Consider the following 139299-nt stretch of genomic DNA (forward strand, 5'->3'; position numbering starts at 1 on the left):
TTCTGGTAGAGACGGGGTTTCCCCATGTTGGCCAGGCTGGTCTTGAACTTCTGACCTCAGATGATCCACCCACCTCAGCCTCCAAAAGTGCTGAGGTTACAGGCGTGAGCCACTGCGCCCGGCTGTCTTTTTATTTTTAAGTGTAATTTAACTTTTAACCTTTCTCCCAACTGTATTAAGTTGATACGTGAGACATATATTTGGACTTCTACCCATTTCCTGGCATGCAGCTCCTAAAATCCTTAGATACTGAAAACTGATTTTTTTTTTTTGTATGCGAATGAGTCAACTGTTGGCTACAGGATGGGGGCTAATCACCAGAAAGACCAAGTCACCACCCCTTAACCCTTAACCTCCAGGGAGGAGAGGGGACTGAAGGTTAAGTTGATTACCAGTGGCCATGGTTTAATCAAGTATACCTACATAATGAAGCCTCCGTAAAAACCCCAAAGGCCAGGGCTCAGAGAACATATGGAAGTTCCTGGAGGATGGGGTGCTGGGGAGGGCATGGAAGCTCCCTGCTCCTTCTCCCTCTACGCCTCTTCACCTGTATCCTTTGTAATATCCTTTGTAATAGACCAGTAAAGGTGTTTCCCTGAGTTCAGTGAGCCACTCCTGCAAATTAATCGAAACCAAACAAGAGTAGCCAACTCCAACTTGCTCCAGTTGGTCAGAAGTTCCAGAGGCCTGGACTTGCAGCCTGTGGGAAGGAGGGGTTGGTGTTGAGGGACTGTGCGCTCAGTCTGTGGATCTGATGCTATCTCCAGGCAGGCAGTGCCAGCACTGAATCGGAGGACACCGAGCTGGTGTCTGCTGCAGAATTGATTGCTTGCTTAGTGTGGGAAGAACTTCCCCTCTTAATTTGGTCACAGAAGTGTTTTGTGTTGGTGGTGGTGTGAGAGCAGAGGAAACAGTTTGTGTTTTTCCCACTTTCAAAGCTGGTGAATAAATATTGCATATACTTACGGTGTACAACGTGACGTTTTGATATATGTATACATTTTGAAATTATTAAATCAAATTAATTAACATATCTATTGCCTTGCATACTTATTCTTTATTGGTAAGAATTACACGTCAATTTTTAAAGAAAAAGAAAAATAAGAGAGAGCCCATAAAGAGCTAAAGGTTGGAGAACTATCTAAAAAACTCTGTGGGCCAGGTGCGGTGGCTCACGCCTGTAATCCCAACACTTTGGGAGGCCGAGGCAGGCTGATCATGAGGTCAGCAGTTCGAGAGCAGCCTGCCCAACATGGTGACTGACACCCCATCTCTACTAAAAATACAAAAAATTAGCTGGGCACGGTGGCACATGCCTGTAATCCCAGGTACTCAGGAGGCTGAGGCAGGAGAATTGCTTGAACCCGGGAGGCGGAGGTTGCAGTGAGCCAAGATCACGCCATTGCACTCCAGCCTGGGTGACAGGGTGAGGCTTCGGCTCAAAAAAGCAAACACACACTGTGGCTAAGAACACAGGCTCTCCTGCCAAGTGGACCAGAATTAGAGCCTAGCTCTGCATGGCCTTGTCCTGTGGTCTTCAGCAAGTTACTTCTGTCTCTGCCTGCAGTTTTCTAGTCTGTAAATGGGATAATAGGAGTACACACTCCCAAGGGTGGCTGAGCAGAGCAAAGAAGAGATGATGCTCTCTAAGCACTCTGGGCCCTGGACCTCATACCTAGTAGATAGTTAATAAAATGCTAGTTACTAATATTACATCTTTATCTTAAACATTTAGGGGGTTACTCATGGCTAGTGAGTCACATATTGTTCTTCCCTTAGGGAAGGGTCAGAGACTCTGAAATAAGAAACTCAGGTAAGTTGATTGTAAATTATGTTAACTGTTTGTGGCTTGTGGGAATTTCTCATTTATGTATTGTGTACTCACTCTGGCTCATCCTACAAATTTATAAGACCACGTACAGGAATACATAAAGCCAAAATGGGAAAATATAAATGTTCTATTTCTTAAAATAGAACAAGAAAAATACATTTGAATAGAAGATTAAGACCAGGATGGACAATAGAACGCAGTCTGCTGCTGGCCAGTGGCTGTCACACCGGCACCGAGAACTGCGGAGGGCTGGGGCCTCTGGAACGTCAAATCCTCCCCTACACCAGGGGGAGCATTTCTACAATCTCCATTCTCCAGAAGGACATTTCTTCGTCAACTTCTCTTAGTATCTAATGAAGAGTTTTGAAATTTCCAACCTATTTGAGTTGTGCTAAGAGGTACCTAGAAAAGTGAATTTGTTTCCACTTGGGTAAAATCATAAAGCCATGAGTTGGGGGGTGCCCCACTCTCACCCTGGAAGGAGCTTATGATTTTATCTATCTTGAAAGTGAAAAACCTGTTGAGGACCTAAATGTTCATCACTTTCCAAAGATGCTTTTTCTAGTGTTACAGTTCCCAGCTATTTTATGACACATTTTCCATCATATTCTCAATGCTCTGCTATTCATACCCAGACACTTTCCTCTCATGTGGGACCCCCTTCCTCTTCATCTTCCTTCTTCTTCTTCTTCTTCTTCTTCTTCTTCTTCTTCTTCTTCTTCTTCTTCTTCTTCTTCTTCTTCTTCTCCTTCTCCTTCTCCTTCTCCTTCTCCTTCTTCTTCTTTCTTCTTCTTCTTCTTTTTTTCTTGAGATGGAGTTTCGCTCTTGTAGCCCAGGCTGGAGTGCAGTGGTGCGATCTCGGCTCACTGCAACCTCCGTCTCCCGGGTTCAAGAAGTTCTCCTGCCTCAGCCTCCCAAATAGCTGGGATTACAGGTGCCTACCGCCACACTGGCTAATTTTTGTATTTTTAGTAGAGATGGGGTTTCACCATTTTGGTCAGGCTTCTCTCGAACTCCTGACCTCAGGTGATCCTCCTGCCTCGGCTTCCCAAAGTGCTGGGATTACAGGTGTGAGCCACCACCCCCGGCTTCTTCTTCTTCTTCTCCTTCTCCTTCTTCTTCTTCTTTTCTCCTTCTCCTTCTTCTTTTTTTTTTCTTCCTGCTATATCTATCATTTATATTTTCTGTCTTTCTCCTTCTCCCTGGTCTATGTGAGACAGTAAAAATCAGACTGCGAAAGTAGCAGTCGGCCGCTGTCCATCAGGAGGTAGATGCATAACAGCATAGTTGGAGCAAGCTGTGAGAGGCACTGAGAGGAATATTTTACCCCAGGGCACACTGCGGCTGTGAAGTATCACAGCCCTTACTCACTTCCAGTGACCGACTCACTCGCAGTGATTTAGCCAATGAAAAATTTCATTCTCTAGAATCACAGACCATTACAAATTCGCTGTTTGATTCTAAATCAATAAGAAGGAAATATCCCATTCTTGTGTGGAAACTCTAAGTGACTTTGACACAGAGAAGCAGCCTCCAATTCCAACCGGGGTACATATAAGGGGTTTCTGAATACAACATTCCACGTTCATTTTAACTGTGTAGTTTCCAAGGAAACTGAATCTATTTCAGTTTCAAGTTGCCGGTGACCCCTTTACAAACAGCCCTGCTTTCTTTGGAGTCTTTTAAAATTCTTTCATTTAAATTTCACCAAAAATCCACACTTTCCCCCAATACTATAATGACATTTCCCCCAATACTGTAATGACATTTCTATTGTTTGGTGAGAAGCTCCTCAGCTCCCTGGTATACATCCTCCCATTTTGCAACAAACTGATAAACCTGACTTTGTGGGACTATACATTTGCTCCTGCGCTCTTGATTGATTCAACTAGGGTACAAGTGACTCTCCATACCCCTCTCCATGCTAATAGCCTAGTGGCCCTTTTTCCGTCAATTCTATTCCTCCTCATGATCTGTCTTCTCAGGAAGGCTCTGCCCATTTCCATGCACAGTCACTCACAAGGCAAAACCTCAGTCCTACTGACAATCCAACACCAACCATGACTACAGCCAGGGAAATGAGCACGATGGCCTGGGGCTGTAAAAGTCCACTCAGTTTGATCACATGTTTGGGTGTGTGGCTCATGCTAACTGTGTTTGTGCCCATGGACACTGGGCCTGTTTACTGGGAGGTGCTGCTGGTTGGCTCACGGGTGGATCCTGTAGTGGTCCTGAAGCCGGGGGCTGAGGTGGTAGATGATGCTCCCATAGTGGATGTACCCAGGTCAGAGGTGTTTGAGACTATTCCGGTCACAGGACGGCTGCAGCAGAGGCCGTGGAGTCCATTCCAGGGGCCATGGTGACAGAGGTAGGGGTGGTAGGACTGGTTCCAGGGGTCACACAACATGACACATTCATAGCAGAGATAATTAAAGGAGAGTGGGAGCGCTTAGAGCAGAGCGGGGTGAATCTAACATGCCTATGGTGAGAGTAGCTCAGGAGAGGGGTGGTGGGGCAGGAGAGATGGTAGAAAGCCATTCCCCTGTGGCCGTGTCCTCACAATAGATGTGGGTGTCGTACAGAGGAGGAGGTAGAATGTGTCACCTGGTGGAGTTGGTGATGGAGGAGGCAGAAGGTTGAGGAAACGTGACCATGATGGGTACGGAAGTGGAAGATCTATTTGACTTCAGAAGCGGCAACCCAAATAGAAGAGGAGGGGCTGGTATACAAAGCGGCAGGCCCTACTTCTTTTGTGACTGTGATCACTGGGCGTAAGGAGGGAGCTGGAGGAGGAGATGACAGAATTGGATTCACTCATGGGCATGCCAGTGGCCGTGGCTGGGACAGAGCTGACATCATCTACCACACTGTGGTGGTCAGCAAAGGTGGGGTGAGTGTGCTTGGGCAGATGTGGGAGGACCTGACCCAAGTGGAGAAGGCTGCTCACAGGGACAGGAGAGGGTGGGCTCAGACAGGTGCCAGCGAGAATCAACACAGCAGAGGCGGTGGTGGCGGCTTAGGTAGCGATGGGTGTGCCTAGGTTAGAAGTGGTGAAAATAGGATCACAAACAGCACGAGTCACCAGAATAGAGGTGAGTGTGCTCAGAACCAAGAGGATAGAATCAGATGCAACTGGCTTGCTGATGGAAAGTGCCAGAGAATGAACACAATTGTTTGGTCTTAGACTGGAGCACGGTGATATGATTTGGATTTGTGTCCCTGCCCAAATCTCATGTCGAATTGTAATCTCCAATGCTGGAAGAGGGGTGTATTAGTCAGGGTTCTCTACAGCGACAGAACTGATGGAATACATATAAAGTGGTGTTTATTAAATATTAACTCACACGATCACTAGGCCCCACAATAGGCCGTCTGCAGGCTGAGGAGCAAGGAGAGCCAGTCCGAGCTCCAAAACTGAGGAAGCATCCAGCACGGGAGGAAGATGTAGCCTGGGAGGCTAGGCCAGTCTCTCTTTTCACATTTTTGTGCCTGCTTAAATTCTAGCCACGCTGGCAGCTGATTAGATTGTGCCCACCCAGATTAAGGGTGGGTCTGCCTTTCTGAGGCCACTGACTCAAATGTTAATCTCCTTTGGTAACACCCTCGCAGACACACCCACGATCAATACTTTGTATCCTTCAGTCCAATCATGTTGACACTCAGTATTAACCATCACAAGTCCACCCCTTGTCAACTTGAACCCATGCGCATCTCCTGAGATCATACATAATCTTCAAATAAAGACAATAATAAGGTCATTATTACGCCCAGCATAATACAACTATCCTTCATACAACCGGAAACACACCAATCCCCAACCCATATACTATTACGCAAAGTTAATGATACTTAAATGCTGATGTGAAGTCAATAAATCTTACATCACATAATAAAGGAGAAAGGAAATAAAATGAAGATATTTTCTTAGTACAAGTGTATACATGTACAAACGTGTTTTTAACAAAAGAAGGAGGAAATGCTCATGACAATTACAGTGCTCTTTCTGCAGCTGGTCACGTGGTCATAGCTGGTATTGATGGCTACCTTCTACTACCCGTTCTGTATTCCCTTTGCCTTTAGCAAGCATCTCAGCAGGTCATGGTTTTTTCCTGGTGGAGTGACCCAAACTTTCATTCCTGAAGGGTCTGGGTCATTTGTAGTCCTGGTCATTTGTAGTCCTGCCTGGATTGGGCTGTTGTAGTTTCCCATTGACCTTAATCACAGGGCATGGTAATGTTAAGAGATGCCCTAATGGATCTCAAGTATTCTATGCACACTTGTCCTTACCTCTGTTGTGAAGTAGTAGACTGACTTCATCAAGATAGTCTGTGTCAATCACCGCAGCCAACACTGTAACTCCCTTCTTAGCCTGTTGATGTAAAGGTAGAAGGAGCCCAAAGTCTCCAGGTGGCAATTTTAACTTCCAGTTTAATGGAATCGTTGTTGTGTCTCCTGGTGGCAGCATTCCTCCCTCTGGAACTAAGACCTCTAGGCCAGCAGAATGTAATGTCACAGGAACAGGAAGCAAAAATTTTGCTAGTGGATCACTAGGGGTGATGGTGAGTGGTGCCACTTCCACTTCCACCCCTTGCTTCCTGGACCCGTGAATGCTGGCTATGGGAGAAACAGTACCATACATTGGACACTGATTCAGAGCATACACAGCCTAGGCAACAAGAGCAAAACTCCGTCTCAAAAGAAAAAAAAAAGAAAGAAAACCTCATCTAGGTCATCTGGACTGATCAGAAGAATCCCCTTGTCTGGGTGGAAGTGACAAGGAGGTCATAGGAGGGCAGCTTGAGCAGAGACACTCTGGTGCAAGTCTCCCGTCACTCTTTGGGACGTTCAGCACACGATCCCTGCCCGAGGAGAGCCTGCAGGTTCTCATCCACCATCTGAGAGCACCAGGGTGTAAAATTCACAGGAGGCCAGCTTCTTTCCAGCCTCTTCAGGTGGTCAAGGTTGATGAGTTCATGAGTTAGGCAGTTTGTAAAGAGACACAAGGAAATACTAGGGGGAAAAGTCCTTGGGAAGATTTCTTCCCCTCCCCTCCTCTCACCTCCCCCCTCCCTCCCTCCCTCCCTCTTTCTTTCTTTGCTTCTTTCTTTCTTTTCTTTCTTTCTTTCTTTCTTTCTTTCTTTCTTTCTTTCTTTCTTTCTTTCTTTTTTTCTTTCTTTCTTTCTTTTTCTTTCTCTTTCTTTTTCTTTCTTTCTCTTCCTTCCTTCCTCTGTTCTTTAATTCCTTCCTTCCTTCTTTACTTCCTTCCTTCTTCCTTCCTTCCTTCCTTCCTTCCTGTCCTTCTTACTTTCATTTATTTACTTTTCTAGTATAACATACTAGATCAAGTGGTAGCACTGGGAATGGATTAGAGAAGAATCTGGGGGATTAGTCTTGGTTTCTCTCTGATAAACACTCTCTGCATCGAGGCCTTCTCATTCATTTATTCAAACATATTCCTTAAGAACCTTCTGTGGGCCACATGATGTGCCAGGCATGGGATACAGTGATTGAAAAGTTGATACAGAGCTTATATTCAAATAAGGGAGAGAGACCATGAATAAGTAAATGGATGATGTCCGAAATGAAAAACCTATGCATAGCTGACTGGGACTCTTCCAGGGGCCAAAAGGAAAAGTCCCTCCCGTCCTCCATGCAGGACCATGTGCAGGACCAAAAAAGAAATGAGAGGCCCAAAGCAAAGAAATAACTGCAGACTGGTTTTTCAAAATGGAAGCCGTATTGTGACAGTGCCCTTCTGAATATGGAAAAGTAGTGCTTCTGAGCAAATTGCCACAATGTGTTCTTGTTTTGTTTTGTTTTGTTTTGTTTTTTTAAATGGAATTTCGCTCTTTTTGCCCAGGCTGGAGTGCAGTGGTGTGATCTCGGCTCACTACAACCTCCGCCTCCTGGGTTTGAGTGATTCTCTTGCCTCAGCCTCCCGAGTAGCTGGGGCTACAGGCACACGTCACCATGCCCGGCTTTTATATTTTTAGTAGATATGGGGTTTCACTATGTTAGCCATGAACTCCTGACCTCAAGTGATCCGCCCACCTCCCAAAGTGCTGGGATTACAGGTGTGAGCCACCGCGCCCAACCTAGTTGGCACAATGTTGAAGGAAATGCAGAAATCACCAGCCTTTGATGGATCTAAAAAACAGCAGCCCTGACACAGCAACCTCAGAGGCATTGGAGCAAGCTGGAAAGCTCAGAGAAAAGGTAGACCTGGAAAAGGCTGTACGGTTACACCAACAAACAGCAATGCATTTAAAAATGTGGAATGCCTCAACAGGCAGCTGAACAGTTAGGAAAACCCTCAGGACTCTTGGTATCAGGATGCAGGATTGATGGGACAGCACTCTCTATTTATAAAGAAAAATATTTATAAGGAAACAGAGTTATCCAACTATAAGAAGACTCAAGTATTAGTTCCTCTACATAGCAATGACTGTGCAGCTGGGAGAGCTGTGTCAGGAGAGCTCCAGCACAGCAGGAGTCCGTGCAAGTGGCGGCTGAGCTGCGCTAGAACAGCTTCCAGAAGGGTTTGCCCAGCAAGACCAAGCTACGCATCAGAGGTCAGCAACTCTCCACTTTTCAAGTACACAGGCAATGATTATGCTAAACCCAGCCTGAGTTTAGTAGTTCTGGGACAGAGAATCAAGAAGAAATCACCAGGGATGGTTGCACAACCACATGAATGTGCTTAATGATACTAAACTTTACTCTTACAAATGGCTAAAATGATGTATTGTAAGTTATGTATATTTTATCACGGTTAAGAAAATAAGAAGGAGGAGGAGAAAGCAGATGAGGGAGAGAGAAGAGGAAGAGGAAGAAGAATTAGAAGAAAAAGGAGGAGGAGAAGAGGAGGAGGAAGAAGGGAAAATCAGCAGCTACCCTGGGCAAGCCTGGTGGCATCACCTTTGTGGCTGCTGCTCAGGAAGACAAATATTTGGGATTGTGCAAGTATTTTGCTAAGCAAAAAGGAAAGGAAAAATTCTGACATGGCATTTCATGGACTTGGAGCTTGTTTAAGAGTACTCTACACTTCATTGCATCCATGGTTTTGAATGCTAATAAAGACTCTATGGTTGGGCATGGTGGCTCATGCCTATAATCCCAGAACTTTGGGAGGCCGAGGTGGGTGGATCACCTGAGGTCAGGAGCTCAAGATCAGCCTGGCCAACATGGTGAAACCCCGTCTCTACTAAAACTACAAAAAATTAGCCAGGTGTGGTGGTGCGTGCCTGTAATCCCAGCTACTTGGGAGGCTGAGGCAGAAGAATTGCCTGAACCTGGGAGGCAGAGGTTGCAGTGAGCCAAGATTGCACCACTGCACTCCAGACTGGGCAACAGAACAAGACTCCGTCTCAAAAAAAAAAAAAAAGACTCTAATTTTTAGTTATCAATTCCCCAAATAACCTATCTGTGTCTGCTACCTGGAAAGCATTTTTTTTTCTTTCCATAAGAGCTTTCTAAAACATAAGCAGGAGTTAACAGTAAATGCACTGTCATATTTTCATACAGTTTATTTTAAAACATATGAGCCAAATTCTAGATAAATTATGTTTTAAACAAAAGAAACAATAGGTATGGATATTCTTTTCTCTCTAGTCATGTAACTTAGAGAATTTCCTTTGCATTTTATTTTATGATTACTGCCAAAATGAAGTTTACTGATTTTTAAAAATTAGAATTAAAACAGTTTTTAGTTTTGTTTTGAAAAGAAAATTTATCTCTCCATGATATTGGATACTGTCTTAATCAGCTTGGACTGCTATAGCAAATACCACAAACTGAGTGGCTTAAACAATGGTAATTTGTTTTCTCACAGTTCTGAAGGCTGGGAAGTCCAAGGTTAAGGTACTGGACAACTTGGTTCCTTGTCAGGGCTCCTTTCTGGATTGCAGATGGCTGCCTTCTTGCTGTGTCCTAACATAGTGAAGACAGAAAAAACTCTCTTTCTCCTTTGATAAGGCCACAGTCCCATTGAATTAGGGCACCACTCTTATGACCCCATTAACTTTAATTACTTCCTAAAGACCCTATCTTCAGATATAGTCACATTGATGATTAAGACTCAACGTATGAACTGGGCATGGTGGCTCATGCCTATAATCCCAGCACTTTGGGAGGCCAAGGCAGGAGGATCACTTGAGCTCAGGGGTTCAAGACCAGCCTGGGCAACATAGTGAGATATGGTCTCTACTAAAATTTAAAACAAAAAAAATTAGCTGGGCATGGTGGCAGCCTCTGGGAGGGGTGAGTGCTGAGATGGGAGGATTGCTTGAGCCTGGGAGATCAAGGCTGCAGCGAGCTATGATTGTGCCACTACCCTCCAGCTTGGATGACACAGCAAGCCCCTGTCTCAAAAAAAAAAATAGAAAAGAGACTTAAACATATTTGGGGGGGGTCAGGCGCGGTGGCTCACGCTTGTAATCCCAGCACTTTGGGAGGGCGAGGCAGGCGGATCACAAGGTCAGGAGATCGAGACCATGGTGAAACCCTGTCTCTACTAAAAATACAAAAAATTAGCCAGGTGTGGTGGCGGGCGCCTGTAGTCCCAGCTACTCGGAGAGGCTGAGGCAGGAGAATGGCGTAAACCCGGGAGGCGGAGCTTGCAGTGAGCCGAGATTGCGCCACTGCACTCCAGCCTGGGTGACAGAGCAAGACTCTGTCTCAAAAAAAAAAAAAAAAAACATATTTAGGGGGGACACTGTTCAGTTCATAGTATATATATTTAAATTAGTAAGTCCTTTCAGAGGTGAGATTGGGACAGAAAGCTATTTTGAGCCTTACAATATTCTTTAGTCCAATAAAAGATGCAATTTAAGGTCTAATTTTAAAAAATCTATGAATTGCAATACAATATGGGCATGATGTTTAAATCTGCACATGCAAATACTGGGATAAAAAGCTAAAAGTTAAAAGTCGTTTCCTCTGGAGAACAGGAATCAGACATGAAAAGGGGGAGGGTGCATCCGTGCTAGTTTTTGCAATAAATCTATGGAACTATTGGACTCTTTAAACTATTTACATGGATTGCTCTGGTAAAACTTGCAGAGAAAATACACACACACAGAGAGCAGGAGATAAGGACATGAAGATAGTGTTTGTACGGGATGATTTCAAAAGGCTTGGTGATGAAGGGGAGCTGATGGGGGCAGGGCTGAGAAGATGTGGGTGGGGGTCTGTTAAGATGGTTGCCAGCAGAGCAGAGCTTTCCAAAGTGTGTCCCTGGACCACATCAGGAGTGCCTGGGGAACTTGTTAATTTTTTTTTTATTTTTTATTTTTTTATAGAGACAGTGTCTCGCGATGTTGCCCAGGCAGGTCTCTGACTCCTAGCTTTGGGCAGTCCTCTCACCTTGTCCTCCAAAAGTGCTGGGATTACAGGCCTGAACCACTGCAGCCAGTGGACATCTCCATTTTATTTATTTATTTTTTATTTTTTTGAGACAGCATCTCACTCTGTCACCCAGGCTGGGGTGCACTGGCACGGTCTCAGCTCACTGCAACCTCTGCCTCCCAGGTTCAAGTGATCCTCCTGCCTCAGCCTCCCAAGTAGCTGGGATTACAGGTGTGCGCCACCACACCTGGCTAATTTTTGTATTTTTAGTAGAGACGGGGTTTCGCTGTGTTGTCCAGGCTGGTCTCAAACTCCTGATCTCGTGCTCTCCCCACCTCGGCCTCCCAAAGTGCTGGGATTATAGGCATGAGCCATCGCGCTGGGCCTTTAGGAATCTACTTTTTAAAAATACTCTCCTCTGGGTGCTTCCTGTGCACACTGCTTAGGGCTTATTTGGCTGGTGATGGGAAGGACCCTGTAGAAGGAGAAGTAAAAACTGGAAGAGGAAGAAGCCCATGAAGAAAGCAGGAGGGGTGGGATGGGGGAGCCAGAGCCACAGTGCACGAACACTCCGATATTAGTGAGGGAGAATGGATGCTGATGAAGGCAGTTTTTTAGACTTGATGGTGGGAAGACGAGATGGGTCCTGACAGTATTTTGCACACCTATGCCTCTCTTTTATTATATGCCTTCTTTGCGTGATCTCTGCCTTTCCTAGTGAACTGTGAGCTCCCTGAAGGCAGGGCCTGTTGCTGTTTTGTTCACTGATTTATCTTCAGAACCCTGTTCCTTAGGTGGTCCCTATAACATCCCACCCATCCAGGTGGGGCTGCCTCGGTGTCAGAGAACCTGGCTCCACTGAGGAACAAAGTGAAATGCAGGCTTGGAGAAAATAAAGCAAGCCTTCTGTTCCATAGGAGCCGTGTGGGTTTGAACAGGGCTCTTCTCTGAGCCTCGGTTTTCTCATCTGTAAAGCAGGCCTTACAAGAAGAACTCTTATAAGGTCTGTAACTTCTTATAAGGCTTGTAAAGCAGGCCTCATAACTCGCAAGGTGATCGGAGGATCACAGGTGCGATGTACGTGAAAGCACAGCACAAACGTGTCAGTTTTATGGCCAATGTCACGGGGGTAGGAGCGACGCCCAGGCCTGTCAGTCCAGGCCCCTCCCTGGGGGCTGTGGGCTGGGAGGAGGGGATTCGGCGCAGTCGGGCTGGGAAGCTGCGGGGAGAGGTGGCCTCGAGCCACTAATCTGAGCTGTCCGCGAGAGATCAGAAGCCGCCCGCAAAGCGGAACCTGGGGGAACGAGGGGGGGCCGCAGTCTTCGGGAACCGGAACCCCCGCTGCGACTCCGCCGGGACAGCAGCTTCCGGCGCCCCGGCCGCCTCCTGCCCTCGGGGCACTCGCTCCGCTGAGGTGTACTCCCCGAGGGCCGAGGGAGCGCATTCCCTCGCGTCCTACTCATGAAGTAATTATCCCTAATGAGGGCCCAGCCCCGGAGCTTGTTAAAGGATTTCCGCCTAGATTTCAAAGTGATAATTAGCGAGGAATAGAGAGGGAAGTGGGAAGGAGACACCCGCCGCGCCCCAAGGCCCACAGTCTGCGTTTGCCGGGCGAAGAACCTCTCCATCCCCCTTATACACCCTTTGATCCCCAGTGCTGCATTTTGGTGTCTTGATAAGGGAGGGGTCTGTCCGGTTGGATGTTTAAGACTCTAGAGGCAAAGGTGTTTTTATTTCGTTTTGTTTTTGAATTGGGGTCCAGGCTGAGTTTAGGGGTCTCTGCATCCCTCCCAGGGCAGAGAGACACTCTTGTCCTGGCAGATGCCACAGGCTGAGTCACCGTCTACCCAGACAACTAAAATCCAGGCATCTTCCTCCTTTTCTCGAGGGCTCTCCAGCCCCTTCCAGAACCCAGGTGTCCCTCTGCCTCCTTTCTCCAGGGGCCTAAGTCTGGGTCCCTCTGGCACCTGGCATGCCTGCTCTCCGAGAGTCAAGCTTCAATCTTGCCCTTAGCAGAGCGGGTCTCTGGTGGGAGATTCAGTAATAAGGGCCTTCCCAGCCCAGCCAGGGCCAGATAGTTCAGTGACATCAGTGTCAGGGTTGGGATTACTGACCATGATAGGTTTCCAGCTTTCAGCAAATGGGGATGCCCAAAGGAGCAGATAGCGAGTGATCTGTGGCCCTGCTGTTTGATTCTGGATGGAGTTAGGTTTAGGAGCCTGGCAGCAAGCTAGAGCACCTGTTCTGTTAGTGACGATGCCATACTCCTCTGGTAAGAGAGCCAAGGCTGCATGGGTGATGGGAGGTTTCTGTTGGGACTGACATGAGCACAGAATGGTTTTGGAGCAGGGCTGGTGTCCTAACATAAATAGGGGGCACAGTAGATGCTCACGGAGTTGGGCTTAATGAATTAGGGTGTTGTTTTATTCTATATAGCACCTAACTTGTGACAACTCTTGTTGAATTATTTAATTTTAATTTTCATGTCTTTGTGTCTCAGGTGAGAACTATGTCTTATACTTCTTTATATCCTCAACAGAGTATATAATAGTTGCTTTAAAATACTTGCTTATTAATTGACAGGTTTTTCTACTCATTTTGTCACCATGCAAATAAACCCAGCCTGGACTGAGGCTGGCTCTTATCTAAACCCAGAAAGGAGCCATTTTTGGAGCAATACAAATTCAGCCTCCCCTTTCTTGACCCTCCATAGATTGCCAGTCCTGCCCTCCAGCTCCTCTGGCTCCTCCTCTTCTGTAAGATCTCAGCCAGAGCCAGGAATGCCAGTCAGAACTTTCTCCCAATGGATAGTCTAATAACTACGATGCCCTTTATAAACATGTTATACTTTATTATAAAAAAGGTCAATAGACAGAAGGAAACTATCATCATCATTCTCCTTTTCCCCCTCTGCCCAATCAGTAATAAGGTGAAATGGCCGTAAGAAGAGAGAGAGAAAATCCAAAAAACACACACAGATGAAATGCCTACAAGAAGGAAAATTGGAATCTGGGGTGAAGGTGGGAGGAGAGAGGATGGGGATGGTAGAGAAGATGGGTAACTTTTACGAGATAAAGCCACAGCTGGCTTTTGATGGAAGAGACAGGAAAATAAATGCTGAGACACCATCAGGGAAGGTCTGGGATGGAGATCAGTGGGTGAGACTGCTGGCCAAATAAAAATCCCCTCCTCGTGTGTCCACCCACAACCCAGCAAGCCAAACCAACAGAGTGTCCACTGTAGACGTTTAGGAAAACTAAGGGATTTGGGAGGAAGAGGAAGCAACCATGTGGATGAGAGATATTTATGATTTCTTCTGGACTTTTTTTTTCTCCACGGCATGGAGAGAGTGGAGAAGGAAATAAATTCTCTTTTCTTCTTGGATCCGTTTTTTTTGTTTTTTGTTTTTTTCATTAAAAAAAATGGGGGGGCAAGGGTCCTGAGAACTCAGAGATGAGCCTGTTTACACACAAACTCTTAAGTAATAGTGAATGGAAATAACATAATGCTGTCCTGAAACCCAGAGACTCTGCCCTCAGTCCCTCCTTTCCCCATAATCCCCACTCACAAGTCAGTCTGGGGCATTGCCTATAAGGCTCCTGTCCTTCCTTTAGGACTCAGTGCAGTGTTCTGCATTGGTGCCCCCACGACATGTCCATCAAACACCTTTTCATTCTCAGACCTCACCTTCTACAGGGAATGTCTGCTCATATTATTCATTCTTTCTTCTTTGTCCCCTAAACTTACACCCTCCTTGCTTATCACCTCATTCCCCAACCAATTTCAATTAAGAACAGAGGAAGGGTTAATACTGGTAACCGTCAGTATTCTTTGCCCTTCCTGTAGTCCAGGAAATAGAAATTGTGAGTCCAGTTCCTCATCCAGGAAAGGGGCAGAGCATGGAATAGCCAGGGCTGGGCGCCTGCTCCAAGATCACCGTGGGGAAGGGATCTGGCCCGTGCCAAGATTCTGCTGCTCCATCAGGTAGACCGGGTAGGAATTGGGGCCACCCTCATCCTCTGGATCATTGTACTGGGTGTTCTGGGTTAGTGTGTGGCGTGTCCGCATCATATAGGAGACCTGTGATTGGGATGAGAAAGGAGGAATGAGAACAATCTGCGATTTGTTTTCTGCAACACTCACCTCAGGTCTTGATTCTATTCTCAAGATTCCATCCAAACCTTGATGTTTATTCCAGCTCCAGATCCAATACAATGAGTCCCAGCTCCATCTCCAGTTCCCCACTCTATCATATTCTCCTTGTCTTTATACCTCCTATTATCATACCCCAGACTCTCCACCACGCACACTTTCTCTTTCACACCCTTTCATTCTCAGCCACAGCCTTCTCCCCAATTCCAGCTTTTTGCCTCCTGTGTATTTATTGTCTTTCTCCTTAGTTTTCACCAAAACTCTCCCTCTATTACTGTTCCTCCCACTTCTGCCATGTCTCTTTTCCTAGACTCATTATTCCCTGTAACCCCTAATGTGTCCTCAATTCCCTATCCCATAGGTTGATTTCTGTGGGGCACATCTGTCCCTTACCAAGAAGATCAGGCCAAAGAACACCAGGAGGAGAATCACAGCCACCAGGACCACAATAACTATGGCCCATGCAGGGAATGAATCATTCTCCCCTGTCTGTCCAGCGTGGATACCTTTCTGTGAGCCATCTTTATTGAGGTATGGATGGCTCTTGTTGCCTGAGGCTTCTGATGTGATAGAACTCAGCTTCATTCTAGATGTAATGAGGGTGAAAGAACCAATGGGCACCTGATGAGTAGCCTCAGTTTTATTTAGATGAGAAGAGGTAGTAGTGAGAGATTTGTCTCCTGTGACCTTGACTGAAGGTTTTATAGTCTTTGTGACTGCTGCTGTTTTTTCCGGGTTTTCTGTGGACTTCACTGGGGCTTTTATGGTCTCAGTGATCAGTGTGGTGTTCCCTGGGTTTTCTGTAGGCTTTTCTGGGACTGGTGTGTTTTTCCCTTTGGTGCATGTGGTCTTCTCTGAGTATAGCGTAGGCTTTTCTGGGGTTCTTGTGGTTTTCTCTGTGGATGACGTGGTCTTTTCTGGGTGTTCTGTGGACTTTTTTGTGACTTCTGTCATCTTCTCATGGGCCAATGTGGTCCTTTCTCCGTGTTCTATAGGCTGTGCTGGGGCTGGTGTGATCACATTGGCTGATGTAGTCCTTTCTCTATGTTCTGTAGACTCTGCTGCAGATGAGGTGATCTTGTCATTGGGTGATGTGGTCCTTTCTCCATGTTCTGTAGGCTCTGCTAGGGATGGTGTGATCTTCTCATTGGCTGACGTAGTTTTTGCTCCATGTTCTGTAGGCCCTTCTGGGGATAGTGTGATCTTCTCATTGGCCAATGTAGTCTTTTCTCCATGTTCTGTAGGCTTTACTGGGGATGGTGTGGTGTTCTCATTGGCCGATGGGGTCATTTCTTCATGTTCTGTAGGCTCTGCTGGAGATGGTATGGTCTTCTCATTGGCTGATGGTGTCCTTTCTCCATGTTCTGTAGGCTCTGCTGGGGATGGTGTGGTCTTCTCATTGGCTGTCCTTGCTCCATGTTCTGTAGACTCTGTTGGGGATGGTGTGGTGTTCTCATTGGCCAGTGGGGTCCTTTCTCCATTTTCTGTAGGCTCTGCTGAGGATAGTGTGGTGTCCTCATTGACTGTTGTTTTTCCATGTTCTGTAGGCTCTTCTGAGGATGCTGTGGCCTTCTCATTGGCTGTCCTTTCTCCATGTTCTGTAGGCTCTGCTTGGGATGGTGTGGTGATCTCATTGGCCAGTGGGGTCCTTTCTCCATGTTCTGTAGGCTCTGCTAAGGATGGTGTGGTCTTCTCATTGGCAAATGGGGTCCTTTCTCCATTTTCTGTAGGTTCTGCTGGGGATAGTGTGGTCTTCTCATTGGCCGATGGGGTCATTTCTTCATGTTCTGTAGGCTCTGCTGGGGATGGTGTGGTGTTCTCATTGGCTGATGGGGTCATTTCTTCATGTTCTGTAGGCTCTGCTGGGGATGGTGTGGTGTTCTCATTGGCTGATGGGGTCATTTCTTCATGTTCTGTAGGCTCTGCTGGGGATGGTGTGGTGTTCTCATTGGCTGTTCTTTCTCCATGTTCTGTAGGCTCTGCTGGGAATGGTGTGGTCTTCTCATTGGCTGTCCTTTCTCTATTTTCTGTAGGCTCTGCTGGGAATGGTGTGGTCTTCTCATTGGCTGTCCTTTCTCTATTTTCTGTAGGCTCTGCTGGGAATGGTGTGGTCTTCTCATTGGCTGTCCTTTCGCTATTTTCTGTAGGCCCTGCTGGAGATGGTGTGGTGTTCTCATTGGCTGTCCTTTCTCTATTTTCTGTAGGCTCTGCTGGGAATGATGTGGTCTTCTTATTGGCTGTCCTTTCTCTATTTTCTGTAGGCTCTGCTGGAGACGGTGTGGTGTTCTCATTGGCTGCTCTTTCTCCATGTTCTGTAGGCTCTGCTGGGGATGGTGTGGTGTTCTCATTGGCTGTCCTTTGTCCATTTTCTGTAGGCTCTGCTAGGGATGATGTGGTGTTCTTATTGGCCATTGGGGTCCTTTCTCCATGTTCTGTAGACTCTGCTGAGGATGATGTGGTTTTCTCATTGGCAAATGGCGTCCTTTGTCCATTTTCTGTAGGCTCTGCTGGGGATGGTGTGGTCTTCTCATTGGCTGTCCTTTCTCTATTTTCTGTAGGCTCTGCTGGGGATGGTGTGGTGTTCTCATTGGCCAGTGGGGTCCTTTCTCTGTGTTCTGTAGGCTCTGCTGAGGATGACGTGGTCTTCTCATTTGCAAATGGGGTCCTTTGTCCATTTTCTGTAGGCTCTGCTGGGGATGGTGTGGTCTTCTCATTGGCCAATGGGGTCCTTTCTCCATTTTCTGTAGGCTCTGCTGGGGATGGTGTGGTGTTCTCACTGGCTCTCCTTCCTCCATGTTCTGTAGGCTCTGCTAGAGATTGTGTGATCTCACTGGCTGATATGGTCTCTTGTATGTTTTTTGTAGTTTTTGTCAGGAGCTTGTCTGAGGCAACTGTTGTTCTGGAATCTTCAGTTTTTTCTGACTCTTCTGGGGTTCCTGTGGTCTTGTATGTTGTTTTTGAGGCTGCTGTGATTTTTTCTGGAAAAGATGTGCTTTTTTGCTTGTTCTGTGAATTGCCTGAGTTGTGGAAGGAAGTTGTAGTCTTATGTGAGGTGGTACTTGTATTATCCAAAGTACTCATGGACTTTTCCAAAGGTCTTCCAGTTTTATCTGATTTTCTTGTTACCGTTGATTTGCCTATTGTGGACTTACGACAATTTATTTTGCTCTTGGGTGCTGGCGTTATATGTTGTTTTTCAGTGGATTCTTTATGTGTGGTAGTGGAGTCAGCAGGATCAACAGAGCGCTGGTTCCGGATCATTGGGTCTTTCCCTTGATTGCTGGAGTTTTCTTCAGAAGTGGGAGGAGCCTCATGATTATCTGTAGAGCTTTTGTGGTCTGTAATTTTGGAGTTGTCTGTAGGCTTGTCAGTTGGCTTAGAATGGCGTGTGGTGTTGCAGTGGCGTTTTTGCTCATGGATTTCTGTAGATTTAGGGAGCTCTGGAGGTGTTTGTCCTGAATGCAGAACAATGTGATCAAAAGGGATACTATAAACAATGCCTGGAGTGAGGGGAAATATGTGATCAGATGTTGAGAGTTCCCCAGTTTTCTGATATTCTTGGAATGTAGTAGCACCTGTGGAGGGAGAGAGGCAAATAAGAAACTTCCCCCATGTTCTTCTCCAACTCCCCCTTCCCACCTCCTTCTCTAGGGGATCTCTTTGTTCCCCCTGATATGACTCCCCAGCCAGTCTCCTCTGAATTCTATGATATCTATTCCCCATTCTCACCTCCAGCCCCTAGGCTCAGGCTGTGCCTTCAGCAAGCATGCTACCTCATCCCTTTCCACATCTCCTCAACTCTCCATCTCAAGGCCTTCTGGCTTTAGGGCATCTTTTCTGATCCGTCTAAGCAGATAAAATCCAGCTTCATTTCCGTGCTTGAAAAGGTCTTTATTCATCATTCTGTCCTGTTATCTTCAACTTCACATTACAGTTGTTAGCGTGCCTGCCGACCTCCACTCCCTGCCATGCCTATCCAATGATAAGGTTTGAGGGCATGTATGGACTAGCATTTTACTTTGCAGGTGCCCCTTTAGGGTCTGTAACTTATGGAATGGAGTCTTCTTTCTATGGCATAGCTGAGAAGACCAGAAATAAACATTAGACTCTTCACCTTTCCATAACATTCTAACACCATCCCAAATGTAACAGTGTGAAAAATTGAGGTAAGACCTCTGGCAGAACTTCCCTAGGGATTAGCAGGTAGACACAGGTTGTGAGTGAGAGATGTATAAGAAGAATGGAGGATGGGTAGAGGAAGGAGATGGGAAACTTTCATTTCAGTGATAAAGTTGGATGAGGGGAATGGATGAGATGACCCAACCCTTATGGTCACCCCACTGGGTCCCCCTCTTCACACATTTCAAGCCAACTGGGGATAGATGAAGGGGGCCATCTTGAAAGGAAAAGATATCTGCTTGGGGGTCCTGACAGGAGTAAACGAGGCAACTAGATTGTGGGAGGGACTGACTATGTTTAAGGACAGGGTGTGAGAGAAAACACCCCTATCAGTGGACAGATACACGCCTTAATTCCATGGAAAAACAACCTGATGGAGACACAGGAGATGTCTCTGATACTTAGCCAAAAGAGTGAAGGCCAAGAGATCACCAAAGAGTGAAAGAGTTAGTGTCATTACATAACTGAGGTTTCTGGTCCCTGTTAGCTCAAGGCGGCAACTGGAACCTGGACCTATTCCCAATCACAAGAAAACCACAGTCCACCTGCCTGCTGATGGGCAGAATCGGCCTGGGGAGCTTAGTCCTTGAAAGAAATATGGGCAGGACAAGGAGGGTGTGAAGGTAATAGAGAAGCCCAAGTCTCTGAAAGGAATTGAGAGTGAGGGGAGAGAACGGGGCTGAATGATCAGGCCTGCACTCCACTGTCCCAATCCCATACCTGATCTCCTTGGCAGCAATACCAGTAATAGCTATTGTTTATTGGACACCTTCCCTGGCCCCAGGACATGGCTGGTGGCCTCACAGACATTCTCTTTCTGGATTCTGTTCTATGGTGATTGATCTCCCAATGCTCCATAAGGCTCTTTAGAAGCGGTCAACTTCCCCTATTTTACATCTGAGAAATTTACATTTCACAGAGGAAAAGTGACCTGTACATAGTCCCACAACAATAGCAACAGGCAACCTTTCTGGAGCTCTACAATGAGACAGGCAGGTTCTACAAGTGAGGGCATACATTAACTTATTTACTTTTCACAAGAACCTGTTGAGGTTGAGAACTATCCTATTCTCCAAACTTTATAGATGAAGAAACAAGGTTCTGAGTGGTTAAGTAATCTTCTCAAGGACACCCAGCAAGTAAGAGGTCGAGACAGAATCTGAACACACATCCTGGGCTCCCAGGCCCAGGTCGTTGCTGGTTAAGACCACAGTCCACAGCCAATAGGTCAGCCCAGTCTTTTAAAGAAGGAAAGACACTGACATGTGTGGACTCCCTGAAAGGTGCTGTTCATATATTTGTTTATTTAATCAAATAATTATGAACCTGTGAAGTGAGGATTGTGATCTTACTGTTTTACAGGTGGGGAAAGGAGACGCAAAGAGGTTAAGTAATTGGCAAAATTAGACTTTTCACTGTGCCCCAGATGTTTTTAAACATGATAAGGGATGAATGACCATCTATTGAGTGAATAAATGAGCTGGCAGCAATGCAAAGGGCAATTTCCACTGGCCTTAAAGAATCAGAGGACAGGTTTGACATCCAGGCTCGGTCCCTCAGTGGTCTTGCATTCTTGCTCAGGTCACTTAAGTGCTCTGAAGCTCCATGTTCTCGACTGTAAATAACCATGATGCTGACTGCACCAGCTTACTGTGAGAATTAAAGGAAGTACAGACCATGGAAGACTCTGGAGCACAGAAGCTGTTTAAATGTTTGTTGAATCCACATTGTAGTCTCTGAAATAATCTCATGCTTTGCCCTGTCCTTCTCCTGGTAGTAAGGGGAGCCTGAGCAGTAGCCCTACCCCCGTGCCTACTCTATCCACCTCTCACCTGCTGTGGCTACCTTCTTGAAAACAGCAGCCTCTGCATTCCTGGGCCACTTTCTCTGCTGTGTTTTAATAACACAGCACTCATCGCTTTCTGATATGTGATAAATACAATTAAATTTCCACAATGGCAAAGTTTTTTGTTTGTTTGTTTTTTGAGATGGAGTCTCGCTCTGTCGCCAAGGCTGGAATGCAGTGGTGCGATCTGGGCTCACTGCAACCTCCACCTCCCGGGTTCAAGTGATTTTCCTGCTTCAGCCTCCTGAGTAGGTGGGACTACAGGCACGTGCCACAATGCCCAGCTAATATTTTGTATTTTTAGTAGAGATGGGGTTTCACTGTGTTAGCTAGGATATTCTCGATCTCCTGACCTCATGATCTGCCTGCCTCAGCCTCCCAAAGTGCTGGGATTACAGGCATGAGCCATTGCATCCGGCCAGGGTTTTTGTTGTTGTTGTTGTTTTGTTTGTTTGTTTGTTTGTTTTTTGAGATAGAGTCTTACTCTGCACCAGGCTGGAGTGCGGTGGCATGGTCACAGCTCACTGCAGCCCTGACCTCCTGGGCTCAAGCAATCCCCCCGCCTCAGCCTCCCTGTCAGCTGGGACTACAAATGTGAGCCACTATGCCCCATCCCCACCTTTTTTTTTTTTTTAATATGCAGGGTCTCACTATGTTGGCCAGGCTGGTCTCAAACTCTGGTCTTCAGTGATCCTCTCATCCCAGCCTCCTAAAGTATTAGGATTATAGGCGTGAGCCACTGCACCTGGCCTGGCCTGGCCTGGTAGGGATTTTTATTTGTTTTGTTCATTGCTGTCTCCAGCCTAGAACAGTGTCTGGTCCATAGGAGGCATTTTGTAAATATTTGTTGAATAATGAATGAAAGAATAAGACTGATGAAAACTCCTTAGAAGCCTCGCCAACAACATTTCATCATGCACATTAAGTAAAAACCAAATGTATTTGTGACCTCTGCAGGCTGGAAGACCAAAGGGCAACTTCTGCTGTTAAGTAATTGAGCTCTGAGATTAAAAGATGTTGAAAGAAGGCCTCTGGCCCACCAATTCTGGGATACCAGTTGTCATTAAACCACAGGATCACAGTCCATAACTAGACTCAGATAACAAGATTTTAGAATTTTAGATCTGCATCAAACAGTTGTGGAACCATAGATTGTAAAAAGCTGAGGTAAAGCTCAAGGGATTCCTTGGTCCTGACGCAGCTAAGAGGCAAATCAGTGTAAACCCCCAGGACAAGAGGAGCATCTCTTCCCCAGACAATCTACTTTGGTAGTGACTTATTTCCCTATGAAGTTTTCACCAGGAGATATTCATTCCACGTACAACCATCATAGCCCGAAAAGAACTGTTTTGGTCACTGAAGAATAGGCAGGAGGTGCAGAGAGGAAAATCCAACTTTAGCACAAGACACTGTGGGTGGATGCTCAGCTGGGATAAAAGAATAAGAACAAATCCCACAACATCAAAACGATGCACAATGCCAAAAGTCCCCGCCATCTGCTTCGTTCACTCATTTGAAAGGGAGGACATCGGCTGGGCACAGTGGTTTATACCTGTAATCCCAGCACTTTGGGAGGCCAAGGTGGGCAGATCACCTGAGATCAGGAGTTCGAGACCAGCCTGGCCAACATAGCAAAACCCCATCTCTACTAAAAATACGAAAATTAGCCTGGCATGTTGGCAGGACCCTGTAACCCCAGCTACTCAGGAGGCCGAGGCAGGAGAATCAGTTGAACCTGGGAGGCAGAGGCTGCAGTGAGCCAAGATCATGCCACTGCACTCCAACCTGGGCCACAGAGCAAGACTCTGTCAAAAGAAAGAAAGGAAAAGAAAAGAAAAGAAAAGAAAAGAAAAGAAAAGAAAAGAAGGGAAGGGAAGGGAAGGGAGGAAAGAAAGAAAAGAAGGAAGAAAGGAGGGAAGGAAAGAGGAAGGAAGGAAGGAAGGAAGGAAGGAAGGAAGGAAGGAAGGAAGGAAGGAAGGAAGAGAGAAAGAGAGAACATCTTGCTAAGCAACTGATGCCTTGGAGTCTCTGTCAGGGCATGCTCTCCCAAAAGAGCATCTCTAGTGTTTCCTGGTATCCTTACCCCCATAAATGGCATGCTCCATTTGCAATAATGTGGGTAAATGCTTGTTAAAATACCTATACAGTATGAGTTCAATAAGTGGCTTAAAACACAGACATAGAAAAAGAAAAGCTGGTGGGCACAGTTGCTCACACCTATAATCCCAGCACTTAGGGAGGCTGAGGCAGGAGGATCAGCAGTTTGAGACCAGTCTGGGCAACATGGAGAGAACTGTCTCTACAAAAAAAAAAAAAAAAAAAGGAAAGCTAAAGGGAGATATAATCAAATGATTGCCTGGGGACTGGGGAGTATACAGAGAGATTTTATTTTTCTTTCAAATTTTTTCTATTTTCCATTTTCTACGATGAGCATACATTATTTGTGTTATAGAAATTAAATCAAATAACATTTGTTATAGGAAAATGTTCTTGTTAGATTCTTCCAAGGACCCCAGCCCCAATTCCCATCTCCTGCCTCACCTGTGCTCCCTCAGATGATTTCATCTGGACTACACCTGTGCTCCCTCTGCTGATTTAATCTAGACCGCACCTGTGCCTCCCTGTGGTGATTTAATCTAGACTGCACCTGTGCCTCCCTGTGATGATTTAATCTAGACCGCACCTGTGCCTCCCTGTGATGATTTAATCTAGACTGCACCTGTGCCTCCCTCTGATTTAATCTAGACTGCACCTGTGCCTCCCTGTGATGATTTAATCTAGACTGCACCTGTGCCTCCCTCTGATTTAATCTAGACTGCACCTGTGCCTCCCTGTGATGATTTAATCTGGACTGCACCTGTGCCACCTCAGATGATTTAATCTAGACTGCACCTGTGCCTCCCTCTGATGACTTAATCTGGACTGCACCTGTGCTGCCCTCGGATGATTTAATCTAGACTGCACCTGTGCCTCCCTCTGATGACTTAATCTGGACTGCACCTGTGCCTCCCTGTGATGATTTAATCTGGACTGCACCTGTGCTGCCCTCAGATGATTTAATCTAGACTGTACCTGTGGTTCTGTGACTGCATGATGCAGACTCCTGGGTTCCAGGATCTAATTATCTGTCTAGATGTTGACTGGTCCTGTGGACAAATATCAGGGCCCCCTCACCAGAATGGTAGACTAAAGGGCTTCGTCCATCCCAGTTGTCCCTCTTCGCTTCCTGCCCTGGCCTCTCTCTCTGCTGGGCACAGCCATGCACTAGCCCTGATTCACACTCCAGTTCCACCCGACCTCATCACAACCCGAGCCCAGCCTCAAGCCCTCCCCACCTGTAACCCACTCACTCTTGTCTTCAAAATCTGCAGAATGGGAGCAGCCAGCTCTCGTTGTCCTCTCCACCCCTCCCTCCGTGCCGCCCAGCCACGCCTATCTCCTCTCCGAGACCACACCCACATGGCCCCATCAGAATCTCAGGAATTCAGATCTCCACCCTGAAGCAAATCTCAGAGCGACTGTGTATGGAATGGATTCCCTTCCGCCCCCTGCAGGTTCCTCTTCCTTAAGCTGCAAGATGGAAGGAGGAGAGAGCAGCCAGTGGACAATCCGCCTGAGAGGAAGGGGAAGGAAAGGCGGGAGAGATGGGGCCGGGAGGTGTTGGGAGGCTCTGGTACCTCTGTCTCCAGACCCTCAAGGTAGGGGAGACAGACATCAAGTCAGGGCACAGACAGGCTGCACTGCTGAGACCTTTCAGAGGCAGCTCAAAGATTCCTCAGTCCCCGCCATTCACCACCCACCTGCCCCTGCCTCCACCCCTGGCCACAACCTGACTGCGCTCAGGGAAGGGGCACTGCCTCTAATATCACCCTGTGGATGGCTCTGTCCTTGGATGACTGTCCAGTGGGTAGACAGTGTCTCTGAATCTGCTGTTCTACATCTGCCTTGTGGAGACCCTCCTCCAAATTGCCCAGGCCCTCCACATCGCCCCTGTGTTCAGCATCTCTGCTCCCCGGGTTCAGTCACAGTCCGTTTCTTGACTAAGTGAACTAATTTCATAATTTCATCTTATCTTTAGGGTTTGTTTTGTTCGTCAAACTTGTCAATAGTCATTTTCTCATCAAAGCCCTGAGATGTTTCCCAACTGTAAGACAGGAACAGAGCCTTTGACGCACACTTTTCTGAGTCGCCATGTGGATTCAATGAGTAAACGTGGATGAAGTACCTAGAGCAACACCTGGTGCAGTGTAAATGCTCTGTAGGCATCAAATATTGGTACAGCCGGGCAGCAGCATCCAGCCCATTTTACAGATGGTGTGGAAGGCCAGAGTAGGCAAATGGGTCTGAGTCAGGACTGGAAGCTAGGTCTGCACAAAACAGAGCTCTCAGGAGAGAAGCTCCACCTGTCCCCCCAGGGCTGGGGGCAGTGGAGCTGGAATTCCTGCTTACCTCCCTCTAGCTGTGAGATATGGGACATAATCACTGTGAATCCACTCTCCTCAACTATAAGATGGGATATTATTAGCCACCTTAGGGGATGCTGAGATGAAATGAGATGAGTCTCTGGGCACGGTGGCTCTCACTTGTAATACCAGCACTTTGGGAGGCCGAGGCAGGCGGATCACTTGAGGCCAGACATTTGAGACCAGCTTGGCCAACATGGTGAAATCCTGTCTCTACTAAAAATACAAAAAAATGAGCCAGGCGTGGTGGCAGGTGCCTGTAATCCCAGTTACCCAGGAGGCTGAGGCAGAAGAATCGCTTGAACCCGGGAGGCAGAGGCTGCAGTGAGCCAAGATTGCGCCACTGCACTCCAGCCTAGGCGACAGAGCAAGACTCTTTCTCAAAAAAAATAGAAGAAGAAGAAGAAGAAGAAGAAGAAGAAGAAGAAGAAGAAGAAGAAGAAGAAGAAGAAGAAGAAGAGGAAAGAAATCACCATGAGTAGCTATGAATTCCATGCACAGAGCTAGAGTTGGTGCTCAATGAATGCCAGGTGCCTACCCCCACCGCCCAGGGCTGCCAGCCTCTACAGTGTCTTTATGCAAACTTGAAGAAACCCCCTCTGGATGGGTGCAGCCCTGTGAGCCACGTTTTAAAGAGCAGAGCACAGGCTGGATTTCATCTCCTACTACATGTCCCTTAGCCAGCAAACTTGAGCAGAGAACACTCTAGACAACCGTCTGTAGCAGCCCGGTGCGCACTCCCTTCATTCATTTCTATTTGTTGTCCAACCCTATGAACACTAAGAAACAAGCTGTTTCTGTGTTCTGTACCCCCTGTGGGCATCTTACCTGCCTCCCAAGAAGCTAGAAGGAAGAGGAGGCAGCACTGGAGGCCAAAGGTGGAGCAGAGGCTGTGGACCGGCTGGGCCATGTCAGAGCTGGGTGGCTGCTTGGGGACCATGGGCTGCGGACCCCTCACCTTATATGGAGCCAATCTTGACGTCATGGGGGCTGGGGCTCCTCAGGACTAAGTCTTAAACAAATGGAGCCACCCCAACCCACAGGGGAGCCCTGATAAGAGGAGACCGCAGCTGCTGCGTCATGGAGCCAGGCACCTGGGTGCCTGCCAAGGGGTGGGATTTGGGGGCGGGGCAGAGGAACCAGAAAGGAGCAGGCACCGGAGCCAGCCCCAGTGGAGGGAAGCGAGGGTGGCACCTCCAGGGCTCTGGGGAAGTGGGGAGCGGATGGCCTGGTTCTAGAAGGACTGAGCTCTGGCTGGGAGCAGGACGGGGTGGGGTTCACATTCTGATCTGTGTCCAGCTTCACGCGCACCCTCCCACCTCTCCTGCATCAGCCCAGCTTCCACACCCCTTATTCACACATGGTCATTCTTGCCACCTTGGGTGGAGCTGTCCGCGAGGATCAGGTGAAAGAGCAAAGGCGAGAGAAAGCCCTCGAATGACCCTCGCTGCAGAGAAAGGTGCTTTGTGATGTTCACAGGTCATACAACAATATGTGGAGAGTGCAGAGGCAGTGACAGAGACAAGACACAGAACCACAGGGACATATGTCACATCCCTCACCAGGGACACAGACAGGTCAGGCCACCCAGAGGGACTGAGGCCAAGATCTTTGGCCAAGAGATGCTCAGTGTACAGGGGCTTCTGCTTTCGCTCTACCTCTTCCCTCCCACCTCAGCTCCGCGGCTGTCTCTTTGCCTCAAAGTCCCCATTCGCTCCTATACAGAAATGCAGACATCTCATTTTTAGGAGCACCCCAGAGCTCCTACTTCCCTTCCTCGGTTCCTGCCTAAAGCAAGCATTAGCTCAGAGACTCACTTGTCTCCCCAGTGACAGTGCCTGGGGCTGGAGTAGGGGAGGACAGACTCCCTGGGTCTCTAGCACAGAGAAGTCACAACCCCTTTCTGCCCACTATGGGTCTCCATGGAAAGTAAGCACCTTGGATCCCTGCTGTGTCATCAGAGCCTGGGACAGTGTCTGGCACACAGTAGGCAATCAATAAATGTTTCCACTCCACCTGGACAGAGTGGAAGCCAGGGCTGGAGGATGCCTTTCTGAGGGAAGTGGGGCAGGCAAAGGCCGTAGAGAGGTCCAGGACCTGAGGGCAGGAGGCCAGGCCCTCAAGGCATTTGGGCTCATGAGAGGAGTGGAGAACTGGACACGTGGGTTCCTCTCCTTACTTGGTGTGACTTGTCCCTAAGCCCTGGGCAGGGCTGGAATAGGTGGGAAGAGGAGTGGAGGCCAACTGCTTATTAATGTGATTAATGGGAGATTAATGAGGCTCCATGGAGTCAGGCCAAAGACTGACTACTCAGAACTGGGCAGCCTGCCTCCCAGGCAATATATCCTGCAGGATGGAGAAACTAAGGCAGAGACAGGCTGTCCTCTGCAACTCCATGTGGACACGGGTGACTGACAGTCCCCCTTTTCACTGGTCCCCTTCCCCCCTGCCTTTCCCCAGGGACCCAAGCCTCTAGGATGGTGGTTCTGTACAGGGAGGAGCAATTTTGCCCACACAAAGGAACATTTGGAAATTTCTGGAGACATTTTTGTCACAATTTGGAGTGGGATGCTACCGGCATCTAGGGGGTAGAGGCCAGAGATGCTGTGGGACATCCTATAATGCCCAGAGCAGTCTCCGCAACAAAGAATTATCCAGCCCAGGACACCAATTGTGCTGAAGTGGAGGATCTCTGCTTTAGAATAAGCACTAAGCAGTGTTTGTGAACGAACACCCCCTTCCCTTCTCTCTGAGCTACAACTCCACCCCAAGGACCCTGGTGTCTGGGGTGGAGAAACCTGGAGATAGGTGGAGGCCCAAAACAGTCTCTTACAGTCAGTCTATGTGGCTTTGTCTGAGCTGGAGGCTGAGAGGCCAGTCACGAAACAACCCTGCCAGCTACCAATGTTTGGGCATTTCTATGTACTGAAGAATGTACTAAGCACTTCACCTATGAGTTATCACCTGTCACCCTCGCTTTACAGGTGAGGATAAATGAGCCTTGGATCAGGGAATGACTTACCCTGGTAAGTGGCAGACCAGACTTGGCCCTTCCGGGCCTGCATGACACAAAAGCCCATGCACTTGGGCAAACCCACAGCGTCTGGGAGACAAGTGGAGGAAGTGCCATTTTATTTAGCAATAACTTGTTCACCACCCTCCCAGAGCGGACCGAGGGGGCACCACAGAGGAGGGTTCTGCACCTGCCCTGAGGGGAGAGAATCAGAGGGCCTTGGGAGCTCAAGAGCCAGCCTGAGGGGGCTCCCTGTGGAGGGAAGTGAGAAGGGAAGCTGTGAGCAGACTGTCCTCAGCTAAAGAGCTTCTCTGATCATCAGGGAGGAGGGTGGGACTGGGAAGAGAAGGTGAGGGGCAGGGGTTCCAACTGTCCAGACCTGGGTTCCGTGAGGGCTGGAAGGGGCCTGCAGGCCACTTAGCCCTGGTCCTTCCTTCCACAGATGAGAAAACTGCTCTCAGAGAAGCTGGGCACCTTCCCACAGTCTGCATGGCTGGCAGCAGTACAGAGAGCAGAATCTTGTGACTGACAGTGGACTCCTCCTTACGCTGTGGGTGAAAAAGACCTGGGGGGCCAGTGACCCCAGGAATCTACCTGCAGGAAATGGTCCCGGCTAGGGTGAATGGGATAGGGGAGTCTGGGAATGAGACTATTTGGGAGAGGATGAAGGAAGGCGAAAGGGTAGGCACTCAGCTGCCCCTGCCCCACCTTTCATTTGACAGAGTAGCGCTGGCTGGCAGCCTCTCCTTCATGGTGGCAGCTGTAAGGGGTCACGGAGCCACAGCCACACCCCAGACTCATCTCCCTCCGGAATTGGCAGGCCTGTGAGATGAGGGGAGGGTACGATGGGTTAATCTAGGGACCCGGGAACCTGCTGCTCAGCCCAGCCCTTCCCGTGAACTGCTGCTTCCTCTTGACAACCCAGGCACTCAGCGTTCCTCTTTGAGCAAAAACAGCAATAATAATGAATAAGGCTGTATATTGAGCACTTACTATAATACATGCCAAGCACCATTAGTGCTCTCTCTGCATAAGCTTATTTGATCCTCCCAACCACCCTTTGAAATGGATGCCATCATTTTCATTTCATCCAGGACTCAATTACCTCATCTGTAAAATGAGAAGTAATATTTCCTATATCACTGGCTTGCTGTGAACTAAAATATGTACAGCACCTAGCACATAATCAGTGCGATGTGATATTATTATTATTTAAGTGTTATTTTTTTTTTTTTTTTTGAGACGGAGTCTTGCTCTGTCCCCCAGGCTGGAGTGCAGTGGCGCAAGCTCGGCTCACTGCAAGCTCCGCCTCCTGGGTTCACGCCATTCTCCTGCCTCAGCCTCCCGAGTAGCTGGGACTACAGGCGCCCGCCACCACGCCCGGCTAATTTTTTTTTTTTTTTTTTGTATTTTTAGTAGAGACGGGGTTTCACCGTGTTAGCCAGGATGGTCTCGATCTGCTGACCTTGTGATCCGCCCGCCTCGGCCTCCCAAAGTGCTGGGATTACAAGCTTGAGCCACCGCGCCCGGCCAAGTGTTATTATTAATGAAGAATCCGGAGCACAGAGAGGTTAAGTAACTTGCACAAGGATTCAAGCCCAGGTGAATGTGGCTCCACAGAACTGGTCCTTCATTGCCTGGAGCTGAGTTGAGTGCTTCCATGTGCCAGTCAGCCTCCAGCACTCCCCCACCTCTTTCAGTGGCCCCAACACACCGTCCCTGTCAGACTGGTGTTTTTCTCGGCCACTGAGACAAGGGCTCTCTTTCCCCTCCCTGCAACAAGCCCTCCAAGCTGTCATTCCCCTCCCCAAAGCCCTGTTCTCCTCTGAATCCTGGGGCACCAGGTCCCAGCCCCACTGGCACAGGGATCCCACACATTGAACCACAGCATTGCTCACCTTCTTGATACCGTACATTAGGCTGATAATTGCTACCAACAAAGTGAGAGTGATCAACACAATGGCCCAGTCCGAGACAGAGTCCTTCTGGGGCTTTGGACCTGGGGCACAAAGACAGGGCCAGTGACTGAGGAAAGTGGTGCCTCCAGCCCCCCAGACCCCCACTGCCCTCTGACTTTCCATCTTTCTTTCTGTGACTGATGTCTCTGACTCTGAGACCTCATCTCTCTGGTGTTTTCTCCTATCACCTTGGGAGCAGAATCTCAGCGGGGCTGGGGGTGGGGGTTTAAAGGGCTTCAATCCAAGTCTCAGTTGCCTCTTCCCTGTGGACACATCTGTCAGTCCCAGACTCATCACCGAGGTCCGCACCTCACTGTCTTTCTCAGGCCCTATTTTCTGCATCCCTGGGTCTGTGATGCCTCTGCACTGGGAGGGTCCTCAGTAGGCACTCTCCTTCCTCCAAGCCCCAGTTCTCCCCACCACTCCACCCTGATTCTTGTCCTTAAGGGGAACCAGAGCCTGATCTGTCTTCCTTCCATTCGTTTCCTGCCATCAGACTTCCTGCGTGGTATTCCCTAAGCTCCCTTTCTAGGAATGAAAGGGAGGGGAGGAGGAAGATGGAAGAAGGAGGGGTGATCTCTGGAAGGAATGGCTCTCGCCCAGGACAGAGAGATTAGATCATGAGGAAGAAAGATTAAAATCTTTCAAGAAAGCAGCCAGGTAACAGACATCTGGCAGTTGGTCTGACCAGAGGCCACCAAAACCCCTTTGAGCTACAGACACATCCTCAGACAGGTTTAAAACACAGTTGAAAGCAGGTGCTAATGACTATCCCTGAACTCCTCCCAAGGAGCCAGGGGTGGCTGCAGGGGAATGAGAGAGAATAGGCCCACCAACCTTTTACTGTAAGTGACCCAACGCCTAGAAGAGTGCCTTAACTGGCCAGGATGCTGAGCCCAGGGGACGTGGTGGCCACCCAGCCATGGTGGCAGTGGAACCCCGAAGACAGCAACACTCAGTGCTGAAGTCCCAGGCACAGGTGGAGCAGTTCCGGGAGCACTGGAGGAGGCAGGTCCTAAGAGGGCAGAGGAAAAAAACAGAAGGGATTCAAGCAAGAGCAAAGCAGAAGTCACATCAAATGCACCCACAGGCAAGACCCTAGCAAGTTTTTGGAATAAATTGATGAACTGATGTTATGAAAATCAAGACTGAGAATAACCAAGACAGTCTCTTAAAAAAAAAAAAAAAAAAGGAGAACTTACACTATCAGATCTCAAGACTTGCTACAAAGCTGTAGTCCTTAAGCTCTGTGGCCCTGGAGTAAGAACTGACTGATAGGCCGGGTGCAGTGGCTCACGCCTGTAATCCCAGCACTTTGGGAGGCCGAGACAGGCGGATCACCTGACGTCAGGAGTTCGACGCCAGCCTGGCCAACATGGTAAAATCCCGTCTCTACTAAAAATACAAAAAAATTAGCTGGGTGTGGTGGCAGGTGCCTGTAATCCCAGCTACTCAGGAGGCTGAGGCAGGAGAATTGCTTGAACCCAGGAGGCGGAGGTTTCAGTGAGCCGAGATCGCGCCATTGCACTCCAGCCTGGGCAACAAGAGTGAAATTCTATCTCAAAAAAAAAAAAAAAAAAACCGACCGACAAACCCACACAAATACAGTCACTTGACTTTCAGGATAGATGCTCACCGTTCAATGGTGGGAACAGGGGAGGGTCCTTGGAAATAATGGTTCTGGATATTCATAAGAAGAAAAAATGAATCTTGACTTCCACCTCGCTCCATACACATAAATTAATTTGAGATGGATAATAGATTTAAATTTGAAAGCTAAAATATTAACGTTTCTGGAAGAATGCAGAGGAGAATATTTTCATGACCTTGAAGTAGCCAAAAAAGTCTTAGGATACAACAGGCACTAATCATGACAGAAAAAGGTGATGATGAATTGGAAAACAGAAAGAGAGGCCCTTGTATAGCCACAAAGGCAAGGGAGCTGCTTCCAGTGAGGTTCTGGGAAACTGCCAGGCTTGCAGGAAGCCCCACCCCAGAGCTACAGACCGAGCGGAAGGGTTCTCCAGAGATGGGTTGAGCAACAGAAATATCACCTGATGATGTGGAGACTGTTCCTGAAGTGCTCCCAGAAACAGCTGGAGCTAAAGACTGAGGACTGCTGGGAAAACTCCCAGAGGTTGAAGAAACTGTTGAGACACTCCCAGAGGCGGTGGGGAGACTTCTAGAGATAGTGGGGACAGTTGCAGAGATAGTGGGGAGACCTCCAGAGACAGAGGGGAGACTTCCAGAGACAGTAGGGAAACTTTTGGAAATAGTGGGGACAGTTGCAGAAACAGTGGGGAAACCTCCAGAGATAGTGGGAAGACTTCCAGAAACAGTGGGAGACTTCCAGAAACCGGGGAGAGCTCCAGAGACAGAGGGGAGACTTCCAGAGACAGTGGGGGAAACTTCCAGAGACAGAGGGGAGGCCTGGGGATACTGTGTCAGAAGTCCCCAGTAGGGTCAGCTGAACTGTTGAAAAAAAAAGAAAAACCATAGAATGGGGTTAGAAGAGTTGGCCATCCCACTGCGTCCCAAGTTCATGTCCTCCCTCAAGACCCTGTGTCTGGGCCTGAGTGCTCACTGGGTCCGGCCAAGGCCTGCAGGCCCAGGAGCAGCACCAGCACCGTGTCCGTGGCACCAGTTGAAGCGTGTTGGCCAGGCCCATCTCCCAGGCTCTTTAAAGGCTCTGGGGCCTATTACCAGTCCCGGGAGAACCAGGTGTGCCAGGGCCTCCACCAACACCAGAATCTCCATCCCCGGGGAGAGGTCACCAAGCTGTCCCAGGGGATTAACCTGTCCCAGCCTGATCCCAGGAAGCACTGGGTGAAGGGGAGAGTGAGTAAGGGCCTGTGGGCTCCCCCATCTGGCCCTTGGGCTCTTCCCGGACTAGGGTCCTGTCCCCCAGGTCTGAGTCAATCCACAGCCCAGACCCTCCTTTAAAAGGGCAGACACAAATATCCTATCTCAAGGTCATCCTCTTGTTCCTAGAAGTACAACCGTTGGAAGTCAGGATGTATGAGTCCCTCAGGGAAGCAGGATTTGGAAACTGGGGTTGTAGGGGGACCATGAGGGTCTAGGACTGCATCTGACCTTCTGGAAACCTAAGGGTGGGCTGGGAAGGTCAATACCTGAGCCATCTCTCACCCTAGATGGCTGCAGCTTACAGAGCTTTCCGTTCCTTTGACAGGGAAGGGGAAAGGGGAGATTAGGGGCACCAAGGAAGACACATGTCATGTTTGGGGACAGTGTGATATGGAAGGTCAGAACCCAGCTCTGGAGCCAGACAGCCCTGAGTCCTCGGAATCTCAACACCAGGGCTGAGTCCACTGCACTGGAATCCACCACTGCTGAGCTGTGCATTCTCTGGCAAGTCGCAAGGCCTAAGTCTTAATTTCACCTCTAAAATCGGGGTAATCTAGTACCTACTTCACAGGTGCTTATGAGCTATAAAGGAATACTCAGTGATGAACCTAGCACACGGCTGCAGAAAGTGTTGGGGAGGCCAGGTGTGGTGGCTCACGCCTGTGATTCCAGCGCTCTGGGAGGCCGAGGTGGGTGGATCACCTGAGGTCAGGAGGTGGAGACCAGCCTGGCCAACATGGTGAAACCTCATCTCTACTAAAAATACAAAAATTAGCCAGGTGTGGTGGCGGATGCCTGTAATCCCAGCTACTCGGGAGGTTGAGCCAGGAGAAGATCGCACCACTGCCCTCCAGCCTGGGTGACAGGGATGAGACCCTGTCAAAAAAAAAAAAAGGAAGGAAAGGAGGGAGGAAGGGAGGGAAGGAGGGAGGGAGAAGGGAGGGAGGGAGGGAGAAGGGAGGGAGGGAGGGAGGAAGGGAGGGAGGGAGGGAGGGAGGAAGGGAGGGAGGGCTCCTACTCTTCTCCGAGGAAGATCTCTCTGCGTTCCCAAATTCTACCTCCTGCTTGTTCCTCCTGTGCCTGCTGCTCTTCTCCTCCATGCTTTCTTCCCACTGTGGTCTTCCTGTTGTCCTGTGCAAGTCTGGGAGTCATTGGTTGCCTCACTTTACACTTACAGTGCAGACCAGGCCTCTGTCTCCGTTTCCCCATCTTGCTTTTGCTCTCCCTGCCTCTGCCTGGTGCTCTCTCTGCCTCTGTCCCTCTGTGCTCAGTCCTGCTGGCTTTGGGGAAGGTGGAGAGGCTGCATAGGGAAGTGGCAGATAGGAAGACGCCGGCCTGTGCCCTTGTGTGTTCAAGCGAGTTTCCATGGCTGGTGTGTCCCTGTGTCTGGCTAGAGGGATGGGTTCTAATCTCTCTGCTACTTGTTGGCTGGCTGACCTTAGCAGGTCACTTACCCTCTCTGTGCCTTACTTTCCTAGTTTCTAAAGAGGGTCAGTAACTCCCTCTGCACATCTGTCCTGTGCTTGCCTGTCCCAGCGCTTGCCTGTAGGCATCTCAGCCGGGAGTAGGTGGATGTCCCCTGTTCATGGGTGCGCAAGGCAGGGGTGAGAGGATGTCTGAGGTAACTCGTGTCTCCACCTGACAATCTAGGATGCATTAGAGCAAGTAAAACAGAATGTTCAGCAATGGAAGTTCCCAAGACCAGATTTTTCATCTAGAAAGCCACCAAGGCTGGGGGAGCAGTGTTCACAGTCCATTATAGACCCAACTCCTTGTTCTACTCCTTCTCCTCTTTTCACTACTGCACTTGACTAGTGTTTAAAAAAAATAAAATCCTGAGGGAGCAGGACACGTGGGTTCTGGAAGAAACTTGGCTTAATCCACCCCTCCCTTTTGGGCCCACATTCCTGAGCCCTTCGGTGTCAAGAATGATGAAAATTAACTGCAGTTAATAATTAATCTCTAAAGATCCTTGGGAGGCCCAGGCCTGGGTGGGGGCCCAGACACCTGCAGGAGGGACACCTCCCTGGTCCCTGCTTCCCTCTCCATTTCCCTGTCTGTAGGACCAGCACGCACTCCCTCAAACCTGGAGACACAAGGGAGGGGTGGGACACAGAGTGGAAGAGAGGGGACCTCCTTCTATTTTCCCCAAGAGCACAGTGAATGGTCCTCTCTTGGGTCCTCTCTTACTGGGAGAACTGGAAAATCCAGTTGACCAGATTTCCCCTCCCATTTCCCCTCAAACACTTATGCTAAGGCTTGAGTGGGGTGTAGAAAGCAGGCCTGGTAAGGAGAGGCCACTGGAACTTCAGTGTCCCCTCCATCCCAGGAGCTCGGTGGCCACTATGGGGTCTGGGCTGCCCCTTGTCCTCCTCTTGACCCTCCTTGGCAGCTCACATGGAACAGGTGAGGGCTAGAGGGCAGGACTCCTGGGTCCCTGTTGCAAGAAGAGGCCAGAGAAAGGGAGTGGGACTCCATGGTCCCTGAGAGAGACAGAGACACCCCAGTCCTGAGCTTCCAAGAGGCTCTGGAGGGGCATTGTTGGGGAAGAGGAACTGTGCCGGGGAGCGTGGGCAGGAAGGTGCTGTGTCTTCGGAGGAATCAGCCCTGACTGCTGGGTCCTAAGCTGTACTTCTGGATCCGCAGGGCCAGGTATGACTTTGCAACTGAAGCTGAAGGAGTCTTTTCTGACAAATTCCTCCTATGAGTCCAGCTTCCTGGAATTGCTTGAAAAGGTAGTTCTTTGGGAGGGGAAAGGATGGGGCTGTGTGTCTGTGAGTCAGTTTGGGCCTCTGCTGGGGTCTGGTTGTCTCCGTGGTGGGAATGGAGAGCTCTCTTACAGCGCGCCCTTTAACTCTTTGTTACCAGCTCTGCCTCCTCCTCCATCTCCCTTCAGGGACCAGCATCACCCTCCACCATGCAAGATCTCAACACCAGGTTGTCTGCAACACATGACAGCCACTGAAGCTTGTGTCCTTCTTGGCCCGGGCTTTTGGGCCGGGGGTGCAGGGGGCGGGCCCTGACCCTGTCTTTCAGCAGGCCCCCACCCTCCTGAGTGGCAATAGATAAAATTCAGTATGCTGAATTCAATAACTTGCTTGATTCTGTGGGTCCCTGAGCACAGAGCTGGCAGGAAGAGGGGGTTGGATGCTCAAGTCTCTGACTGTCCCCCTGCTGAGCAGAGGTTTCCAGGGATGGACACTCTCTCCCTCAACGCCAGTGTCACAGGCCTAGAAGGCATCTGGGGAGTTGTTTGGGGACACTCACACACCACACACATATACGCATGCACAGGAACACACACCGAATTGAGATCTTCAGAACACCTGGGAATAAAGAGAAGCAACATTTATTGAAGTCCTGCTTTTCACCTGCGTCCCTATTTCGATGCTTGCAGCAGTCTTGAATGTGGCATACTAGGTATCATTATCCTATTTTACAGATAAAGAAATTGAAGCTCAGAGAGGGCAAGTCACTCACCTGAGATCTAATAGCAATGGAGAAGTCAGGCACCAGACAGAGGTCTTGGTTTAAGCAAGATTTTTATTTCATTTCCCTTTGCTTAAGCATTAGGGCCAGGGGCTCAAAACCAAAGAAAGAGACATAGGCAGAACACCCCCAGGACATGGTTCCCCTGACCCATGGATCCACACAGGTAATCAGGGTGGGAGGTGGGTGGGCACTCAGGTGAGAGATGAGGGGTTCAGCTTGTGAGAGGATGCCCAGCCAGGCACAAGTGCTGGGGAGGGGAGGCCAGGTGCAAGCTGAGCCTGTGCTGGCTAACCACATGAGTTATGAGGTAACACCAGCCCACATGTGAATTCCTCGGCATGTTTCTTATCTTCTTGGAGCCTCCAATTCTTCACTCGCAAAATGGGGACAATGATGGTACCTGTTGTAGTGTGACAGGTCCCCTACCAGGTTACTTAAGGGTGTATGCCGCTGCCTGAATCCTGAAGGCAGGTGGCGAGCCAAGGTCATGGTGCCTGGCCGAGGAGCAGGTGTCCCTGAGAACCCAAACATCCTGGAGAGTATCTGGGAACCCACCAAGGAAAACAGTCCATTCGCACACACACAGTAGGCAAAGAGTCAGAAGATTAGCTTGAAAGCAGCTTTAGCATGGGAGGCAGCACAGATCTCTAAAGCTGTCCTGCTGCCATCCAGGAGTGCCTTGTATGTAAGTCCTAAAAAACTCATCTGCTCACCAAGCTGGACTTGTCTGAGTCACTTTTTGGCCTCTCAGCTCCCTCCCAGTTTGGGGGAAGGTGTTTTGTTTTGTTTCGTTTTTACACAATTCTAAGTTTTTCTCATTATTCCTGCACCATCAGATTGTTGTGAGGATCGCACAGGTAAGCTACTTAGGGACATATCACAGCCTGTCTTATAGGTCGTTGGCAGGATGGTAGGGATTGCTGTTAGGATGGAAACCTGGTCCCAACACATAAGTCCTAGTCCCCTGGGTTCAGGGTCCTCCTTATCCTGATTTCTGAGGCAGGAACTCCCGACCACCTTCTCAAGATTATGTTGGCCAGGCACGGTGGCTCACACCTGTAATCCCAGCACTTTGGGAAGCCAAGGCACGTGGATCACCTGAGGTCAGGAGTTCAAGACCAGCCTGGCCAACATGGTGAAATGCCATCTCTACTAAAAACACAAAATTAGCTGGGCATGGTGGTATGCGCCTGTAGTCCCAGCTACTCGGGGGAGCTGAAGCAGAATTGCTTGAACCTGGGAGGCAGAGGTTGTAGTGAGCCGAGACCACGCACTCCAGCCTGGGATACAGAGCAAGACTCTGTCTCAAAAAAAAAAAAAAAAAATTTGATTTCTCACCAGCTCTCAAAACACAAACTTGCAGCTCAGACTTGAGCAGTGGGGGGTACTGATAGGATAGCTCTCTGTCCTCTGTGGTACCCACCCTGCCCCCCATACCTACACAACCCTCCATTATCTCCATATGAAATTGGAGACTGACTCCTTTGAAGACAGAAGACGACAAGAGTTCAGTATGGAGCGTCATTGAAGATGAAGGGAACATAGAAAATGGCAGAGTGGAAACAAACACAAAAAATTGGTCTACCTTCCTTCACAACTGTCCTGGGACAATTAGCCCCCAAGGAGAGGTAGCAGGAGGCTCCAAAGAGACTAGTATTTTATGACTTGCCCCTAGCCTGCAGTAGTGGGCAGGTGACGCCCATGGGGCAGCTGTGAGGATCCCCAAACAAGTTGGGGGACTGGATATCTGAATGTCCAAGAGGTTGGTAGAGCAGACAGCTAAAAGCACCTCAACCTGATTCCTAGACCTCAGGGCCTGAGATCACCAGGATGTGATTTCCAGATTATTTTTCTCAAAGAATTGTCTCCCAAGACTCAAAACAGAGCAGTGCAGTGAAGAGTGCTTTGGGGTTAACCAGACCTGGGGGTGGCAGAGACTGCTAACTGGCCCCCCTAACAGCCATCCTCCTCCTTTTGGATAGTCATGTAGATTTCAACTCAGCATGTGGCTCATTACATTTCCCAGCCTCCCTTGCAGCTAGCTGTGGCCATGTGATCACATTCTGTCCAATAGGATGCAAGTAGAAAGGAGGTGGGCGACTTCCTGGTAGTATCCTTGAAAAGAAAGGAGCTTCCATTTCAGAGGAGGAAAAGCAAAGTTCTTGAAACAGCCTATAAGGTCTTAGATCAGTGCTTTCCAGTAGAACTTTCTGTGATGATTGAAATGTTTTATAACCATGCTGACAAACATAGTAGCCACTGGCCACATGCAACTACCAAAACACTTGAAATACGGCAAGTACGACTGAGAAACTGAACATTTTATTTTAATGCTTTAGGTAGCCAACTGGCTACCATTTTGGACACAAGCCCCAGATTGTTCGCCTTGAGTCTTTCCTACCCCCCACCAATTCCCCACCCTCACCTCTGTTTCTCCACCTCCCACCATCCTCCCCTTCTCACTCTGCCCCACCACACTGATCTCCAGGCTACTCTTCAAGCTGTCTGAGTGTGCCTCTGTTTTCCTCTGACCCTTCCCTTTGTCTGGAATGCTCTTCCTATACCTCCTACAAGCCTTTGCTTAAACCTCACCTTTACAGTGAGTTCCGCCCTGACCCACTATTTAAAAGTACAACCTGCCCCTCCATCACACAAACACATTAGAGTCCCCTTACCTTGTTCTATCCTCTTTTCCTCCCCTGCATTCATGACATTCAAACACAGTATATCGTTCACTTATTTGTATGTTATTTCTGACTGTCCTGGTAGAAGGAAAGTACTACAAGGGCACAGAATTTTGTTTCGTTCACTGATGAGTCTAAGTGTCCAGAATAAGGCCCAGCCCATAGCAGGTGCTCAAAAAAAAAAAAAAAAACCTTGTTGAAACAGAGTAAAAAGAAAAAGAAAACTGCCCATCCCCTTCTTTCCCTCCTCCCTCTGGGTGGAAATGCAGACACAGTAATGGGAGCTGGTGCAGACCTTGGACGTGAAGTTTGACAATGTATCAGAATGGCAGGAAAATAAGATTGAAGGAGGTGTGGGCCCCCATTACTGCAGATCTCTGCACTACTTATGCCCAGCAGAAGAAACATCCACCTCATCTAAGCCACCGTTATATTTGAAGTTTAGTTATAGCAGCCAGAAAGAGCCTGCACCTAATTAATTGGGTTAGGTCCCAGTGGAGACTTTTCTCTGAGTATGCGTCTTCATCTCCAAAATGGGGGCTGGGCGCAGTGGCTTACGCTTGTAATCTCAACACTTTGGGAGGCCGAGGCAGGCGGATTATTTGAGCCCAGAAGTTAAAGACCACCCTGGCCAACACAGCAAAACCCTATCTCTACAAAATAATTTTAAAAATTAGCAGGGCAGGGCCGGACATGGTGGCTCACGCCTGTAATCCAAGCATTTTGGGAGGCCGAGGCAGGCAGATCACTTGAGGTCAGGAGTTCAAAACCAGCCTGGCCAACATGGTGAAACCTTGTCTCTACTAAAAATACAAAAAAAAAATTAGCTGGGCGTGGTGATGGACAACTGTAATCTCAGCTACTCAAGAGGCTAAGGCAGGAGAATCACTTGTACCTGGGAGGTAGAGGTTGCAGTGAGCCAAGATCTCACCACTGCACTCCAGCCTAGGCAACAGAGCAAGACTCCATCTCCAAAAAAAAAAAAGTAGCAGGGAACAGTGGTGCACACCTGTGGTCCCAGCTACTCGGGAGTCTGAGGTAGGAGGATCACTAGAGCCCTGGAGGTTGAGGCTACAGTGAGCCATGATTATGCCACTGCACTCCAGCCTGAGCAACAGAGCAAGACCCTGTCTTAAAAATAAAAATCTCCAAAATGGAGCTAACACCCACCTCATGAGGTTTTCAGTAGGAAGAAATGGCATCGTACATCTAGCACCATAGAAGACTCAACCCAGGACAGGCTACTCAGAGCTGCTGGACAGAATGTACTCTGGGCGTGGAAGGGCCAGGCCCCTGAATTCCATGGAGATGAGACGGTGTTTGGCGTGGGTAAGGTGGCTGGCTGTGCTGTGAATGTGTAACTCAGAGGCTGGGTACTCAGGTGTCAGAGCACAGAAGGTGCGGGCACGCCATCTGCAGCACAGCCTGTAGCCCATCAGGTCTGGAGGAAGTCCTACTTCTCTCAGCACCTCTAGGGATACGGCCAAGGAAGCTTCCATTTAGTGAGAAGTGGAGGAGAAAGAGCCTGCAAAAGCCAGGGCATCGTCAGTTAGACCAGAAAGTAGGTAGAACTGGAACCACTGTGCCCATACCCTACCCATGACTAGAAAGATCCTCTTCCTCCAGCGAGGACCCCCCTCCTCTTTTCCCAGACCAAGCTCTCAGGGGACAACTCAGAAGCACAAAAGTCACCACTAGGAGCAAAGGGGACCAAAGAGCAACAAACAGACATGTTTGGGATTTCAAAAGTTTATCTGAATCTCCTCATTCCCAGACTTCCAGGTAGGAGGCAGGCCGGGCAGTAATGTGAGCATCTCAAGGACACCACAGTCACTGCGACCAAGCCAGTCTGTGTCCTCATTTACACAATGAAGGCGATGGACCACATAGTCTCTGACGTCCCACTGCACCCTGACACCTGACAAATCTGTTTGTCCTCAAAGACAGGTCTGAGAGGGAGGAAAACTGATGGGGATGATGAGTTAGAGCTCCGGGCTCCCTGGGGCTGGAGGCTCATCCATCAGCTGCCGGAGGTGAGAGGCTGCCTTGTCCAGTTTTGACAATTCCAGCTGGAGGGAAGAAAGCTGGACAAGGAGAAAAGGAGGTGAGGATCCAGGAATGAGGCCCCCCCTGACCCACATGCCCTCAGGGGTCGAGCCTTCTGGGGGCCTCCCTCAGCCTTACCTTTTGTTGCCTCTGAGTCCCTGCCTCCCCTTCTGATGGGGTCCTGGCTGTGAGGCCATCAAGCTGCTTCTGCAACTTGTACCTTCGGGCAGCTAACAGGGGTAGCTGGATCTGCGGGTCCACCAGGCCCTGGGGAAGAACAGGGAGAAAAGGCTCAGACATCCGCCTGCTGCCAGGTCTCCATCCTCCATTAGAAGGTACCTTCCCCCACTTTATAGAGCCCAGCCCCTCCCTTCCTCCCAGCATGCTTCCCAAGCCTGCCCTAACCCTCCCCATGCCCTCTGGTCACCTGCAGCTCCATGTAGACCTGAGCCGTGTCACTGAGTGGAGCCTGGGCCCAGCCAGAGGGAGCTGCTGTGCCTGGGGGTAACAGGCCCACAGCCCCACAGTAGCCCAGGGTGCCCAGGGGCTCCAAGAAGGCCTCGAAGAGGCCCTGGTCCCCAGGCTCTGAGCTCTGCAGCAGCACTGGAAAGAAAGAAACTGTCAGGGGCAAGGCCTCAGCTCCTGCCTCCCTTCCTACCCTGCACCTCCTAATGGGGGGTCTGCCCTTCAGGCTCTCCTCTTTTCCCCATCAGCCCCCTTTTCCTGCAGGGATCCGAGCCCAGGACCCGCCTTGCCTCACCTCGCGGCCGGGCTTTGGTGAGCTGGTACGTGGCTCGGAGAGACCTTAGCACCTGCACGACCTCTTGGACCCGGGAGAAGCGCCGCTCCAGCTCTGGCTGGCGCCAGTGCTCCTGGCAATGGGGGGGAGCCAGAGTTGGCAAAGGGGCTCCTGGGAGACTCAGCACCAACCCTTCTGGCTCTCTTTTCAACCCATCCACCCCATCTCCTTAGGGCAATGAGATCTGTCCTCAGCACCACAGAAAATCCACCATCTCAAGGAACATGACAAAAAGTGAGGCATCATTTAAGAGGTTTTAGATGATCAGGTTTGATGTCTGTTTAGTTGCTCTGATTGAAATGGCCAACCAAAAATAAATTAGAATTTAAAATGAATTAGTCAAAACTCAAAACCAAATAAGTATAAATTTAAATAGTTAAATTTTAAAATAATTTTTGGGTGAGTTCATAGCATTTATCCTTCTGAAGTTATTAAAGCTGCACTGAGATTTTGGGGACACCCTATTACTAACTTATCCAACCCTCATCACAACCATAACATATACTATTACTGTTCCTAGTTTAAACATGGGGAAACTGAGGCTCGATCACACAGCTCACAAATAGCAGTCTAGCAACAGAGTCCTGCTCTTCAGCACTACGCTAATACTGTCCCTCAAGACCCTAGGGTCATCGCAGCAACCCTGCAGGAACAATCTATCCTCCCCAGGGCTCCACAGTAAAGTACGAACCATTCCTGCAGATGAGCCCCCTACAGCAAACCCCTTCAGAAGGCGCTCCCCCCGCTTCACCCGCAGGCCCACTCCAAGGTGCTTGGGACTCACCAAGGTGCAGGCGCTGGGGTAGGGGGCAACCGAGATACTGGGGGCAGGGGGGCAACCAGGCCTGGGGGGCAGCCTCTGCCAGAGCTCTTCAGCCAGGAAGGGCATCAGTGGGGCCAGGAGGCGGAGGCCGAGGTCAGCGCAGGAGAACAGGATCTGAGGGGGCCCCAGGGGGCGGGGCAAGTGCCACAGCACAGGCTTCACAGCCTCCTGGAGAGAAAGCCAATGGTCAGAGGACAGGTCCAGGGCCACAGCCCTCCTCCCTACAGCCACTGCCCTACCCGCCAGCGAGGCAGGCCATGGGTCCTGGGAGAAAGGGACAGGCAGAAGCACTTAGCACTTCTGATATGATCCACAGTCCTAGGACATGCTCAGCACAAAGAAGGGGAATCCAGGACAGCAATTCTCTGCAGTACATGGGGACAGGATTTCCAGGGAAACATGTAGTTTAGGGAAAAAAATCATTGAGTTTTTTGCTTATCAACAGGGGACAGAGGTTTTTAAAAGGCTGAGCTAGGGCAGTGGTCCACAGCCAGCAGCAGCAGCACCACGTGGGACACGAAATGAATATTCATAACACCACCCACCCCCACCCCAACCTGCTAAAGGAGCCACTCTGGGGTGGCAGGGGGATCCATGGTCAACAAGCCCTCCAGGTGCTTTGGACGTAGGACAGCGTGAGAACTCCTGGTCTAAAGATGGCTGCTAGTCCCTCCCAGGCCTCTCTCAGCACGCAGCCTGCCTATGGGCCAAACTCAGCAACTACAGGGACCAAAAAAATTCCCCTCTGCCTTCTGACACCGACTTGTCACACATTTCTAGAAGTCTCCCTCTTCCTCCTCCTCCTCCTCCTCCTCCTCCTCCTCTCCCCGGTGACAGGCACGCAACAGTGCCTGGGCTGCACTGCCAAAACCAGTCCCAGGAAGAGGGGAACTGAGACTCCTTCGTCTCCTCTCCTCTCCTTTCCTGAGGGGACAATTGGGAACTTATTAACTCCAGAGCTCTCTGCCTTGGAATCGGATTTCCAGAGGAATTCGAAGCAGGCATGGGAATACCAAGCCTCCCCCAGCCTCACTCACCAAGTAGACATCACAGAGGTTGTGAAGCCAGAAGTGGTGCAGGGCGTGAGTGACGAGTGAGAGCTCTCGGGTGAGGAAGCCCCGCTCACACTCCCGGGCGGCCAGGGCAAGGCGGCTCAGGATCCAGGCATCCATCGGGGAGGAGGGAGACAGCTGCAGGCAGAGAGGGCAGGATGGCCTGACTCCCCCTCCCCTGCCTCCTTTCCTTCCAGATGCCACCTTGGCCCTCTGACACCTGACTACCCTACTCCCAAGCACCTCTGCTTTCTCTTACCTCCTCAGCAGGCTGTGGCACAAATTTCTCCCCTAAAGCATTGAGGATAAAGCGCAGAGCATTCCAGATCTTGTTGCAGAAATGTCGGCAGCTCTGGACCTCAGAGACTGACAGGCGCAAGTCGCCCGCTGGAAGGGGAGAATCGAGGTAGTCTGCATGTAGGTGGCGGCAGCACCGGAAGTCCTGCCCCTGCCCTGCCCCTGCACAGGTGCCCGCTGCCCTCTGCTCACCTCGACACCCCTCACCCAGGCTTACCCTGAACTCCATGGGAGCAGAGTGTGAATCTCAGGGCATCTGTCCCACACTCAGGGATCCCATGAGGAAAGTCCTTTTTCTGCAACCAGAGGAAGAAGAAGGGTGGCAGATGCCTTTGTGGCTGCAGGGCCAGGACCTGGGTTGCAGAGGAAGCCAGAGGCAGTGAGCTAGAGCTGGGAGGGGGCAGGCAGCGATGACTCACCTGTGCTGCAGCCACAATGGCCAGCTCTGCGGGGTCCAAATTTCCACTTCTCAGCTTTTCCTGCAGCACCTGGGGATGGAAGTGGGTAATTCACGGCACAGGTCGAAGGCCCTGCCTCTGCAAGGGTCACACCTGCTGGCCTCACTCCTCCCTCAGCCTCCCTTCCTCTCTCCTGCAAACCCTGCAAACCCTGTCCCTCTAGTGGGTGCTTCATCCTCACCTGCATCTCCACCCCACAGATGATGTCTCTTGGGTCCAGCACATTCCCCAGGGACTTGCTCATCTTCCGGCCCTGCCTGTCCCGAACCATGGGATGAAGAAGTACCTGGGGGCAGGGAGGGGTTAGCAGAGTGGCGTTTCCTTGAAGGTCCCTTGGGATCTCTGGCCTCCATACTTTTGGGGGTAGGGTAGGAAGTCAATCAGGAAAAAGGAATCAGGAAAGTGGAAAGGACCACATTACGGGTTAGAAGGGAGGACAAGGTTTGGGGAACACTGGAGTCACAGAAAGTGGCAGGGCACTGAAGGGTTGTTACCTTGCTGAAGGGCAGCTGCCCTGTGAGCTGGGTCCCCAACATGACCATGCGGCCCACCCAGAACAGCAGAAGGTCGCTGCCCGTTTCCAAAAGTGACAGGGGGTAGAAACGAGCAAGGTCTGGGGTCTAGGGGGAAGAGGAGCAGTAAGAGGCCCAGGCCCCGGGCCCCCGTCAAGCCTCTGTGGGGGCCCAGCCATCCCTTCCTTATCGTTTCCGCTTCACTTTCGCCCTCTCAACCCGCCTCACCTCTTGGGGCCAGCCTAGGGCAGAAAAGGGGAACAGGGCAGAAGAAAACCATGTGTCTAGGACATCAGGATCTGAGAAACAGAAAAAGAATGGGGACAGTTGGAACCTTGGCTTCTAGGACCTCAGACCACTGCTGCCACCATTCTAGGCCAACCCCCACCCCCAGAGACCAGGGCTGTCCCCTTTGGCTCCATTCCCAACTTTCCTGACCCTACCTTCTGTATCTTGGGATCCGTTCCCCTCAAAGGCCCAGATGCCCAAGCCCCCGCTCCCCTGTACATCCCTCCCCAGCTCAGGCACTCACCCCTCTGCAGGGTCAGCTCTGCCCCTGGCCTCCCTGTCAGTTCTGCTGCTACCTCTCTGGCCTCAGCCTCTGACCGCCCAACCACCCAACAGTCCTCTTCTCCCTGCAAAAGTAGGAAGGGGTCGGGGAGAGTGAGGAAGAACAGCTGACAGGTGTAAATGTCACTTGGTTTTCACATCCTCTCATGTGGTCTTAGAGTGGCCAGGTTCCTCCAGGGGTGAGATAAAGAAATGCCACTTCAGGGATCCTTGATCACGCAGAAGGTTACATGACTATGAGCATGAAGCACATTACCAGGCAGGAGCGGGACTTGGCCCTGCGCAGCTCTGACTCCTGGCCTAGGTGCTCTGGGCCACACTCGGCCCTCCGGGTGCTTCTTCCTACCCACCTGCGCGTGGTCCTCTACAACCAGGTAGGCTGGAATCTGATGGCCCCACCACAGCTGCCGGGAGACACACCAGTCCCTGCCGGGAGGACATCCATGAAGTCTTAGAATAACCAGTCGGTTCCCCCCTCCCCATCTCCACAAGAGCTCCCCTTACCCTACCCTTACCCAATATGGGAAAACCAGTGCTGCCAGTTCTTCTGGTGGAAGGAGGGACTGAGCTCCAGGGCCCCCGACTCCACAGCCTGGAGGGAAAGGGGCCTTTAGACAATGTTGCCCTTCCTGCACGGCCGCACCTCCACAGATAGGACGAGTGGCCTCTGAGGTCATTTTAAAACTCAGAAAGGACCTCCCAAGCCTCTTGCCAGATTCTGGGCTTGAGTAAGGATATGAGCCAGCCCTTGCTGGGCCGCCCAGCCTGCATCCCACACATCCTCTCCGTTACACAGCTGGAGAGGTCTTCAGGGCAGGAGGTCTCCTGCTCCCCATTTCTTCATTCCAATTCTCAGGGAGCTCCCCCAACCCCTGGCCCCAGTCCTTCCTACACTGCAGCCTCACCTTGGCAGCTCGGGCCCCCATTTCCTGGCAGCGGACAAACCACTGGCTCTTCAGCAGGTATTCTATCACGTCCCCAGAACGGCTGAAAGGGAGACAGGGTGAGTCCACTGCTCTTCCGGCCCTGTGACTTCTCCCAGGGGCACCAGACCCCACGCCATGCCAGGCCCTTGGTACTGAGGATACAATAGTGAATAAAATCCACACGGAGCTCATACTCTAACGGAGGGGTGCAGAGCCCATCCTATTGTCACCCTTAAGCTTCATACATTCCCTTTTGGGGGTAGCCCTTCGTAAAGGAGTTAAAACGAGGTTACCTGCAGATGGGCAGTACCATGGGGTGGTTCTGGAGGCCCCGGAACAGGCCCCGTTCACTCAGCACAGACACTATCTTTTCGCGGGCCACAAACCGGTGAAGTCCCTGAAGAAAAAGCAGCAAGAGTAAAGATTGAAGGCCTCTAGAGAAATAAGAAACTAGGAGGAGGAGTACGGGGACAGAGTGCCCCCAAAGGATGGGGTAACATAGGGTGGTACCACCTGTAGCCAGTCCCCGCAGAGGGAGGTCATGGTCCCATCCTCCGCAATGACGTTCAGAGGGCTCAAGCCATGTCGGGCCCCCATCTCAGCATCGGCAGGACTGTGAGCTGGAGTCACCTTCACTGCCCCTTGGGGAGCACAGCCATGGTGAGTACTGAAACTGACCTTGGCTTTTGCTTTTCCAGATGTATCATCATCACCCGCACCGCCCCAGCCCCTGTGACTTTCTCTGTCTGTGCCTCCCTCCCATTCCCCACTCAGACCACCCTATATGAGGATCTCCCACTCCCACCTTCCTCTTCCTCCTGGCTCCCTCCCCTCTCCTCCAGGACCCCCAACTTTCTCTCCCTCCCCTGACTTCCACTCACCTGTGCCCACATGTGGCTGAACAGCATAGTCTGTGATGAGGGGAAGAGCCTGCCCCATCAAGGGGTGACGAAGCTGTCGCCCGTGTAGATGCTGAAGGGAAGGGAGAGGGATTGGGGACAGGCACCTGTGAAGGTTGGAAGGGTCTGGGCTGGGGCGTGAGAACCCCAGGAATAAGAAGGTAGAAAGTGGAAGGTAGCAAGCTAGAGCAAGGTCAGCACACTCTTAAGGGGCCAGAATGTAGATATTTCAGGCTTTTGGGCCTAGAGACAAATTCAATTTCTGCACAATTACTCTATTCTGCCACTGCAGCAGAGCTGGAGAGGGTATATAATAGCAGCCATAGATAATATAAAGGCTGCAAGCGGCCGGGCGCGGTGGCTCACGCCTGTAATCCCAGCACTTTGGGAGGCCGAGGTGGGCAGATCACGAGGTCAGGAGATCGAGACTATCCTGGCTAACACAGTGACACCCCGTCTCTACTAAGTAACATTACTTAAAAATTACATTACTTAAAAAAAATTAATTACTAATTTTTGTAAAAATACAAAAAGTTAGCCGGGCGTGGTGGCAAGTGCCGGGCATGGTGCCACACTCCCAGCTACTCAGGAGGCTGAGGCAGGAGAATTGCTTGAACCCGGGAGGTGGAGGTTGCAGTGAGCCAAGATCGCGCCACTGCCCTCCAGCCTTGGTAACAGAGCGAGACTCCGTCTCAAAAAAAAAAAAAGGCCGCAAGCTGGATTAGGACCATGGGCCAGTTTGTCAACCCCTGAGCTACAGAAAAAGTATAAGAGGAGGAAGTCGAATCAGAACCACTGAGAGAGGTCTCAGGAAAAGGAAGTAGAAGCAAGAGAGAAAGAGCCACCATTTAAAACCCAAGAGAAGAGAAGGCCATAGGTGGGGCGAGCCAGACTGCAGGAGCGCACTGGGTATTACTGTGTATCGCGAGTCGTCTGGATGAACAGCCACAGCCACATCTCCAGGCAGCGTCTCTGGCCTCGTGGTTCCTACCACAACCTCTGCATCTGAAGACAAACATTTAAATACTTACGGCTGGTCATCATCCTCACCCCTCACTGCCAACATGGCTAAAGGCAGTAGAACTGGAAAGGGGAAGGGGCAGGGAGTAGTCAAGGTGGAAGAGGCCCCCAGGAGTGACTAGAAAAAAGTAGGAGCAGTGTTTACAGGAACCCAGGGTTTCCCATAAACTGATGACCAGAGGTCTGAGAAGGTGTCTGGTGCTAAGGAATTCCCTGATCATTTGCATGGAAGAAATAGGGGCAGCATTAATTAAAGCAACTATAATAGAATTCTTGCTGGGTGCCCAGAGGACACTGGGGATTCTCAGTGTCCTAATCACAAACGATCTACATTCTTCAGGGGCAGCATCAGCTCCTCCTACAAGAAGCTTCCTCTGACAATTCCAGCTCATCTGTCTTCCCTTTCTCTGAGCTCTTCAGAACATTTACCGTAAAAACCACACCTTAGAGGCCGGGTTCGGTGGCTCACACCTGTAATCCCAGCACTTTGGGAGGCCGGGGCGGGTGGATCATGAGGTCAGGAGTTCGAGATCAACCTGACCAACATGGTGAAACCCCGTCTCTACTAAAAATACAAAAATCAGCCGGGCCTGGTGGCATGTGCCTGTAATCCCAGCTACTCAGGAGGCTGAGACAGGAGAATCGCTTGAACCTGGGAAGCAGAGGTTGCAGGAGCCGAGACGGTGCCATTGCACTGCAGCCTGGGTGACAGAGTGAGACTCCGTCTCAAAACAAAAAAACAAACAAACAAAACAAACAAAAAAAAAAACCATGCCTTAGAACTGATCTCTTTCTTGGGTAGCGCACTCCTGAAGAATCACACCACACTCTCAAAGGGCAGTGACCACATGCACTTTTTGTACATCCCCCAGAAGACCCTGGGTAAGTGCCCACGCTGAGGCGAACGCTACCAAGGTTCATGTGAGAGATGGACTGATGGGTACCTAGCAGCCCAACATAGGCTCCAGAAAACAGGAAAAATGGAGGTAAACGGGTGACCTTGCAGAGTACTATGCTCACCAGGCTCTCCATCCACGGGGAAGGCAACAGAAAACAGGAGGCCAAAAGACACGGGGGTGGGGCAGCCAGGCAGTCGAAGCTGTGTGTGGCCAGGCAGGGGCCGGTTCTCCACCTGGAGGCGCCGAGAAAGCTGGGTCAGAGGGCAGCCTTTCTGCAAGGCTCATGCCCAGGCTTCACTCTGCCACTCATCCATCTGCCCAGCCTCCCTGCAATCCATCTAAAAGCCATTTGGAGGATTCGGGAGCTACCTCCCTTTGCCCTCACCCAATGCTTGTGCAGTCACACTTCTAATAAATATTCACTGAGCACTTAAGCCATGGCCAGGTATCTTGCCAAGTACCTATGTGAATTCTCATTTAATTTTTACAACACCCCCACAATGCAAGCATTCCATCATCTCTAATTTACAGACTGAGGAAGCTGAGGCTTAAAGAGACTAAACGGCCTGCCAAAAGCCACACAGCTGTCACAGGCAGGCCTCAGATTTGAATCCAGGCACCCTGGCTCCAGAGTCTGAGCCCTTAACCATTGACCACTCTGCCTCAGAGCTCTCACAAACCTGCTTCCCTCTCTCCGCCTCACCTCGATGTCTGAGATGGCTGATCTTAAAGCACATGACCAGTTGACAAGCTGACGGTTCCGGTACAGCAACCCCGCCTTGTAGAGCCGCACAAAAGCTTCAGTCACAGCCACTGAGGAGCCCTGGAATGACCTGAGTGTCCACCTCTAACAGCCACTTCTCAGCCCATCACCCTGCTCAGGGACCCAGGCATTGCTGCCTCCCAGCCCCACATAGATCCCTAAACATCGCCCAACACTCACAGGGACCAAGGCACAGAACACTCACAACATCCATGGTAAAACACTCTCGATCCCAGTCCAGGGAGGCACCCAGAGCCCGCAGCTGCTCACAGATCTCTCCACCTTTCCTGTGCCCAGAGAGATCCTTGTCAGCAAACACTTCCCAAGCACTTCCTATGTACCAGGCCCAGTGATGCCCCCCCAGCAATGCCAGGTGTTGGAGGAAAATCAAGTGAGGATGGCATTGATCTAGCCTCTAGAGGCTAATAGAAATGGACTTACAAACCCAGTATGGGGTTTTCTGAGATGTTAAAAGAGGCAAAGGGTTCTATAGGAAGAGAGGAGGGATAGCCATATTGTGGGAAATCCAAGGATGCTTCACAGAGATGGCATGAGATAACAGACCCAGAAGAATGAGGGTAATTCCATGGGAATTGAAAGGTGGGAATGGGCGAGTGGAAGAAGGTGAGATTTAGACAAGAGAAATTGGGGCAAGTAAAGAGAAAGAAAATATATATATATATATAAATACACACACACACACACACACACACACACACGAATATTCTAATGCATATATAATTTCCACACACATAAGGCTTGGAAACTCCACCAAACATTAAGGGGCTCCAGAGCTTCCATCTCTGAGGAAGTCAGAGCTGTGTCAGGAAGAGCCAAGGATTACAAGTCAGGAGTGATAGTGGTGGGAGGCAAGAAACCAAATCTGCCATCTGGGCCCCCCGAGCCCTGCCCATCATACTCACGCCTCCTTCCACTGCCACACCTCCCTAAGGAAGGCCTCCCGGCTCAGCTCATGTCTCCTCACTCCCCGTTCCTTCCACAGTTGTTTCTCCACCACAGCCTGCAGTTAGATTCAGGGCAAATGAACAGAGTCAGGTTGCTTTGGGGGAAGAAATTGCTTTCACCCAAGAAAAGGAACATGTAACAAAAGACATACTTGTGTAGCAATTCCTGCGTGATCTGAACCAGGGACCCACAGCACTTGATCCCCACGCATCCGGTGCCTGCAACAAAAATGCCCTCCTGTGAGCCCCTGAGCTTAAATGTTTATCCTCACTCATTCCTGCCCTTCCTATTTCCCTTCCAAGAACTCAAGCAGCCCCCACTCCCCTCTCACCAGCGCACGAGGGCATCCTGTATGGCCACCGTGAGTGCGTGGCCAATGTGCAGGGAGCCAGTGACATTGGGAGGTGGGATACACATGGAAAAGGTCTCCCCTGTAGCTTGGGGCAGCCGGGCCTAGAGGAAGAAAAAAAGTCAAAGGGGCAAGAGAGAATTGGATTGGGGAAAGAGCACCCTCTACTGTCTCCAGAACAGAAAGAACTTCAAGGAAGAATTGTCCTACAAATAACAGAGGAGAGTGGAGAGGAGGGAATTGGCCAGGGGGGATCTGCCAAGAGAAATCTTTGGAGACACCAGAGCCAGAAAGAAGACAAGGTCTACATTGTGAGTTCAACTCTGAGGTCCAGTTGTATTTAAGGGCCACTCTGTCCTGGAGACCATTTAGGACCCCTCCCTGCCAGATACTAACCTGATATTCTGGTTTGAAGAAGCCCTCTCGTACCCACCACGGGTACCAGGCAGCCTCAACATATCGGGGGCTGTATGCAGGAGGCAGGGGCCCAGAGACATCTGTGAAGGCAGAGAAGAGTTCCACTAACCACTGAACTTGTCCCCAGGCTGCATTTCGGCAGGCCAAATGGGCAACACATATGTGAAAGAAAAGGCCTTCTTACTTATTCTACTTACCTTTCTTTTCACCGGGTTTCGTAGGGATTTCATACAATACTACCTCCTTAGGCCTCCAGGCCTTAATGGATTCTGCAGGTGACTGAGAAAAGAAAGCGGAAGAGGCTGGGATCCAGTATACCCCAGACTGCATTTCAGCCCGTCTCCTCCAGCCCCTCCCAAGTCTCAGAAACCTGAGGACAAGCTGTCTGACCACTAACCTTGCTCTCCCCTGCTATCTCAGCCTCCAGAGTTGCCTGCTTCTCTCGCAGGCGCTTCTGTTTGGCTTCACGGTTCCTCTGCGAGATGGGAGATCCATGGGGCTCCGACTGTGTAGAAACGGAATGAAACCTGGGGAGGCCCCGTGAGTGCCTCAGTCCCCAGAATGGTGGTCGAAAAGAGGCGAGAGGCAAATGAGGCATCAGGAGTGTTTGGAAAGGGGCCGAGATCTGTTCCGGATAGAGAGTGCACATTAGGATATGGGGGTGGAGGAGGGTCACTCCCCTTATTCGATCTTCCCCGTCTCTAATTAGCACAGATCTGTTATTCCAAGTCTGTATTCCCTCCCCCACAACCTTTCCTCCTTTAGAGCTAGAGTGCATGATATCCACAGACAGCGCCATGGAGCCACGGAGACCAGGGCTCTTCCGGAACAGGGCCAGAGTGTCTGGATTTGGCGGTGACCACTGACACTTGAGAGATAGGGCTCAGAAACTCAGGGAGATGACGGGCATCAGCGCGCCCAGGAGCCAGCAAGGAGTCCCGCCAGGGCCGCCGCGATCTCCACCTGCCCAGGGGCCTCCTGCAGTGCTCACAGCCCGGCGCGGCCAGGCCTTCCCGCCCATCCCAAGGCCTGGGCCCAGGACCCGCAGCGTCTCCCACTTCCCAGAAGCCGCCCCGGCGCGCGCTCACCGGGAGGCCCCGCCGCTATCCCAGGGCGCCCCGCGGCGGCAGGGACTGGGGGCTCCACCAAACCCGACCCTGGAACGTGGCCCCGGAGCCGCGCGGCGCATGGTGGCGAGGCCCCGGCCGGCGCATGCGCAGCAGCTGGCTTCGGCCCCACCCTCTCCCTCCCGGTCCAATGGCTGTCGACAAGAGGAGCGAGTCCGCAGCGAAGGCAAACCCCACGGGGAGGCGCCCGGGACCGCAGTGCTAGCTATCACAACTTTATTAGACAAGAAAAGCCCTGACGCGTAAATAAAAAACACCTGAGTTCTGAGGCCCCGCCCCGCCCGGTCCCGCCCGCCGAGGTCCGGGTCCAAGTCCCGCGCTCTCAGGAGCTGTGTTTCTGCCGCTTCCAAAAGCGCTTGACGTCGCTGTGCCCGGCCGGGGTCACCACCATGAGCCGCTTGGCCGAGTTCTCGAACACCAGCACGCCCAGCTCCCGCGCGTGGGCCAGCAGCAGCTCAAAGTCCACTTGCGACAGGAACTGGTTATACAGGACACCTGGGGTCGGCAGGACGAGAGGGGCGCGGGAAGAAGAGGAGAAAGTGAAGCTCAGAGCTCCTGCTGGAAATCCCCCCAGCTCCTTCGTGGCAGCCCTGGACGCAATTTTAGAAACTAATTCTCTATGCTTGTCTGCTCAGGGGTTCATCTTAACACCAAGTGTGATCCGGCCATATTCAGAAAGGCCTAATACAAATTACTGTGAATTATTCCCTCTCCTAGCCAAATCCAAAGTGCATTGATTTGGGACGATTTGTTTACTACCGACTCACCCCAAAAACAAAAAAAAACTGTCTTGCCAGCTTTTCTCTCCTAGTCCATGAAGTAAAAAATAAAATGCATGAAAAGCTTTTACACTTTATCAAGACTGAATTGTCTGCCCTTTCTCTGGCCAATGACCAAGACTTGGCCACCAGAAGCTACTCACCCTCAGTGAACCGGAGTCTGTCCCTTTCCAGCTCCCAGAGGCGGATCTGGTCGGTGATGGTGGGGGGCAGCACAGGTGTCTGCAAGGAGCAAGGGTTGACCGTAGGGACTCAGAATACTGCCCCAGACAACCCGGCCCTCTGCTCCTTCCCCAGATTTGGATGCCCCTTTTTTTTTCCCATCATCTCATCACCAGCTGCCAGCCTCTGACATCTTGGAGCCTGTCTGTACCTGTTTGAGCATCACTGGGTGGGCTCTTGTCCTTAGGAAATGGATTATCTAGGAAAACAGACAAGAATGGCATGAGGGCTCCAGCAAGAAGGCAGGAAAGCCATCTGAGCTGTCACCTAATGTCACTGGAACATCAGCTTATTCTAAAAACTCGTAACTCCTGTCATCAACTCCACCCATCCCAGTTCAGCTTTTATCCCACGTTGCTGCTCCCAGCAACGTGGGATATTCCTTTTCTGGCACATTCGCCCTTTCCAGTAATGTTTTGTTTTTCTTTCTTTAAAATAGCAGCAGCTACTGTTTTTTTTTTTTTTAAGCACTTATTGAATGGCAGGTGCTGAGCTCAATGCTTTGCCCCTATTCTTCCAGTGAATTATCCCAGCAACCCTGAGGTAAGAACTGTCATTTACTAGATGAGGAAACTGAGGCTCACAGAGGCAAAACAACTATGTCTAGTTTACGCAGTTAGGATGTGGCAGTGCCGAGGCACAAATCCAGAGCTATACCTCCTCCCTCCATGTTTTTTTCCCCTCAAGGGTCTACCTATTCTCACACCCAAAGCCTTCATTTCTCTTCAAACACAGACAACTCACCACCACCTGTTATAACAGACTCAGAGCTAGCCTTCCATAATGTGACCCTCTGTCCCCCACAGCCCAAGTGCAGCCTGTCTTCCTGCTCTACCTCTCCCAAGTGGGAATACCTGCTGGGCTGTGATGCCACTGGCGATTGCCTGCTGCACACTCTCCCGGGTCACCTGCGCCACCACCATGTTGGGGAACCGATAGAGCATCTCAGAGAAGAGGGCAATGAGGGCAATCTGCAGCTCCGACTCTGAGCCAGGGATAGAAAGAGGATGAGGAGGCCACCCCCACACCCAGACTCCCTCAAGCCCTTCTTTCAAGTGTCATGAGAAATCTCAGAGAGCTCTGTAGACTGCCAGGTAAACATGAACATAAACTGGCATTCCCTCACCCCCAACCTTCTCTTCCAGGGACCCTCTGTCCCGCCTCACCCGTGTAGGCATACAGTCGGTAATTGGTTTCCACGACAATGAAACCTGGCTGATGCACAGTGCCCCCAGCTCCAGAGACACCTGATGAGAGATTGATGGCCAGGCGTGTGGGGTAGTAACGCCGAGATTTCCTCTGAAAAGAATAGGTAGATGCCTTGTCTCAGAAGTCACAGCCTTACATCTTCCTGCCTGAAATATCAGATCCCTCCCAAGATGCAGAACTTCAACCCCCAACTTCTCTCCCCCGAGAGACCCAAGTATTCAGTTCTGGCAACTGCTTCCTGCTACTGCCCCAAGACCCCACTCCTTTTTAAAGGCGAAGGCAACACACCACCGTTTCTTCCCTGGAAGCCACTTATCTAGGCGCTCATACCTTCCTCTGGAAAACAAGCCCAAACTCACGCAGATGTTGCAGGAAGTTCAACAGAGAATCACTCATACCTTCCACAGAGTAATCCTGAGGAACAGAGGTTTCCAGCTGGGGTCCAAAACACAACCCATCCACCCCCAACCCCATACATTCATTCTGTCTTTCTCCATCTCTGTTCATTCTGTGTTCATTCTTATCTTCTCACTCTACTCTACTGCCCCACAACTTGCTTTCCCCTTCCCATCTCTATACCTTCCAGCCCCCTGCTTACCTTGCCCAGAGTAGAGAAGCTGAGCTGGAAGAGGAAGGAGAGAATCTCTACTAGGTCCATGCCCCGGCTCTAGGGAGAAAGAGGCAGAGACGAAGGAGGAGGGATGGGAGGGAGACAATGGGAAGAAAGGGACAGAGAAGAGAAAATCAGGGAACAGTCCGTAGGCAGGAGTCTCTCAGTGAGACCTGAGAGGAGCAGAGCATGCCGGCAAGTGGCCCCGGCCTCCTCACCTGGGCTGTCTGCAAATACTGCAACATAAAGTACCAGAGCTGAGCCGGGGTGTCCAGCAACAGGAACTGGAAGCCAGCGGAAGTAATGCAGGGCGGCTCTCCAGGTTCAGTACTAGAGACAAAGACCGGGACAATGATGGTGATATGCAGAGAAAGACTACTATCCCCACTTGTCCGCTCACGTTTTTCTTGGTATCTCTGGCTATATTCTACTCAGCTTGCCTTTTCCAGCTAATGTCCTCTGATCTTGACTAGCCCCAGAAACCATTTCTTAGGGACCCAAGGAGATGGCACAGCAGAGAGCTGCTATACCTCCGGCTTCCTCACCTCTTCATGAGCCCAGCCTGGCTGAGGAGCTGAGCCAAGTCCTGGCTGACAGCTGCACTGGGGGAGCCCACCATGAAGTGCAAGACCACCTGAAGAACAGAAGAGAACAGGGAGAGCATGCCCCAAGGGCCATGGGAAGTAGAAGTAGAAGCACAAGCAGAGACACACACAGTCCCAAATGCTTACCTCCCATCGCTCCTCAGCATACTTGTCAAGGGAGGGAACGTCCCGGGCATGCTTGTCTGGTCCCAGCTGACTTGTGTCATCAGACCAGGCCTTCCCCCTACGGCCAGGATGGGCCAAGAGTAAGGAACCCTGGCCAGGCGCGGTGGCTCACACCTGTAATCCCTGTACTTTGGGAGGCTGAGATGGGCGGATCACTTGAGGTCAGGAGATCAAGACCAGCCTGGCCAACATGGTGAAACCCCATCTCTACTAAAAATACAAAAAATTAGCCTGGCGTCCTGGTGGGTGCCTGTAATCCCAGCTACTCGGGAGGCCGAGGCAGGAGAATCACTTGAACCCAGGAGGTAGAGGCTGCAGTGAGTCAAGATCACACCACTGCACTCTGGCCTTGGTGACAGAGTGAGACTCTGTCTCAAAAACAAACAAAACAGAACAACAAAAAAAGAGTAAGGAACCCTGTCTGTGTTCCTTGCCACCCTTCTGCCATCTTTCCACCCTTATCCTCGGGGCCATGAGTGGGGGACATTTCCTACACCACACACTACATCTGGTCCAACTTACTCCTAAAGGAGTTCCCAACGTGGAGACCACAAGGTTCCGGGGAGGCCCCCAAGAGCTCCCCCTCCCAAAGTTTAATAAACAGCAGTTCCCCTGCCCTAGCTTAGGAAGAGAAAGAAGTGACATACCCACCCAGAAGAGCAATGCGGAGGTTCTGGCGGAAAATGGGGTTGAGGATGAGGCCCTGGAGCCCGCCTGGGAGCAGCTGGGTGTGCCAGATCCGGAGGCCGCTCAGCAGCCCTGTACTTTCCTCCTGAGCCCTGGAACAGAAGCAGAAAGGTGAGTAGGGTATTTGGAGAACAAAAAGGAGGCCCATAAAAGCCACCATCTCTGCCTGTTCTGAACTTGCTGATCCTTGGAACACTGTTCCACAGAGTAAAATTAGTATCTTCTTAAGATAAATTCTTTACTGCATTACCTATCAGAGCCTCATTACAGATATCACACATAACTCTTTAAGAGGGAAGATATATTTGAAAGCAAGAGGTCAGCCGGGAAATAAATAAAAGGGAAAAGGCAGTAGCAGAGTTTCCCAAATGTATTTATGTTTAAGTTTTGTGATATACCTATTAACACTTCCTGGAAGTGCTCCAAGGAACAGCAGTTTGGGAATGTAGCTGTTGAGAAATTTGTATCTGGCTGAGACTTACTTGCTGAATTCCTTCTTTACCCACAGGGCTACAGCAGCTTGTGGCAAAGGCTGCTCCAGAAAGAGCATCCGCATCACCCAGTTCTTAGCCAAGGATGGGAGCTCCCTGTACAGGGATAGAAGTCAAAGGTTAATATGAGAAGCTGCATTGTATCTGCATCTCTGCCCTCAATTACCCCTCAAACATCTCATCTCACTCCACAACAACTTTACCAGTCCTGCTGTTTTGGTCCCCACATTTTGGAGCAATTTCCAACCCTCGCCCCCAGTCCCCACCCCCACTCCAGACTGCTAAGCTTTTACCTATGATATTTCATTCCAGTCCGCAGACCCCATTACATTTCCCTGCCATGAAGGGGCTCCTCACCTGAAGACAGCCAGACAAGTGGCAGGGTGCCCATACAATCGGTCCAATACCCCAGGGCTCAGGCCCCCTAAGAATTCCTGCAGATTCCTGCATTGTAGGTGTACTCGGTTCAGCCCCCTTGAAGGGGTGCTCTCCATCACCTGAGGAATGCAAACGTCAGAAATGCACCCCCACCATCCATGCCAGTGTCACCCCTGACCTTTCTAACTGATTCCAGATCCATCAGTCCCCACAATAACCCCACCTTTTCTGTGGCCTCCTTTCCCATGTCACTCATCTCCTCTGCTTTCTCCCAAACCTGACCAATCTCCCTCCCTTTCTTGCCTCCTCACCCTATTTCTGCCCTTCAACTCCAGTTCTGCCCTTCAACTCCTTCAATTAACAAGTGACAGAACTGTTAACTGTCCTGTGTTTGCAAGATCATTTTGTATTTCAATGACTTGTCTCATCTTTGGCTAAACAGGGACAAAGAAAATTGAGCCCACACCTCTCTCTTCCATCCCTCCTGGTCAAATCAGTCTATAAGCTCCAAATCTGCCCATCCTTCCTATCTTCTATCTCTTAGCCCACTTCTGCTAAGTACGGCGGTAACCTCTCTCCTCCATGCTTCCCAAATCTAAAGCCACCTCTTTTCCCTTCCCAAGTCTACTTCACGTCATTCACCCTGACCCACGCCTTCCGATCTCCTAGCTTCTCCCTGCCTTCCTCTCACTCCTCGCCTCTCACTCACCTCTCTCTCTCTCATACCTCTGCCACTCCCGCCCTCCTAGGTCCCCTCACCACTCTGTCGATCCTCCTCGCGCACCCCGAGTCTCGGGCCGTCGCTTAATCGGAGCCAAAGTCTCGCATTGGCTCCTGGAGATTGAGGGAAATATGGTGAAAAACTGCGAGGAAAAGATGGGGAAAGCGACGAAAGATCTCACAGGCAAGAGCGCAGAATAGAGAATTCAAAAGAGAAGGGAGGTAAGGGGAGGAGTGAAAAGTAAAGAGGATGAGAATACACGCAGCACTCTCCCGGCGCGGGGGATGCTGGGAATTGGAGTCTTGTCTTTGCTCTCCTTAGAGCCAGCTGAAGTGCCTCTGACTACAAATCCCGAAAGGGACCGTGGGGAAGCCGAAAGGCGAGGAGCCGGCTTTTAATTGAGCGAACGGGAGACACCAGAAGCCGGACCAGTTGGTTCCGCGAAGGCAGAACCAGCTCCGCCCACGCTGCTAACGGCGCGTGTAACCGGCTGGAGCGGGAGGCGGGTCCGGGAAAGTAGAAGTGCCTGGAGGGCTTCCTTGCGGAGGCGTGCTATGGCGACTTGGTGGTGAGCCGAGTGAGCACAATTACTCCCCGTAAAATTGGGATAATACACACTCCGGGCTGGGCGCGGTGACTCACGCCTGTAATCCCAGCACTTTGGGGGGCCGAGGCGGGCGAATCACCCGAGGTCAGGAGTTCGAGACCAGCCTGGCCAACATGGTGAAACCCCGCTTTTACTAAAAATACAAAAATTAGCCGGGCGTGGTGGCGGGTACCTGTAATCGCAGCTACTTGGGAGGCTGAGGCAGGTGAATCGCTTGAACCCTGGAGGCGGAGGTTGCAGTGAGCCAAGACCATGCCATTGCACGCCAGCCTGAGCGACAAGAGCGAAACTCTGTCTCAAAAAAAAGAAAAGAAAAGAAAAAGGAGAGGAGAGGGCAGGGGAGGGGAGGGGAGGGAGGGTATTCACACTCCGGACGGTTTCCACGAGTTAACGATTAACACGATCCAGTGCACCTTACTTGGCCCTAAGTACACAGTAAATCTTAATTTCTGCCTCCACCACTCCTCAAACCGTTTACTTAGAAGACCCAGATAAATACAGTTTTTAAGACACCAACTATTTGCTCTGATTTGATTTATGAACCTACTACAGGGAAAGGCAGAGGTCTTCACTCAAACCCAGAACTCCACGTTTCCCCAAATTCCTATAAGCAGATTTTGTTATTCTCATTTTATAGACTGGAAGACGGGAGCCTGGCGAGATTAAAAAATTTGCCTGCAGCTTGGCGAGGTGGCTCAGAGCTGTGACCCCACCTACTTGGGAGGCTGAGGCAGGAGGATCACTTGAGACTAGGAGTTTGAGGCTACAGTGAGCTATGATTGTGCCAGCCTGGGTGACAAAGTGAGACCCCCATCTCTTTCTCTCTTTTTTCTTTTTTTTTTTGAAACAGAGTCTCTCACTCTGTCACCCAGGCTGGAGTGCAGCGGCATGATCTCAGCTCACGGCAACCTCAGCCTCCCGGGTTCAAGCTATTCTCTTACCTCAGCCTCCCAAGTAGCTGGGACTACAGGTGTGCGCCACCACGCCCAGCTAATTCTGGTATTTTTAGTAGAGATAGGGTTTCACCATGTTGGCCAGGCTGGTCTCAGGGTTTCACCATGTTGGCCAGGCTAGTCTCAAACTCCTGACCTCAGGTGATCCACCTGCCTCAGCTTCCCAAAGTGTTGGGATTACAGGCGTGAGCCACTGCGCCCAGCCTGAGACCCCCATCTCTAAAAAAAAAAAAAAAAAAAAAAATTAAAAAAAAAAATCCCTACAATCAGACAGAAAGTGCCCAAGCTGGGATTTGAAGCTCATTTGCAAGAGACCAGGGATCAAAATGGTAATGACTATGTAAGACTTCATCATACTTTGTAGCCCACCCATGTTTTCTGTTGTCCCTGTTTTTTTAGCAATTAATGTTTTAAAATCTTCAAAGAACAGCTAAAAATTGACAAAACTTCTTTATGGCAAACTTTAGGTAAGGTTGAAAGACAATTTACAATCTAGGAAGAAATGGTTGATGAAATAAACAAAATACAAAAAGCTGTTACAAAGCAATAAGAAAAAGAAACATAATAGAAAGATTGGGACAGACCACTGCTTACTAGTTAGCCCTGCTCAGCAAGGAGCAGCTTAAAAAAAAAAAGAAGAAAGAAAAGAAAAAGAAAAGAAAGAGGCCTGGCAGGGTGGCTCAGGCCTGTAATCCCAACACTTTGGGAGGCCAAAGAAGGTGGATCATTTTAGCTCAGGAGTTCCAGACCAGCCTGGGCATCATACAGAAACTCCATCTCTACAAAAACAAAACAAAAATTAGCTAGGTGTAGTGGTGTGCTCCTGCAGTCCCAGCTGCTCGAGAGGCTGAGGTAGAAGGATCACTTGGGCCCAGGAGATTGAGGCTACAGTGAGCAATGATAGCACCACTGCACTCCAGCCCGAGCAACAGTGTGAGACCCTGTCCCAAAAGGAGAGGGGAAGAGAGGAGAGGACAGGGGAGAACTGGGGAGGGGAGAGGAAGGGAGGGGGAGGGAGGGGGAAAGAAGGAAAGAGAAAGAAAGATTGGCCAAAGCAAAAAGAAGTTAAACAGAATATCAGAAATGTTTTAAAAATCAAAAAATTGGCTGGGCATGGTGGCTCACGCCTGTAATCCCAACACTTTGGGAGGCTGAGGCGGGTGGATCACCCGAGATCAGGAGTTCGAGACCAGCCTGGCCAACATGGTGAAACCCGTCTCTATTAAAAATACAAAAATTAGCCAGGCGTGGTGGCAGGTGCCTATAATCCCAGCTACTCGGGAGGCTGAGGCAGGAGAATCGCTTGAACCCGGGAGGTGGATTTTGCAGTGAGCCGAGATCGCGCCATTGCACTCCAGCCTGGGGGACAAGAGCGAGACTTCGTCTCAAAAAAAAAAAAAAAAAAAAATTCAAAAAATTAGCCAGGCCTGGTTCTGTGGTCCCAGCTACTCAGGAGGCTGAGGCAGGAGGATTGTTTGGACCCAGGAGGTCAAGGCTGCACTGAGCTGTGATCATGCCACTGCACTCCAGTCTGAGCTATAGAGTAAGACCCTGTCTCAAAAAAAAGAAGAAAAAAGAAAGAAAAAAAGAAAAGACAAGAGAAAAAGAAATTAGCTGGGTATGCACACACCTGTAGTCCTAGCTACTCAGGAGGCTGAGGTAGGAAGATCGCTTGAGTCCAGCAGTTCAAGGCTGTAGTGAGCTACAATTATACCACTGCACTCCAGCCTGGCCGCAGAATTAGACTCTCTCTTAAAAATAAATATATAGGCTAGGCGCCGTGGCTCACGCCTGTAATGCCAACACTTTGGGAGGCCAAGGCAGGTGGATCACCTGAGGTCAGAAGTTCCAGACTAGCCTGGTCAACATTTTAGTAGAAACCTTGTCTCTACTAAAAACACAAAAATTAGCTGGCGTGGTGACAGGCGCCTGTAATCCCAGCTACTTGGGAGGCTGAGGCAGGAGAATCACTTGAACCTGGGAGGCAGAGGTTGCAGTGAGCTGAGACCACGCCATTGCACTCCAGCCTGGGCAAGAGTGAAACTCCATCTCAAAATAAATAAATAAATAAAAATAAAAATAAATAAATCGGCCAGAGGCAGTGGCTCACACCTATAATCTCAGCACTTTGGGAGGCTGAGGCGGGTGGATCACTTGAGGTCAGAAGTTCGAGACTAGCCTGGGCAGGTGAAACCCCGTCTCTACTGAAAACACAAAAATTAGCCAGGCATAGTGGCGGGTGCCTGTAATCCCAGCTACCTGGGAGGCTGAGGCAGGAGAATCGCTTGAACCCAGTAGGCTGACGTTGCAGTAAGCCGAGATCACATCACTGCACTCCAGCATGGGCAACAGAGCAAGACTCTATCTAAAAATAAATACATAAATAAAATTAAAATATAAAAGTTTAGCAAAAAAGAAATTAAGAATTGACAACCTCAATGTTGGCCAGGGTATAGGAGCATACTCATACCCTTTTGCTGAAAATTGAGGCCAGGTCCAGTAGCTCATGCCTATAATCTCAGCACTTTGAAGGGAGGCCAAGCCAGGCAGATCGCTTGAGCCCCGAAGTTTGAGACCAGCCTGGGCAACATGGTGAAACCCTGTCTCTACAAAAAATACAAAAATTAGCTGGGCATGAGGGTGCATGCCTGTAGGCCCAGCTACTTGGGAGGCTGAGGCAGGAGGGTTGTTTGAGCCCTGGAGGTGGAGGTTGCAGCGAGCTGAGATCACACCATTGCACTCCAGACTGGGCAACAAAATGAGACTCTGTCTAAAATTAAAAAAAAAAAAAAAAAAAAAAAAAAAAAAAAAAATTGAAATAGGCACACCTCTTTTGGAGGGGGTGAGGGGACAGAGTCTTACAGTGTCACCCAGGCCAAATGCAGTGGCATGATCTTGGCTCACTGCAATCTCTGTCTCCCAGATTCAAGCGATTCTTGTGCCTCAGCCTTCCGAGTAGTTGGGATTACAGGCATGAACCATCATGCCCGGCTTTACTGTTGACTGACTGTGCTACTTTGGGCAAGTTGCTTAACCTAACAGAATTTTCTTCTCTGTGAAATAATTTTAACTACTTCATATGTTGTATTAAGTAAGATATGTAGTAATTTCAATACCTGGTATACAGTGGGTGCTCAGTAATATATTATCATCATTATTGTAACTTTCACTTATTAATCCTAGTTCTAGTTCTGTAACTACATAGAATCTATGTTAGTCCATCAGACATTTGATACAATTCTTTCTTTCAACCAATATTGAGCCCTGTGTTCCAAGATTTTGCCCTCGTGCAACTTATAGTTTAGTGGGAGGGGCAAGTATAAAAAGATATGTAAAATTACACACAAATACATGTAAAAACTACGCACAAATACATGTAAAATTACACACGTAATAAGTGCTACAAAGAAGAGATTCATGTGCTCTGAGATTATCAGTAGGGGATTTGACCTGGTTGGGGAAGTCAGGAAAGACTGCTGAAGGGCAAGCGGGAGTTAACAAGGCGCAGACTGCAGGGAACATTGTTCCAGGTGAGGGAACAGCATGCCCCGAAGGCCACGTGGCAGGAAGTACTGTGGTCCATTGGGTGAATCTGAAAGAAGGCCAGTGGCGCACAGAGGAGAGCAAGCGGGTGGGGGAGGATGCTAGAGAGGTATGTGGGGGCCAACCCTGGCCAGAAGGATCTTGTTCTTCATTTTAAGAGTAATGAAAAGCCACTGCTGGATTTGAAATGAAAGATTAGGGTCAGATTTGTGTGTTTTAAAGATAACTGTGGTTGCAGGGCGGAAAACAACCCAGAGAGGAGCAGAGGCAGATCTGGGTGACAGCTAGGAGGCCACTACAGGAGTCCAGGCAAGATGGAGGCAGCATGTGCCAGGAGGGCGATGGAGACAGAGATGACAAGTTCCAGGGAGATTTGGGAGGCACAATCAACAGCGCTTTGTGCTGGACTGGACTTGGGAGGTGGAAGGTAAGGGAGAAGGAGCTCGGGGATGCCACTTTGTGCGGCTTGTGCAGCTAAGTGGATGATGCTGTCATTCACTGAGTCAGTAGACTGTGGAGGAGAAGCAGGTTTGGACAAGCAGGGCCTGACTTTTAAATTAACTGCAGGTGGGGCTGGGCGCGGTGGCTCACGCCTGTAATCCCAGCACCTTGGGAGGCTGAGGTGGGCGGATCACAAGGTCAGGAGTTTGAGACCAGCCTGGCCAATATGGTAAGACCTCGTCTCTACTAAAAATACAAAAAAATTAGCCGGGCATGGTGGTGCACACCTGTAATCCCAGCTACTTGGGAGGCTGAGGCAGAAGAATCGCTTGAACCCAGGAGGCGGAGGTTGCAGTAAGCTGAGATTGCACCATGGCACTCCAGCCTGGGCAAGAGAGCGAGACCCAGTCTCAAAAAAAAAAAATTAACTCCAGGTATTTCTGCTTGAAAGACAGTTCTGGGCTCAGAGATTTGGGTTATCAGGCTCACTGCCATGGCTTCCATTGCTCATTATTCTGGGATCTGGCCTCTAAACTCTAACCTATCGGTGCACAACTTAAATCATAGTGCACAGTGGTTTGACCTGTGTAGGTTTTAGCAGGACTGTTAGATTCATGACCAAGGGCCTATTAATTCAACTTCACATTGATTTATCTTTATTGTGATCCTCATTATCCAATTGGCTCATTTTGTGAATGTCATCAACCAAAACCCCAGGGTCTTTATGTCACGTGAATGGCCATCAAGATGGGTCTGCCTTGTCCCATCCCTGCAACTGACTTTTTTTTAAATTTTCTTTTTATTTTGAGACAGGGTCTTGCTCTGTCACCCAGGCTGGAGTGAAGTGATGCAATCATGGCTCATTGCAGCCTCAACCTCCTAGGCTCAAGTTATCCTCCCACATTGGCCTCCCGAGTTGCTGGTGCACACCACTAAGCCTAGCTAATTTTATATATATATGTATAAATGGGGGCCAGAGTGGGCTCACTATTTTGCCCAGGCTGGTTCGAAACTCCTGGGCTCAAGAAATCCTCCCACCTCAGCTTTCCATACTGTTGAGATTACACGGCATGAGCCACCCCACTGGCCGATTTTTTCTTTCCAACCAAATTTGAACCCTTTAATTGTTCTCTTGGTGGTTGCAGCTCATCCTTCCAAGCCTCTGAGATAACTGAGGCTCTTGATTCTGGTTTCTGGTTCTGGTTTCCATTCTAACAACCCATCCCCCACCCCCAGTGGGGCATTTGCACACTTGATCAGCATAACCCAGGGATTCTCCCCTGGGATTTCCAGACCCTGGGGAGCCAGATGGGTTCTAGAATTTGGGCAAGAAAAAGAAACTACACCTTTTACTAACCTCTAATAGAAACTTAGCATTTCCTCCAATTATGAATATGGGTAAAACCACCAGTAGTATTAGCAGTATCTGTGACTCGTCACTAATTGACACCACAGCTACTTTTATGTCTCACTGTGATTGTTGTAGAAATCTCAAATATGGCTTATGCTCATTAGTATTTGGAAAATGTCAGTAGTTTATTACACCTGTTTTTAGATCTTGTTATTAAATACATTAAAAAGAAGCACATTAGTTTCATAATTTTTTAGCATTTTGGTAAACTGTTTCCATTGGTTTCCCTTATAATCCTATACATTTTATGGGTTTTGTTGTTGTTGTTGTTTTGTTTTTGAGACAGTCTCACTCTGTTGCCCAGGCTGGAGCACAGTGGTGTGATCTCACTGTAACCCCCACCTCCCGGGTTCTAAGCAATTCTCCTGCCTCGGCCTCCTGAGTAGCTGAGATTACAGGCATATGCCACCACGCCCTGCTAATTTTTGTATCTTTAGTAAAGATGGGGTTTTGCTATGTTGGCCAGGTTGGTCTCGAACTCCTGGCCTCAAGTGATCTACCCACCTCAGCCTCCCAAAGCGCTGGGATTACAGGGGTGAGCCACTGCACCTGGCCCATTTTATAAGTTTTAAAACCTAATTCTGAGGAGGACTCAGTAGACCTCTACAGACTGCTAAAGGGGTTTATGGCACAAAAAAGGTTCAGCACCCCTGGCCTGATTGCATTCCTTCCAGGCCTCCGCCAGAGCACCCCTCTGAGTTGAGAAGGGTCATGCACTCAGACATTCATGCATCTCCTGAGGTCCCACAGGCAAAGGCCTGGATTATGCAGAAACTGAAACAATGCTGGGCAAAATAGGTGATGGCAAATGGAATGGGGAGAGGGAGGAAAAAAGGAAGATGGGAAGTGGGTTCAGAGGGAGGTGCAGGAGGCAGAGTTGCCAAATTCCCAAGGAACCCACTCACACAGTTGTGGAAAACTCAACCTTTATTATTACCTGCCTAGTGCAGGGGATTAAAATTGCCTCAAGCTAGGTCCATATATTAGTGTAAAAATCTGTGTCTCTCCCCCCAAAAATGTACAAACCCCAAGTGATTATAGAAAAATCAATGTGGCAGCTACACTAGAAATGTCCAACCCCAAGGCTATGGGCCATTGCTCCCTCTTTCCCCCTAATCCCAATATTTACTCCACAGAAACGTACAGGCTTAGAGAAGTTCTAGCTACAAGACTGCAGGTGGGAAGTGGGGGTGACTGAGGGCTGGGGCGGGGCTACCCCCAGGTCCAGTGTTTCAGGTGATGGAGGAAGAAGCCCAAGCTGAGGACAAGTCCAGGAGCAGGCACAAGGAAACATTTTCCTCTCCTTCTTGTCCTCCTCACCCCCAGATTCTCAGCCAGTGGGGTCCAGTGTGTGACAGGGAGAGGGAAGCTGGGGGCACAGCCACCTCTCCAGGAATCAGTGTTGTCCAGTGGGGCCCAGGTGCTCCAATGGGCCATGTCCAGTGTCTATCCTATATTTCCCCCCACCCTTCCCCAAGGGATGGCTGGAGGAGGTTGGAGAGGATCCCATCCACAGGGCCAGCTGGGTGGGCGACAGGGGCTTCTGGGAAGGAAGAACAGGAAGGGGACATGAGAGTGTGTCCAGGAAGGGGAGAAGGGGCATCAGCTCCCTGGGTGGGCCCAGCCCACCTGCAGTCTCACTGCCTCTATTAGAGGTGATGGGCTGTCGGGAGGGGAAGGGCAGAGGTGCCATTGGGTCCTCTTGTTTTAGTGTCACTGGCTTCCCCTGGATCGCTCCCTGAGGGAGGGGCAGCTGGATGTGTGATTCACACCGTGTTGAGTGCATCCTCTGCCAGGAACCGATGCAGCTGGGAAAAGGGTGGTCGCTGCTCAGACTCCCGGCTCCAGCACCGAAGCATCAGCTCATATAGGCCCTGCGGGCAGGCAGGCGGCCGGGACAGGTACACCTGCATTGTGGCAGTATGGATGAGAGTCAGGGAACAAATATTCTTTAGTCTCCAAGATGACAACTCTGCCCCTTCTGTCCCCCGCCTCAGACCCATCTTCCCTCTCCTCCACTCTGACCTGCCGGCCCTGGTCCCGGAAGAACTCCCCCGCATTCTCGATGACCTGCTCGTCGGTGAGCTGCCCAAAGGGCTGGGCCCTGCAGAGCATCAGCACCTCCCACAGGGTCACGCCAAAGGCCCACACGTCACTCGCAGTCGTGAACTTCCCCTGGGATGCAGAGAAGGCAGCAAAAACAGACAGGGAAATCAGGCAACACAGACCCTCCTCCCTTCCTGTGGGAAGCCCCAGATCCACTCTGGGCTCCACTCAGGCCTGATTCCTCCTGACGCCAGGCTCTCCACTCTCCTCCACTGGCCACCTTTTCCAACTCCTCTCCCTGGGGCTCTGCCTTTCCTCTCCATGCTCTGGTCTTCTCTCCAGGGCCCTGGCCCACCTCCTCTTTCTGCTCCTCCTTCCTCTCCATCCACCCCCACTTTCTGGTCCTGACCCTCAGTCTCCCTACCCAACCCCTTCTATCTCCAGCTTCCTCCCCCAACCTCGTCTCTTGAGCTCTCTGCCACCCTGTCTCCATCCCCAGTACCCACTTTTGGCTCATAGACTCTTGCCCATCACACTGCAGCTCCTGCTTTCCCCAGTCCCTTGGGCCAGGAGAACCTCATTTTACAGATGAGATGCTGTAAAATGCAACCCAGAGAAAGTGCGTGACTGATGAAGACCAGGGCTGCTAGTGGCGGCCAGTGTTCTCCCACCTGCCCTGCCCCAACCTGGCTGTCCTCGGGCTGCTCACCATGAGGATGCACTCCCAGGCCATCCAGCGGATGGGCAGCACTGCCCGGCCCTGCACACGGTAATAGTCCCCGGCATAGAGGTTCCGGCTCATGCCAAAGTCTGCGATTTTGATCGTGAAATTTTCCCCAACTAGGCAGTTCCGCGTGGCCAGGTCCCGATGTACAAAGTTCAGTGTGGCCAGATAGCGCATGCCGGAGGCGATCTGGGCTGCCACATGCAACAGCATTGGGTAGCTGAGAAGGGAACCGACAGAAAGTCACTGGGGGCAGCTTCGCAGATTCCCATCCAGGAGACGAGAGAGAGCCCACTCCCCGGGCCTGGTCACTCCGGCTCCCCATGCGGAGGTGGACCGCCCACGGGAGGCCAAGGGCCACTTCCCTCTCAATCTCCCAGGCCTGGCCAACACTAGGGGGCTCTTCTTTTATTGTGCTCCCCAATCTGGACTCAGAGGGGAGTGAGGGTGAGAGAAAGCAGAAGGGACGTCATGGCAGGGCCCAAGTCCCTTCACCACTTTTGCGTAGTCACCTCCAGCCTTTCTGTCCATGGTCCTGGGTTAACTTGTCACACATTCCTTATCCCAGGCCCTCCTGGAATCTCTCCCTCCCTTCCCACCCCCATGCTCCCCTCTTTTCCTCCAGGCTGAAGCGAGGGGAGAGGAGGAGATCCCCTTGGGGAATTCTCAGCAAAGCCCAGCCTGGGTAAGCAGGTACCTGATGGTGGGCCCCTGCGCAGCCTGCCCGTCCCCAGGGGCCCCCTCGGCTGCCTTGTCCTCCAGCTGGTGGGCGCTGAGGAACTGGTTGAGGTCACCGTTCTCCATGTAGTCAGTAATCATGCAGAGGGGGTCATCCTGCACACACACGCCCAGCAGCCGGATGATGTTTGGGTCCTTGAGCCTCGACATGATCTTCACCTCTTTCAGGAAATCATTCCTGGAGAACAAGGAGAAGGTGAAGAGGAATGCCGAGTGGGCCGCCTGCACCTTCCCCCATGCCCCCCCCGCCCCCCCCCCGCCCTGCCTCAGGCGGACCAGGCGTCCCCACCCCCAGCATACATGCAAATCCCCTCCCAGAGACGCCACCCCTCTGTTGGGCTCTGCCATTATTCTCTCTAGGTGGCTCCCCACTCTTCACGGCCTCCCCTCCCTTCTTCCAGATGCCATCCCTGGTCCTCACCTGGCATTCTTGGTGGCATCTGGCCGTAAGATCTTGACAGCTACCAGCAAGGGGTGTCCCTTACGCACATTAAGGGGGAAATCAAGACTGACCAGATCTTGAGGGCTGTCGACCTCACACAGGTGCACCTGGAGAAAGAAGATCGTTTGCTAGGCGGTCACAGGGTCAAACGGATTAACACAGTCACAAATGACTAAGGTTCCTGGCCAGGGGGATGTGCAGGCATGGCATCAGAGCAACCCAATAGGGCCAGACACTACTGATGGCTGGGGAGGCACCCTCCTTACCTCCCCAAACTGGCCCTCGCCAAGCTTCTCCTTGAAGCGGAGCCTCGATCGAGGGAAATCCACTCTGGGGGGCCCATCCCCGACTGCCCCTGGGGGCAGTGCAGGCACAGCATAGGTGTTGCCCCCGGTGACGCCCTGCAGGGTAACAATGTCAGCCTCGGCATAATGGGGGACGCTGTTCTGGGGAGGTGGGGGCAGAAGCGGGGTGCCTGGCTTCTCAGGCTCCATATAGTCCCCACTGTAGGCTGCAGGGGTGAGGGGAAAGAAGACAGGACGAGGCATCAGGAACAGCCCGGGAGCTACAGTTCCTCATACCTCAGCCTCCCAGAGGGCCCTGTGGCTCCCGGTCGAGTGAGAGACTGGGTCTATGCTGTATCTTCCCAGTATTCCATGCACCGACCTCAAACCAGGAAGACACTGGCATGGGATGAGAGTTAGCTATTCCAGAGGTTTTCAAGGCAATGAATGTGGCTGAGCAAAACTGTCATAAAGTCTTACTCTTTAGGGCCTCCCTAAGGTCTCTCAAGAGACTGTGAGATAAATCTTGGCTGGAAGAAGAATTCCTCCCCAGAAATTCTCCCACCTCAGGATGGTTGCAGCATCCAGGCACCCTCCACCTTCCAAACCCTTGTCCCGTTCACCACAGCTCCCTCCCCTTCACTTAGCTGCTCTCCCGTCACTTTCAGCCTGGCTCCCCCGGGGCCAAGCCCTCCCAACCCTTTCAACCCAACACACCAAGCTGAACAACAAGCAGAGACAGAGGCACACAGAGAGGAGGGAGGGTAACAGCTGCTCACGGCCCCAACACAAGTTGTCTACAGACAAGAGAGGAAGCAGAGCTGTCCCCTCTTAGCCCTGGGGTAGGGGCCACAATGAGAAGGCAACACTGAGGAGAGGAGGGGCAGATGGAAAGGGTTGGGGCGTGAGCCTTCACCTCTGGGACTGCAGAGAGAGGACACATGTTGGGGAGAGGGCAAACACCCAGGGTGAGAGCCCTCCTCCTCACAGCTCTAGAGAGAGTGGAGAATAAAGGAGGAGTTACAATAGTCTGGGGCCACCACAGCAACCTCCTGTCTAGCTCTGGAGAGCTGAAGAGATGGCGTGGAAGAGGAGGAGGGAGAAGAGTTGGGGACCAGTAAGCTTTCTACTCCTCAGCTCAAGGTGGGGGACCTTTAAAAAGAGCAAGCAGCAGCAGAGATGAGCTAAGGGCACAAGAGCTTCCTCCTTGGGAGCTCAGGAGAGCAGAATAGGCCACAGTGGGGAGAGGAGGAAGTGCAAGGTGTGAGGGCTTTTCCCTGCCCCAGTAGAGGTATGGGGAGCCTGGTGGAGCCCAGGGGCAGAGGGGCTTACCCTGGGTGTTGGTGGGTTTGGCCCAGGCGGGTGTGGGGGGGCCCGGGCCTCGAGGGGGACGGGCGTAAGTGGCCAGAAGGAGGCGGTAGGCTGGATTGGAGAGCAGCAACGCTGTCGGGAGAAGGAGGAGGGGAAACACGGGGAAGGGATGAGACTCAAGGCTAGACAGACAGGGAGACCTTGAATAGGGCAAGATCAGGGCTGATGGGATGATTGCATTAAGAGACAGACAGGATAAAACAAGGATCTGCAGAGTGATGGACGGCTGGCTGGATAATGAATGCACGGACAGATGGGACGTATGAATAGATGGATGGATGGTAAACAGATGTTTTGTTGGATGGATGGATAATAGATGGAAAGATGGATGTATGAATATAGATGGATAGATGAATGATGGATATGGGTGGGTGGATGGATGGATGAATAGATTTATGAATATAGATAGAAGGATAGATGATGGAAGATTGATGGATGGATGAATAGATTTATGAATATAGATAGAAGGATAGATGATGGAAGATTGATGGATGGATGCAAGGATGTATGACTATGGATGGAAGAATGGGTGATGGAGAATGGATGGATAGAAGGAACAAACATGGTGAGTCTAATACAAAGCGGAGGTTCCAGGGAGACACAATGAGAGGGTACAACAAAGATAGAGAGATGTCTGTGGCACACAGACAAGATAGGACCACAGGGGACTATGGGCAATACATGGGGAACTCTTGAGAGAGACTGCATGGTAGGCACAAACAGTGATATAGACAGTAACCAGGGGCACAGAAAGAAGAAAACAAGTGGAAACTGGGGAAGACAGGAAAAAAAGAGAATGGGAAAGGGATACAATAAGAAAACAGCAGAGAGGACAGAGGTGCGACTGGAACAAGGCAGGTCTTACCAGAGCCATTGGGGACACAGGGAGCGGAGTGGGGCGGATTCCCACGAGGCCGGGGCTCCTGGTACGGGGGTGGCTCTCTAGGACCTGGGCGGTTGTTGATGAGGATAGTGTCCCCAGGGACAGAGAGGTGAACCGTCAGCTCCTCTTCCAACACCCTCCGTTCAGCCTTGTCATGGGGATGGGAGGCATCACCCGTGTTGCTCAGCACACACGACCTGGCCCTCTGCTGTGTCCATCCTTGCGTTCCCTCCCTTAGCCCTCACAAGAGCCCTGCAGCTGTAGATACTATCAGCACCATCTTACAGGTAGAGAAAGGGAAGCTCAAGAGCATGGAGGTAACTTCCCTGTCCCACAGTGAGATTCCAACCCTCATCTGCCCAGTCCATAACTATCAACCATTGTTTTTGTTTTTGTTTTTTTTTTTGAGATGGAATTTTGCTCGTCGCCCAGGCTGAAGTGAAATGGCACGATCTCAGCTTACTGCAACCTTCGCCTCCCAGGTTCAAGAGATTCAAGCCTCAGCCTCCCGAGTAGCTGGGATTACAGGCATGAGCCACCATGCCTGGCTAATTTTGTATTCTTAGTAGAGATAGGATTTCACCATGTTGGTCAGGCTGGTCTCGAACTCTTGACCTTAGGTGATCCTCCCCCCTCGGCCTCCCAAAGTGCTAGGATTACAGGCATGAGCCACCGTGTCCAGTCATCAACCTTAATGTATATTACTGCCATTGGACTCCAGCCGGAAGACATGGCTTGGGGTGTGCCAGACGTCTTCCCTTTGCCCCTCCAACCCCACTCTCTGCCTGTCTCCACCCTGCTTCTGCCCCAAGGCTGACCAGTGTAGACTGCACCAACAGGCCTGGTTTGGGTTGGCCAGAAAGGAGCCTGGCAGGAGTTTGGGGCAGAAAGTGAGGTCAGGGCATCTATTCTCCCAGGCCCTCCCTGAGGGGTAGACATGGGCCAGCTGCATCCCAGGACCAAAGTCTCCTGCCCCTGTCAAGGTGCCCTCTCCACAGACTCTCTCCTCTGGGTCATGGTATTTGCTCCTCTCCGCTGAGCAGACCCGGAGCTGGGGAGCAGCCCTCCCTGTGAGCCCCATACCGTCTTTGACATGGTGTAAGTGGTCTCTTTACTAAGCCCTCCTCTTGGGATGCTAGTGGGCTGTGCCCTGCAGGTCCCACTGGACCCTGGCTCGTGCCGGGGCCTGGCCTCCCCCCGCCACTCCACATGCCGCGGCTGTGCCCACCTTGCTGAGGAGCCTGCGCCAGTGCAGCCGCCAGAGCATGAGGGCAATGATGAGCAGCAGGAGCAGGATGATGGCCACCAGGCAGCCGATGAGGATGGCGGTCGGGCTCCCCTCAGCCTTGGCCACGGGCTGCTGGCCTCTGGGCTCCAGCTCTAGTGGAGGCAGCAGGGTCAGCACCACAGGAGGGTCCCACCCTAGCCGAGGGGAAGGCCCAGGGAGAAGGGTGCAGAGGGTCCACACGCCCACCCAAGACTGCTCACCCAAGCTGCTGAAGTTGGTGGGAGGTGGGCCAGGCGGCCACCAGGGGGCTGGCGGAAAGGTGCCTCCCAGTGCCGGAGAGGAATTATTCACCACATCTGGGAAGAAGGAACAAAAAGAAAGGAGGGAGGTAAATGAGGAGGAGACCCAAGGGAGGCAGTGGATTGCTGTGCAAAGGAGCAGAAGCATGGGTGATTCTCAACAGACAACCACTGACCAGTGGGGGCTGGGGGAGCAGGGTCCTGGAAGTCCCCAGCTGTGGTGGGTGTTAACCCTATAGTTGCTGGATTGTGGGGAGCGGAGGATAGGTATCTGGAGGCTTAGAGAAGAGGCTATTTCTCAACGAATACAGAAGTATTTCAATATTTTAACAACCAGTACTGTCATAGTGGCTCAATAATAGTCATGGGCAAGGGGCTTACAAAGGAAAAGACGGATACGCAGAGAACAAGAGGCAGAAACGGGCTCAAGCTATTTGGGGCACCCCTAATTGAGAAGTTTCGGTGGGTGATGGGTAGATATGATGCAAGGAATGAATATTTTAGGGACACTGCAGGGTTAGGAATGAAATCAGTTGTCAATTTCAGGGACTGGGGACTGAGCTACTCCAGGGCTTACCAGAGATGAAGGAGATTTCGCTGAAGAGTAACCAGGGTCCCGCAAAGAGGAAGCGGCACTGCAGAAAGCGAGCCACACGGCCGCCAAGGGGCACTGAGACAGCCCGGGCTCTGGGGTCCCCCAGGTTGCCCCCTAGGTTGTGGCGGATGGGCTCCCCCTCCCAGGCCATGGCAGGGCCACGCCGGAAGCGACATTCCACCCCGCCAGGCAGACGGGCTCCCAGCGTGTGCATGTTGTTACAGTGGACCTGGGGGGAAGGGAAGAGGGCACAGGGTCAAGGCTAGGCGTGCTGGGGGCACCCCAACGGCACCCCACATGGCTTCAGAGCCCTCCTCGAGAGCCGGACTCACTCACCTGCATAGCCTGGAAGGCCCTCAGCCGGTCAAACTCAAACTCCATCTCCACGTAGCCACTGGAGAAGCTGTGGTTGCTCCATCCCACATAGTCATAGCCTGGCCAGACCCGCAGCTCCTGACTCTTCCTAAAGTCATCCAGCCCCACCACACCATCTGCCAGCTGGCCCAGACCCCCATACTGCAGTCTGGAGAAGAGGGGACCAAGGAAGAGGAGGTTGGAAGGGAAGAGGGTCTTGACATCCAGGCACTCTGCCCCGCCAGCCTCCGGCACAGTGGCCTGGCCAGCCTGGCTCCTGTCCACTAGTCCCATTCCCACCCCACCTCACACTCATGCAGCTGGCCCTTCTCTTCTCTCCACCCCTACCCCAGCACTATCACAGGTACTTTGCAGGTCACATCCAGTACAAAGGCACCACCTCTAAGGGGCACCATTTCAATCTATGATGTGCATATTTATTGCAGCAATTTCCAACAATGTGTGTTAGCAAAGGGGTGCCTTTTTTGTACAGTGTCATATGGGCTAGTGGTCACCCTAGTCCTACCCTTTGAGGCCCCACCTAACCCATCCCTCTTCTCAGTTCTTCCACCTCACTCCCCACCCTACTTACCAGCCCCCCTACACACACACACACACACACACACACACACACACACACACAGAGTCCTGCCTCCCACCCCAAACTCCATATCCTGCAGGGGCCTTTCTTACCCGCCCACGGTATGTCCGTCATAGGTGGAGTCGTTGAGGTACACGGCCTCAGATAAGTACATTGTCTGCCCCACAGGGGCGGTGTAAGACAGGAGTCCATCTGGGGCAGGGTGAGAGGATGGGGGTCAGAGGCACGAAGGCTCCATCCCCCATCCCTGCATCAGGCCTGGGCAGGTTTCAGGTCCCTTCTCCTATCCCTCCACTGGCTCATTGGCATGGAGGAGACGATGCTGGCTAGCCCACTCCTCAGAGTGACAGCTTCCCAGCAGGAGAAAGGGGATCCTGGATGCCCATTCTCCACACTCCCCACCCTCCAGTCCCCCGCTCAGGAAACAGATTCCCAGGGAGCTGAGCCACTCACCCCTCCAGAGGCAGCCATAGAGCTCTACCCGCAGACAGACACTCATGACCCGGTCAGCCCGGGGATAGAAGCGAACCAGTCGGGCAACCATGGGGGGCCCAAGGTCCTTCAGCACCACTCCCTCAGGGTCCTCATTGCCTGAGATCACCTGTGGGCCAGGAAACAGGGGGTGGGTGGGACAGGGTCCAGGTCAGATCTCACTTCCCAGCCACCAGCTGCTCCCTGGCCCAGTCCACAGTGGCCACTTAGAGACCCATGAGGGGTGGCACCGAGCACACAGCACTGTGGGGCACAGCCAGGCATGGGTGAAATGAAGACCTCTGGCCCTCTCGCAGCTCTGATGTTCCATCCTCAGACTCCAGGCTCAGCTGTCCTCTTCTCCTTGCCTGGCTCCATCCATTTGTCTCCAGGCCTATCATCCCATTGTGCCCAGATTCTCCCCAATCCTCACTGCCCTGCACCCCTGCCTCAGCTTCCCCTTCATTTCAGCCCATTCCCTCTGTTCATTCAGCAGAAGTTGGCTGAGTGCCTGCTCTGTGCCAGGCACGTTCTCAGTGGTGAACATCACTCCCCACCCTTGCAGGACTGAGATCCTAGCAGGGGAAACAGCTGCGAAGAACAAGAGGCAGGGAGTATGGACAAAGCAGTGCGGTGGGTGGCCAGAAAAGGCTCTCTGAGGAGGTGACACCTGGCAGAGAACTGAATGGAGTGAGGGAGAGCCTGTGGTTATTTAGGGGAGGAGCTTTGCAGGCACAGAGAAAATGTCCAGAAGCTGTGGGAATGAGCCCTGGCTTGTTCCAGCAACAAGAAAGGCAGCCTGGCCAAGGAGGCGCAAGAAACAAGTGATGCAGGCAGGAGCCAGGTCAGGCTGAGCATCCTGCACCAGCTAGGGGCTCAGCTTTTGTTCTGGCAGAGTGGAAAGCCAGCATGGGGGTGTCAGCTAGGTGTGACGTATCTGATTTACATGCTCTAAGGTCCACTGGATGCCGCCCCCCGGGTGGAGATTTGACTCCAGGCAGAAAAGGGCAGAAGCAGGGAGACGAATTTGGCATCTACTGCACTCATCTAAGCTGGAGATGGCGGGCAGGTGGCCTAGGGCAGTAGAAGTGGAGTGGTGAGGAGTGACTGCACTCAGGAACACTATGGAGGTAGAACAGACTGGGCTGCTGATGCTTTGGAAGGAGGTGAGAGAAAAAGAGGAATCAAGGATATCATCTTAGCTTATAGCCTAGGCAACCGGGCAATGGTGATACCACTTGCTGAGCTGGAGAATGCCAGGGGAGGAGCAGGTTTAGGTTGTGAATGGGAATCAAATTCAGCTTGGGAAGTTAAACGTACGTTTGAGATGACCATTAGACATCTAGTTGGCTGGCTACAGTGCTTGTAATCCCAGCACTTTGGGAGGCTAAGGTGGGAGGATCACTGAGCCCAGGAGTTCAAGACCAGCCTGGGCAACATAGCAAGACCCCATCTGTTAAAAAAAAAAAAAAAAAGACATCTAGGTGGAGAAGTCCAAAAGGTGGCCAGGTTTACAATATTGTTTGGAGCTCAGCTGAGAGGCTTAGGTTGGAGATGATATAAACTGGAGAGTCGTCAGCATACAGGTGGTGTTTAAAGTACAGCTGGAAGTGAGGAGAGCCAACCTCCTCTGGGTGCTGCCCCTGCCAGCCTCACCTCCTGACCCCAGCGGTCCTTCCAGTCCATCCAGCGGCGACCATCCCGGGAGTAACGCAGCCGGTAGCTCCGGGAGAACTCCTTGCCCAGGCCCCCGGCATGCCGTCCCTGGGTGCCCACCAGAGCCACCAGGTGCAGTCGTTGTAGATCCACCTGCAAGTACTCCTCCTCCTTGGGAAACACCGACCCTGCAGGGCACCAGGCCCCATCCCCATCACTGCTCTCCAACCTGAGGGTGAAGAGGGGCACAGAGAACATCTGGCCCCAGGTCTGCCTCCATCTCCAGTACTTAAACCCCACTTCATTCACCTCCTGCAGGGGTTTCACTGGCATGGGCAGAGGGGTTGGAGGGGAAGTAGAGGTCCCAAGAGCTCCCCTCGGGGCAGCTACAGGTGTGCCAGGTGTGCCAAGTACCTGCTGTGGCGGGCGGCAGTGGAATCTGACCAGGAGCTGGAAGCAGAGATGTCACTGTCTGGGATGGTCCGGTCCTGCATGCCCAGGGCATAGCGGCACTTGGCTGAGTAAAAAGCAGGCATGTAACAGGTCAAGGCCCCCAACTCTCTACCTCCCAAGCCCTGGCCCTCAGGGACCCATGATTCAGTCTCCTCACCAGGATCAAAATGTCCCTTCATGTCAGCATCTCCACTTGCCACCAAGAGCAGCAGCAGTAAAGATGACAGGGCCTCTGGCCCCATAGCTCCTGATCCCTCAGGCCTAAGGGGGTGGGGGCAGCATCTCTGCAGGGGATAAAATGGGTGGTGGGTAAGTTAATCAGGGGACTGAGTCATAGCTGACAGCAACAGACAGAATGGGCCACTTTGGGGATAATAACAGTAAAACAACAACAATGGTCATTGTTTAACAGCATCAGCTATATTTTTAGAATGCTTCCCCTGTGCCAGACACTGGCCTAAACCCTTAAACAGAATCCATAATTTTATCTTCACAGTCGCTTCATAAGGTAGATACTATTACTATCCATATTTAACACATAAAGAAACTAGGGCAGAGATCAGTTAAATAACTTCCTAAAGCCCCATTTCTCCAATCAGGAATGGGCAAAATATCCCCATAAACAATGGCTTAGAACAAAAAACAAGTGTGCAAAAAATGTTTATAATACATACAACAGGAAAAGGTTTAATAACTACAATAAACTAAGGCCCCTTAAGAACTGACAAGAAAAAATATATAAGTAACCCAATAAAGAAACAGCCAAAGAATGTGAATAGTCATTTCACAGAAAAGCAAAGCCGAATTGCCAACAAACATTTTTTTTAATGGTCAAATTCACTAGCCTCAGGGAAATAGCAAGCAGATTGACAAGACATTTTTTTAAGGCTGTAACATATAAAAGCGGTGGAAAGTGATGAAAAGGGAGGTACCATGCTCGATGGCAGAAATGATTATTATCCTCTACGTGGAAAGCAATCTAGCAATGTCTATTATAATTAAAAATGCACATTCTCTTCAACCCAGCATTCCCTCTCCTAACGATCTACCCAAATGCAGAGAGAGAAGCACCAGGAAGTAAGAACATATGTGCAGGGCTTGGTCTGGTGGCTCATGCCTGTAACCCCAGCACTTTGGGAGGCCGAGATGGAGGATCACTTGAGGCCAGGAGTTAGAGACCAGCCTGGTCAACATAGTGAGACCCCATCTCTTTAAAAAAAGTGAAAAATAAAAATAAAAAAGAAGATCCTCAAAGATGTTCATTATGGCACCTTTAGTAAGACATAAATCTGTAAGATATGTGAATGCCCACAGGGGACAGGCTGGAATTTAAAAAAAAAGGTTTATTGACTACTATGCAGCTATGAAAAGTAACAAAGAGGCAATAAATTCCTAACTTTGTGTAATTTCTGTGTATATCTGTTGAATATGAAAAGCAAGCTACAGAAGTATAAAAAATTATCCCACCTTTTGAAAACAGAATAAACAAGCAGCCATGTTTGTATATATACCTGTGTGTATGTCTAGAAGGAAAGAATATATAATAGAATATAACAATAGAATATAACAAGAGTGAACATGAATGGGGCAAAAGAAAGCAAATTTAAAAAGACAGGTTGATTGTACTATTTTTCTAAATCCTGTAACATAAATGCATTTATGTAAAATCATATGATATGTAAAACAATATGAAAATCATTTTGACTTTTAAAAAATAAATATGTCCCAGGAAAGGTTGGGCAATTCCTTGTTGAGCATATGATAGAATTAAACATCAGATAAGCCTGGACCAGCTCACCCTGCTGCCCTCCCACATAGGAGTCCAGAATTCTAAGAGAAGGGCAGAGGGGACCCCAGCACCTTCTAGTCTTACTGTCCGCTATAGCCCTCTAGGCCCAGGGTGGTCCCTGGACCATCAGCAATACCTGGAAGCATGGAAGAAATCAGAATCTCAGGCTCACCCTTGACCTGCTGAATCAGAATCTGCATTTTAACACAATTCCCAGATGACCTGTGCCCATTAAAGTTTGAAAATCCCTACTCTGTTCCTCAGGCCCAGGAAGCTTACCCCACATAAAACAATTCTAAATGGCATCTCCTTACAAACCCAAGTAACTACTCTCCCCTCCCCTGCTGCAGGAAAAGCTATCCTAACCTGTACTGGTCCCAGAGCCCTGCACTGAAGTCTCCAGGCCCTAGAGTCCTGAGGGACTCGACTGCCACCTCTTATCAGATTCAGGGCATCTTGGGCCCAGTTATCCCTGCTCTGCCTTCCTGAGACCCAGACATCCAGTCCCCCCAGTTCCCACTTCCAGAAGGTGGCTGCCTCTGAGGGACTGAGGAAAGGCTGAGTTGCCTTGGAGACGAGGGCGGGTCTAAAGACAAGGAAGGCAGGTCACCCCAGGAGGTAGGAGGAGTGGGGGATACTCCCCCATCCCTTTGTCCTCCTCCAGCTGCTCCCACAATGCACTAGGGCAGGAATGTAAGAGGCAGCTGAGACCCCAGAGCTCTGAAGCAGCAGCTGAGGGGGACGACTGAGTTGTGGGGGGCACTCAGTTATCAAGGAGAGGCTAGAACCAGAAGGCATTATGCCTGGTCCCTTAGGGTCCAGCGCCGGGCAGCAGGCTGCCAGAGTCCCAGGAGACTGGCTCGGAATTCCTGGGTGCCACTGTCCACCCCCACCTCTCTCGGGAACAGCGGGGCTCTTGTTCCCCTGAGTAACCTTCATGCCTATCCCAGATGAGTCATCAGAGCCACACAGAGCCGAGAGGAGCCCGGGGCAGAGATACAAAGGCAGGCAGAGGATAGGAGGCAGGCGGAGACAGAGCGAGCCACAATGAAAGAGGTAAATAGAGCAGGCTCAGAAACACGGGGCGCAGAGCCAAGCAGAGGAGCACAGACAAGCACAGAGACATCTGGGCTGTCTGTTCTCCAACACCCCCAGTCACCTCATCTCTCTCCACTGGGTCTTCAGCCCATAGTCAGAGACACAGAGGGCAAGAGAGGACAGGCCCAGAAGACCTTCCCCAATCCCACGCCCTTCCACCCCATTACAACCAAAGACAAACCAGGGTCCAGGCCACCCTGCCTCAAGCCCTTCACGCTTCTCTCCCAACCCCCACGTCCCACTCAGAAAACACCCACACAGCTCTGTACACACACATACACGGTGAGACACACAAACTTACTGAACTGGCTGTAAACAGTGAGGCTAAATGTGGCATGCACACACCCCCCTCTCAGTGTCTCTGACAACCCTCACAGAGTTTCTGAGACAGAGCAAACACAGAAGCTCATGCATACATCAACCCGTCCACACCTTGGCATTCCTTCAAGTCCAACCCCATCGCTCAGTGAATAGCCATCTTCAGACACCTGTGAACATGAAATGACAGACACCACATGCTCCTGTGACCAGAAGACAGCATGAGACACACACGCCCGGGCCCTTGGGCACAGGATCCCCAGAGAACTGGGGCCCAGCCTCTAACACACATGGGTGACCAAGCCAGAGCGACGTCGAGGGGGCAGGGAACACGTGGGCGCTGGGTGGGAAGAGTGGCAATAAGGACAACAGCCTTTCCCTGTCTTTCCACTCACTCTCCTTTCACCTGTCTCCACCACACCACTCAGTCCTGGACACACCTACAGGCCCTCAGCAACAGCCAGCGAGCTTGGGCGCCTGCCTCTGGCTGCTGGAAGTGCTGGGAAGAAATGTTCAGCCAAGAGCCAGGCGTGGGGGGTGGGACCCTGAGGCTGGTGCTCACCGGCAGTGACATTCTCTCATGCCAGAGCCAATTGACCATCCAGCCGGGAAGAGTGGTGTCACTGGTGGGTTAGAGTGGCAGTCCCTCTTTTTTGCTGGACTGTGACCAGACTGACCAACTGGGTGTTGGCTGAGCGGAGGCTTAGCAGTTAGTAGATGCCCGCAGGGACTGGCCAGGTGGAGGGCAGGCCCGGCTCTCCAGGCGATAGATGAGCTGACTCAGTGGGGCTGCACAGGAGCACCTCCTCCCGGGGCTCAGTTCCTCCACACTGAGTGACGAGGGACTTGCCTCAATGCTGGAGGCTCAAAACTCTTTCTGGGAGGTCAGGGGCTTCACCTCCCCCCAGTCCCCGCCCCTGGTTTTCAGATGGTAAGCGAGAGCATCGGGGAGGCTGGCAGGGAGGCTTAGAAGAGCTGGACGACCAAGCGTGGCCCGGGACGTCCTGCCTCCCCCGCCCCTCGCCCTGCAGGAGCCGCCGCGCGCCCCCACCCCAAGAGCCCCAGGCCTCCGGCCGCGGGGTCCACCGCCGCTCTCCCTACCTCTCATCGCTCTTCCCGACAGACCCAGGCGTCCGACCCGGGAGCGGGGCCTCTTCGGCGGCGGGGCGAGGGGCGGGGGAGGCGGAGGGAGCCAGGAGCCGGGAGCCGGGAGCGGGAGGCGCCGGCGGGGCTCGGGTGTCGGGAGGCGGCTCCCGCGAGCAGCTGTCGGGGGCCTGTTCCGGGGAGAGGAGCCAGGGCTGGGGCGGCTCGGGCCCAGGCGCCGCCTCCCCCTCGCCTCGGCTCCCTCCCTTCCTCCTCCCGCTCCTCGCTCCGCTCCCTCCCCTCGGCCTTCTCGCCGCGCGTTCGGGCTCGCAGCCCTCCCTTCCCCCTCCCGGACCCAGTAGTCCGGGTGGCTCCCACGCCCGGCGCCGCGCTCCAGGCCCCGCGCCCGCCACGCCCACCCCGCGCACCAGCGCCCGGCCTGGCCTCCCCGGGGTAACCCGCCCGCCAAGCCCGCCTGGGCGCTCCCAGGCCGCCCAGCCGCCCGCACCGCTGCCCCCGGCCGGCTCCGCGCCCAGCCCCCTCCACCCACTCGCAGCCCACCCCCGCTTCCCCAAACGAGAACCTCCAAAGCTGGCGCCCCAGGGGGCTGGCTGCAGTCCCGCTCAGGGCCCACGAGGGGAAGACGCCCCTCCTACTTCTGGGCTCGGTTCCTGGTGGGAGAGGCAAAGGGGAGCAGCCCCAGGGCACAGAGGAAGAAGCAGGTTCCCACAGGCTCGGCCCAGCCCAGCTGCGGGAGTTAGCCCAGAGAAGGGAGCAGAGCTCAGGCCTCAGGACTCACCTGTCCAGCCAGGCCCCAGACCGCTCTTCTCACTCCACCAACCTTTGCTCCTCTGTCGCAGCCTGTGCGCTCCCGCCCCTACGACCCAACCTGGAAGGCCCCAGACCCTGAGGGCGGGCCCACTCTCTTCTAACCCTCTCCTCTTAGTTCCTCTTTCTGCAGGGCCTTCTAAGGGACCCTGGGGTCCAGACGCCCAGGCCCTGATTCCCCTGGGCTCCCAACGGAGTGGAGTGGGAGGGGGACTCAGGAGTCCTCAGGCCAAGCTCCCTCAGGCCCAGCCAGCTCTGGCCCTAGTGGGCCGGAGGGTCTGATCACTGGCCAGAAGAGGCCAAAAATGAGGCCAGGACAAAGTTGGGTGGTCGGGAGGAGGAAGAAGAGGAGCAGGAGAAGGATGGAGGCACAGTGAAAAGGAAGGGGACCAAGAGACCCAGGGAAGATGACACAGTGAGACTGCGTAGGCAAAGCAACTGAGGGAGCTGCTGGGCAGAGAGTGGAGTGGGACAGAATAGCTTGTGGTGGGAGGTGCTTTTTCCCCACTCAGCACGACCTCAGCGCCTCACCTGTCTCCACACCCCCACACCTGCTCACCACCTAGACAATGTCACGGTCACAGGAAGGTCTCGCTCCACTGTACATCTCCGCCCCAGGAACCTCACAGTAGATAAAAACATACCCTGCTTGCAGTCCCAGACAACAGTCCCAAGAAAGAAACACGAAGTCCCAACCAGACAAGTACACAAAAGCACTACCAGGAAGAAGCTGGCCCTTGGGAAAGGCCGAGGCACACATGGGCACTAGTTCAGAAGCCCAAGGACATTCCAACGGCTGAGGGACCTGCTAACAGACAGCCCCGGTGTCACTCGAAGAGCAGCTTCTTCCCGCCTTCCTGTCCCACCAAGCCCCCAGGGATTCCCCCAGAACACCTACCCCTCCAGAGACAGCAGCTGGGGAATCTAGGCCCAGGAGACGCTGGACTGGGGGTGGGGCCAGCCTGGGGGTGGGGCCAAGTCTTCCCAAGTCACCTCACCTGGCAGCCCGCAGCCCCTCCTTCCAGGAGCTGTGCTCTGGGAAAGCCCCAACAGGCCTGCCAGGCAAGCTACAGCCCGTCATACCCCGGTGGGACATTCCACACCCCAGGCCCACGCTGACCCCAGCTAAGTGGTATGGCAGTGCCAGACAGAGGGGTCCACTGGGGAGAGCAGAAGGAGCTAGAGAGTCCTGAAACCATTGTCCCCTCTTCTCACTGCCTCAGGAGAAATTCCTAGTGGTGATGCCCCCTCGCCCCAGCTCCAGGCTGGAGGAGTGGGAGGGATGCAAGGCTGGGGCCCAGTGGAGTCAAGTGACAACGGAAAGGGAGCTGGAGCCAGCTGGAATGCGGGACTTGGAGCCGAGATTCCCAGGGGCCTGAGAGGGAAATCCCAGCCATCCTGGGGCCCAGAGAGCAGCACCAAAGGCCAAGAGGGCCTGATTACCCATCCGTGGTCCCCAGAGCCCATTCCACAAATCCTGCATCACTCCGAACCCCAGAGGCCCCCTGTGTCCCCCAGAACCCCCAAATGACCCTCTACCATCCCCTCCCATCCTGGGCTTCCCTCCCCTTCAAGCCACTGGCAGCCTGCTGCCCAGGAAGGAGAGAATGGGAAACAGCTGAAAAAAATGTGAGGCGAGGCACGTAGGAGAGGGGAGAAGGCAGCTTCAGAGCTGCAGACCACCTGGCCACAGGAGGGAAGCCCAGCACGACCAGCGAGCGAGAGGACGGACCAGATGGGCCCCTACACATACACTAGCTGCGGTCCCCTTCCAGGAGCTGCAGCTGCCTCTGGAGGAGCAGGCTGGGTCAGCAGCTGGGGAGAGTAAGAAGCGACGGGTGGGGGGCAGGGTGAAGGAGTGTACAAGGCTTTGGGTTTGAGTCAGACCTGATGCCACTGAATACAAACTGGAAACTGAGGCCAGGGAGCGAAGGAGGAGATTGAGATGATGTAGCTCTGGGAGAGAGATGAAACAGGTCAGCTATGGTTGGGGAAGAAAGGGGCGAGGGACCAGAAGAGGGAGAGGAGGCTGATGGTCAGATGGGGACAATGGTGAGGGAATTCCCAGAGAGACAGGAGATGGACTGAGGTCAAGGCCGAGGAGACAGGTGTGAGAGAGGAAAAGGAGGATGAAGACAGGGCCCACACAGCAAAAGGTGGGGAGCCCCAGGGGCTCAGAGGAGGAGACTGAAGTTTGGGAAGAAAAGGGCTGAACTGGATAAAGGAACTGAAGTGGACGCGGGAAGGAAACAGTGTTGGAAACAAACTCCTAAGAGAGGAAGGCAGGGAACTGAGGAGGCCTGAGAGCTGGGCAGACAGACCAAGGGGACAAGAAGCAAGGGCAAGGGAAGAAGGGGCTGGAGTGAAACAGAGAGTGGAGGGAAAGAGGAGGGAGACTGGGACGCAGAGTGTGAAGCTAAGGGACACGGGGAGATAAGAAGTATAAAAGGCTGAGAAAGGAAGAGGCACCTGCGGGACAGACGGGGACACGAGGCCCAAAGAATCAAACCTGTTTCTGGACAACAGTCCCCCATCGGGGACACCGTAGCCCCTCAGCCCATTTGCCACACCATGGCACCCAACTCTATTCCCTGTCTTTCCTCTCCTCCCTGCCAAGCTCTGGGCCGCTCCCCTCCTCCCAACACACCTCCAGCCTCCAGCTGGGGACCGCCTGGTCCCTGCCCACAAGGGGAGGGCCCAGCTCCAGTGCCCACTCCTGCCCTCCCAGTTCATCTCTGGCTTCCCCCCCTCTCACCTCCAGCTCAGGAGTCTCTTAGGTCCCAGTCACCCCAGTCTCAGGCCTTTGGGGTCGGGTCTGGGGCTGCCAACGCTGCCTGGCTTTGTCCGAGCGTCCAGGGCCCCGGGCCCAGGAGGAGCAGCTGCCCGGGCCAGCTGCGGCTGGCTTCGATGTGACCATGGCAACCAAGTCCCGTTCCCCTCACCGAGCCTCTAGGCCCCCGCAGAGAGGGACTGAGCAGCATGGCTGTGGAGAAAGGGAGGGGAGGCTGAGAACTGTGAAACAGAACCAAAAGGATACCCCAGACAAAGAAACCCCAGACAAAAGGAGATGAAGGGAGGCAGAGGAAGCAGAAAGCAGCATTGGGGGTGGTGGCCAGGAGCTCAGGCCCTCCAGAGGGGGAGAATCTAGGAGAGACGGAGAAAGAGGCAGAAGCAGGGGCTGATTTGTGTGGGAGACGAGAGATTAGAATTGACTGGCAGAGGTCCTTTAGAGACTCCTTCTGGGCCCCTGAGAATTCACTTCCTTCTCCCAGGATTTTGCACCCTGGAGAGAACCAGAATCCCAGTTTCTTAGTTGGCTGCCTCGAAAATATTATATATGGCGAGAGCTTCCCTCCAATTACACCAATGGCCATAGGAAATATCTGAGAACAAAAGGCACTCTCAGTTTTCACAAACAACCCCAATTTCAAAGCCTAAACCATCACCTCTTAAATACTAATGGCAATGGCGCCAGTTGCGGTGGCTCACGCCTATAATCCCAGCACTTTGGGAGGCCAAGGAGGGAGGATCGCTTGAGCCAAGAAGTTCGAGACCAGCTTAGACAACATGGCACAACCCCATCTCTACAGAAAATACCAAAATTAGCTGGGTGTGGTGATGCGCACCAGGAGGCTGGGTGGGAGGATCACCTGAGCCCGGGAGGTCAAGGCTGCAATGTGCCATGATTGCACCACTGCACTCCAGCCTGGGCAACAGAGCAAGACCCTGCCTAAAAAAAAAAAAAAAAAAAAAAAAGGCATTGTCAGACAATGTTCAGACAATCCTTGATTTGGAAACTATGATCCCAAATCCAAAGGTGATGAATTAGGCTTGGAGGGACTGGAGGAGGGAAGAGGAGTAACGAGGCCGCCTCTCACAGCATGCAAGAGGAAGCAGAGTATCAAATGGGAGGGGAGAAAGCAGGGCTGTGCATCTGAGAGGGAGGGTTAAGGTTCCGACTCACCATCTGGCTTCTCTTGGCTGAGTCTACATCAGTAATAAGAGGGAGATAATGGTCACTGGCCCAGAGTCTGTTTAGAAGATCATGAGATAGCATCTGTAAGGTACAGGCCCACTGATAAAAGCGACCATCCAAACTCCACTAACATAATCTCTCTCTGTGGACTTCTCATGTGTCACATGGGATCTCTGAGTGCCACCTCCCAAGTCATTCCACAACAGTTGTTATTAAGAGTTTGCTTTGAGAGGCCGAGGTAGGTGGATCACCTGAGGTCAGGAGTTCGAGATCAGCCTGGCCAACGTGGTGAAACCCCATCTCTACTAAAAATAGAAAAAAATTAGCTGGGTATGGTGGTGCGCGTCTGTAACCCCAGCTACTTGGGAGGCTGAAGCAGGAGAATCGCTTGCACCTGAGAGGTGGAGGTTGCAGTGAGCCGAGATCACACCACTGCACTCCAGCCTGGGTGACAGAGGGAGACTCTGTCTCAAAAAATAATAATAATAAAATAAGAGTTTGCATAGGGCACCAGGTGCAGTGGCTCATGACTATCATCCCAGCACTTTGGGAGGCCGAGTCAGGCAGATCACCTGAGGTCAGGAGTTCAAGACCAGCCTGACCAACGTGGTGAAACCCTGTCTCTACTAAAAATACAAAAAAATCAGGCAGGCATGGTGGCGGGTACCTGTAATCCCAGCTACTTGGGAAGCTGAGGCAGAAGAATCGCTTGAACCCGAGAGGTGGAGGTTGCAGTGAGCCGAGAAAGTGCCATTGCACTCCAGCCTGGGAGACAAGAGTGAAAGTCCCTCTCAAAAAAAAAAAAAAAAAAAAAAAAAAGAGTTTGCATAGGGCAGGGCTCTGACAGCGAGAGCTATGAAAGATGCATTCAGTAATGGAACCCACTCCCCATCTTCCAGGCCTTTACAATCTAGAGAGTGTTAGGCGTATATATGTATGTAGTCACAGAAGACAGAACACCGTGCTACAGGCAGAGCTGGAAAGGGTCGTGGGAACCCAGGGAAGGAGGAGGCCAGGTCCTCCGGAGTGAGACAGGAGACAAGACTCAGGAAGACCTCAGGGAGGAGCTGGAGCTTGAACTGGGCCTTAAGTCATGCTAAGATTTGCAGAGATGAGGCAAGGCCATTCCTGGCCAGAGAAGCAGAGGAGCCAAGGCAGGGAGGCGTGAATATGGCTATGTCCAAATGCAGCCTCGCCTGGAAGAAGGGTTCGTCCCATGAGTGAAACCAGAAAGGCAGATTTGGAACCTATCATTGAGTAGTTTGGCTTATTCTGAAGGTGAGGAGAAAGAATCTTGGGGTTTTGAGCTGGGAAATGACATGTTTAGATTTGTGTTCTTTTAAACGTGGTTTTTGGCAGCAGCATGTGGGATGCAGAGTTCAGAGTAATGGCTGAGGGGAGGGAGGAGTTAATCCCACTTTATCCTGTGCACGTCCCATGGTGCTCCCCCTAAGCCTCCAGCCAGGACAGCAGTGCACATGCTAGGTGTTTTACTAGCATTTTCAACCGTCCTGTGTTTGCCTCCTCAGGGCCTTCTGACATGAGTGGGGCAGGGCTCTCATAAAAAGAAAACCTTGTAATCTCAGCTACCCAGAAGCTGAGGCAGGAGGATGGCTTGAGCCCCAGAGTTCGAGGTAACAGTAACTATGATTTACCTTGAATTGCAGTGGCAATTTAATTTTCACTTAATGGCAAGTGGCTGCTTCCTACCCAGAACTTCCCCTGGACTCCTCCATTTCAGTCTTCCAAAATGGAAACGGGGGTGTAGAATGGCTCCCTGGGCCTCCAGACTGGACCGACCCTGGACCGACCGCTAAGCCTGCTGAGTCCTGCCTCTGCGGAAGCCCCGCCTTGGTAAACTTATCGGAATATTCTTTAGGCCTTATGGTCCGGGCAGTGAACAGGAAGGCCACTTGGGGGCGCTTGCTGCACAGGTGACCAACCCCAATTACTGGAAAATGGAAGGAAAGTGAAAGCGGCCGGGAAAGAGATTCAGGCTTGGGCAGGGAATGGCGGTAAGAACCCCAAAGCAGCAGACCCAAGAGAGAGGTCAGAAAGGCTGACTGGAAGCCCAGGGCAGCTGCGGGGCTATTTAGGGTACAGTGACCTAATTTGCACATATAGGAGATGTTTGTCATTTATAGGCAGAATGTTAGAATATTCAATTTCTCTTTTCTATTGCCCTTTGCTAAAAAGCCTGTGGAATTCTCAGCAGCCTCTTAGGATCCCTGAGCCTTGCTGTGTGCCAGGCTCTGCTCTCAGCGCTTTCCAGAGCCATCTCATTTGGCCCACACAGCAGTTCTGTGATGTGGCATTTTGAAACATGCCCACTTAGGATAGAAACTGAGAGAAAACTTGCACTCCATCCCCATCCTCCATACACACACAGTAAATGGCAGATCTAGAATTCAGATCTCAGTTGTTTATTTGTTTTATAGAGACAAGCTCTCACTCTGTCACCCAGGCTGGAGTGCAGGGGTACAATTATAACTCAATGCAACCTCTCAAGCCATCCTCCCACCTCAGCCTCCCAAATAGCTGGGGTCAGGCACCATCATGTCCTGTTATTTTTTATTTTTATTTTTTTGAGACAGAGTCTCGCCCTGTTGCCCAGGCTGGAGTGCAATGGCATGATCTCGGCTCACTGCAACCTCCGCCTCCCGGGTTCAAACGATTCTCCTGCCTCAGCCTTGAGAGTAGCTGGGATTATACGTGCCCGCCACCACACCCAGCTAATTTTTGTATTTTTAGTAGAGACAGGATTTCACCATGTTGGCCAGGCTGATCTTGAACTCCTGACCTCGTGATCCGCCTGCCTCTGCCTCCCAAAGTGCTGGGATTACAGGCATGAGCCACCACGCCCAGCCATTTGTTTGTTTGTTTGTAGAGATTGGTAGAGATAGGGTCTCACCATGTTACGCAGGCTAGTCTCAAACTCCTGGCCTCAAGCGATCCTTCTGCCACAGCCTCCCAGTGTAATGAGATTACAGGGGTGTGCCACAATGCTTGGCCCAAATCTGTCATTTTGACTCCAGAGCCAAAGCTAGGCTAGAGGATCTCAGCCACCATTGTTTTTCCAACTCTAGAGGTCTATAATACATTCTTATCCTTTCTCTCTAGTCCTTGAGTTCATCTTGGAACATTGTCATTAACTCCTCTAACTTCTTTTATCTCCCAAGAACACTGGTGGCCCAAATTATTCTTGTTTGTGTACAAAAAACGTACAGAGATCCAAAAATGGTAAATGCTTACCTCAAGGTCACACTGGAAGTCAAGGTCAGTGCTAGGATAGTGTTCTCAAACTGAGGTCTCTGGACTCCTGAGGACCCATGAATACCTGTGAAAACTATTAAGTTCCATGTCTAACTTTCCTTAGTAGCACTTGAAAAGTGTTATAAGCATGTTTTGGGTCATTTGTAACTGATCCTGGCCCTGCTTGTGAGTACCTGCATTTGCATTTACCTATTTATAGCTTTAATTGTCTTGGTCGCCTTTGTATCAGGTGAAGGCCAGGAGACAAGTTCTAACAAAGATTTCTTAGTAATTTGAATAGACACGAGAAGGGGAAGAATTGAGTCATCGCCAGGCACACAGTGGAATATTGTGCCAAGTGCGGAAGAACAGCCATCAGGCAGTACCTGGTCTGTTGCCAACAGCAACTTCATTTCAGAAAAACACTATTTATTACATTAATGTTAAACTTGTCTTTATACTTTTATTTGTACCTATGGCTACTTTGCTTTGGTTTTATAACTGCTTAACTACTGAAGCATAAGGAATTCATAGTTAGTTGTGTTTCCACACATTTAAATTATAAAAATAATTTAAGTCCATGAAAATTGTTTTCCTTCCAAAAGGGTCCATCCATACATTACTCAAGTTCTTGCTCTCACAGTAGGTATAAACTAAACCTGGGCCATCAAGAGTCTCCAAGGAAAACTTGCAATGATGGAGTCCCTGTTAAAAGTCAAAAATCTCCCCCACCGTCAAGATCCAGTGCAAGTGAAGCAGCCAGTTGTCTGGGGTAAATATCCGGGGTTTGCCATCCCATGCCAGGAAAATGTAGGACACAGACACACGCGAGGAGTTTAAGAGGGAAGGTTTAATAGGCAAAAGAAAGAGAAAGGAAAACAGCTCTCTCTCTAGTGAGAGAGGGGACTTCGGAGAGAAAAAGGGCAGCTGGAGGCAGATGAGCCGGATTTATAGTCTAGCTTGGAGAGGCGGCATCTGATTTACTTAGGACTCACAGATTGGTTTGATCAGGTGTTTGTTTACATAGCTGGGAAGGCGGGCCGCCCCACCCTAAGCTTATTATGCAAATGAACTCTCTCCTTGGCCGGTTTCATTTTCTTGCTCCTTACTGCACCTGTGGCTGGCAGAGAAGGGATGATGGGGCCGCCATTTTGAACACGATTGGCACAACTGCCGGCATCTATGTGTGCAGCCCGATTTTACAGGCTGCTCTTTGTTAGAAGGAAAAATGATTTGGGCCTGCTTTCCATTAAAAGGGAAACCTTATCAAGGACTTCGGTAACCTCACTGTCTACCTAAGTAATTTCTTCTTAACTCCTGTGTCACAAGGAAGTTAGAACCTGGGGCTTCTGGGCTACTGAGAGAGGAAGATGTGAAGGACTAATTCACAAAGTGAAGAAGTCAGAGGGCAGTGACCTGGGGAAAACTCCAAGGACAGTTTACAGGATAGAATCAAGAATTGGCCAGGTGAGGCCGGATGCCCTGGCTCACACCTGTAATCCCAGCACTTTGGGAGGCTGGGGTGGGCGGATCACGAGGCCAGGAGATCAAGACCATCCTGGCTAACACGGTGAAACCTCGTCTCTACTAAAAATACAAAAAAATGAGCCAGGTGTGGTGGCGGGCGCCTGTAGTCCCAGCTACTTGGGAGGCTGAGGCGGGAGGATGGCGTGAACCTGGGAGGCAGAGCTTGCAGTGAGCCGAGATCGCACCACTGCACTTCAGCCTGGGCGACAGAGCAAGACTCCGTCTCAAAAAAAAAAAAAAAAAAAAAAAAAAGAGTTGGCCAGGTGAGGTGGCTCACGGCTGTAATCCTGTTACAGGAAAGGAGTCTCAATCCAGACCCCAAGAGAGAGTTGTTGGATTTCGCACAAGAAAGAATTCTGGGTGAGTCCTCAGTGCAAAGTAAAAGCAAGTTTATAAAGAAAGTAAAGGATTAAAAGAACGGCTGCTCCATAGACAGAGCAGCCCCAAGGGCTGCTGGTTGCCCATTTTTGTGGTTATTTCTTGATGATATGCTAAACAAGGGCTGGATTATTCATGCCTCCCCTTTTTATTTTTTATTTTATTTATTTATTTCTGAGATGGAGTTTCACTCTTGCTGCCCAGGCTGGAGTGCAGTGGTGAGATCTCGGCTTACTGCCACCTCCGCCTCCCGGGTTCAAGCGATTCTCCTGCCTCAGCCCCCTGAGTAGCTGGAATTACAGGTGCGCACCACCAGGCCTGGCTAATTTTTGTATTTTTTTTTAATAGAGACGAGGTTTCACCATGTTGGCCAGGCTGGTCTCAAACTCCTGACCTCAAGTGATTTGCCCACCTCGGCCTCCCAAAGTGCTGGGATTACAGACGTGAGCCAGGACACCCAGCCCCCCTTTTTAGACCATATAAGGGTAACTTGCTGACATTGCCATGGCATTTGTAAACTGTCATGGCGCTGATGGGAGTGTAGCAGTGAGGACAACCAGAGGTCACTCTCATCACCATTTTGGTTTTGGTGAGTTTTGGCTGGCTCCTTTACTGCAAACTGTTTTATCAGCAAGGTCTTTATGACCTATATTTTGTGCTGGCCTCCTATCTCATCCTGTGACTTAGAATGCCTTAACCATCTGGGAATGCAGCCCAGCAGGTTTCAGCCTCATTTTACCCAGCTCTTATTTAAGATGGAATTGCTGTGGTTCACACACCTCTGACAATCCTAGCATTTTGGGAGGCCAAGGGAGGCAAATCACTTGAGGCCAGGAGTTTGAGAACAGCCTGGGCAACATGGTGAAGCCCTGTCTCTACAAAAAAATACAAAAATTAGCCAGGTATGGTGGTGCACATCTGTGATCCCAGCTACTCAGGAGTCTGAGGTGGGAGGATCGTTTGAGCCCAGGAGATGGAGGTTGCAGTGAGCCACACCACTGCACTCCAGGCTGGACCACCGAGTGAGACTGTGTCTCAAAAATGAGTAAATAAATACATAAATAAATAAATAAATAAGAAAAGGAAAGGAAAGTAGTTAAATGTCCATTAATAGGTATGAATAACCACAAAAATTATTGTTTTATTTTAGGTTTCTCCAAAAGCACATCCTGGGACAAGTACTTGGATATGAGTAGCTTATTTGGGAGGGGCACCAAGTGAAGGGCTGGGAAGAGTGAGACAGGGAAGGGAGAAGAGCCAATAAAGCATGTGTTAATAAGCAGATTACTGTTGGGAGAACGGGAACTTAGAACTGTTGGGACTGTAACTGTCCAATGGGTTCTTCTTGCCTACTGCCCAGATAGAGCCAATTTATAAAGGCAGGGGAATTGCAGTAGAGAAAGAGTTTTTCACATGTAGAGCTGGCTAAAGAGAAGACTGGAGTCTTATTAGTACTCAAATCAGCCTCTTAGAAAACACTCTGAGACTAGGGTTTTTCAAGGATAGTTTGGGGGAAGAAGGGGAGTAGTTAGGCAATGGGTGCTTGCTGCTGATTGGTTGCAATCATAGGGGTGTGGGAAATGGTCCTCATACGTGCTGAGTCACTTCTGGGTGGGGCCACAGGAGCAGTTGGAGGATCCAGTTGGAGCCATAAGTCATCAGACATGGAAAAAAATCTGAAAAGATATCTCAAAAGCCCAGACATTTATTCACACTAATGGTGAAAAGCACACCCCACAGTGTCAGTGGAGGCAACATGGGGTCCTGGATTTCCTCTCCACCCTCAGTGGTAGTGAGGTGTTCCTCTCACTCCTTCTGAGTAGAGAAAGTCAAGAGGAAAGCTGGAACGTGTACCATCATCCAGTGGTGATAAAGCCTCTGTCCCTCCACCTTACCCCCAGGTATTTGTAGCAACCACACGGCTAGTGGTACCCCTCCCCCTCCTAGCCAGGATGATATCAGCAGAGGCCTAGAGAGGAGCCCAAAAGCTCACCTGCACCCAGCAGGACTGAGGTTTCCTACCCCCACCAATGGAAGCCAAGTGAGGAACCTAAGCCTTCACCTCTCACTCAGCAGGAACCAGACAACACCCCCTAACACACACACACACACACACACACACACACACACCCTTCTGTTAGTGTGGTATCAAGGAGGCTTGATAAAATAGAAGATTTAAATAGGATCCAGAGGCTGGGTGCAGTGGCTCACACCTGTAATCCCAACACTCTAGGAGGCCAAGGTAGGTGGATCACTTGGGCTCAAGAGTTTGAGAACAGCCTGGGCAACATGGTAAAACCCTGTCTCTACAAAAAATACAAAAATTAACCAGGTGTGGTGGCACATGCCTGTAGTCCCAGCCACTTGGGGGGCTGAGGCGGAAGGATCACCTGAGCTAGGAGGCAGAGATTTCAGTGAGCCAAGATTGCACTACTGCACTCCTCCAGCCTGGGTGACAGAGCGAGACCTTGTCTCAAAATAAATTAATAAATAGGATCCAGAGTCTCATAACATAATATCCAAATGTCCAGGATGCAATTGAAAATCACTTGCCATACCAAGAACCAGGAAAATCTCAACCAGAATAAGAAAAGACAATCAACAGATGTCAATATCAAGATAACACAGATTTGGAATTATCTGACAAGGAAGCAGCCATCATAAAAATGTTTCAACAAGTCATTGTAAATATGATTGAAACAATAAAAAAGGGAGAAGTCTCAGAAAAGAAATAGAAGATATAAAGAAGAACCAAATGGAAATTTTAGAACTGAAAAACGCCATAATAAAAATTTAAAATTCACTGAATGGGCACAACAGCAGAATGGAGAGGACAGAGAAAAGACTCATTAAACTTGAAGATAGAACAACAGAATTCATCCAATCTGAACAACAGAGAGAAAAATAGACAGGAAAAAAAATGAACATAACCTCAGACCAAAATGAATATAACTATGTGACTGTAACAGAAGATCTAGCATTCATGTTATTGGGGTCCCAGAAGGAGAGAAGAAACAGGATGGAAGTGGAAAAGAATTGAAAGGAATAATGGCTAAAACTTTTCCTAAATTTAGGGGGAAAAGACATAAACTTATAGATTCAAGATGCTAAGCAAATCCCAAACAGAATAAACCCAAAGAAATCCATGTAAAGGCACATCATAATTAAACTTCTGGAAACTAAAAAATCTTGAAACCAATCAGAAATGACACAGTATTTGTAGGGGAAAAACAATCCAAATGACAAGAGATTGCTCTTCAGAAACTTTGAAAACCAAAAGGAAATGACATGTTTTTCAAGTGCTGAAGGGAAATAACTGTCAGCCCAGTATCCTGTAGCCATCAAAAATACCCTTCATGAATGAAGGGGAAATCAAGACATTCTTAGAAGAAGGAAAATGAAAAGAATTTGTCATCAGCAGACCTACCCTAAAAGAATGGATAAAAGAAATTCTGTCTTTTCTTTTCTTTTCCTTTCTTTCTTTCCTTCTTTCTTTCTTTCATGTGTGTGTGTATGTGCGTGTGTGTGCGTGTAGAAACAGGATCTCACCATGCTGCCCAGGCTACTCTCAAACTCCTGGCCTCAGGTGATCCTCCTGTCTCAGCCTCCCAAAGTGCTGGGACTGCAGGTGTAAGCCACCACACCTAGCCTAAAAGAAACTCTTGAGACAAACAGGAGATGATAAAGAAGAAATCTTGGAGCATCAGGAAGAAAGAAAGAACAATAGAAAGTGCAAAAATGTGGGAAGATTACATTATCTCACTCCTTGGCATCAGATTTGGCTATGTGACCTTTTGTGGCCAATCAAATGTGAGCAGAAGCAACATATATCAGTTCCAGGAAATAGCTTCAAAGGCCAGTGTGTGGTTCTCCATGACTCTTTCTCCTCTCATGACACCTGTCACTGCTCCAGCTCTGCCATCTGGGTCCTGGTGTGAGATGACATGGACAGGGCCATAGCCAACCTGCAATGAATACATATAGCATGAGCAAAAAATAAATCTTGGATGTTGTAAACATCTTAAGATTTTTGGCTGGGCATGGTGGCTGAAGCCTGTAATCCCAGTACTCTGGAAGTTTGAGGCAGGCAGATCACTTGAGGTCAGGGGTTCAAGACTAGCCTGGCCAATATGGTGAAAACCCATCTCTACTAAAAATACAAAAATTAGCTGGGGGTGGTGGCAGGTGCCTGTGATTCCAGCTACTCAGGAGGCTGAGGTAGGAGAATTGCTTGAACCCAGGAGGCAGAAGTTGCAGTGAGCCAAGATCATGCCACTGCACTCCAGTCTGAGAGATAGAGCGAGACTCTGTCTCAAAAAAAAAAAAATTAAAGATTTTTTTAACCATGGCAAAACTTGACCTTTTTTTTTTTTTTTTGTGACAGAATCTCGCTCTGTTGCCAGGCTGGAGTGCAGTGGCGCGATCTCAGCTTACTGCAACCTCCACCTCCCGGGTTCAAGTGATTCTCCTGCCTCAGCCTGCTAAGTAGCTGGGATTACAGGCACGTGCCACCACATCTGGCTACTTTTTGTATTTTTAGTAGAGACAGGGTTTCATCGTGTAAGCCAGGATGGTCTCGATCTCCTGACCTCATGATCCGCCTGCCTCAGCCTCCCAAAGCGCTGTGATTACAGGCATGAGCCACCACACCTGGCAGAACTTTCTTGATTGATATACAATCACAGTGATACATCTGTATAGTTCTTTTGTGTTGCCAAAACCTCACATTATTTACTTTGACCTTCATAAAACCCTGTGAAGTATGAAGACAAATTATCGGGGGAACCAGCCCCCAATATTTCAACATAGGTTCTTTTCTATTTTCCCTAAGTGTTGGCCAGTCTGAGAAATAAAGAGAAAGAGTACAAAGAGAGAAATTTTACAGCTGGGCCTCCAGGGGTGACATCACATATTAGTAGGACTGTGATGACAACCCCGAGCCGCAAAACCAGCAAGTTTTTATTAGGGATTTTAAAGGAGGAGGGGATGTACGAACAAGGAGTAAGTCACAAGGATCATATGCTTCAAAGGGCAATAAAGATCACAAAGCAAAGGCAAAATTAGAATTACTGAGGAGGGTCTATGTCTCACTGTGCACGTATTGTTTTGATAAACATCTTAACAGGAAACAGGGTTCGAGAGCAAAGAACCAGCCTGACTAGAATTTACCAGGCTGGAATTTCCCAATCCTAGTAAGCCTGAGGGTACTGCAGGAGACCAGGGCATATTTCAGTCCTTATCTCAACCACATAAGACAGACACTCTCAGAGCAGCCATCTATAGACCTCCCCTCAGGAATGCATTCCTTCCCCAGGGTTATTCCTTCCTGGGAAAAGAATTCAGTGATATTTCTCCTTGCACATCTGTTTATAGGCTTTCTGCAAGAAGAAAAATATGGCTCTACTCTGCCGAACCCTGCAGGCAGTCAGACCTTATGGTTATCTTTCCTTGTTACCTGAAAATTGCTGTTATTTTGTTCTTTTTCAGGGTGCACTGATTTCATACTGTTCAAACACGTTTTACAATCAGAGTTCATGTTGTTCAAACACACATGTTCTACAACCAGTTTGTACAATAGTGGTCCTGAGGTGACATACATTCTCAGCTTACAAAGATTAACAACATTAAGAGATTAAAGACAGGCATAAGAAATTATAAGAGTATTATTAGGGAAGTGATAAATGTCCATGAAATTTTCACAATTTATGTTCAGAGATTGCAGTAAAGACAGGCATAAGAAATTATAAAATTTAAATATAATTATAAAATTATAAAATTATAAAATTTTAAATATAAATTATTTAAATTTAATTTAATTTTATTTAATTTAAATTAAATTAATTTAAATTAATTTAATTTAAATTAATTTAATTTAAATTAAAATTAATTTAAATTAAATTAATTTAAATTAATTTAAATTAAATTTAATTTAAATTAATTTAAATTAAATTTAAATTAAATTAATTTAAATTAAATTTAAATTAAATAAAAATTATTAATTTGGGGAACTGATAAATGTCCATGAAATCTTCACAATTTATGTTCTTCTGCCTTGGCTCCAGCTGGTCCTTCCGCTCAGGGTCCGTGACTTCCTGCAACAACAAATTAATGATATTTTTGTGTCAAAGACTAGCTGAACCCTACATTGTTCCCTGTTACCAAATGACATAAATATGTTTGTAATGAGCCTTAAGAATGGTTCTATGGAGTTGCCCGTGTAAGAAGCAGCTGGATGGCAAGTTAGTTATTGTAATTTGAAGTGCTCACAGTTATAACTTCCTATATAAGGTTCCTACTTGCAATTACTGTTTGTTTTCTATATTCACAATATCTTAAAAGGTGTAGAGTATCTTTCCAAGCTTCACATTGTACATCACTTTAATTTGCTCTGGTGTAAAACTGCTAATTTCTTTGAGGTGATACCACAGAACCACTAAATTAGATACGCTGTATGCCACATAGCATATATTTTAAGTCACTTTTTAATTAAAAAAAAAACACCTTAAAATTTAGTGAAAATCCATTGTGTTTGTTATCTATTGCTGCATAATAAATTGCCCCAAAAGTAAATAGCTTCAAACAATAAGAAACATTTATTTTCTCTCTTAAACACATATATACACACACACGTGCACACACACACACACATGCAGTATTAATTTGTTATTGTTGAAGTTTTAAAAAGTGATTTGTATGTCAAAAACAAACCCCAACCTCCTCTCCTTGCCACCCAAACCAAAGAAGGCCAGCTCCATAACATAAAAGTGCGAGGTGAAGCAGCAAGTGATGATGGAGAAGCTGCAGCAAGTTATCCAGAAGATCTAGCCAAGATAATTGGTGAAGGTGACTATACTAAACAACAGATTTTCCATGTAGAAAAATAGCTTTATATTGGAAGAAGAGGCCATCTAGGACTTTCATAGCTACAGAGGAAAAGTCAATGCCTGGCTTCAAAGTTTCAAAGGACAGTCTTACTCTCTTGTTAGAGGATAATATAGCTGATGGCTTTAAGTTGAACCTAATCCTCATTTACCACTCTTAAAATCCTCTGGCTCTTAAGAATTATGCTAAATCTACTCTGCCTGTGTTCTATAAATGGAACAACAAAGCTTGAATGACAGCATATCTGTTTACAGTATGGTTTGTTGAATATTTTAAGCCCACTGTTGAGAGACCTACTGCTCAGGAAAAAAAAGATTTCTTTCAAAATATTACTGCTCATTGACAATGCAGTTGGCCACCCAAGAGCTCTGATGGAGAGGTACAAGGAGATAAGTGTTGTTTTCATGCTTGCTAACACAGTGTCCATTCTGCAGCCCATGGATCAAGGAGTGATTTCAACTTTCAAGTCTTATTATGTAAGAATAAATTTTGTAAGGTTATAGCTGCAATGGATAGTGATTTTTCTGACATATCTGGGCAAAATACATTGAAAATCTTTTGGAAAGCATTCATCATTCTAGATGCCATTAAGAACACTTGTGGGCTGAGCGCGGTGGCTCACACCTGTAATCCCAGCACTTTGGGAGGCCGATGTGGGTGGATCACCTGAGGTTAGGAGTTCCAGACCAGCCTGGCCAACATGGTGAAACCCCATCTCTACTAAAAATACAAAATTAGCCAAGCATGGCGACACACTCCTGTAATCCCAGCACTTTGGGAGGCCAAGGCAGGCGGATCACCTGAGGTCAGGAGTTTGAAACCAGCCTGGCCAACATGGTGAAATCCCATTTCTATTAAAAATACAAAAATTAACTAGGCGTGGTGGCAGACGCCTGTAATCCCAGCTACTCGGGAGGCTGAGGCAGGACAATTGCTTGAATCCAGGAGGCAGAGGTTGCAGTGAGCTGAGATCGCACCGTTGCACTGCAGCCTGGGCAACAAGAGCAAGACTCCATCTCAAAAAAAGAGAGAGAGAGAGAAAGAACACTTGTGATTCATGGGAGGAGGTCAAAATATCAACATTTACAAAAGTTTGGAAAAAGTTGGTTCCAACCTTCATAAATGACTTTTGAGGGGTTCCTGACTTCGGTAACTGCAGATGTGGTAGAAAAAGCCAGAGAACTAGAAGTGGAGCCTGAAGATGTGACTGAATTGCTGCAATCTTATGATAAAATTCGAATAGATGAGGAGTTGCTTCTTGTGGACGAGCAAAGAAAGTAGTTTCTTGAGATGGAATCTACTCCTGTTGAAGATGCTATAAACATTGTTGAAATGACAACAAAGGACTTAGAATATTACATAAACTTAGTTAATAAAGAAGCGGCAGGGTCTGAGAGAATTGACTCCAATTTCAAAAGAAGTTTTACTATGGGTAACATGCTATCAAACAGCATCACATGCTACAGAGAAATCTCTCACAAAAGGAAGAGTCAATCTATGTGGCAAACTTTGTTGTTGTCTTAATTTAAGAAATTGCCATAGCCACTTAAGCTTCAGCAGCCCCCACTCTGATCAGACAGCAACCATCCACATCAGGGCAAAACACTCCACCCGCAAAAGGATTATAACTCTCCAAAGGCTCAGATGATCATTAGCATTTTTTAGCAATAAAGTATTTTAAAATTAAGGTATGTACTTCAAGACATAATGCTATTGCACACGTAATAGACCATAGTATAGTGTAAGCATAACTTTTATGTGCACTGGGAAAACAAAAACTTAGTGACTTACTTTACCAAGATATTCCCTTTATTATGATGAACTGGAACTGGGCCCGCAATATCTCCAGGTTATGCCTGTATCTGAGAAAGCAGCACTGAAATGGCAAATAAATAAAATTCATGAAAGCTTTTTCAGTAAGGAAGTAGAGGATGGCTGTTTTGTGGACACTAAAGGCATCTCCTGCAAAAAACCTTTCATGAAATCAGACGGCTTTCTTTTTTTTTTTTTTCCAAGACAGGGTATCACTCGGACACTTAGGCTGGAGTGCAGTGATGTGATCTCAGCTCACTGCAGCCTCAACCTACTGGGCTCAAGTGATCCCCTCACCTCAGCCTCCTCAGTAGCTGGGACTATAGGCATGTACCACAACGCCTGGCTAATTTTTGTTTTGTTTTGTTTTGTTTGAAAAACAGTGGTCTCTCTTTGTTGCCCTGGCTGGTCTTGAACTCCTAGGCGCAAGCTGAATAGGCCTCCCAAAGTGCTGTGATTACAGGTGTGAGCCACTGAACCCAGCCAGACAGGCTTTCTCCAGCAACTTGTCTGCCATGCAAAGAGATTTGGGTCATAAGATTAAGTAGTCACTGGGAAGCCTTAAAAAAAAAAAAAAAAAAATTGAATCCATGATCAGATTTGCATAGTTTTATAAAGGATGATATGAAAGGTGATATAGTTTGAATCCGTGTCCCTGCCCAAATCTCATACTGAAATGTAATCCCCAACGTTGGAGGTGGGGTCTTGTGGGAGGTGATTGGATCATGGGGGCAGATTTCTCATAAATGGTCTAGTACCATCCTCTTTAGTACTGTACTCACCATAGTGAGTGAGTTCCTGTGATATCTGGTCATTTAAAAAGGTGTTGCACTTTTACCATCACTCTTTCTCACTCCTGCTCCCGCCATGTGAGATGCCTGCTCCCCCTTCACCTTCCACCGTGACTGAAAGCTTCCTGGGGCCTCCCCAGAAGCAGATGCTGCTATACTTCCTGTACAGCCTACAGAACTATGAGCCAATTAAACCTCTTTTCTTACAAATTACCCAGTCTCAAGTATTTCTTTATAGCAATGCAAGAATGGCCTAATACAAAGGGAAAGCGAGACTAGGGGAAGGGGTGCCAGTAACAAGGCTATGTATTATGTGCTTCTAATTCTAAATCATATACGTACTGGGAAACCAGAACTTGCAGGTGGATGGATCACCATCATGCCTGTTCCATCCCAGGAGCAGCAAAACTGCCCCCCTTAGAGATCTTCCACCATGAACCTCAGAGCCATTAAGCAATGGGTAAAGCTAACCTAAGCACAAATAGCAGATTTTTAGCGCTTGACTGGGATCCAGAGCCACTTGGTCAGCGGGGAGGGTAGGGGATGGATATTGTGAAGGTTCAGAGGTCAGGGTGGGAGGGGGCTGGCAATGGGTTAATCAAAGAGGCTCTCACACAAATATCCTATTCAAGGCACCAAAAGTGACAACCTGAGACTTCTATTAGCCTGATTTTGTTGACGAGACATTCACCTTGGCGGGAGGAGGGAGGTACCCAAGGGATATCTCATGCACCTCTCAGCTAGACTCCAGGGAAACCAGAGTCAAGGACTTCATAATGACCTGCCCCATCTGAGAATGATGGTGATATGCTGACATCATCCTCTGTACTGCCCGAATCCTGCTGCGCATCAAAGACACAATCTGCACCACCACACCACCACGTGATCATCAATTGAGACATGAAGTTCACATCATGTCTCTGGACCTTGAGAGCTTGTTTGGAGATTCTAGCAGGGGAGCGCATCTACTCATATACCCTTAGCTGAAGACTGCTCCTCCTCTATTGGGGATGGTCCTCCTCTTCAACTGAGCACGCAGCTTCGGGAGGGATGCACATGGAGTGGTGAGGGAGGAAGGGGACACCACCTAGCCAGCCAGATCAGCAGAATCAACAGTGGCAATCACTGGGGTGACAGATGTCGTAGCCAGATCACCCTCACATCCAATGTCTCTGGAAAATAGCGTTCAACTTTCTCCACTTGAGAAGGCACCTGACTACTTGCCTGCTGCCCACACTAGGGGCCAGATATGGTACATTAGTCACCTTCTTAGAGGCATTCTCCAGGCTCAGCAGGAAGCCCCCCTTGATTGGGAAGTTAGGAAAGGGCGGGGATGTAGTTTTCTGCAGAGATCTATTTTCTCCACAATGGGATTTAAATCATTAAACTGACTTTATAACGTCAGTTCTAGAGCATCCTACTTGCAAACGGAGTGAAATTATCCAAATTATAAAGGAATCTCTCACTTGATAAAAGAAACACATGGTCTCAAGTAGCGTTTTAATGTTTTATAGCATATGTTTTCGGATCAATAGACACTTAGCAGAGGGAAGGTGTATTAGTCCTGTAACAGGGTGTATTAGCACTGCTATAAAGAACTACCTGAGACTGGGTAATTTATGAAGAAAGGAAGTTTAATTGGCTCACAGTTCCACAGGCTGTACAAGAATCATGCTTGGGGAGGCCTCAGAAACTTACAATCAGGGCAGAAGGGCAAGGGGAAGTAAGCGCCTTCTTCACACAGTGGAGTGGGAGAGAGGGAAAGTGAAGGGGGAGGTACTACACACTTTGTTTTTTTGTTTTGTTTTGTTTGTTTGTTTTTTGAGACAGAGTTTCACTCTTGTTGCCCAGGCTGGAGTGCAATGGCGCGATCTCGGCTCACCACAACCTCCAACTCCCAGGTTCAAGTGATTCTCCTACCTCAGCCTCCCAAGTAGCTGGGATTATAGGCATGTGCCACCATGCCGGCTAATTTTGTATTTAGTAGAGACGAGGTTTCTCCATGTTGTTCTCGAACTCCTGACCTGAGGTGATCCACCCACCTCAGCCTCCCCAAATGCTGGGATTACAGGCATGAGCCACCACGCCCAGCTCTACTACACACTTTCAAACAACCAGATCTCGTGGGAACTCACTCAGTATCACGAGAACAGCAAGGGGGAAATCTGCCCCCGTGATCCAATCACCTCCCACCAGGCCTCTCCTCCAACACTTCAACACTGGGAATTACAGTTCGACTTGAGATTTGGATGGCGCCCATATCAGAGGTATTGAAAGGTCCTGTGTTCCAAGTCACAGACCAACAAGAAAGCAAGCAAATTAAAAAGGAAGCCTGAAATTCTAGTAGTAAGATAAATTATTAGGCCAGGTGCAATGGTTCACACCTGTAATCCCAGCACTTTGGGACGCCGAGGCAAGCGGATCACGAGGTCAGTAGTTCCAGACCAGCCTGACCAACATGGTGAAACCCTGTCTCTAATAAAAATGCAAAAATTAGCTGGGCGTAGTGGCGCGCACCTGTAATCCCAGCTACTCAGGAGGCTGAGGCAGAAGAATTGCTTGAACCTGGGAGGCAGAGGTTGCAGTAAGCTGAGACCACACCACTGCACTCTAGCCTGGGTGACAGAGCAAGACTCCATTAAAAAAGAAAAAAAAAGAGAGAAGTGATTTATGTATTTGGTTTTTCCTGGACAGGAAGCTAAAATTCCAGGCTGGTGTTTAACCCCGGATGACTGTCAGGCGTAGCTGAAGCCTCTGATGGGTTTCTCTGGGCAATTAGCTCCTCACATTGGTCTGCGAGTGTGTCTGTAACTGCAGGCCATAGAGCTGGGAGTGTGCTGGGGGAGGACCGAGGTTAGGACGAGACGCAGGTGAGTGCTCAACAGTACTGTTTGTTCATGGGATGTTCCTCATGAGATCCTGTAGCCTCACATTGGCAAGAAAAGAACACATCTCCTTTATGTGCCAGCTGGGAGCTGAGGAGACTGGTCACACTCACAGAAAACCCAAGGAATGTTAGTAGTCATGGTTTTCAAGGCCAAAATCTAAACAGTGTTTGGGGAGGAGCCGGTCCCTCCCACCATGCACAGAGGTGTTTATGTGATGTCCCTAGGCCAACAAAGAATGTCTCTCCAAGACCTCAGCTCCTCACCACACCTCCCCAACCCTCAACTTTCCCCTTCCCTCTCCATGAATCCACCTCCTTTTTACCTTCTCTCAAAGTTCCCTGCCTTCCCAAGTCCTTGCACTGAGCTGCGCTGACTCTCCCCCAAGATTAGCAAGACCCTGGCCCCCTTTTATATTTTTGTGCTTGCAGCCTGTCAACTCTCAGGCAAATAGACCCTGACAGACTGCTTTACCAGGCAGAGTGCTACACCTCCTGGCTCCCCTGCTACCAGCTACTAGGACATAGTGCAAGAGGTTATCACCACTTTGGCCAGCCTCCTCATCACCCTATTCTTTTCTTTTTTTCTTCTTCCTTTTCTTTAAAAAAAAAAAGAGAGAGAAAGAGGGCCTCGCTCTGTTGCCTAGGCTGGAGTACAGTGGCACAATCATGGTTCACTGCAACCTTGAACTCCTGGGCTCAAATGATCTTTCCAACTCAGCCTCTGGAATAGCTAGGACTACAGGAACATGCCACCATGCCTGGATAACTTGGTTTTTTGTTTGCTTTTAGAGAGGAAGTCTCCCTATGTTGCCCAAGTAAGTCTCCAACTTCTGGCCTCAAGTGACACTCCTGTCTTGGCCTCCCAGAGTGCTGGAATTATAAACTGATATGGTTTGGCTGTGTCCCCAATCAAATCTCATCTTGAATTGTAGCTCCCATAATTCCCATGTGTTGCAGGAGGGACCCAGTGGGAAATAACTGAATCATGGGCACGGTTTCCCCTATACTGTTTTCATGGTAGTGAATAAGTCTCATGAGATCTAATGGTTTTATAATGGGAAACCCCTTTCACTTAGTCTCTCATTCTCTTCTTGTCTGCCACCATGTAAGACATGCCTTTTGCCTTCAATCGTGATTGTGAGGCCTCCCCAGCCACGTGGAACTGTGAGTCCATTAAACCTCTTTTTCTTCATAAATTACCCAGTCTCAGGTATGTCTTTATCAGCAGCGTGAAAAGGGACTAATACAGTAAATTGGTACTGGGAGTGGGGTGCTGCTGTAAAGTAACCTAAAAATGTGGAAGCAACTTTGGAATTGGGTAACAGGTAGCGACTGGAACAGTTTGGAGGGCTCAGAAGACAGGAAAGTGTGGGAAAGTATGGAACTTCCTAGAGACTTGTTGAATGGCTTTGAACAAAATGCTGATAATGATATGGACAATGAAATCCAGGCTGAGGTGGTCTCAAATGGAGATGAGGAACTTGTTGGCAACTGGAGTAAAGGTGACTCTTGCTATGTTTTACCACAAAGACTGGTGGCATTTTGCCCCTGACCTAGAGATTTGCAGAACATTGAACTTGAGGGAGATGATTTAGGGTATCTGGCAGAAGAAATTTCTAAGCAGCAAGCATTCAAGAGGTGATGTAGGTGCTGTTAAAAGCATTCAGTTTTAAAACTGAAACACAGCATAAAAGTTCAGAAAATTTGCAGCCTGACGATGTGATAGAAAATAAAAACCCATTTCTTTTTTGTTTTTGTTTTTCAGATGGAGTCTAGCTCTGTCACCCAGGCTGTAGTGCAGTGGCATGATCTTGGCTCACTGCAACCTCTGCCTCCCAGGTTCAAGCAATTCTCCTGCCTCAGCCTCCTAAGTAACTGGAATTACAGGAGCATGCCACCACACTCAGCTAATTTTGTATTTTTAGTAGAGACAGGGTTTCGTCATGTTGGCTGACCAGGCTGGTCTTGAACTCCTGACCTCAAGTGATCCACCTGCCTCAGCCTCCCAAAGTGCTGGGATTACAGGCATGAGCCGCCATGGCCAGCCAAAAAATAATCATTTTCTGAGGAGAAATTCGAGCCAGCTGAAGAAGTTTGCATAAGTAATGAGGAGTCAAATGTTAATCACCAAGACAATGCGACAAATGTCTCCAGGGCATGTCAGAGACATTTGCGGCAGCCCCTCCCATCACAGACCTGGAGACTAGGGAGAAAAAATGGTTTTGTGGGCCAGGCCTAGGGCCCCCCTGCTGTGTGCAGCCTAGAGACTTGGTGCCTGCATCCCAGCCATGGCTAAAAGAGACAAATGTACAGCTTGGGTCATGGCTTCAGAGGGTGCAAGCCCCAAGCCTTGGCAGCTTCCACATGGTGTTGAGCCTGTGGGTGCACAGAAGTCAAGAATTCAGGTTTGGGAACCTCCACCTAGATCTCACCTGGATGTCCAGGCAGAAGTTTGCTGCAGGGGTGGAGCTCTCATGGAGGACCTCTGCTAGGGCACTGCGGGAGGAAAATGGGAGGCTGAAGCCCCCATGCAGAGTCTCCACTGGGGCACTGCCTAGCGGAGCTATGAGAAGAGGGCCACCATCCTCCAGACCCCAGAATGGTAGATCCACCCACAGCTTCCACTGTGTGCCTGGAAAAACAGCAGACACTCAACACTAGCCCATGAAAGCAGCTAGTGCAGCTAGTGCAGAAGTGCAGAAGAGGGGCTGTGCCCTGCAAAGCCACAGGGGCAGAGCTACCCAAGGCCATGGGAGCCCATCTCTTGTATCAGTGTTACCTGGATGTGAGACATGGAGTCAATGGAGATCATTTTGGAGCTTTAAGATTTGACTGCCTCACTGGATTTTGGACTTGCATGGGAACTGTAGCCCCTTTGTTTTGGCCAACTTGTCCCATTTGGAATAGCTATATTTACCCAATGCCTGTACCCCCATTGTATCTAGGAAGTAACTAACTTGCTTTTGATTTTGCAGCCTCATAGTTGGAAGAGACTTGCCTTGTCTCAGATGAGACTTTGGACTGTGGACTTTTGAGTTTGTGCTGAAATGAGTTAAGACTGTTGGGAAGGCATGATTGGTTTTGAAATGTGAGGACGTGAGATTTGGGAGGGGCTGGGGCAGAATGATATGGTTGGGCTGTGTCCCTACCCAAATCTCATCTTGAGTTGTAGTTCCCATAATTCCCATGTGTTGTGGGAGGGACCCAGTGGGAGATAATTGAATCACAGGGAGTGGTTTCCCCCATACTGTTTTCGTGGTAGTGAGTAAGTCTCACAAGATCAGATAGTTTTATAAGGGGAAACCCCTTTCACTTGGTCTCTCATTCTCTTCTTGTCTGCCACCATGTAAGATGTGCCTTTTGCTTTCTGCCATGCTTGTGAGGCCTCCCCTGCCACATGGAACTGTGAGTCCATTAAACCCCTTTTTCTGGGGTTTCTGAAAAACCCCTTTTTCAGACTAATATATAGGCCTTCACCATTCTTTTTTTTTTTTTTTTTGAGACAGAGTCTCACTTTGTCACCCAGGCTAGAGTGCAGTGGCATAATCTCTTCTCACTGCCACCTCTGCCTCCTGGGTTCAAGTGATTCTCTTGCCTCAGCCTCCTGAGTTGCTGGCACTACAGGTGGGCGCCACCACATCTGGCTCATTTTTGTATTTTTAGTAGATATGAGGTTTCACCATGTTGGCCAGGGTGGTCTCGAACTCCTGACCTCAGATGATCTGCCCACCTCAGCCTCCCAAAGTGCTGGGATTATAGGTGTGAGCCAGCATGCCTGGCCACATCATCTATTTTTGCTGCCAGAATTTTTGCCATCACCCCTGCCATTTGAGGGCAGAACAAAAGGTTGCTCACATCATTTGATTCAGATCATGTTGGCTAAAAGCTAGTCCCACAGCATGGGATACTGGGAAATGTAGTCTTGATTCAGGATGGCCACAAGTCCAGCAAAAATTTGGGAGTCTCACTAATAAGGAAAAAGAGGAAAATGGATATTTGGGGACAACAGCAGTTTCTGCCACAAAACACACAGTGGGAAATGAGAGATCACTACACACCTCCATTCTCACCAGGAGCAGTTGGCCTGTAAATGGCACAAAGTAAGTGAAGAAGCCTCAAATGTATTTATTTTATTTTTATTTTATGTTTTAGAGACAAGGTCTTGCTCTGTCTCCAAGGCTGGAGTGCAGTGGTATGATCATGGCTCACTGCAGCCTTGACTTCTTGGGCTCCAGTGATCCTCCTTCCTCAGCCTCCCAGTAGCTAGGATTACAGGCGTGTGCCACTATGCCTGGCTAATTTTTGTATTTTTGGTAGAGACGGGGTTTTACCACATTGCCCAAGCTGGTCTCGAACTCCTGAGCTCAAGCAATCATCCGCTTTGGCTTCCCACAGTGCTAGGATTACCGGCATGAGCCACCACGCTCGGCCAGACGCTTCAAATTTACATAAAGTCTGAAGTTTGGAATCCATAGTGTGGAATGGGGAAGGAAGAAAAGCTCTTTAAGAGCTACAATCAGTGTTTTCTTTGGTTGTTAAGAGTGTTGAAACAAATCAGACACTTTAGCACAGTAAGAGTTAACCTCCCTCACTGGGCCCCAGCAGGCAGCCCGGGAGCAGTGGGGTCGCAGTGGGTTGACAGGGTCTGTTTGTTTGCCTGAGAGTTGACAAGCTGCACGCACAAAACTCATCCAAGCAGAAGAAGCATCCATGCATGATAAACTTGAACCAATAACAAAGTCTTGGACATTAAATCATAACTGCTTTTTTGTTTGTGTTTGTGTATGTGTATACCGCTTTTTGAGCTTGCACCAGACCATAAACTCCATGGGCACAGAGACCACGTTTATCTTGTTTATCATGTTCATCATGTGGCTAGCATGGATAAGGAATTGAGGAAATCTGTGTTGAATAAAAGAGTAAGTGAATGTTGTTTGTCACCACATTTAGTCCAGTCCTGCCTCCATCCGAAGCAAAAAGAAAGCTGAAGGTCAACATAGAAGCTGTGGTTCTACAAGCTCTGCATGATGCTGGAGCGCACCGGCATTGCTTGGGTGGCCCCTTCATGAACAGGAACACAAAAGAGAGGGAAAGGCATTTCCCCACTGGACATAGACACTGCTCTGCCCAATGCAGAATTGATGCCTGAAGGGCTCCAGTTCCCTGGGGGAATGCTCAGCAGGCGATGGAGAGAGAGTTGCCGTTGGCCTGGGTGCCTGGATTTAGGAGCACAAGTGAGATTTCTCTCAGACCCCCAGAAATACTTGGGCAGAGAAGGAGGCACTGAAATGTTATTACCTTAAGGTGGCCCCATTTGCACATTCCCGTAGGTGAGCAAGACCCAGGGATGCTCAGGTTACTTATTTGGAACCTATTGTTGAAATACTATGAATTCTGCATCACAGACTAATTACTACTACTGGGATAAGAGCCCCTGGCCTTTTGGGATGGTGGCAGTGGCACTGGTGGAGCCCAGCTGCCTGTGGCCTCAGGTTGAGGTGGGCTGAAAGTTAAAACAGAAAGAGAATGTGAAGGCAGCTTCACTAGATCTTCCGAGAATGTTAATTCCTCTGCAGCTATAGAAGAGATGAGGCACATGGTAGAGGCAGAGGGGGCTGGGATCTGGCAAACAGTGGCTCTTACTCAAAACAGTGAGCTTCTAAAAAGGTTGAATCTCCTCTTAAATGGAAGAGAGGGGGAAAAAATGAGACGGGCCAGAGTCCTTAGGTAGCAGAGCACCTCTCCAGTCCCCAGCCTGGGAGTGTCCCCATAAAGTGGGGGCTATCGAGTGGAACAGGAAAGGGGAAGATCTTCAATTACTTGAGGAAATTGAATTCAGTGAGGATATTTCTTCAAGCCCCAGGAAAGGGCCTTCAGTGGTACCTGTCAGGGAGCTGAATATATGTTCCTGCAACTTGGAGGACAGGGTGAGCAGCTAGCTGGTTCATTTCTGGAAATGGAAAAACACATATACACACAAGGACACACACACAACAAAAAAGAACACCAGGAGTCTGGCTACCTGTCCTGATGGTGGAACAAGGGAGGTAGCTGGGTTTCAGGGCTGCCAGCCTTCCACAATTGCCAGGGGCACTGGATTCATGTTTCCTGTGGACCACAGGTGGGGCCAGCATAAGAGAGAGATGGCAGGGGATGGCCTTAGACTCTGTCTAAAAGGGTCACCTGAAGGGGTTTGGTGATCCTAATAGAGGGATGAATCGCCAGACTCTTAGAAGCTGCAGAAAGAAATATAGTTGACCAGCCTAAGGAAGGGCATTTGTCCGCCTCAAGGAATTAGGTGATGAGAAATTGTAGCAAAGGGAAGGTGTTAGCTCAGAAAAATCCACGGAAGTGCCTGATGCAAGGAAGAATCAGCTATGCCTAACGACCCAGGCAGTGCTTCTGCCATCTCACAGTAATTCTAGTGCAATGAAACCTCCTGGCCTCTCCCCCTCACCACTGGAACCCTGGACATGTCCAGGGTCCAAGTTAGCAAGATGAGGGAAGAGGGATAGAAGCATGCATACACAGTGAACCTGTGTCTGTAGCATCCAGGTTCAGCGGCTGAGAGAAAAACTGTATGTCGAAGGACAAAGCGTGTCTCTCATTAATAGTTCCAACATCAGGAGTCTTGGGCTGGATAGAGTGACTCCGTGGTGTTGGGGACCCCAGCTCCTTCTGTCTTGCTGCTCTGCCATTGCCTCGAGGGCTGCTCTCTCTTGAAAGGTTGAAATGGCTCTCCACATCTGCTGGGTCAGCATTCCAGCCAGGGAAAGAGGGAAAGGGGAAACTAATGCCACCCATGCTGTTTGAGGGCAGAACAAAAGGTTGCTTATGTCGTTTTGATTCAGACCCGTTGGCCAAAAGTTAGTCTCACAGCCACACCTGGCTGCAAGGGATACTGGAAAATGTAGTCTTGTTTCGGGCTGGCCATAAATCCAGCAAAAATTTGGGAGTCCTACTAATCAGGAAGAAGAGGAGAATGAATATTTGGGGACAACTGCAATTTCCGCCACAAAGCACAAAGTGGGAAATCAGAGGTCACCACACACCTCAATTCCCATTGAGGGTGGCTGGTCTGTAAATAGCATAAAGTAAGGGAAGAAATCTCAAATTTAAATAAAGTTTGAAGTTTCTACTATTACATGAGATTGGACCATTTAATTACTTATTAAACTCCTTGAAGAATTGGAGTAACCCGATGACCTTAGATTACCTACAAAAGACTAGAAAGTTCATGGGGCTTGCTCCAAATTTCATCTCGGGGCAAAAGGAGAAGAAATCCCACAAAATGGATTTAAAGGGACATGGTGAAGTGAAAATAAAGTTGCTTCCTGATCCCCCTTTCTTTAGTTAGATTAGGCTAGGCTGTAATAACAAAAAAACAAAATTTCAATAACTGCCTGGTTGGGACTCTATACTCAATCAGTGATTTTGTCGGAGATGTTTGAATCAGAGCAACTCCATCTTAAATAGCGGCTGGGTAAAACGAGGCTGAGACCTGTTGGGCTGCATTCCCAGGAGGCTGGGAATTCTTAGTCACAGGATGATATAGGAGGTCAGCACAAGATACAGGCCACAAAGACCTCGCTGATAAAATAGGATGCAGTAAAGAAGCCAGCCCAAACCAAGATGGTGACAAAAGTGAACTTTGGTCATCCTCACTGCTCATTACATGCTAATTAAAATGCATTAGCATGCCAAAAGTCACCCCCCACCAGCACCAAGATAGTTTATAAATGTCATGGCAATGTCCCAGAGTTACCCTATATGATCTAAAAGGAAGAAGAAGCGGCAGTTCCAGGAAATCCCCATCCCTTTCCCAGAAAACTCATGGATACCCCACTCCTTGTTTAGCTTATGATCAAGAAATAACTGGCTAGGCGCTGTGGTTCATGCCTGTAGTCCCAGCACTTTGGGAGGCCAAGGCAGGCGGATCACTTCAGGTCAGGAGTTGGAGACCAGCCCAACCAACATGGTGAAACCCCATCTCTACTAAAAATACAAAATTAGCCGGGAGTGGTGCATGCCTGTAAACCCAGCTACTCAGGAGGCTGAGGCAGGAGAATCGCTTAAACCCAGGAGGCAGAGGTTGCAATAAGCTGAGATCGCGCCATTGCACTCCAACAAAAGCAAAACTCTGTCTCAAAAAAAAAAAAAAAAAATGGAAAAGAAAGAAAGAATCATAAAAATAGCCAACTAGCAGCCCTCAGGGCCATTCCACCTATGAAGTAACCACTCTTTTATTCCTTTATTTCTTAATAAACTTGTTTTCACTTTATCTGTGGACTCACCCCAAATTCTTTCTTGCACAATGTCTAAGAACCCTCTCTTGAGGAGTGACTGGATCAGGATCCCTTTCCAGTAATGATTTGTGCACCCAAACTTTGGTTTCCTTAACTTGTGGGCCCATAGATGGTCAGCCCTCAGACTCTTGTCTCTTCTTATTGCAGGTTATACCTGTGACCTGGCCCGGAGCTACGGGCACAGCTCTGGAACAGCATCTGCAGGCTTTCTACCACTTGGCCATTCTTAAAAAAAAAAAAAATTATTGAGGCATAATTGCACAGACTTAAAGTGTGCACTTTGATCAGTTTTGTCATATTTGTATACTATGACCGTCACCACAATCAAGATAGTGAACACATCCATACCTCTCAAAAGTCTTCTCATGCCCGCTGTACTTCCTTCCCTCCTGCCCCTTGGATCACTCCTGGGCTTATGCTAAGAGAGAACTCAAGATGGGAGGTTGGTCATCAGAAAGATCAACCATACGATAAAAGGATTGGGCCTTAGAGCCAGCCCAACCTCCATGAAGGGTAGGAGGACTAGAGATTGCGTTCAATTCGGTGGCAAATGAGTCAATCAATTGTGCCTATGTAATGAAAACTCTGGACACCAAAGTTTGGTGGAGCTTCCTGGTTGGTGAACACATCCATGTGCCAGAAGGGTGACACAGCCTGATTCACAGAGAGAAGACACAGAAGCTCTGCATGGGAGACCTGCCCAGACCTCGCCCTACGTGTGTCTTCATTAGTCTGGTCCTCCTGATTTGAATCCTTTGTAACAAGCCTATAATCCCAAGTACAACATTCTCCTGAGTTTGGTGAGTTGTTCTAGCAGATTATCAAACCCGAGGGAGTTGTGGGTACCCCCGAGATTTGTAGCCAGTTGGTCAGAGGAACGAGTAGCCTGGGGACCTCCACACTTGTAGCTGACGGCGGAAGTGAGGGCAATCTCATTGGGACTGAAACCTGTAGTTAGTGTTGTGCTGCAGTATTCCAGTCCCTTATCCACCTACATTCCTGTCATTTCCTTGTCGGGGCCTTGCTATGATGTCTCCATTTGGGTGATTTCATAAAGGTTAGAGATGAGGCAGGGCAGATTTACCTGGAGAACAAATTCCTAGGCCTTTTGATACTTTTTTTTTTTTTTTGAGACAGGGTCTCGCTCTGTCACCCAGGCTGGAGTGCAGTGGTGCAATCCAGGCTCACTGCAACATCGCCTCCCAACCCCCACCCCCATGCTCTGGGCTCAAGCGATCCTTTCACATCAGCCTCCAGGGTAACTGGGACCACACGTGCACACCAGCACGCCCGGGTTTTGTTTGTTTGTTTGTTTGTTTTTGTATTTTCAGTAGTGAAAGGGTTGCCCAGGCTGGTCTTGAACTCCTGAGCTCAAGCGATCTGCCCCGCTCAGCCCCTCCAAATTGCTAGTATTACAGGCATGAGCCATCGCACCCACCCAATATACATTCTTAACAATTTTTTACTTATCAATTCTCTGTTCTGGCTTTGTATCTCTGATTTTACTAGATTATCCCTGTTTTGGCAAACACTAACAATATTTATATAAGTTTAGCCTATATGCCTTAAAGATGTTTTCTCCTACTTCCAGAACTTTTTCAGTTGTGTGTGTGAGTACGCCTGGCTTTTCATCAAAGAGCTTTGCCATCTTGATGCTTCCTTTACTGTGAACACAGCAATAAATGGATTCTGCAGAACAAATGAGTGAGTAACTTTCTTTTTTTTTGAGACAGAGTCTCACTCTGTCACCCAGGCTGGAGTGCAGTGGAGCTATCTTGGCTCACTGCAGCCTCTGCCTGCTAGGTTTGAGTAGCTATTGTACAATAGTGACCACTGCTACAAAGTCAAATATACATTGCTTATAATCTCTGAATTGAAGTACAAATTTTACTTTCTCTTTTTTTTTTTTCCTTTGGAGATGGTGTCTCCCTCTGTCACCCAGGCTGGAGTGCAGTGGCAGGATCTCAGCTCACTGCAAACTCCACCTCCTGGGTTCAAGTGATTCTCCTTCCTCAGCCTCCCGAGTATCTGGGATTACAGGCACGTGCTACCACACCTGGCTAATTTTTTGTATTTTTAGTGGAGACGGGGTTTCACCATGTTGGGCAGGCTTTCTCGAACTCCTGATCTCAGGTGATCGCCTGCCTTGACCTCCCAAAGTGCTGGGATTACAGGCATGAGCCACCACACTTGGCCTTTTTTTTTTTTTTTTTCAAATAGAAATGGGCTTCCCCACCTACCCCCACCTGGCGTGGTGGCTCATGCCTGTAATCCCAGCACTTTAGGAGGCCGAGGGGGGTGAATCACCTGAGGTCAGGAGTTCGAGACCAGCCTGGCCAACATGGTAAAACCCCATCTCCACTAAAAATACAAAAACAGCCAGGCATGGTGGCACGTGCCTGCAATCCCAGCTACTCAGGAGGCTGAGGCAGGAGAATCACTTGAACCCAGGAGGCAGAGGTTGCAGTGAGCCGAGACCGCACCATTGCACTCCAGCCTGGGCAACAAGAGCAAAACTCCGTCTCAAAAAAAAAAAAAAGAAAAGAAAAGAAAAGAAAAAAGAAATGGGTTTTCACTATGTTGCCTAGGCTGGTCTGGAACTCCCAGGTTCAAACAATCCTCCCTCCTTGGCCTCCCAAAGTGCTATGATTACATGTGTGACCACCATGCCTAGCTCTAAATATCTTTAATTGTAAGTGTGTAGCATTCCATACAATCCAAGCACAGTTTTATATAATGGGTTGAGCTAGATCAATAAGGTTATAGATGGCTGGTTCATGATCACCAGGTTGGTGGGTAAAATCAGCCATTAATCTCCTATGAAAGGCCAGGCACAGCGGCTCATGCTTGTAATCCCAGCACTTTGGGAGGCCAAGGCAGGTGGATCGTTTGAGCTCAGGAGCTCAAGACCAGCCTGGCCAACATGGTGAGACCCCTGTCTACTAAAATACAAAAAACTAGCCGGGCTTGATGGCGGGCACCTGTAGTCCCAGCTATGTGGGAGGCTAAGGCAAGAGAATTGCTTGAACCTGAGAGGTGGAGGTTGCAGTGAGCCGAGATGGTGCCACACTGCACTCCAACCTAGGCTACAGTGAGGTAGGAGTTATTAAGAAATTATTTTAGGTAGATAGAAAGGAAAAAGGGTCCATGGAAAATTTTTCACAGCTCTTGTCTAGCATGAAAGCCCTGGCTCTTAGACTTGGGCCAGCAACCTTTGATAGGCAAATGCCAGCTGTTAGAAACTGGGTCCACCCAACATGGCTATTCCCACCTTTGTCCTCTTGCCCATGCCCCTACATGTGCCTGGCAGCATGGCCGCCCCCACATATCCCCACATGTGTGGAACATGATGCAGCCCTGCATTTGCATATTAAAAGGCTAGGGTGGGAGGGCCAGCTTTTTCACTGGCTACGTGAATGACATGCCTGGTCAAACCAATCCCCTGAGCCCTACGCAGATCAGACACTGCATCCTCCACCCATCCAATATAGCTGGCTGGTATTACCTAAGTGCGGGGTTCCGTCTCTCGGCTTTGGAGCCCCCCTCCCTCTATCTCTGTACAAGGGAGTTTCTTCTTTCTTACTTCTCCCTTCTTTCTTGCCTATTAAACTCTCTGCTCCTTAAAACCACTCCACGTGTGTTGGTGTCAATCTTACCTAATGCGAAGTGAGACAAGAGCCCTGGTGTTCCTCCACTCATCAGAGCCATATCAACAGAGGGTGACTGTCTAAAAAAAAAAAAAAAAAAAAAAAAAAAACTCCTCTGAAAAACAGAATTTAAAACTTTAAGTGGACAAACATCATTTTTATTTTTTTAAAAAGTTGACAAATTCTTATAACCAACATTCATGGTCTCAAGTAACAAGTTGACAGTTGAGCAACAGCTGCAGAAGATGAAAAAAAAAAATTGAGGTATTTGCAAGAAGCTCTTGCTAGAAGGAATAAGAGGGGCTGAGCATTGAAGCCTGGGCCAGGTGAGCTGTCTTCCTTGCCTCCCCACATTCCATACCCCAGACACTGCTGATGGGGAGCTTAGGAGATGAGGAGTGGAAGGAGGAGGTGAGGCTGGGTTTCCTCCAGCTCAGGGATGTTGTCTTGAATCTCCCCATTGAAGGATAAGGAGGAAAGTGATGTCCCCACCAAGGCTGACAGGCTAAGGAATGGGAAAGCATCTTTGGAGGTCCCCAGGCTGACTACTGAATATCCTGCCCCAGGTGTCCAAGCTCTACAGTGTGGCTGGTGGCTGTGCCCTTGGCACCACTTCCCCCATGTGCTGCGTCTTCTGGGAAGCAGGCAGCACAAATGTGAGGACACGCTAGTGCCTCGGGGACCCTTCACTAAGACCAGCAGCCACCCCTTCCCCAACCCTCTTGTCCCTCTCTTTCAGAGATGGAGCCCATCCAGAACCCGGCTGTGCTGCTGCAAGGTGCATTCTCTCTCCCTCTCTCTTTCTCTCTTTCCAGCACACCAAATTCCCTACATTCCAGGGAGGGAGTTATCTCAGTCTCCAGCTGCCCCAGAGTGGTGAGCAGCATTCCACACACTCCAAGTATATAAGGAAGAAGGGCAGGAGGCTGGGGACTGGCAGAAGGGGCTCCCTGGGCAGAACAGCTAGGAAGGTAGCTGGGTAGGAAGGTAACCTGCATGAGCCCAGCCCAAGGCACTAGAAAATCAGCCTTCCCCAAATAATCACAGAGGCTTCCAAACGTGCCCCACCCCTTCAACGCTCCCTTCCCAGAGCGCTGCTGCTCCCTCTTCACTTTCTCTTGGTCTTTTTTCTTCCCACTCTAAGTGTCCTATTTCCAGCTTCTTCCCATCTCTTTGTCTCTTTCTTCCCTCTCGGACCCACCTTTGGCTTTTCTAGGCTTTGATAAAGAGTTTCCTGAGGCTCATCATTGGCAGCCTCTGGCTGAAATCTGGTCTCCGCTTCCTGCCTCTGCTTGTCGCCGTGGACTCCTAGACATGCTCCTTGAGCTTGTGGGCAGGATCTCAGCACAGCTGTGGGATCTGGGGCTCAGAGACCCTCAACTAGCCTGTGCCTAGAACCATATTTCAATAGAATGATTTCTTTTGAATCTTATTGATGCAGAACTTTGTTCCTTAAACCCTAAAACCAGGTCCTTGTCACACAACCAGGAAAAGCTAGGAACGCAGACACATTGAAGGGTGAGGGGAACAGAATTTATTGGGTGAAAAAGGAAAAGAAGAAAAAAAAAAACTCTCAGCAAAGCAAGAAGAGTTCCTGCCAACAGCACCCCCACCCCCAGATTGATTCCAGGCCACACACAACAACTGAAGAGGCCAGGCTCCTCCCCAACTGCACATGGCACGAACTTCCCGTGGCTCCATCCCCTTCTCCCAAGTGCATAGGCAGGTCGGAGATTCTCTGGGGACCCTTCCCCTTATCTACCTCCTGCATCTATCAATATGGTGAAACCCTGTCTCCACAAAAATTATGAAAGATAACTGGGCCTGGTGGTGCACGGATGTGGTCCCAGCTACTTGAAAGGCTGAGGTTGGAGAATCACCTGAGCCCAGGAGGTCGAGGCTGCAGTGAGCTGTTATTGCACCACTGCACTCCAGCCTGGGTGACAGAGTGAGACTGTGTCTCAAAAGTAAATTTAAAAATAAAATAAAAATAAAGAGTTGCAGCCTACAATGTACCATTCTGACTAGTGGGAAGCATAGCCTCTGGCAGAGCCTAGAGAAGGAAGTCTGAGGGAGGGAGAGGAATAAGACAGGAATTTTAGCTGACTGGGTTAGGCAAGTATACATATTCAACAGGTTACAGAAGGAGCTATGAATATTCATGAAAGTGGTCCTGAAGCACATACACTGAATAAACTAGTATATTGCATATGACCCATGTGCACCTTAGGGTGGAGACTTAGCATTTAAATGTATTACAGCTGGCCAGGTGCGGTAGCTCACACCTGTAATCCCAGCACTTTGGGAGGCTGAGTCAGGTGGATCATGAGGTCAGGAGATCGAGGCCATCCTGGCTAACATGGTGAAACCCCGTCTCTACTAAAAATACAAAAAAATTAGCCAGGCATGGCAGCGGGTGCCTGTAGTCCCAGCTACTAGGGAGGCTGAGGCAGGAGAATGACGTGAACTTGGGAGGCAGAGCTTGCAGTGAGCCGAGATCGCGCCACTGGACTCCAGCCTGGGCGATAGTGAGACTCCATCTCAAAAAAAAAATTAATTAATTAAAAAATAAATGTATTACAATTAGGTCTTATACATCAAAAGGTCTTTTCAGGACACAAGGGAACTCAAGTATGCAGCATCTGTAAACCAGCCAGAACCAGTCCATGGTCAGTAGTCTTCTTATCAGGAGAAGGTTACTGAAATCAGTCTCGTGTTCAATCCAAGCTGTAGTTTTGGCTGATGGATGATCTGCAAGTTGTTTTAATCTTGCTTATCTCAAGGCCTATGTTTGTTTGGCTGCTAGAGAAAAATTAAAACCTTGTGGCAGAACAGAGTTTTTTCCTTAAGTGCAGGGGTGTGTGACTTAACCCTGGCCTGCCACGGCCTTAAGTCTTGTTTATAGTTTGGTCTTTTATTGGCTCAAACAGTTTGTTCTGTCAGTCTTATGATCTCTGGTTTATTAATGCTGGTCAGTGGTTGTCTAAACCACAAAAGGGATGAGGTATGACGAGGCTTGTCTGACCTCCCATCCTCTCCTGGCTGGAAACTCAGTGTTTAAGGTTTCTCTGGGGTCCCCTTGGCCAGGAGGGGGTCCATTAAGTCAACTGGAGGGCTTAGGATTTTATTTTCAGTTTACAAAATTATCTCACTATAGTCTCTCATAAGGAGTCTGTGTTCTTCCCTGAAAGAAAGCTGACATCCCCTGCTGCTGGGGGTGAAGGGTGGCAGGGTCACACATAAACCAGGCGTCAGAAGGGCTGTGGGCAGAGGCCAGAGCAGCCTGATTAAGGTGGGAAAGCCCAGCGTTGTTCTTGATAATGAACTGAGGTGGAAAGGGAGAAAGGAAGTTGTTTTGTGAATCCACTGGAGACACTGAGCAATGGACAGAAAGCAGATGTCAGGGAGTGGGAACCAGGGAGCTGAGTGGGTCCATCCTAAAAGGGGCAGCTCTGAGGCATTCCTAACCTTTTAGTGCTGCAGGCCTTGTAGCCAAGCTTTGTGCCCTATCCACGTGTCCTCTAAGGTTACCATTCAGATGGCTCCGCCTTTAAGCCCCTGACACTGTTGAGGACTTACCCTGGTCACAGGAGCACTACCCATGGGTAGGGCAGGCTAGAAATGTCAGTGCCCCGGTGGCAGCCCTCAAGTGAGATGGGATTTGGTGGAGAAATACGCAAGCTCCCTCAAGGGTAGGAAGACTCTGAGGCATGCTTTGTACAGTAGTCTCTGGAAGGTCCCAGTGGGATTGAGCCAAGGAGTTCATTAAGTTCATTGCTCATCGATGCACCCCATGCTGGCTTCTGCCCTTTCCTGTCTACTTTATCAATTATGCCAGGGATTTCCTCTCTAATAACCTCCTTGCTTCAAATCTTTGTCTCCAGATCTGCTTCTGAAGGAAACTAACCTAAAACAGACCCCTTTGGCAATTTGTGAAAGCTGCTGTACTTCTCAGAATAACAGTGGGGTTTTGTTTTTTGTTTGTTTGTTTTGAGACAAGGTTTTGCTGTGTTGCCCAGGATGCAGTGCATTGTCATGATCATAGCTACTGCAGCCTCCACCTCCTGAGTTCAAGAGATCCTGCTGCCTCAGCTTCCTGAGTAGCTGGGACTACAGGTGCAGGTCACCACACCCAGCAGGATAGTGTTTTAAATGTATAAAATAAAATAGGTAATGATAGATGCAGGAGGCAGACAAAGGGGAGGGTCCCTGGAGAATCACATGCCTGCACACTGGGAAAATGGGGTGGAGCCACGGGAAGTTCGAACCAAGTGTGCAGTGGTGGGGGAGGAGCCTGGCCTCTTCAGCTACTGTGTGTGGCCTGGAATCAATCTGTGGAGTGGGGACCTGTTGGCAGGAACCCCTCTTGCTCTTTGCTGGGAGGTTTTTCTTTTCTTCTTTTCCTTTTTCACCCAAAAAATTCCATTTCCCTCACCCTTCAAAGTGTCTGCCTGCTTAACTTTTCCTGGTCATGTGACAAGAACCCGGTTTTAGCTGAACTGAGGAGCAAAGTTCTGCATCAGTATTGCCAGGCTGGTCTTGAACTCCTGGGCTCAAGCGATCCACCCACCTCAGCCTCCCAAAGTGCTGGGACTGCAGATGTGAGCCACAATGCCCAGCCAGCAGTAACTCTTTAAAAGAAATAAAGCTCTCCTTTCCAAATTTATGATTTTTCTTTTCTTTTTTTTCTTTTTCTTTTTTTTTTTTTTAAGAGACAGGGTCTCACTCTGTCGCCCTGGCTGGAGTGAATAGCTCCCTGAAGCCTCAAACTACTGGGATCCACCTCAGCCTCCTGAGTAGCTAGGACTACAGGCATGTGCCAGCACACCTAGCTAATTTTTTATCTATTTATTTATTTATTTTGGTAAAGAAAGGGTCTCACTATGTTGCCCAGGCTGGTCTCGAACTCTTAGCCTCAAGCATCCTCCCACCTCCACCTACCAAAGCTCAGGGATCACAGGCAAGAGCCATCGTCTGCCCAGCCTAAAGTTGTAATTTTTAAGTTAATGTATAATTGTGAAATTATTTGTGTTTTCTGTTTTTTCCTCACCGAACCCTGCCTCCCTCCCCCTCTTCACACTACCCTGCACTTCCAAGCCAGGAGAAAGGACTTTGTGCTCCTTCACCTCAGAAACCTGAACTCAGAATTTCCTTGTAGACACTTTTCAGGCTTTTGTTTGCTGGAGACTGGAGTTCCCTGAGAGGATTAAGGGTGTGGTGGGGAGTGTCTAAAGGAGCCCAGTGCCTTGAGGGCAGCCAAGAAGACAGAGTCCCTGGACTGGATACGGCTGAGGTAGGTGGATCCCTCCGGGGTGGAGACCTTCCCCAGCTCCACAGCCCCAGGCATGTCAAGGGCTATCAAGGCCTCAGAGGAGACCAGCTGCCTGGGGCACCTCAGGAAGCTGTACCCTGATACCTGGACTCCAGAGTCCACAAATATCTCTGTACCCAAACCAGTGGGCAAGCAAAGGAGCCCTTGCCTTTGGGAGACCTCAGGATGTTGACAATGAGAACATCGTGGATGGGCGCGGTGGCTCACTCCTGTAATCTCAGCACTTTGGGAGGCCAAGGCAGGTGGATCAACTGAGGTCAGGAGTTCGAGACCAGCCTGGCCAACATGGTGAAACACTGTCTCTACTAAAAATACAGAAATTAGCCAGGCACAGTGGCAGGTGCCTGTAATACCAGCTACTCGGGCAGCTTAGGCAGGAGAATCGCTTGAACCTGGGAGGCAGAGGTTGCAGTGAGCCAAGATCATATCACTGTACTCCAGCTTGGGCAACAACAGAGAAACTCCATCTCAAAAAAAAAAAAAAAAAAAAAAAAAAAAAAAATCATGGACTCCAAAGGGCCTGAAGTGGAGAGTCCTGAAGCCGTCTCAGACCACGAGGCCACCTTAAGGGTAGAAGGAATCACACTAAGATGATAGAAACAGAGGACAGGAGCCTGGGTCTGTCATGCCAGGGAGCCTCCACACCTGCCCTGGACGTTTCGTCTCAGACCTTGTGGACAAAGCAGAGAAATAAATATCTACTTTGTTTAAGCCACTTTATTTTCAATTTCTTGTTTCAAGCAGGCTTTTCATGAAGGTCCCAGTCTGACAGCATTAATTGGTGGGCTAGAATTTGTGGATGGTTTCCATGTATGTATTCTGCAAAACCATCCATAAGAAAGAGTTGAACAAGTCTTGGGACTAGCTAGAGAAGTGGGCAAAAAAAGAGAAAGTGGCCGGGTGCAGTGGCTCACGCCTGTAATCCCAGCACTTTGGGATGCTCAGGCAGGCAGATCACGAGATCAAGAGATTGAGACCATCCTGGCCAACATGGTGAAACCTCGTCTCTACTGAAAATACAAAAATTAGCCGGGCGTGATGCCGTGCGCCTGTAGTCCGAGCTACTCGGGAGGCGGAGGCAGGAGAATCACTTGAACCCAGAAGGCAGAGGTTGCAGTGTGCCAAGATCGTGCCACCGCTCTCCAGCCTGGCGACAGAGCGAGAATTCCGTCTCCAAAAAAAAAAAAAGAGACAGAGGAAGTAGCCTTTCCACTGCCCCTGCCATGCGCAGAAGGTTCCCTAGCATAAGAAGAGATTATTTGGCCGGGCGCGGTGGCTCACGCTTGTAATCCCAGCACTTTGGGAGGCCGAGGCGGGCGGATCACGAGGTCAGGAGATCGAGACCACGGTGAAACCCCGTCTCTACTAAAAATACAAAAAATTAGCCGGGCGTGGCGGCGGGCGCCTGTAGTCCCAGATACTCGGAGAGGCTGAGGCAGGAGAATGGCATGAACCCGGGAGGCAGAGCTTGCAGTGAGCCGAGACTGCGCCACTGCACTCCAGCCTGGGCGACAGAGTAAGACCCCGTCTCAAAAAAAAAAAAAAAAAGAAGAGATTATTTGCATCTCAAACAGCACAATAGGCAGCCTGCTGGGTGGCCGGGGAAACTGTCCACGACAGGACTGTCCCAGAGGCCTTTTCTTGTCCTTTGAATATTTCAACTTCTGTTCAGGAAGGCTTGGGCTTTCCCAGGACAAAATAATTTTTAACATTTTATTTGTCTTATTAAATATTAAATAAATATATTTGTAAAAGATACAGAAATGAATAACAATGATACAAAGAATGACAAGGTGACCTTTTAAATTTGAGACCAATTCCATCTAAAAAAATCCAAGCCACCTGTAGCTGCTGGTTTGATTGCAATAACCAATACTGGACCGTGGTTACTTAACCTATCAACCCAAGAAGAAATCTTTCATAACTGTGATGATCACGAAGGAAATATAAACATGGTTAACCTGTGTCATGAAAAATGGGAGCTAATTAAGGTATCTGAAATGAGTGAGTAGACTGAGGATGTTCTGAAGGAAATGCAGGAAGGAGAATTAGCCTAGTGCATCCATGTTGAACTTATACATAAATCTTTCCTTGGTTGGCAAGAGTCCAGAATATGATATCACAGTGTGTGAAGGAGGCTGAGAGGAAACAGACTGTCCTATGCATTGCTGACAGCAGTGCAGATGGCACAGTTCTGTGGAGCAGACCTGCAATATCTACCAGAACTATACACGCACAAACCCTTTGACCCAGAGATCCCCCTTCTGGGAATCTATCTTACAGATTCACCTACACAAAGGTAAACTTGCTTAGGTATAAGGTTATTCATTGTGGCATTATTTATAATAACAACAGATCAGAAACAGCCCAACAACCCAGCAATAGGAGACTGCACAGCTCTGGTAGATCCACCAATGGAATACTATAGAGCTGTCAAAATGAAAAAGGCAGGAGGGACAGCTTTACGTGGTGATAGGGAAGGATACCCAGTATATTTAGTTACGATTTTAAAAGGAAGGAGCAAGATGTATATAACCTGCTTTTTTTGTGTAGTAAAAGAGGAAATAAAAGTATTTTATTTATGTTTGCATAAAGAAATGTTGGGAGAATAAGTAAGGCACTATTATGGTAAAAATGGTTACTGACGGGCAATGTGAGGGGAAAAAGAGAGGGCAGGGATGGGGTAGGAGTGATATTTCTCATGTACTTGTTGATGTCATTTTTATTTGAACTACATAAATGAAATATCATTTTAAAAACTAGGCCTGGGTGTGGTGGATCACACTTGTAATCCCAGCACTTTAGGAGGCCAAGGTGGGAGCATGGCTGGAGCTCAGGAGTTCAAGATCAGCCTGGCAACATAGCAAGACTTTGTCTCTACTAAAAAAATTTTAAAAATTAGCCAGGCATGGTGCCACACACCTGTAGTCCCAGCTACTCATGAGGCTGAGGTGGGAGGACTGCTTGAGCCCAAGAGTTGAAGGGTTCAGTGAGCCACTGCACTTCAGCGTGGGTGACAGAGCAAAACCCTGTCTCAAAAAACATACATAGAATTTTAAAAATCCATATCTGGACGATTTATTAAAATCAAAGAAATACAGAGGGCAGCTATTTAGTAACCAAGAAATAAGGACATGGATCAAAAATAATTGTGTTTTGTTTTTCTGACCAAGTCCCTCCTCTGGTCCCATGCCCTACTTTTCATAAAAACAAAATTTCCAAACCTGGAGACATTTCAGGGAATCCTTGCCAAGAAAAATGCTGAAAACTGATGGACACAGGAGCCTACAATGCAAAAAGAGAGAAAGCTATAAAATGTTCCAGGTGGCTTGAGAAGCATGTTAATTTTGTCATTTGGGGCTATAAAATATGCATGAAATGTCACATTCCTCACTTTTACTCAATCAAATGTAATCTGCTCTGTGTCCCACCTGGAAGACTGGGAGGAAATTCAACCCTAGTCATTAGTGGGGCTGTCTCCTCCCTCCAACACATTACAAAATACCAGGGGCTTAGGCAGTACCAGAAAAGCTGGGAGCAAGGCCAGGTCCTTAGTACTCAGGATAGCCATCTTAGTTCACTCTAGCTGCTGTGACAGAATACCAGAGACTAGATGACTTAAATGACAAATACGTTTTTGTTTGTTTGTTTTTGAGACAGGGTCTCACTGTATCACCCAGGCTGGAGGGCAGTGTTGCAATGTCACCCGACTGCATCCTCGACCTTCCAGGCTCAGGTGATCCTCCTACCTCAGCCTCCTGCACAGCTGGGACTATGGGTCCACACCACCACATCCGGCTAATTTTTTTTTTTTAGACACAGTCTCGCTCTGTCACCCGGGCTGGAGTGCAGTGGCACAATCTCGGCTCACTGCAACCTCCGCCTCCGAGGTTCAAGCAATTGTCCTGCCTCAGCCTCCTGAATAGCTGGGACTACAGGTGCCCACCACCATGCCCGGCTAACTCTTTGTATTTTTAGTAGAGATGGGGTTTCACCATGTTGGCCAGGCTGGTTTTGAACTCCTGACCTCAGGTGATCTGCCCTTCTTGGCCTCCCAAAGTGCTGGGATTACAGGCATAAGCCACCATGCCAGCCTAAGTTTTTGTATTTTTGTAGAGATGGGGTTTTCACCATGTTGCCCAGGCTGGTCTCAAACTCCTGGGCTCAAGTAATCTGCCCACCTTGGTCTCCCTAACCTGTACTAGGATTACAGGTGTGAGCCACCACACCCAGCTGAATGAATATGTATTTCTCACAGTTCTGGAGACTAGGAAGTCCAAGATCCAGGTACCAGCAGATTTGATGTCTGCTGAGGCTCTCTTCCTGGTTCTCAGACTGCAGCCTTCTCACTACCGATGGCCAAGAGAGAGAGAGCTCTGGTCTCTAACTCGTCTTATAAGGGCACTAATCACACATGGGGGCTCCACCCTCATGACCTCAGCTAAACCTAAGTACCACCAAAAGGCCCCACCTTCAAATATCATCACACTGGGGGTTGGGTTTTCAACATATTAATTATGGGGGGACAGAGACATTTAGCCCATAGAAGCCACTATTGTTTCTCTAGCTCCCTCTACTTTCAGAGGCTACAGTCAAGTCCCGGAGTGATGTCCTCTGGGTCAGGCCCAGCACCCATAGTAGAATCTCCCTGGGGACCCTGGCCTCTGTGCCCCTAGCTGGGAGAAATCATGGCTTCTCTGGGCATTCTCCAGCAATCCTTCAGCCTGGGAATGCTCTGGGCAGAAGTGGGGGTCTCTCCACTCGTGGGGAGAAAACGCCAAATTTCCAGACCCTAGAGAATCTCAACCTCTGCTCAAGACACACCCACAGTCCACTTCTGCCTCTCTTAGCCTAGGTGTTTGCACATAATCCAAATGCCATCACCACCCACCTTCTCCATACTCAAGAAAGAGCCTCAGAATTGGGAACAAAAGGCCCAGTAACTCTCTTGGTGAGGGGAGTATACACAGAGCAACAAGAACAAAACAAAACAATTCCACAGTAAATTACCCTGCCACAAGCCTGGCATGGGAGCTTCGATGAACTGTAATGGAATGAAGAGCTGGGTAATGCTGTAGCCACAACCGGGCAAAGTGAGTTGAAGGAGATAGAGCCTTACAGAACCAAGAAGCTACTCACCCTGGGCATGAAGGCTCTGGTCCAGGTGCACATACAGCTATTTCAGTTACCTATCACTGAGCAACCACCAGCCCAAACCTAGTGGCTTACAACAGCAGCCACTTCCTTACATAAAAAATTGCGTCTGTCAGTTCAGCAATTCTACTCTGCTTGATGTTAACTGGAGTCACTCAATGGCATCTTTGGCAGCTGGCTGGTCTGGAGTGTTCAAGACAGCTTCCTTCACATTTTTGTCACCTTTGTGGGGACAGCTGCGCTCTGCTAGTGGTTGGCCAGAGTGCCATACTCGGCCACTCCAGCAGGCAGTGGCAGGAAATTTGAACTTCTTCTTTTTGGGGGAAGGAGGGTACAGGGTCTCGCTCTGTCGCCTAGGCTGGTGTGCGGTGGCATGATCATAGCTCACTACAACCTTAAAGGTCTCAAGCAATCCTCCTGCCTCAGCCTCTTGAGTAGCTGGGACTACAGGCATGAGCCACCATTCCCGACGATCTTTTCTTTTTTGTAGATATGGACTCTCATTATGTTGACCAGGCTGGTCTGAACTTCTGACCTCAAGTAATCCCCCTGCCTCAGCCTCCCAAAGTGCTAGGATTACAGAGGAGCACCACTGTGCCCAGCCTGAATTTGAACTTTTTTTTTTTTTTTTTCCTGAGACGGAGTCTTGCTCTGTCACCCAGAGCTGGAGTGCAATGGTATGATCTCAGCTCACTGCAACCTACGCCTCTGGGGTTCAAGCAATTCTCCTGCCTCAGCCTCCTGAGTAGCTGAGATTACAGGTGCACACCACCATGCCCAGCTAATTTTTGTATTTTTAGTAGAGACAGGGTTTTACCATGTTGGCCAGGCTGGTCTTGAACTCCTGACCTCATGATCTGCCTGCCTCGGCCTCCCAAAGTGCTGGGATTACAGGTGTGAGCCACCGTGCCCAGCCTGATTGTGAACTTTTTACATGGTGATTTAGGCTCCCAGAGAATGCTCCAGGAGACAGGAGGTGGAAGGTGCTATTGAATCCTATGCTGGGAGCTGGTTTAGCATCACTTCCAACAATTTGTGTCGCTCAAGCAGCCACACAGCCACCCAGATTTAAGGGGTCCCCACCTCCCAATGGGAGAAGTAGCAAAGGATATGTAGCCAACTTTTAAATCTGCAATGAACAGAAGTGGTCCCCTTCCTCCAGCTGATTGCCAGATGAGTTGGGGCAATTTACCAACGCTGATGCCCATGCTCAAGAGTTCAGCTAGCATCTTGTGAACGAGGCAGCAAATAGGGCTCTCAATAACACAAACCCATCTGTATTAGGGTACTCCAGGGAAACAGACCCAATAGGAGAAATCAGAGCCAGGCACGGTGGCTCATGCCTGTAATCCTAGCACTTTGGGAGGCCGAGGTGAGAGGATCGCTTGAGCCCAGGAGTTAGAGACCAGCCTGGGCAACATAGTGAGACCTCATCTGTAAAAAAAAAAGTTTAAAAATTAGCTGGGCATGGTGATGCGCACCTGTAGTCCTAGCTACTCAGGAGGATGAGGCTGGAGGATTGCTTGAGCCTGGGAAGTCAAGGCTGCAATGAGCTAGGATTGTGCCACTGCACTCCAGCCTAGGCAACAGAATGAGATCTTGTCTCAAAAAAAAAAAAAAAAAGAGAGAGAGAAATCAGTAGACGATACGATAGATAGATAAGTAGATAGATGGATTAGATGGATCAATCGATAGATAGATAGAAAGAATGAGGAATTGGCTCACATGATTATGGAGGCTGTAAAGTCCCACAGTCTCCCATCTGCAAACTGAGCCCCAGGAAAGCCAGTGACATAATTCCAGTCTATGTCCACAGTCTTGTGGACCAGAGGAACCAGGGGAGCTAATAGTACAAATCTCAGTCCAAGGAGAGAAGAAGACTGATATTCCAGTTCCAGCGCGCAGGCAGGAAGAAACAGTAGTGAATTTCTCTTTCCTCTTTTCGTTCCGTTCAGGCCCTCAGCAGATTAGATGATGCCCACCACGCTGGCGAAGACAATCTACTGAATCTACAATGCTAATCACACCCAGAAACACCCTCAGAGACACACCAAGAAATGTTATTTAATCTGGGCACCCTGTAGTGCAACACACTCAAATTGGCACATAAAATTAACCATCGAATTGTATACCCTAAAAATCACATCATCTAATCCATTTCCATTTTTGCAGCAGATAAAAAATCCATGAGATCAATTCAGGAAGCCATAAAAAGGTGATCAAAAGAAGATGGAGTCAAGGAAGATGTCAAGCAGGAAAGAGCAGAAAGTCCTTTTTTTTTTTTTTTTTTTTTTAAGACAGAATCTCATTTTGTAGCCCAGGCTGGAATGCAGTGGTGCGATCTCAGCTCACCTCCACCTCCCAGACTCCAGGAAGCTGGGATTACAGGCATGTGCCACCACACCCGGCTAATTTTTGTATTTTTAGTAGAGATGGGGTTTCACCATGTTGGTCAGGCTGGTCTCGAACTCCCGACCTCAGGTGATCCATCTGCCTTGGCCTCCTAAAGTGCTGGGATTATAGGCCTGAGCCACTGCGTCCAGCTACTTCCATCTTTTTTAAAAAATGTTTTTATATAAGTAAAACATACACACAGAGAAGTGCATTAATTTTAAATGTACAGCTCAAAGAACTTTTGCAAACAGCATAGGCATGCAACCAGTGCCTAGATTAAGGAAAGGGCATTCCCAGGATGCCAGGGGCCCCCTCCTGTGCCTTCTAGTTACTACCCTCCCCAAAGGACAACCTCTCTCTTGACTACTACCATTTTGCCTGGACTTGAGCTTTATATAAATGGAATCATACAATGTGCTCTTTTGCAGCTGGCTTCTTTCACTCGACTTTATGTCTGCAGATTTGCCTGTTATCACATGCAGTTACAGGAACATTCACTTTCAGTGCTGAGAAATATTCACTGCATACATATGCCACAGTTTTCCTCCCCTTTCTCCTGCTGAAGGCTATTTGGGTCATTCCCACTTTAGGCAGTGTGGGCTCCAGTGCTTCTCTGCTGGGAGCAGTTCTGCTCCTCCTGTCCCTCAGTGAGTGTCACTCACTGAGGACACCACAGAGAGTGTGACTGGGCACCACACAGTGCCCCCAACTCAGGGGCTCCAGGTCCCCTTTGGCTCAAAGACGAAGCAAGACAGAGCTTTCTGTCTGACCCCACAAACCTGTCTGCCATTTCTGCCACCTCCCCAGGACTCAGCCCAGGGACCCCTTTCTCTAATACCCACAAATGTGCACATCGTTTTTATGGCCCCTCTGCCCCACCAGCACAAGGGAACCCCTTTCTGTTGGAAGGTGAGGGGATGGTTGCTCTTAGTCTCCATTTCTCCTAAATACCTGGCTTATGTCATAAATCCTTTGAGTTCCCATGAGGTCTCATGTTTTAAATTTAGGAGGCAGAAGATGCTGCTTGGCTCTGCTTTCTGCTGACCGCCCACCCTCCTACCCCGACTGCTAGAAGGGCTGGGGAGTGGGAGGGGAGGAGGGAGAGATACAGATGAAATAAATCAGAAGTTTTTTTTTTTTTCTAAAGATGAGGCCTCGCTCTGTCACCCAGGTTGGAGTACAGTGGCAAAATCGCAGCTCACTGCAGCCTGGAACCCCTGGGCTCAAGTGATCCTCCTGCCCCAGCCTCCCAAGTACCTAAGATTACATGCGTGAGCCACCGCACCTGGCCAGAGAATATTTCAAAATGTTAGCCCTCCACATTTACAACGGAAAGGATTTGGACCAACCCGCTTCTGCCATCTCTCTTGGGCAATGGACACTGATGGTTAGGGATGCCCTTACTTGTTCCCAGCGGGCTTCTCATACTCTAACAAACACACAGACAGGCTTCCAGCTCCGCAGTGTCTCAGTCTGTGTCATTGGTTTGTCTGGGGCTCCAAATGTCCCGCTTCTTCTGGGCATCCATTATCTTCCCTGGAATAGAGTGCAAAGGCCTCCTCAGCTCGGTGGTCTTCCCTCAGAGCCTGGAAGCCCCTTCATTAGGGTGGCTGGATACTTTCTTGAGATATTAACATGTGGTTTTTTGTTCTTCCTGTTTTGTCACTGTTCCTACCCCATTCCAGGAAGCATTTGCACATCCTGGCCCCAGAGGATTTTGCGTAGCCTCACCAAGAGAAGAAGTTGGAAAGAAAAAAAAAAGAAGAAGTTGGCAAGGCAACCAGAGGAGACACCCCCAGCACCTGGGTTCTCTGCTGGAGAGAGAGGTGAGCACACTGGAGTGAAGGAGGCAAAAGCTGCTCAAGGGAGTGGGAGGGGAGATTCCCAGATGCTGCGGAAGGGATGTGGTTTGGGGGTCCTTGGAGTAGTGAGGAGAAGCCCTGCTCCCACATAGAACCCCCCACACACAACAGTGGGGATGCGGGGAGGTCAGGGATTCCAAAGGAAACTAGCTAAGAACCTTGGCCTTGCTAAGCACAAAGAAAGATCCCCATTCATATCAGCTGTGTCTGAAGGTCAGAGGCCCAGACTCTGAATGTTCTAGGCTGGGTCAGACCCCCGGGATAGTCACTGGACCCCATAGGAGAAGAGATAGGGGAGTCCCTAATAAAACTTCAATTACATTTCCTGCCTGCTTGGTCAGTGGATACTAAACGCAGATGACTTAGAAAACGAAAGAATTGTGAGATGCTGTGGCGTCAACTCAATGCCATCATTAGCATCTTCCTCTTCAGAGTCCTGAATCCCAGAGACGGAGCTCAAGGTTCAAACTAAAGGCTCCCTACCCCTGGCAAGGAGGTCTTTTTTTTTTTTTTTTGAGACGGAGTCTCGCTCTGTCACCCACACTGGAGTGCAGTGGCGCGATCTCGGCTCACTGCAAGCTCCGCCCTCTGGGTTCACGCCATTCTCCTGCCTCAGCCTCCCGAGTAGATGGGATTACAGGCGCCTGCCACCACGCCCGGCTAATTTTTTGTATTTTTAGTAGAGACGGGGTTTCACTGTGTTAGCCAGGATGGTCTCGATCTCCTGACCTCGTAATCCGCCCGCCTCGGCCTCCCAAAGTGCTGGGATTACAGGCGTGAGCCACTGCTCCCGGCCTAGGGAGGTCTTTATAGTGGAGGTGAAAGTTTACACACTACACTCTGAGAATTTTTTTAAAGTAGCCTCTATTTTGTATGTCTTCTCATCCTGTTAGAGTAAGTAGCTAGTCAGGGATGAGCAGGGCAGGAGAGAGCTCCCCAGACACACACCCACAGGAATGTCAGGCAAATATCAGGAGAGGGTCAGGCGGTTGTTGATGGGCTCTCTAAAATAATTGGCCACAGCTGGCACCAGAGAAAGGCAGTCTCCCAATAGAAACACCTGAAACCGGTGCTCAGCAGTTTCCCAATAAGACCCCAGTAAGTGACCAAAGAGGCAAGAATTGAGGTTGCTGCAGACCCCTATGGATTTGCTGCCGCTAACAATCCCTACTACCGCTGGGGAGGAGGTTTTAATAGTATCTATTAATTAAAGATATCCCAGTCTCTTTTCTATCCTCCCTCCCCAAATACTGCTCTGTCCACCTCATGAGATTGTCCTGGGGCTTTCGAGACCCAGGCAATGGGAAGAGAAGGCCGTGGAGGTGGACTGAAAATGCTGGGTGTCTAGATTAACTGTGCTGCCCTGCGGAAGGCACCTCCAGTAGGATGCACAGCTGTGGCTATCAGAAAATTCCCCTTCCTCCTCTTGCAGGTGCCCTAGAGAACATGGATAGGGCTGCAGGTGGTTAATGGTTCGAAGACTACTCAGTGAAGATGCTGCCTGGGGGAGCAGAGTGTGGCCACATCTAAGGAAAGAGGGTACAGGTGAGCAGGAGAGGAGGTGAAGGAGAAGGGAGCAGGTGGGGGTTGCAGAGGGGCTGAGGAGGGTCAGGCAGAGCCAGGGGACCAATCCAGCTCCTTGGAAGGTAGCTCAGTTGACTCCTTACCATGTGGCGTTTGTAAAAGGTGTACAGTAGAGGCCTGGGGCCAGAGAGAGGCTGGACCAGACTTCCACTGTAAAGATCTCCTTGCCAAGGTCCGGGTAGGGTGTCATTAAGTCTGAATCTTGATACCCATCGCCGGGATACAAGACTTTGGAAGAGGAAGGTGCTAAATGACTGCATTTGGGGAGGGAAAGACACACTCATTTCTCCCCAGCCCCAAGTTGCCCTGTGTTGCTGTCACACTATGTAACTACAGTCATAAACTATATTTGAAGCATGATGGAACCTGAACCATGGCAGTAGCTTAAGTTGACTACATTAACAGGGAAAGCTGAGTCATGATTCTATACTGATATAAAAATTAAGTCAGATGTGCGCACTCACATGCACACAAATATTCTGGAAAACAGAGATCCACAGCCCCAAGATGGGGAAAGGGCTCCCCCTGGTGGGATTGCCAGAGGTTCCCCCATGGAACTGCAAGCCCCAGACCAAGCCAAAGCCCAAGCAAAACAATCTGCTATGTCATGCAGGATTGGAAGACTTTCATTTGCTTCAGGGCCAATTTATGACTCCTGGTATTCTCTGTCCTGAAATGACACCCAGTTCCAGGAAGAACTGGATTCTAGGACCAACTTGTACAGGCGCCCCAGGAGACAGTCTGGGCATGCAGGTCAGCCGATGTGTGCCGGGGAAGACAGTCCACATTTGCACCTCAGTCCCACTGGGCCTGATCACAGGCCACCTTCCATAGCAAAGGGGAGCCAGGGCCCCTGGGCGAGGGTAGATGCTGCCTCTCATGCCCCTGAATTAGCCAAGAAGCGCTCCAGCAGGAAGCCTTGTTCTGCTTATATTGCAAAGGAGGCACCACTTCCTATGCAGTCCCCTGCCCACAGCACCTTGCCTGTGCTGCTGAGAAATGTCCTGCTGCAGCAGGAGAGGGGGATCGAGCTACAGCCAAGAGTGTGTCCTGCCTTCACCTGTTGACCCAGGTCAGAATGGTGTGGAACACTGGACCGTTTACTCACTGGGTTCTAAAAACACAGCAACACAATGCTCTGGGTGCCTCCTGGCTGTGATGTGCACCATTGTTTTCTGGGGAGATCCTATCACACATGAAACTTCAGATGTTCATCCAGGGATCATGTCAAGCTTCCATTGTTTGCTCTCATATGCTCCCTGGAGCGGGATTCCACCCTGACTGAAGACCTCTGATGAAGGGCTGGCATGGAGCAGAAACTCCCTTAAGCAGAAGACCCCTTTCCCCCTTGCCACCCACCCCCCACCAGCACCCCATCCTAGGGGTGCCACCCCAGGGCTCCTCTCATGGCAGCACTACTTCCTCAATTCTCAACTTCAGGTTACTGCTACAGAGCCTCGCACCTGATCCAGCCTTGAGAAAGTGATTAGAATGTGACTGGAAAAAATTGTTAGTGATCCCCAAATATGTAGTATAAAGCTATAGTAAATGCTTCTAAACAATAGACACGAGTGAAACAGGCTAGCCCAGGGGCTTTCAATACAGAGCAATGATAGATGATATAATATTAGAGAAAATTAAAAAGCAGTGCTCCACAAAGGGAGAATATCCCCAAAGATATTCCCAGAAACTGAATATAAATGCAAAAGATGAACAGGGCTACAGCTGTGGCCTGTTGGGTTCTGACTCCAGGTACAGTCAAAGGCAGCTGGGAAGTCAAGTCCTGTTGAGTACTGAGTGATGAGATAGAATTAAATTGCCCACTGAGGTAGGGGACCCGTGTCATGGTCACTGTGAAAATATTAGGGACTCAGATTCCCCTCTTGCCCACACTTCCACCCTCTTCAAGAAGACTGAAATAGCTTGCTACTAACTTCGCCCGGGACTGTGGCCTAGGGAGGCCGGTGGTTACCAAACGGCACCACACCTGGGCTTAACTGAGCCACCCACAGCCATGGGGCTGGATGTGAGTCATCCCTGGGGTTATCCCAGGGCAGGAGCCCCAACTGCCATATAAGACCTAGTCCTGAACACCCGCCCCTGGGAAGGGCAACTGCACAGCCGCTAGGCAGGGAGGAGTGAGGAATAAGAGAAGGGAGATAGAGAAAACCTGGAAATGAACGTGGAAGCTGAAATTCCAAAACACACAAAAACTGACACTGAGAAAGGCAGCCAGCAACATCAACACTTGATGCATGCCAGGTGAAGTGAAAAGAATATAGTCATTGGAAAGAGTCTTCAGTATCCTCAAGGAGGCAGTTAAACATATAATGTTCACTTAAAAATCAAGCCACTATGAGATTAAAACCAGGCAGAAATGTGCTGTCATATAACAATGGAACAGAAAAATATTATGCAATAAATGGTTCAGGAGGAATAATTATTAATATTTGGGAAAATACATATAGTAGATGAAAATCCTCACTTCTAACATACCCTGAGCAAATCTAAATATTTTTTAATCTCTGAAAGGGTAGGATGTTCTAAATTAGCTGAAAGAAGCCAGGTGTGTTGGTGGTGTAATCCCAGCTACTTGAGAGGCTGAGGCAGGAAGATCACTTGTGCCCAGAAATTCGAGACCCGCCTGAGAAACATAGCAAGATTCCCAATCTCTTAAAGAAAAATAAAATAAGATTTTAAGATAAATATCATACGAGAAATATGAAAGTAATAAGTAAAATATGGGAAAAAAGTAAAAAAACAAATTAACTGAAACAATAGGCCAACAAAAGAAAGGAATATATGCATAGATTTCACCACAAAAAGTTTTTAAATTTTTTTTTTTTCTTTTGAGACAAAGTCTCGCTCTGTCACCCAGGCTGGAGCGCAATGGCACGATCTTGGCTCACTGCAAACTCCACCTCCCAGATTCAAGCGATTCTCCTGTCTCAGCCTCTTGAGTACCTGAGTACCTGGAACTACAGGCACAGGCCTCCATGTCCAGCTGATTTTTTGTATTTTTAGTAGAGACAGGGTTTCACTATGTTGGCCAGGCTGGTCTTGAACTCCTGACCTCAAGTGATCCACCCTCCTCGGCCTCCCAAAGTGCTGGGATTACAGGTGTGAGCCACCACTCCTGGCTAATTTTTATATTTAATAGAAAAAAATGGAACGCAAACAAATAAGGAAAATGTTGGCAACAGGTTCTGAATCCAGCCTTTCTGGGTATGACTTTGGGCAAGCTACTTGACCTCTCCAGGCTTCTATTTCTTCCATCATATGAGACTAATTATTGTACCATGAGGCAGGATTAACTGAATTACTCCATTTAAAGCTCTTAGAACAGTAACTAGCACCTAGAAAATACCGCACAGCTATTTGTATTTTATATTGTACTGTATGAGAAATTCAGACACAGACAATTATAACAGAAACACCATAACTAATTAACAATTATCAATGAACAATTCAACTTCATTAATAATGAAAAAAATCTAAATTTTTTTTGCCTTTCTAGTTGATAAACTGTTAAAATAACCATAGAGTATTCCTGCCCTAACCCTGGGGTCCTGTTCCTAAAAGCCTCCTTGGATGAAAACATTGTGATTAAGAAACTCAGGACTTTATGAAAAATTAGGGATAGGGGATACTAAAATCTTTAGAAAATCCATGTTTTTTAAAACTTTTGTGTTTTTTATGTTTTAAAACTATTCCCAGCCAGGCACGGTGGCTCACGCCTCTAATCCCAGCACTCTGGGAGGCCAAGGCAGGCAATCACTTGAGGTCAGGAGTTCGAGACCAGCCTGGCCAACATGGCAAAACCCCGTCTCTACTAAAAATACAAAAATTAGCCAGGCATGGTGGCGGGCGCCTGCAATCCCAGCTACTTGGGAGGCTGAGGCAGGAGAATCACTTGAACCTGGGAGGCAGAGGTTGCAGTGAGCGAAGATGGCACCATTGCACTCCAGCCTGGGTGACAAAGTGAGACTCCGTCTCAAAAAAAAAAAAAGCTATTCCCTATTTTTACTCATAAAGAGAGTATCAATTTTATAAAACTTAGATTGTAACTGCTTACTGAACAATTACTTCCATTAATCTTTCCTTACTGGAGCGTAGCCTTCTAAAACCTCTCTCCTGCGGTTTCAGTGAGATGTCTGCAAATCAGTTAAGTGGGTCTATAAGGAAGAACTGTGGTATTTGTTTGCATATGGTTCCTCATCCAAACACTGTGAGCCTTTTCAGTTATCAGTGGTTGTATGTAATGTGCAATTATAAAACAGAGAAAGAGAAAGTGGTCCAAGCAGAACATGCTATGGAAGGTTGCACCAGGAGAGATGCTTGTGCACTGTCTGGAATGAGCCAGTGGTCCCAGCCCAGGGATTCTGGCTCACTGGATCTGGGGATGGGCCAGGCATGTGCCGCTTGGAAGGCTCTGCAGGTAGTTCTAATGTGCACCGTGTCATGAACCTGCGGAAGAGGGCTGGATCAGGGAAGGGAGACTTGACCTCTCAGCTTTAACATAAATGAGGGTTTCCATTTCCTGGGTTTTAATCTCCTCCTTTCACTGTAAAATGGAAGAGTTGGGCTAAAGTGGAATCCTCGTTCTATGACAAGGCAGCACAATATGCGAGAAAGCACACAGGCCTTAGGGTCAGACCACTGGAGCTGGTGTTCTCTCCAGAGTCGTTCTTCCTCTCCTTCACCCTTATATCCACCCTTCCTACCCTGAAATCCATCTCCCATCTGTCCCCACTCAGTCCGTTAACCACTATCTTTTTTTTTTTTTTTTTTTTTTTTGAGACGGAGTCTCGCACTGTCACCCAGCCTGGAGTGTAATGGCGCCATCTTGACTCACTGCAACCTCTGCTTCCCGGGTTCAAGTGATTCTCCTGCCTCAGCCTCCCAAGTAGCTGGGATTACAGGCAACTACCACCATGCCCAGCTAATTTGTCTTTTTTTTTTTTTTTTTAAATCAAGCAATCCCCTGAAACTGAATAGGCTCAGAGAGACTCCACCACTAATTCAGATGTTCATCACCTCTCACTGGAGCAATTTCCATAGCTTCCCAACTATTTTTCCCGACACCAGTTTTTGGTTTTTTTTTTCTTTTTTGAGACAGGATCTTGCTCTGTTGCCCAGGCTGGTATGCAGTGGCATGATTATGGGTCACTGCAGCTTCCATCTCCTGAGCTTGAGTGATCCTCCCACCTCAGCCTCCTGAGTAGTTGGGACTACAGGCATGCACCATCACATCCGGCTAATTGTTTAAAACTTTTGTAGAGATGAGGTCTCACTATGTTGCCTAGGCTGGTCTCAAACTCCTGGCTCAAGCAATTCTCGCATATTGGCCTCCCAAAGTGCTGGGGTAACAGATATGAGCCACCACACCCAACCCCTGATACCAGTTTGGATCCTCTCTAACCCACTCTCTGCACCGCCTTCTGGTATGCATCTTCCACTGCTGCTGGAACCTCTGGCTGATCACAGGAGGGTACGTTTTCTCCACCTCATATGCCAGTCATTTTATTAGATCATCAAAATCCTGGCAGTCACCACTGAGCGATTTACATTTTTGCAACGTGGTTCCCGTTATTCTACTGTCTCTTTCTTTCTTTAGTAAACACTCAATGTTTCTTTGTAAAAGAAATGGGCTGGGATGGCTGGGCGGAGTGGCTCACACC

General features: G+C 49.4%; 5 protein-coding genes and 1 long non-coding RNA gene across 23 annotated transcripts; 1 reads left to right on the top strand and 5 right to left on the bottom strand.

Moving 5' to 3' along the window:
- Positions 1-14239: 14239 nt before the first annotated feature.
- MUCL3 (mucin like 3) lies at positions 14240-26726 on the bottom strand. Its single transcript, XM_055263397.2, has 3 exons — positions 26645-26726; positions 15722-18903; positions 14240-15256 (listed from the first exon to the last, which is right to left on the bottom strand). The coding sequence occupies exons 1-3, from the start codon at positions 26724-26726 to the stop codon at positions 15110-15112; spliced, it is 3411 nt and encodes a 1136-aa protein (XP_055119372.2). The 3' UTR covers positions 14240-15109.
- Positions 26727-35922: 9196 nt separating this feature from the next.
- SFTA2 (surfactant associated 2) lies at positions 35923-36742 on the top strand. Its single transcript, XM_055262851.1, has 3 exons — positions 35923-36058; positions 36299-36387; positions 36521-36742. Exons 1-3 carry the CDS (start codon positions 35998-36000, stop codon positions 36605-36607), a joined length of 237 nt encoding a protein of 78 aa, XP_055118826.1. The 5' UTR covers positions 35923-35997; the 3' UTR covers positions 36608-36742.
- Positions 36743-41561: 4819 nt separating this feature from the next.
- On the bottom strand, positions 41562-53867 carry VARS2 (valyl-tRNA synthetase 2, mitochondrial). Of its 4 annotated transcripts, none has more exons than XM_055263332.2 (30): positions 53376-53867; positions 53022-53249; positions 52822-52903; positions 52604-52704; positions 52190-52311; positions 52010-52076; positions 51816-51913; positions 51098-51179; positions 50833-50952; positions 50251-50362; positions 49127-49215; positions 48193-48283; positions 47825-47952; positions 47605-47708; positions 47291-47372; positions 46901-46977; positions 46736-46811; positions 46348-46450; positions 46044-46114; positions 45798-45923; positions 45485-45589; positions 45265-45333; positions 45063-45141; positions 44808-44935; positions 44534-44686; positions 43458-43664; positions 42635-42746; positions 42302-42477; positions 42013-42141; positions 41562-41912 (listed from the first exon to the last, which is right to left on the bottom strand). In XM_055263332.2, exons 1-30 carry the CDS (start codon positions 53421-53423, stop codon positions 41811-41813), a joined length of 3267 nt encoding a protein of 1088 aa, XP_055119307.2. In that variant the 5' UTR covers positions 53424-53867; the 3' UTR covers positions 41562-41810. The 4 variants fall into 4 exon arrangements, with proteins under 4 accessions (XP_055119307.2, XP_055119310.2, XP_063488544.1 ...); XM_055263335.2 differs by having other exon boundaries at positions 53588-53706; XM_063632474.1 differs by having other exon boundaries at positions 53022-53259; positions 53593-53668.
- An 83-nt stretch (positions 53868-53950) lies between these two features.
- On the bottom strand, positions 53951-59888 carry GTF2H4 (general transcription factor IIH subunit 4). 3 transcript variants are annotated; one of them, XM_055263337.2, is made up of 14 exons: positions 59682-59888; positions 58877-59016; positions 58511-58615; positions 57989-58120; positions 57303-57399; positions 57117-57205; positions 56790-56901; positions 56560-56628; positions 56292-56375; positions 55919-56051; positions 55607-55737; positions 54904-54951; positions 54674-54752; positions 53951-54246 (listed from the first exon to the last, which is right to left on the bottom strand). In XM_055263337.2, exons 2-14 carry the CDS (start codon positions 59011-59013, stop codon positions 54074-54076), a joined length of 1389 nt encoding a protein of 462 aa, XP_055119312.1. In that variant the 5' UTR covers positions 59014-59016; positions 59682-59888; the 3' UTR covers positions 53951-54073. The 3 variants fall into 3 exon arrangements, with proteins under 3 accessions (XP_055119312.1, XP_055119313.1, XP_055119311.1); XM_055263338.2 differs by having other exon boundaries at positions 59607-59888; XM_055263336.2 differs by having other exon boundaries at positions 59657-59887.
- A 7594-nt stretch (positions 59889-67482) lies between these two features.
- Positions 67483-84784, bottom strand: DDR1 (discoidin domain receptor tyrosine kinase 1). Of its 13 annotated transcripts, none has more exons than XM_063632479.1 (21): positions 84733-84773; positions 83025-83197; positions 82038-82093; positions 78876-79002; positions 78680-78782; positions 78266-78494; positions 76592-76739; positions 76231-76330; positions 75520-75706; positions 75166-75412; positions 74550-74645; positions 74290-74441; positions 73044-73209; positions 72140-72250; positions 70790-71034; positions 70503-70630; positions 70041-70259; positions 69329-69563; positions 68599-68748; positions 68346-68480; positions 67483-68116 (listed from the first exon to the last, which is right to left on the bottom strand). In XM_063632479.1, exons 4-21 carry the CDS (start codon positions 78958-78960, stop codon positions 67970-67972), a joined length of 2883 nt encoding a protein of 960 aa, XP_063488549.1. In that variant the 5' UTR covers positions 78961-79002; positions 82038-82093; positions 83025-83197; positions 84733-84773; the 3' UTR covers positions 67483-67969. The 13 variants fall into 13 exon arrangements, with proteins under 13 accessions (XP_063488549.1, XP_063488547.1, XP_063488548.1 ...); XM_063632477.1 differs by lacking the exon at positions 84733-84773 and adding an exon at positions 84555-84569; XM_063632478.1 differs by lacking the exon at positions 84733-84773 and adding an exon at positions 84366-84460.
- Positions 84785-98977: 14193 nt separating this feature from the next.
- LOC134735716 (uncharacterized) lies at positions 98978-117368 on the bottom strand. Its single transcript, XR_010119123.1, has 3 exons — positions 117302-117368; positions 101641-101725; positions 98978-99059 (listed from the first exon to the last, which is right to left on the bottom strand). It is a non-coding gene; the product is annotated as an uncharacterized lncRNA (long non-coding RNA).
- Positions 117369-139299: the final 21931 nt, after the last annotated feature.

The sequence above is a fragment of the Symphalangus syndactylus genome, chromosome 23 (assembly GCF_028878055.3).
Source record: "Symphalangus syndactylus isolate Jambi chromosome 23, NHGRI_mSymSyn1-v2.1_pri, whole genome shotgun sequence".
NCBI lineage: Eukaryota > Metazoa > Chordata > Mammalia > Primates > Hylobatidae > Symphalangus > Symphalangus syndactylus.

Coding starts and splice junctions, on each gene's coding strand:
- MUCL3 (XM_055263397.2), bottom strand. CDS start 26,726: ATGGCCCAGCCGGTCCACAGCCTCTGCTCCACCTTTGGCCTCCAGTGC. Junction 18,904..26,644: donor TCTAGCTTCTTGGGAGGCAG/GTAAGATGCCCA, acceptor CTCCCTCCACAG/GTGCTACTACATTCCAAGAA. Junction 15,257..15,721: donor TCTTTGGCCTGATCTTCTTG/GTAAGGGACAGA, acceptor TCCCAATCACAG/GTCTCCTATATGATGCGGAC.
- SFTA2 (XM_055262851.1), top strand. CDS start 35,998: ATGGGGTCTGGGCTGCCCCTTGTCCTCCTCTTGACCCTCCTTGGCAGC. Junction 36,059..36,298: donor TGGCAGCTCACATGGAACAG/GTGAGGGCTAGA, acceptor CTGGATCCGCAG/GGCCAGGTATGACTTTGCAA. Junction 36,388..36,520: donor TCCTGGAATTGCTTGAAAAG/GTAGTTCTTTGG, acceptor CTTTGTTACCAG/CTCTGCCTCCTCCTCCATCT.
- VARS2 (XM_063632474.1), bottom strand. CDS start 53,645: ATGGGCGGGAAGGCCTGGCCGCGCCGGGCTGTGAGCACTGCAGGAGGC. Junction 51,914..52,009: donor ACGCAGGAATTGCTACACAA/GTATGTCTTTTG, acceptor ATCTAACTGCAG/GCTGTGGTGGAGAAACAACT. Junction 45,924..46,043: donor CCCTAGGCTGGCCCCAAGAG/GTGAGGCGGGTT, acceptor TCTTCCCCCTAG/ACCCCAGACCTTGCTCGTTT.
- GTF2H4 (XM_055263338.2), bottom strand. Junction 58,121..58,510: donor GTAAAGAAGGAATTCAGCAA/GTAAGTCTCAGC, acceptor CTTCTGTTCCAG/GGCTCAGGAGGAAAGTACAG. Junction 57,206..57,302: donor ATGCTGAGGAGCGATGGGAG/GTAAGCATTTGG, acceptor TCTGTTCTTCAG/GTGGTCTTGCACTTCATGGT.
- DDR1 (XM_063632475.1), bottom strand. CDS start 82,524: ATGGTCAATTGGCTCTGGCATGAGAGAATGTCACTGCCG. Junction 78,783..78,875: donor GAAGGGACATTTTGATCCTG/GTGAGGAGACTG, acceptor CTTTTTACTCAG/CCAAGTGCCGCTATGCCCTG. Junction 78,495..78,679: donor ACTGCCGCCCGCCACAGCAG/GTACTTGGCACA, acceptor CTTCACCCTCAG/GTTGGAGAGCAGTGATGGGG.